Here is a 144179-nt window from a genome sequence, read left to right as displayed (position 1 = left end):
CGCGGTGGTGAGAGCACAGAGTTGCCAGGCTGGAGATCGCTTTCCCTGCCTCATTTTTTTCTGGACAGTCATAGAGACAAGGTCATCTGCCCTGGGTTTCTCAAAGGCATAAAGAGATTAAATAAGGCAAAAGATGTGATGATTCTCCAGAAAATTCTAATTGATATCCAGTGCAGAAATATACACAACCTGGGGCGCCTGGGTGGCGCAGTCATTAAGCGTCTGCCTTCGGCTCAGGGTATGATCCCGGCGTTATGGCATCGAGCCCCACATCAGGCTCCTCCGCTATGAGCCTGCTTCTTCCTCTCCCACTCCCCCTGCTGGTGTTCCCTCTCTCGCCGGCTGTCTCTCTCTCTGTCAAATAAATAAATAAATAAATAAAATCTTAAAAAAAAAAAAAGAAATATACACAACCTTAGTGCTTTTGTACCCGTATGATTATAATCCACAAGGAAGAAACCCATTCTGGATGGTGGAACGACAGACAAGCAAGCAACACCAGCCTTAGGCAAAGCGGGAATTACTGAGGCATTAGTTAGGTACTGCTTCCTGTAGGATTACTAGTGAGAACCACTTCCCTCCACTCTGCCCCACCAAACACAAATACGGCACAGCCCTCCACCTGTCTTCCACCCCCTTGTCCTTATCTCCCCTTAAAGCTCTCTTATCTCAAGACTCTTCAAAGCAATTTGAGATGCTGTGCAAATGATTTCGTATGTCATTATCACCCAGGGCTTTTTGCATTTGAACACGGAACAGCTCTTAAACCATAGGAATGACTTTAGTGGAACAGATCTTGGGTTCATCTTCATTCGTTCATCACTCAGTTCTTCAAGCTTTTGATCACTCATCCAACAAATATTTATGGAGTGTGGACTAAGTGCCAGGCAATGTGCAGAAACTGGAAGTGCAGCTGAAAACAAGAGGAACGTGCACTGGGCCCTCATTCAACTGACTTGGGAATAGACACCCGAATAGAGATGAGGGCTTTGATGGGGCAGCCTGGGGTGCTGTGGGAAGCTTCTAGATCTTGGGACAGGTTTCTTGGGAGACTCCGGAAGCAGTGCGTAGGTTCCGATGCCTACTACTTAGGAGAGTGATGTCATCATCTACAAATATGGCCAGTTCTGTCCAGAAGAAACTAGGTGGGAAAGGAGAAAAAAGTACTGGATTGGAAGTCAGATGCCCTAAATTAAGCCTCAGATCTGCTTAACCAAGTATGTTTTTCTGGAGAGTTCATTCAACTTTTCCGAGCTCCCACTTTTTCCTCTGCAAAACAAAACAAACGAAACAAAACAAAACAAAACAAAAACCCAAGGCAGGAAGGTGAGTTTTGTGGTCCTTATCCGTCTTACACTTTTACATCAAATCATTTTTTGAATATTTAAATTAATCTTTTCAAGTCTAAGTTCCAACATATAGTTCTCCTTGAATATTTCCAAGCTTAAGTTTCATTGCCCACCCATTTTTTTTTTTCAGGGAAACTTTTTCTTGGCCTCTGATCATTGCTGCATGTAAACCTTTCTTGGAAATCATAGAAGGGCCTTGCTCAAGTGAATCATAACCATGTATTCTCCGTTGTCATCCCACAGGCCCTGAGGAATGGGCCGATAACCAATCTGGGGTGCTCAACAAAGCCCAGCCCTCCCCATCAGATGTCTTATCATATGAGGACTGGAATGCCTAGGTCCATTGCACAGGGTAAACTTAATGAACCTCACCGAGTGGGGTAATGGGAAAGATGGAAGGAAATAATAATTCTGAAATAGATAAGCACACTTCATCACGCAAGCCTTCCCTGTTATGCAGCTTTAAAAGACATAACCCTCCTACAGCCAAATCGAAATGACAACTTCTCTCAAGCATATCATTATAAAAAATGAAAGGAACTTTAGAAGTCATTTGATCCCATGCCTATACTCCAGAATGAGGAAATTGAGGCTCAGATAGGATAAAATATTTTGGCCAAGAATCCACAGCTGGCTGGAAGCAGCCCAAGACCAGAATTCAAATTTTCTGATTCCCAAGCTCTGGGATTCTCTCTTTCCTTCACCTTACATATCATCCCCAGATTGTACCATTTGTCTGTAAGCTGTTCATACTCCAAAGTGACCCCAGGCTCTCTTATCGCCTGATCTGGTTCCTTGCCTCTGCAGAGGAAAGAGGATTTCCTTATTCATCCTTAAATTTACTACCACGTCTTTAGATCGCTCATCACTCACTTGTGGGTGCCTCCCTTACTGGAGAGCCTCTGCTCCCAGCCTCTGGAAATCCCATTTCCTTCACTCTGCCTTTCTCATGGTCGAGCAGTGTCCCTGATTCAACCAAATGCATCCAAATTCAACACAAAGCAAGAATGCCGAGGAACCAGTCAGGGAAGCTGTTTTCTTACCACACATTGTTATTTTTGTGTTTTTATGAACCTCTTGAGATTTGAATGGCGTCTCTGGGGAACAAATGCTAGAGTCTTCAGTGGAGCCACAGAGGCCAGAGACAGTGCCCTGAGCTGAGTCGATAAAGCCTTTGGTTGAACTGGAGCCTGGGGCAAACTCTTTCACTGTTGCTCTGCATTTAGGAGGGCATGCAGAAGACCTCGGGGGGAGGTGACTGGTCCAGCAGCCCTGAGCTCAAGCACCAGCTTTTGGCTCCAATAGTGAACGGTACAACCAGAGGAGGGAACGTGAATGCTGTGCCACTCTCCTTTCTCGTGTGCAAGGCACATAGATTTTAATTCAAATGATTTCTGGAAATTCATCCTTGTTTTCTCTGACAGAGAAGAAATGTGGGAACTTTTTCATTCTCTTAAGAAGCTGAGCAGCAGGGGCGCCTGGGTGGCACAGTCATTAAGCGTCTGCCTTCGGCTCAGGGCGTGATCCCGGCATTCTGGGATCGAGCCCCTCATCGGGTTCCTCCTCTGGGAGCCTGCTTCTTCCTCTCCCACTCCCCCTGCTTGTGTTCCCTCTGTTGCTGGCTGTCTCTGTCAAATAAATAAATAAAATCTTAAAAAAAAAAAAAAGCTGAGCAGCAAATACTTGGCACATCCATTATAGGGAAAAAGTCAATAAGCGACGAGAACAAGATAAATAGATGATTATCTTGATGTATGTAGATCAATGACTGTTTCAAAACCGTAATCTCTGCACACATATACATACATACACACGTGCTTTCAAGAGCCGCTAACCAATCAGTATGCTTTTATCAACTGTCTATGTGAACGGCACTGCACGAGCAGTTTCCTTTGACATCTGAATTCCAAAATTAAAGTAAATCGATAAGTAGAAAAATGTGGCCCTATCTAAGCAAGAAGAGAAAGCAAGCCCCAAAGTATCCTATAGATGCTTTGACACAATGTTTGCAAAGGCCAGGTCACCCACCTGTTGGTTATTTTAAGAAGGGGAATTCTGGCAGCAGCTGGGACTCTGCCATAAATAACTTGCACGCCCGTGTTCTCACGTTGAGCACTTCTTGTCACATCTTTCCAAGGGACCTTGATTGGGGAGGTGTCTCAGAGGATCATTCTCTCCAGAGCCATGGAAAAATGGCAGCCACCATAACTTGCTTCTCCTTAGCTCTTTCCATTTGCAAGCTGCCAGTTGGCCTCCAGAGCCTTTCCACTGTTGGAGGGTCAGAAGGACAGCAAATGCACAAAAATAATCACTGTCACCCTCTGAGGCCATTTACATCAACTCCACTAAGTAAACCCACTCACATTACAAAATCGTCCAATAGCTCCTCATTACCATCAATTTTAACCTCAAAAACCCCAATTGTAGTATTTGAAGGTCTGCCAAAGCTCCCAGCCTCCCCACGATTATACTCTCTGCCAACTACAGCTGCATTGGTTCCTCCCTGATTGCAACTGACTCTTTCCTTGATACACTGGTTGTTCTCCCAGAATGGTGGTGTTTCCATTGCTGAGAAGAGTTCACCATCCACTTTCTCCCCAAAGGTCTCCCTATTGTGCAAAGCAGAAGCAGCTTAACCTGGGATATCCGTCATAAACCCATGTGAGGTGTGTCTACACACACGTGTGCTTTCTATGCCATGGCCATTTGTAAGTAGGCTCACCTGCTCAGTGCTAAGGAAAATTCAAGTCATTCCAAACGGTGACATACACGCATTCACACTCAAGACTAGCATTAACACAAGACCAAAAAGCACTCGTAACCAAGTGCAAGTTTGAATTGCTGCCCTCGTGGGTCTTTGTCAGCTAAAAAGATTCAGAAGGTAGCTTAAATATCTTTTATTTTTGTTGCCTGTTTGTGAGATAATTAATGGATACTGTTATGTTAGTTTCGGGTAAGCAGTGCAATGATTTGATATGTGCATGTATTGCAAAATGATCACCACAATCAGTTTGGTTAGCATCTGTTACCATACAATCATGTGGTTTTTTTCTCATGATGAGAATTTTTGAGATCTACGTTCTTAGCAGTTTCCAAATATACAACATAAGTGTTATGAACTATCGTCTCCATGCTGTGTATGACATCCCCATGACTTAATTATTTTAGAACTGGAAATGTACCTTTCGACCACCTTCAATCATTTTGCTCACTTCCTACTGCCTGAAACCACCAATCATGTTTTTTTTAATCTGAGTTCATTTTTTTTTTCTTTTTTGGTTTTTAGATTTTACCTATAAGTGAGATTGTATGATATTTGTCTTTCTCTGGCTGACCTATTTCACTTAGCATAATGTCCTCTATTTTGTTTATCTCTTGATTGGAGTTGGAAAATTTTTGTTGTTAAAGCCCTCCCCCCCTTTGTTTTAAAGTGTTAATGTCCAAAGTTTTGGGGGCTTTGATTAGCATTGTTTCTTCCAAGAGGGACATTTACAGATAAGAGGACCAAACTGTAGGCAGGTGCCTTGACATATAAGCTCAAACACTATTTATACCTCACTTCTGTGAACAAAGTCTAACCACTATGTCTCAAATCTTCATGAAGAATCTTATCATCTTGGAAGTATCCTAGTACAAGCTGTTGTCCCTAGAAGGTGCTCAATAAATGCTCGTTGAAGTAGTCATGGAGGATTGAGCTCACAAGAAATCAACACAGCTGACTTTAATGGTAACCCTTAACTTATGATTTGATTTCCCAACCAAAACTATAAATCCAGCCTCACCTTTGTTTTCTTCTACAGATTTTAAGAGCTTAACCACTTTGGAGTTTCGGGATCAGCCTTTTCTTAAATTGCTTCTCTTTTACGCTGAATATGCATTTATGGCTTTAATTGATACTAAACATATTCAAGCAATCGTTCTACTTGACATAATAAGAAGAGAGTTATGTTCAGGAAAGTATTTTTCCTACTAACAGGATGCCAGGGAGGATTTTTTTTTAAAGATTTTATTTATTTATGTGATAGAGAGACAGCCAGTGAGAGAGGGAACACAGCAGGGGAGTGGGAAAGGAAGAAGCAGGCTCCCAGCGGAGGAGCCCGATGTCGGACTCGATCCCAGAACGCCGGAATCACGCCCTGAGCCGAGGGCAGGCGCTTAACGACTGCGCCACCCAGGTGCCCCATAGGGAGGATTTTCTGATAATTATCTGGTTAACTGAGGGTCAGGGCAATGGATTCACCGTGCCATCGATTTCACATCACAGAAACGCGTGTGCTTGTGAACTGGTTTCCCACTTCCTTTTTTCCTAGGAGTCAACTAATTTCCAAAACTGGTTTTAAGTCATATTATTTAAAAATTATGTTCCCTATTTTTAGGAAAAAATTTTTATGTTGTTTATTTTCCGATTAGTTTACATTAAGTGGATCTACTCCTTGAGCGGAAGATGAACATCCATGAGTCAATAAGAATGATCAGCATCAGTTTAGTTTGAGAATTTATAAAGTAATCAACCAAGAATCCCATGAAAATATGTGCCCTTGAGCACCATGTCCCCTGTTGTTGTTCTTCCATATGTCTCTTTCGGATGTGCACATGCATGTTAATGGGTTCGTATATGCCACTTGCAGAACGGGATGGCTCCCAAGGAGTGCTTGGCTTTGAGCAATTAGGGGAGGTGGAATGTAAAAACCATTTTCAATTTGGCTGCATCCATGTAACCGTGCTGAGTAGCGGCTAGGTGCTTAATGCAGACGCCCCAGGGACAGAGGAGGTGTTGGGGACTGTGACCACATCCTTCTGTCACCTCCTGCCACATGCAGAATGCTGGGTAAGAGGGGACCCCCGAGACACTTCCCTCTTTGTGTCAGCCTCATCTGACCTTGCAGTAGAGACCCTGTCCTTGTGTCTGCCTGGATGACAGAGATCACCAATGGGACCAGGGCACGGAAAACTCAACTCAAGGCAATAAAAAGTCAGTTCGCTGATGTATCCAGACCACCAGCTCACACTCCCACACCACTGATTCTATGGAACTACAAGACAGTGTCTTTCTTGTCCAGGACTGTATCCTTGGCACCCAGGACAATACCTATTGAAGAACAGTCATGCAGGAACCAGAGTTCAACTGGGGGAATTGCATGAGCTATTGGGGTAGGAGGAAGAAACTCCAGTATCTTATTTCCACAACTGCTAAAGTTCACAGCTGTTAGGCCCTTAAGCTCCAAGGTCAGCCATAGCAGGGCAGCTGGTGGAGGTTGCAGTATTCACCCTGGCTTATGCTTAATCTTTGGTCATTCCCTCTAAACCCGCTGCTGAAAGGAGCTCCTTCAGTATCTTCAGTGATACCAATGCAGTTAGAACTGCCCAGAGCTTTCTGCTAAAGCTAGTGTTCCTTTGCTAACGCTGGACTGTACCTTGGCTTGGGTCAATGTCTATGCGTACTGTGATAACATGCCTAAATGTGGGCTCACTTTTTTTTTTTCATATTAGCAATACTTGGGACTCTCTTGGGAGTTACTATACTTGGGCATATACTATACTCTTGGGAGTATGACTTTGCTGAACGTAGTTGATTTTCCTCTCTCTTTTTCTACTGCATGTGTGGTGAATAGGAGATATTTGCTCATTCACATCACTCAAGCCAGCCTAAATACTCACTTTTGATAGTATGTGAAGTTATACTGTTAATACAAATCCTGAAAAAAAGTCAAAATGTGTTTTTAATATTATATAAAAGTCTATATGAGGAATTTATATGAGAAATACTATGGAAAGTCTACCTCATGGTGAAATCAGAAACTATTAAACATAGAAATCAGAGGACTATTCGTGATGTGTCTACATACTCAAATAGCCAGTTATCTTTGGCCAATCGACCAGCTCTTCTGTGACTTAGGTTTGTTGCCCGGGTGACTAATCATTCAATCCTCCTTCTGGGGAGTAGACTCCCTCTGCCCAGCTCAGACCTTTGCTCTGAAGAGATGCCATTGTTCCGGTCCCAAAAGGGCTCTAGGAAGACAAGGACACATCTGCCCGTTGATTAGCGGGCCCATGCACAATGCCTGGCCCAAACAGATGGAAGGAATATTTGTTGAATCGACTAATGAATGCTTGAGGTGTTCAATATACCTGACAAATCTTCCCATAACCTAGACAAGAGTTACAGAGTTCGTTCTTCTCAAACAAACGAGCTTGTTATGGATTCTGTGGGAAGAGAAAAAAAAATGTCAGCCCAGCAGAGATTTTTTTCCCCCTTGTACGTAAGAAAGAAAAAAAAAATTGAAGTAGTATAAACAGGCACATATAGACACAAATGCTACTAAACAAATTTCAATTGTTTTTAATTGAGTTCAATCAAATTATTTCTCCCTTTGAAGAGTGAATGCTTCTTACTCACCTGGCAGTTACTTTCAACACTCGAGAAGAAATGACTGGATTGACAGAAAGAATCTTAGAGAAACGCATATGGAAATTAAATAATTGAACACCGTCATATCAAAATGACTTAAAGCAGCGGAGTGTCTATTCCTTCGCGCGCCGGGCTCATTTACTGTTCTCATTGACTGCAGTGTGGCATTCAGCAGATATCAAATAGCTGTATGTCACAGGCTTCGTTTTCCCCCACACTGACCTTGGATTAACCCCTCACCTTTCACTCTACAGCTAATTAAATCCAGCGACAGTTTAGTGAGACATTCTTTGCTGAGATGTTTAGTGAGGGTCTTAAATTCCTTCATATTTGTCCCAACTGCTATGCCTACCTCCCCAAAGTACATCTGCTTCAGTGTCACAATATTTTGTCAGAAACTACAGGACTGCCATGGCAACATCATAAACCCGTCCCTCGCCCAGGTCTTCAAGGAGTTTATAAAAATCCAGCTGTAAAAATTGGCCATAGACCGTATGAGCTGGTTGCTTTATGTGGGGTAGTTAACCTTTCTCCCCCTTTCTTTCTCCACCACTCCCACTCCAAAACCACTCATTTAAAAATATTTGCAAAGTAATTTAACATTTATTTAGCCCTCAAAGGGGAAATGGGAGTTGAGCTCAGGTTGACTTTCCAGACTACTATACCGCTTTCTAAGGTCAAAATTGTCCCTTTTTTTTTTTCTTCCTTTTTGCCATCTGGGTGAGCTCAGCTCAAGTCAGGAGTTCGTTTTTCATCTCCCCTCATTTCCCCTTGCTTGGAGGTCTTCACTACCCTGAGTTCCTTTTGAATTGCAGGGGAGCCCCCTATATAGGAAAAATGCACAGGCATCCATGGGTGAGGGGCAGGCATGGTGGGGGCAGGTCCCTCTAAGGGCTAATCTCCATATTACGGGAACCCACTTAAGCGCACTTGAAAGTTATTCCTTTTATTTTTCTCTTCAAAGACAAGTTATATAAGGCTTCTTTCTCTCCATTAATCCTAGTGGTTAGAGGGGTTTTCTTTTTCTTTTCCTTTCACTGGTTTTGGGCACTTGTGCCAAAATCCCATTTATCCTTATCCTAAAGTTGTAGACAAGGTTGGGTGTGGTTAAATCAGTCATAGTGGATGGAGGTGACACGAGGGAGCTCTGATGTCCCCAAGGAAAGGGAGAATTTGAATTCTCTTTTTTAAAATTAATTAATTTTATTTATTTTTAGTTTTTTTTTTAAGAGTTATTTATTTATATTGAGAGAGAGACAGAGAAAGCGGGTGAGCAGGGGGAGGGGCAGAGGGAAAGAATCTCAAGCAGACTTCCTGCCAAGCCAGGATCCTGATGGGGGGCTCGCTCTCATGACTCCATGGTCATGACCTGAGCCAAAATCAAGAGTTCAAGGCTCAACTGATCAGCCACCCAGGCGCCCTTCTACTTTTTCTTTTTAAATAAAACTACCCTTGTTAGGCAAAAAGAGAAAAACAAAAACACCCTAGAAATAGCCAACCAATATCCACTGGAACTCTTTTGGGTTACAACCTCTGAGAGAATATAAATATTCAAGTACATATATGTTAATTATATGACATTTCCTAAGTTAGATGCCCTGGTGCAAAATTAGGTTGGAGGTTTAGACACTATTATCAATGAGGCGAATTCACCTCAGGACAAACATGGACTGCCTGTGGTTCAATAGATTCTGGTTAATGGAGCTTAAATGGCCAGAGTTCCCTATCTTGGTCAAAAGTGGGGTTCGGCTGCCTCAGGGCAAACATGCCTGTGGGCTGTTCTGAGGTCGGCCAGCTAAAGGCAATGTGGCCAAGATGGTCAGAGTCATTTCGAGAGGAGCAAACAGGCAGACCCTGGGGAGATAATGACACTGGTGAGCTTGGGGGTGGGGGGCTTGTCTTTGGGATCTTCCCATCTTCCTTTATTCTTGCCTGTCTCCCTCACTTATTCGCATAACACTCGATACCTAGTACTCAATGCATGTGTTCTTTCTGAATGATTGGACTTTCTCTTTTCATTTCTAATTAGTAATAGTTATGTATTATCTCAGGAATGTAGAATCACATCTAAAATCTAGAGCACTGTAATATCTTGAAACTGTCCACCATAGCCCAACACATGAAATACCCCAGCTCAGACAAAAAAAAAAAATCCCCCTCTTCCACGCTGGCAGTGTGTGGTAACAGCAGCAGAGCCCTTAATCGTAAAATGACAGAGTCGCAGAATGTTTGCAATGGAGATGGTTATCAGTCAACTTTAAAAAATTATTTTCATGCGCCCTGCAGCTTGGAATTCCCCCCCTTACCCTGTCACCTTGATGTCAAGAGGAGCTATACATGTGGGTCCTCTGTCAAGGGTCACACAAGTTCATCTGAGATTACCCTGGAAATTCCCTCCTATGGGTGTTATGGTACAGTGGAATGAGAGGTGATTTTACACATTAAATGTGTTTCTATACAACACCCGTTCTGAACAGGAAAAATGAAAAAAGCACTGTGCTTTTCTCAATGCCTGTTATACTCCAGGCAGGGGCAAATGCATGGGGAGACCAGTGCAACAGTGCTGGTCTGCAGAAGAAGCACCAAGTTTTCTGTGTATTAGTGTGATGGAGCCACGTGGAGAGATGAGCTCACAAAGAAAGTGAGTATAGAGTGAGAAGGGAAGGAGTTGAGGTCAAAGTCTTAAGGAACTCCAACATTTCATCATTAGGGAGTGAAAGATAAGTTTGAAAATGAGACTCTGAGACAAACCAGGGGTGGATAGGGGATGCAGAAAATCAGAGAAGAGAGGGTTTTTAGAAGGTAAGTATGGCCAATACTCTTGAATCCTCATCTTAGATCAAGTAAAGTAAGCAAAGGAGAAGAGTATTTAACATACAATGAACTGAGTTATATCCCCCCAAATATGTATGGTGAAGCCCTAATCCTAACCTATGTAACTGTTTTTGGATATGAAACCTTCAAAGAAGTAATTAAGGTTAAGTGGAGGTCTTTGGGATGGGCCCTAATCCAGTATAACGGGTGTCCTAAGAAGAAGTGGAGACGATAAGGATCGACACACACAGAGGAAAGACCATTGAAGACACAGGGAGAAGGCAGCCATCTATGAGCTGAGAGAGAGAGAGGTCTCATGGGAAACCAACCCTGCCAGCACCGTGATCTTGGACATCTAGGCTTCAGAACTGGAAGAAAATAAATTTCTGTTGTTTAAGTCACTTAGTCTGTGGTATTTTGTGATGGCTGACCCAGCAACTAATATAAGCATGTGGGGTCAAAGATAACCTATGATGAAGTTATTTTAGGGAGTGATGACAGTAGAAAACCGGATTGGAATATGTTGAAGAATGAGCACGAAATAAGTCCACAGAGCGACAAGGAACATCACTGTTTCACAAAATTTGAATATGAAAAGAAAGAAAAAGAGTCATATGCTGGGAGAGATGTGGAGTTTCAGGATTACAAGGATTAAAGTTGAAAATTAACAAATAATGAATGAGATCATCTATGCAAAAGCCACCTTAAAAAGACAAAATATCCCTCAGATTTAACAGCAGAATTCGAATTCGATCATAACATCAATAATAATACAAATGACAACAAATCAATATTATCATTTATTGACCAACTAATATAACCCAAGCTGCAAGCATCTTGCTTTATATATTTTATTTTATCTTCGTAGCACAGTGTCTGGGACTTACTCGGTAGTCAATACCTATTTACTGATTGAATACTGAATATTTATTGAATGAATGACCCTACAAAGTAGACATTATTATTATTCCCAACTTATTTCCAATTTATATATAAGGAAATTAAGACTCACTCATTTAAATAACTTACCCAAGGTTTAAATGCAGACACATTTAAGGAAAGAATGTGTTAACTAAAGGAAAATACCCTAAGCGAAAATAAAACATGAAAAGTTAGGAAGGCAAAACCAAGCGCACTTTTGTGTTGCTGTCCAGGGGAGGGGAGAGGAGGTCAGGGCACTGTTAGCCTCGGAGGGTCCAAGCAGCTCTTGGAAAAATGTATAGGAGGGTTTAGGTGTCTAGTGATTAAGGTCATTCCAACATTCACTCCCATCTGGAATGCGGGGACCAGACTGTGGGCCTTGTAGGTCTCAGTAAGAACCCCCAGGAGGATGGGAAGTTATTGGAAAGTTTGAAGCAGAGGAATTTTATCGCCTCATATATTGGTCTGCTGGGGCTGCCATAAGAAAACATCATAGACTGGGTGACTTAAAAGAAACGTATTTTCTCACAGTTCTGGAAGTCAGAAGTGTAAGATCAGAGTGTTGGTAGGGCTGATTTCTCTTGAGGCTTCTCTCCTTGGCTTGTAGATGGCTGTTTTCTCCCTGTGACTTCTCATGGTGTTCTCTCTGTACATGCCTATGTCCTAACCTCCTCTTCTTATAAGGACTCCAGCTGTATTGGATTAGGGCTCCATTCTAACTTATTTACCTCTTTAAAGATCCTATCTCCGAGTACAGCCACTTTCGGAGGTAGTGGGTGATAGGTCTTCAACGTAGGAATTTGGGGGTACAAATCAGTTCATAACACCTTGCTTAGATTTTTTTTAAGGCTTTTATTTATTTGTTTATTTGTTAATTAATTAATTAATTAATTAGTGTGCACATGCATGGGGGGCGGGGCACAGGGAGAGGGAAAGACAGAATCTCAAGCAGACTCCACTGAGTGCAGAGCCCAACTCGGGGTTCAATCCCATGACCCTGAGATCATGATCTGAGCCTACATCTTGAGTCAGTTCCTCAACAGACTGAGCCACCCACGTGCCCCACCTTGCTTAGATTTTTAACATGATCACAGGGCTGCTATGATGAGAACAGATTGCCGAACTCTAGGGATGCATGAGTGAACAAAGGGAGAAGAATTAGGAGGCTTTTGCAAAAATTTGGATGGCTCTATCCAAGGTGATAAGATGGTCAAGATGGTAATAAGAGTTTGCACTTGGGAAATATTTTAGAAGTTGAGCCAAAAGAAATTGCCTTTGAATTGAGTGTAGGCTATAATAGAGAAACGCAAGAATAACTACAGGGTTTTTGGGCTGAATAGCTGAAAGAGTGGAGTTGCCATCACCAGAGATGAAGAGATTATGGGGCAAGTATACTTGGGAGGGAGGATTAGGAATTCTGTTTAGGACATGTTAGGATTGAGATGCCTACCAGACTTCTAAATATAGACATCTGGTGGGTACTTGAACCTGAGTCTGAAATTTGGGTAGAAGTGTGGGCTGTAGGTATAAATTTTGGGTCATTATGATATAGATGGTATTAAAAAATAAAAGAATGCATGAAATTGCTGAGTGGTGGGTGGGTATAGAGAGAAAAAAAAAATCCAAGGGTTGAACTCTGCAGATAAGGGGGTCAAATGCATAAGGGGGTCAAATGCATAAGGAAGAACCAGCAAAGGAGAATAAGAATGAGAAGCCAAGAAGGTAAGAGTAAACCCAGGAAAGTATGATGCTTGGAAACCAGGTGATGATATTTCCAGATCAAAAAGCGTTTGCCAAATGCTAGTTCTGTAAGATGGGGACCATTAGATTCAGCAACATGGAGGTCACTGGTGACCTTAAATATAAATTTACTTAATATGAATCAGTTCTTAAGAACCTAATCAATTCTCAGGCACTGAAAAGTTGAGTTAGTGTATCAAATTGTAGAGGGAACAATCCCAAGAAAAACACGTCCTTCATGGTCTGCCTATGTGTCCAGCTGCCCTCTCTAGGTCATCAGCTGCCTCTTTGCCAATCAAATCACAATGTCCTCTTTGTGTCTTAATGATAAGTCTGGAAATGAAGTCAAAATAACTTGGTCTTTAAGTATCTATAGACTTCAAGGTTTTGTTTCTGATGCCATTAAATGCTACCACAATACTTGGGACATTGTAGATAACCAATAATTATCAAATGAATGGATTAAAAATGAATGTTGTTGGATAAGTAGATATCAGGCAAGAAATGGTTTTCTTCCTCTATTCTGTGTTAGTCTGGTTCCTCCAAGAAAGAGACACCAAGATGAGATTAGCCATGAAAGAGATTTATTAGGGGATATGCCTTTGTGAGAAAGATTGGGAGGGGGTTCATTCGACCTTAAAGAAGACATGTAAGGAAGGCAGGATGGTTGAGTGGAAGTATTTTACTCTGCAGCCCGGTGAAGAAAGTATTGGCAAAGCTGATGGGGAATCCTTAAGCCATGGAAGCCAGTCAGGGGAATCCTTGTCTTCCAGGAAAGAAGACAGTTATTGGCTGGAGGCATGTCCTTGACATCAATGTGGTGGTATTTGTCAGAGTGCAATAGTTGGGGCTCTTGGTCAATCATACCACCTATGGTCAAGATCTGAGAGGAACTTTTAACAGCCACCTTACCTCCCATGTAGTTGTTTACTCAATACTTTATGTAAATGATTGAGTATAAGTAAGAGTACCAAAGGAAATATGGAAAACTATTTTTCTCAGTCTCTAGTCAACTGCCTGAATACCCATAATATTACTTAGTTAAAAAAGCCAACAAATGGCAACAAAGCATAATTCAGACAACTTAAATTGGTAGAAGATGAATCTTCTGTCATAAATTATCATTATCTGATAAAATGATTTCATAGCTTTTAATAGACAAGACAAGAAAAATGAAAAGGACAAAGAACACTGTGTCTGTTCTGCTTTCTATTTATCCTTTTAATTGAATCAGCCCAGATGTCAGCTTGCCTCCTCTTCTTCCATTCTCTCTCTCTCCCTCTCCCTCTCTTCCTGTCAAAGTTACTCCTTATATTGCTGCTTAGCATCTAGCCCAGAAAGCCAAACAAAAGCATGTGCTCCCAATCTATTTTTCAAAGGAAACCTATCCCTGAACGTACACTTGTGTTTTTGTAAAAATGGGATGCAACGATCATGTACGAAGAACATGCTTTTTGCAAGATGGGTATTGACGAGTCAAAGGTTAATGATTTTTTAATAAAGGAAAAGTCTGAAGGAGAACACCTGGATGACTTTTCCCCACACTGTGAGCTAAGACTTTTGTAATAGAATGTGTTCATTTTCAAAAGAAGTCAACTGAGTCCCGAGATGTTATCTTTACATTTCCTTGTGAATGATCCCAAAGTCAGAAATCTGGGCTTCTGATCGTGCACCACACTTGACCGTTACATTGAGCTGGCGCTGCTTCTGCAAGCCGAGCGCATCAATATCTGAGAATCATGCATTGTGTGTGCATGAGAGGAGAAATAACTGGACTTTTGAAACTGAATATTGATTCTTCAGTGGCCTGTCTATAATAGACATACCATTTCATTTGAACAAAGCAATTTTTTTCAGTATTGCAGAAGAAAATAAAATAATAGCCACAGGACAGATTTTCCTGCCTCCCTGTATATTAGTTACTCAAAAGAGAAGTTCTGTTTTTAATTTCCCAGTGACCATGTTAATCCCTGCTTTTGTCACTCTCCCCGATAATATTTATGTATTTGGGATTTAAAGTTGGGGACAGGTGGGGGGGGAGGATCACAGATCACGGGGAAAATGAGTTTCTCTTTTTTTCCAGGGTGAAGGAAGCCAGGAATTCATAACTAATATAGTGTCTATAATATTGTCCTTTTTCTTCTGGGATTGAAGGCAGCTCAACTAGCCCTATCCATGTTGTACTGATACCAGCATCTTCTGCTGTTTCTGAAGACCAAACAAACAAACATCTATAAAACCTCACTCACCTTCATTAAAGCATTCATTTACTGGGAGGCTTAATTATTCCATGTGAAAAAGTTCAGCATTTCAGAGGAAAGAAAAGAGTATTCTCCGGTCTCCGAAAGACCATTCTTATTTTGGAGTCGCAATGTCATGGACTCACAATCCTAGGAAGGTCCCAAAGACGTGTCACCTACTATTTTGTTCAAAACAGAAATGGGAAAAGCACAGCTTGGGGAAAGCAGTTGGACCTTTCTATTCAGCCTCTGCCGCTTGGGAAAAACTTGCTCTGAATTGTGGTAATGAGATGTAATACAATGTTCTTTAAAAGACTTAGTATGAAACTACCACACAGAGATATATCAATTTTATTTCATATAATAAATTACTATTTGTTAAGTGTGGCCTTTGGTCAGGAGAACTAGTGAATTCTGGTTCCCATCCTTATTTAGTTTGGCCACAGTTACTGGAATCCTATGGATGGAATTAAACTTGGATTTCCCGTACAGATGAAAATCTGTATAATCTTTGGTCTAGTTTACAAAGATCTCAGAAAGACAGACAGATGATGCAAGTTTTGTTCCAGAAAGTTCTTTCCCTGTTTTTTTTTTCTTCTCTACAATGATTTTTACTCCCTTAAAAGTTTTGTGTGTTCATCTGCTTTAAAAAAATATATACCTGTATGTTGATTAAGGAACTTCTTCGCCAACTTTCCAGGCTGCAATAATTATTGTTGTCTGATACTTTACTTAAAGATCTTTTATCCCAGACTTAAATAACCTGAGAGTTTTTTTTTTAATTTATTCACATAATAAATTATTTGGGTGTCTGTCTTGGGCAAGGCCCGTGCTGAGTGCTCTGGACAAAGTCTGCAGTTGACATTGATCCAGAGTCTCCCCAGGCAATGGCACATGACCCCAAATCATGCAGGATGGGCCTGCCCTGTGCTTGTTTCAGTTTGGTGCACTTTTATGTTTGTTTCATCGTCATGTTGCTACCAAAGGAGAGAAAGAAAGGATGGCATGGGGGCTGCTTCTGCCATTTTTTTTTTGATCCTTCTTTTATTTATTTCTCTTTTTTAGAAGCAAGAAAATTTTCTCTAGAAAACCTCCAGAGCTTTTCCCTAGTATTTCACTAGCCAAAATTTAGTTCTAAGACCATTGCTAAAACTATTGCTAATAAAAGGATGGGATTGTTATCTTTGGCTTAGACTAACCATTTCAGATGGACTAGATAGATACTGGGGAGTCAACCAGAAAAGTTACAGCGGGCATGTAAACAAATCATAAAGTGGAAGATGAAGAGTGATGAACTATCAAAGAAACATAACTGAAGTGTTTTGGGTGTTAAACCTGGAGAAAGTTATTTCCAGCTGGGGATTAAGAAAGAACCGACTTCTGGGGCGCCTGGGTGGCACAGCGGTTAAGTGGCTGCCTTCGGCTCAGGGCGTGATCCCAGCGTTATGGGATCGAGCCCCACATCAGGCTCCTCTGCTATGAGCCTGCTTCTTCCTCTCCCACTCCCCCTGCTTGTGTTCCCTCTCTTGCTGGCTGTCTCTGTCTCTGCCAAATAAATAAATAAAATCTTTAAAAAAAAAAAAAAGAAAAAAAAAAGAAAGAACCGATTTCTGAATTGCAGACTGGAATCAGGCACAGGACGATGAATAAGAACACTTTTGTTTGCCAGTCAAGAAATGGCAATGGGAAAGAAGGGGGCATGGACAGAGTTTCACGTTACATTTGGCTGAGATAAAGGTCTCCGAAGGTGTATCGGTTAGCTTTTGCTGTGATAACAAATAGCTCCCATGTCTCAGAGTTTATTGTCACAATTCTTTTTGGACTGCTCATAAATCTGCTGGCTGTCTGCAGCTCTGTTGGGTCCTACACCAAGTGTCTTTTTATTCTAGGGAACCAGGCTAAAGGAGCGCTCTTCAGCGGGGGTATACTCCTCTCGTGGCGCAGAGCAGAAACCCACATCTGTGGTGAAGTTTCTAGGCGCCCAGTGGTCTGGTGAGTGTTGACGTATTACTTTTGAGGTAAAAGCAAAGTTGCATCCTCTTGTACCCCCGCCACTAAGACAGAGGCACAAGGGCTGGTGGGATTCTTTCCATTTTAGAGGCAGCCTGTGTCAGTTAAGTCTGCTCTTCTACTTGATCCACCAAGTTTTCTTTCAGCCAGAAGTTTTGCGAGGGGTCGAGAGCAAGAGAAGGATGGGCAACAGGTCCAGGCTACTACGTAAGCTGCTCTACAGCTTGTGGCCTTGACCTGGCAGATCGGAGGGAAATCCCTGGCTTCTCGGCCATGCAGAGGCCTTGGAAGCAGCTGTCGTGATACCAAGGTGGCAACGGGAAATGAGATTGGGAAGACAGATTGGGACTCATGACGAGCCTTAAATGTTATACCAAGAAAAAGGGCAATAGGGACTCATTTAAGGTTTTGGTAGAGGAGTAGCATGGTCCGGGATTTACTCTGAACCTCATTCAAGTTCTCTGTAGGTAGAAAGCTCACACAGGTGGACCCAACAGAGTCATAACACTTACCCCTTCACTGTGTTCCTTTGTTCCTGGCACTGAAATATATCCTTTCATTAAATCTTTCCACTTAAATCCTTTTAATCTGTTATATATAATCCTTTATATAGTACCCTTGTGAGGGAGCTTTTATCATCCCTATTTTTAAGGTAAGGAAACTGAGCCTCAAAGAGGTTAAGGAATTTGCTCAACTTCCCACAGCTGTGAAGGTATAGGGGCTGGTACCTAAGCAGGTTTCCCCGACTCCAGCATCCAAATACCCACTATGTTAGACTGTTCCTCTCTATGAATGAAGATGAAAAGATAGGAACCCCACAGCCAGAGGGAGGCATGTAACTCTGAGGGGATGAAATCTCCTCTTTGCATTTTTTCATTCCTCCATTCAACAAATAACTAGGGGCTGGAAATCAGGCCATACAGATGAGAATTAAAGGACACTATTTTGACATGCCTTAAACTGTGGATATTATTTATTTATATATTTTTAGGTAGGCTTCACGTCCAATGTGGAGCCCAACATGGGGCTTGAACTCATGACCCTGAGATGAAGACCGGAGCTGAGATCAAGAGTGGGTTGCTTAACCAACGTAAGCCACCCAGAGGCCCCAAACTGTGGTTTTTTTTTTAAAGGTATTTAACTTGGGTCCCAGTGAATTAAATCCAATTCTAATTGCTGATTTAATTGTCATCTTCTCCATTACCATCTAAATTCCAAGAGGGGAGAACTATGTGTGTTTTGTAGCCCTAGTGTCTAGCACATAATAATTGCTCAGTAAAGACTTGAGTAAATGTTCGAGTGACTAAGTGATGGCTGAATGAACAAGAACCACGTGGAATTTACTTGTAGCGTTACCAAGCTGGCAAAGGGAAATGAGATTGGAAAGACAGATTGGGACTCACAGAGAGCCTTAAGTAATCAGCTGGTAGGCTTTCTCTTGCTGATGGGACTAGTCGTTTAAGCCCAGAGCACTGTCGCTCCCCCACACACCCTCCAGGTTAAGAGCTAATAGCCTAAGAGCTCTCTTCAAGCCTCAGTCCCACTTCCTGCCCATCCCTTGCCACAACGTAAAGTGTCTAAAACAGACACCGCATTCATCATATTATTCTCCCAAAGACAAACCTCCAAAGATCCTCCATTTGACTCTAAAGTTTATCATTGCATCAAAGTTCCCATTGAGAGTCTGTCTTCAGCCCATCTGTCCAGCTTGCTTTTCATCTCTTTCCATAAATTCCTAGACCCAATCTGCTAGACCCTACACTCCATCCATGCAAGATTATTTGCAATTCCTTAAAAAGTCTAGTTCCTTCTCCATTTCTCCACCAGGACTCCAACTAACCCTTTAAGATACAGTGGCTCAAAATTTGTGTTGACCATCACACCTCCTGCAGAGTTAGTCCCACCTTCTGCTGCGATCAGGGATGCTTGGTTTGTCACACTGCCATAGCTCTTCCCAGGTTGCATTCTGATGATGTACTTCTGTGTCTAGCTCTCCACAGACTGAGAGAGAGCTCAGCGGTGAGGCTTTATTTATCTTTGCATGGGTGGTTCTTAAAGAGGTGGTCAGCAAATCATAGGTGTTCAGAGAGTTGTGATTGGATGAATGAGTCTACCAATGAGTGACTGGGAGGCTTCCACTGAGCCATGAGGCTTTGATCCAGGTTTCTTTGCCTGAGTGCTCATTCTGGTTGCAGACTCTTCCTTGCCTGGTGTCTGCCACAGCAAGCAAAGGAGGAACTTTCCACCAGGGTCAGTGCTGCACAGGTCATGTCTTTTCAGTAAACCATCCTCTGCTGGTGGCAGTATCCTTGGGTGGTGTGTCCATGACCCGAGAAGACCCCAGGAGATTTTCCTCTGGAGGAGACTGAGAGGTTTAAGCTGAGATGCTAGCTTTTGGATCAGCCAGACCCACTTTCAACCTGGTTTTGCTGCTCTGACTAATTGGCTTTGTAGTACAGGTTAATTTATGAAAAAGAGAAACACACAGTTGATGATTTTGTGAAACCATTGCCTTATATGCCTTTTCATCAAGGCATGTTCTCAAAAGGGGGCAGATGTAATGTTGCTTTTTTTTTTTTTTTAAACCCACTAATGTCGAGGATATGACCAGGCCCTTTCGTTCCCTTTCAGCTGAGAAATATTCCCCTCGCCTTTGTGGCAAGTATGAGGATGACAGCAAACTTTCATCTTCCCCGACAAGATAACTCAGACATTTTCCTCAGGGAAAGGCGATTGATCATTTGGCTCTGCTCAAGGATAACATGGAGTGTATAAAAGCACTCACAGGGCTCCATTCTTTATAGTCACCTCCTTTGAACACAGATGAGGACACACAGGATGTTCTTCATTAGACAAGGAGCCCACTTGTGATTTTTATTTCTAAAGGCTCTTAAGTACTGGGAGGCATGACAAGAGGCCATTTCTGCTCTATAATGCACACCAAAAGAGCTCTCCTCAGCCCCCCAAACACCCCCCCATCTAACTACTCCAGTCGACATTCATTTCTCTACTCTCTGAACTCTTAAAAGCTCTTTCTGCCTGCAGCTTATGGCAAAACGTTTACTATAGATTATACTGGGTCACGTGTTCTCCTCTTATGTTTCGTATTGTTTCAGGTAGATTTAAAACTTCTGAAGGGCAGGGGACCCCCCAAACACTTCTTTAGAAACCCTTAGAGTGCCTTACACAATGCAGAGTACTCAGGCATGCTCAAAAAATAATGTGATTGATATATTCCCAAGCACATAGTGTAACAAGGACGTGTGAGAGAAAATTAATTATACTATGTCATCTTTTAAGGCAACTTCATAAGTTGCCACCACCCATTTATTACTGAACACCGTGTCTTTCTGTAACCTAGATAATGCTCCATGACCAATGGCGCATACCGTTGCCTGTCAACACGAAGTTGCTCCTGCTTACCCGGGGATGATTTTTAGCAATAGAATTGAAACAGCATCACAGTGTTGAGCCTAATCAGGATACACCTACCTGAGGAATTCTGTGTGCCATTCTGTGGTCATACCTTAAAAATGATATCAGAGAACCGCAGAGACCCATGGGAAGGCATTCCAAGAGTAAAGTGATTATATGCATTATTTTAGGAAAAACAATTGACATACTGGAATTCTTTATTCAGACTCCAGAGAGGATGATAAGAAGTACAATTAAAACTCACAAAATCATGAAGATAAAAATAGAGTGACCACAGAATTACCTGCTAAACCTGTGATTCTACCACCTGAAGACTCTTGGCAAAAAACAAGCTTGGAGAATCCCTTATTTAGTGATCATATGGCTAAAGATGCAAAGAGATCATCGAAGGATTGGAATCAGTTAATGGTGCACAGAGCTGCAGTATATTACTAAGGAAATCAGAAACACTTGGGGTTCTACAAATTAACCATTGCTTCCTGCAAATATCTTACCTGGTGGTCTTTTCAGGCACATAATACGGAGGGGATGAGCATATTGGGCTTCTCTGTTGTCATACATCTCAAATTGTTATTTCCAATCTGAAATTATTTTTCATTTCCCTGATTCCTACAGCATTTTATATGTACCAACAACATAATCTATATATTTTCTGCCTTCTATTATAATTATGTGCATATCATTTATCCTACTAGATTTAGAGGTTCTTAACAACAGGAACAATGATAAGGAGGAGAAGGAGGAGGAGGAGGAGGAGAGCTAACATTTATTATGCTCTTACTGTGTGCCATTCTTTAGTGGGCAATATTGATTCAGATTCATTTAGTCACATTGTATATTCATCTTTGTATGTCCATTAGACCTAGTAGCACTTGGAATAAAACTATCTGTGAAATCAACAAATGGCAAGCAAGTTCAGTCGTTTATTTTCCCTTTGAGTAAACTGGGAACATAGGCACATTTGAATGAGATCCAAATACGTGACTGTTTTTTCTGTCTCTTTATAATTTTTCAGAAGCCTCTTCTATCAAGCAGGGAGGGTCCACATCTTCTGATGGCGTACTTCCCCACCAGTCCCTAGTACACTGGTAACTACCTAATAGGCTCTCAGAAAATCCCCCTCGACAGCACCAACGATGATAAAGCAATGACGATATGCATAAGCAATGATGATAGCTCGGGAACATCGCTGTACATTATATACAGTTAGCATGTCACCGTTTCAAATTTGCAATGGCATCAACATGCAGTGTCCCATAAAGATCATGAGGTCTAGGAGGTACATACGTAGCTTATATCATTCACATGTTCCAGATGAGCTCTGTAAAGGGCTTGAGAGGCCCCTGTGTGTTTCTACCTAATTTGTCTACATCTCTGAAAGTGGGTGGGCTCAAAAATGCCTCGGCTTGAAACCTTCGAATACCATGAAAATAGTAGAAGAGAAACTGCAAGTGTTATTCTTAAGCTCTAAAAGGTTTAAAAATAAATTGCAAACATCCTCAAGAAACTCCCACTCTTGGGGAAATTATTAACTTGTGAGTAATGTGAAGACATTCTCAATAGATTCCCAGTTACATATCCCAAGGTCTTCATTGTTTACTCTTTAATTACAGTGAGACAGTCTCATACTTCTTGTGGACTCCCAAATGCATGGAATGGCCCAATAAAAATAATTCCTCCTCCTACTCCCCTTTCTGGCATTTTCCAGGGGGTACAGTCTCCTGAGGAAACTTACTCTGGACCAGTGGAGGTCGGGGGGAGAAGGGCCAGGGGATGTGAAAGTAGACAGCCATGGCAACTTTGAGCTCTGTCACTACCCTGAAAAGTTCTGCAGTGGTTTCTCTTTGCTACAGTCTGTGGAATTTGTCCCAACGAGAAAGTTCAATCCTGTGGAGTTTTCTCTTTTTCTAATTAGGGGAATCTTAGATCCTGGCACTCAAGAGTTTCCCTGTTTCTTTTTGGTGGTAGGCAGTAAGTCAAAATGGCTGAATTCCCAAGCTTTCTGGATCTATGTGAAAGTTCTCAGCCTCTACCCAAGCCTTTTTCACTGCCAAGTGGTGTGATAAAACTTGTGAGAACAGGTTTTCCTTGCGAGGTAGCTGATGCATCTGCATCTACTTCTGGCCCAAAACCAAAGTAAAAAAGGACTTGGAGAAACCTTACAGAACATCATAAGGGGCTTAATATGAATTTGCTTTGGGAGTTTAATGACTGTTCCAGGGGATGTGATTTTTGTCCAACCTTTATTCAAGCAGTTTCCCCCTGTCATAGCACTCACACTTAGCTATAACCCAGCTTAACTAGCCAAGACCTAGGTAAGCCACTCTTATTTGGATGAATTATAAGACTTTTCCTGTTCAATATGATTAGCATGTGGCCCAAGAGGTCTTTTTTCAACAATGAAACTTCTATAATAGGGTCTTAGACTTGCAATAAGTGTCATAGATTTCAAAGGCCTTTGACATGACATCACTTTTGATCCTAGGAGAGAATTGCTCCATCTGTCCAATAAATTCATTGATTCTAATATCTCAGTAAAAGCAACATTTTCTGTTTTCCACCCTTTCCCCTTTAATAAGAAATAGAGTCAAAAGCTAAATATGTATCCTTGGCTTTTCTTCAGAAACAAAGAGGCAAATACTGTTATATTCCCTGGGGACTGAGGTCTCACTTAGCGTCTGGTGGTGTCACCATGATCAGTTTTAACTTTCGTTTAGCCCTCCAAGGAAGCAGCCATAGGGACTCGGTTCTCAGTTCTACCATGAAAAACTCATAGCTGTTCAGTACAGGCTTGGCGGAGAGTCCATGCAAACCTCAAGATCACCAACCAACGTAAACTTATAAAATGCTTTACTGGTTATCTCACTGAACTCTTAAAACAATACTTTGGGGCAGATGTTATTACTTCTCATTTTATAGATGAAAAATCAGAATTTTAGTGAGATTAGGGCAACTTGCACAAAGTCAAGTAGAAGGTGGGTTGAACCCATGTCTTTTGACTCATTGGCAATGGAGTAAATTCACCACGTCCTTGCTATTCAAAGCATGTTCCTCGGACGAGCAGCATCAGCATCCCCTGCAAGTTTGCTAGACATGGAGAACCTCAGGCACTCCTCAGACCTACTGCATCTGCATTTTATCCAGATCTCAAGTAATTCGTATGTGCATTAAACCGTGAGAAGTACTGCTCTACAACATACTATTTCCAGCCACAGGGAAGTTCAGTTGAGGCCCCAAATGCAGAGTGACCTAAGGAGTCGGATATGTCCCTGGGAGGAATATCATGGCAAACTCACTCTAATTTTGTATTGTTTATTTGTAGTTAATGCCCAAATCTAAATCCCTCCAGCTTCTCCAACTCTAGTGAAACAGAATCTCAACCTCTATGGGGCAGATGGATCTTTGTTCGACACTCTCTCCGAGGGGGAAAGGGATTGTTTTCATGTGAATATTTTGAAGGTCCCTAAATGAAAACACACTCATTGCTTCTGTTAACGTTGGGAGTCCTAGCTAAAAGCTCATGTAGCTTCAATACCATTGGAGGTATTCACAGATAAGCAATATTAATTTTTGCTTGAACAAAAGACCACTTAGTCATAGGGAATAGGGAAAGGTTGAGAAGAAGAGGGTTGTAAAGACCCACAGGAGAGCAGGGAAGCAAGCTCTTTCTGACTTCATCCCTCTGCCCAATAAGCATCCTTTACCAGAGAAGGCTGACTAGGCCACACAGGGCCTGTCTTTAAGATGTCTCTATCTAAATATTTCTGGATTCTTTTCACCTTCCATTCTTCCCAATTTCCCAAAAGAGTGGTTAGGAAACCAAAAGGCATGATTTCAGATATTGGGAATGTCTAGTTATCCCATACCCCTGCCACCACCTGCCCTCCTATGCCAGGAATTTCATTAATCAATGTTTTTGCTCGAGGAATGTTCATTCATATTCTAGAAATCTCAGGGTGGTTGATTAAAAGCCACAGGTCCTACTGCACATACATGATGATTTGGGGACAAGATTTCAATCCCCAAGGTTAACTTGTTTGTTTTGGGCCTTGGGACTCAGAAATACAGACTCTTGGGGCGCCTGGGTGGCACAGCGGTTAAGCGTCTGCCTTCGGCTCAGGGCGTGATCCCGGCGTTCTGGGATCGAGCCCCACATCAGGCTCCTCCGCTATGAGCCTGCTTCTTCCTCTCCCACTCCCCCTGCTTGTGTTCCCTCTCTCGCTGGCTGTCTCTATCTCTGTCAAATAAATAAATAAAATCTTAAAAAAAAAATACAGACTCTTCATGATAAAATGAATCTTCTTTCTACCTCCCATTTTGAGTGTCCTGGGTCCAAGAGAAACCCACCTCATCAGACAGATGTGATTCTTCTCTTTCTGCATGGGCTGCCTACCCCTGGGAGGCAAGACATGATCCAGGCTGCTTAGATAATTCTGTATTGTTAGCAGACAAATCTGTGACAATTTTTAGCATTATCTTTCCCCCACTGTGGCTGTTTCAACTGATCAATTGTACATGAGGTTGAGTCCCATGTATATTATTTCATCTTTTTCTGTTCTAGAACAGATATAGGAGCTCTAACTACAATCTGTTTAGACGCTAGTCCAACTTGGCCTCTAAGAATCCAAATTCAATGTGCCCTACCTCATTGTTCAAAACTTACACCAACCCTTGACTTCTCCATTATAAGTATCCAGGTATTTCAAATCTTCCATGTTAATCTGAAGTTGAACTCTCTCGTGCCTTTTGATTTTCTGTTTTGTTTTTCTGACCTCAGCCTCTACACAGTGATGATCATTTTTTGTTCTAGCAAACCTCTACTCCAAACAGCATCTTTGTATTGGAAAGTTGACCTTCAATTCAACATAAAAGCATTTGTTGAAGTAAATAGTTTACTATGTAATCAATGAGGAATGTTTAGTTGTTTTACAGTAAACTGATATGATTTGGTCTGTGTTTTAGAGCCCTTGCTCTTGAAGCAGTGTGAAGAGCAGAGCAGAAATGATTGAAGAAGCAGGTTTCAACCTCACAATGAAGAACACTTTTCTCCCTACCCAAACTGTGAGATTTACTAGAAATTGCCATGTAAGTAGCAAATATAAAGCATTACATAAATGTCATGTACAAGAACATGGTTTTTTGTTTTTTAACATCAGTTCACACACACACACACAACACACACACACACAATCTGGGAAAAAAAATGGGCTCTTAAAGGATCAATTATGGCTGTCCATTCATGAGTACCACAATACTTAGTGGGCTACAAAGAAAAGTTTTTAAAAATTATTTCCCACAATTTGGGCAGTTCTCCTTTGCATGATGTTGCAGGGGTGCTGAGACAGGCTCAAAATGGCTTCCACCACATGGCTGGGAGTTGGTGCTGGTGGCTGTCTGGGAGCTCAGCTAGGAGCTTCAGTTCTTCTCCATATGAGCCAATCCACATGTCTGCTTGGGCTCCCTACTAGTATGGTGGTTGGATTCTAAGAAGGAGCCTTCCAAAAATTAAAGGCAAAGTTGGGACCTTGCCTTGGAGGTACACAGTGTAATTCTGCAGTATTATATTAGTCAAAAGAAGTCACTGGGCCAACCCAGATGCAAGGGGTGGGGGTGGGTGGAGAAGGAAAGAGGCTCTACCTGTTTAGGACAGAATGGCAAGGTCATAGGTCAAAAGAACTATAGAATGAAAGACATTATCGTGGGCACCTTTGAAAATGGAGTACACTTGTGTGATGAGCACTGGCCGATGTATGGAAGTGTTGAACCACTATATTATACACCTGAAACTAATATTACACTGTATGTTAAATAAATGGAACTTAAATGTAAAAAAAAAAATTAAAAAGAAGAAAAGAAAATGTAGTCTATGATGAGGTATTTTAAAATCTTGCCTGGCACTTGAACTATTCAAAATGGCGAGAAAAATATTATAACACTTTAAGAAAATAAAGAATGGGATGCCTATTTTGATAGCCCTCTCGTTACAGAGGTATATTCCTATTCAATGGATTCAATATATTCCTAATCAATGTACAGGGTGGAGAAGGGTTCACTACCTGAATGAAATACGAGCTGGCACAAACGAATGGAGCCTCCCACGTGTATTACCCTACAGCGGTACATTTTGTGCGCTCCTCACTGTTAGCACTAGACTAGGCATGGTGGGCTGCACAGGGAGAAAGGGCCAGTCCTTGCCCTCCAGCACTTGCCCACAGGTCTTCCATACTTAGATGTATGCTTGAAATGAGCATCCCATTCGGATGGAGCACCCAAAAGTCTACCTAGCCCCATACTTCTGAGAGCTCTGGAAGTTTGGCTAAACCTATCAAGAGCTTAATGAGAACAAGTTAAGGAATCATTGCTTGACTTGCTACAATGCCGTAAAAAGAAATGGTTGGTAGAATCTGATCTAGGGTAAGATACAGACCACTCTTCTAGGGGCATGAGTCATAGTAGAATGCTCAAATTAAAACTGGAGGCTCTCTGGGGAGTGCAGGAGGTTTGGAAAGAGAAGGCAAAATCTTGAGCATGTTGTCCAGGCACTTGGTTCCCAACGGCCTGGCCCATTGTTGTCACAGCTTAGAGTAGGATCGGAAGCTTTGTTAGATCACCTTGACCTGGAAGGAGAGAACTTTTTCAAGTACCATGTTGCAATGAACTCTGGCAAGACAAGAACTGGGCCCTCTGTAAAATTATCTGGTAGTTACATCGGAGTAAGAGACAATAACGTGATTTGTCTATGGGCATGAGACAAAACTTATTTGTTTTACATTATGAATACAAAGTTGGGTCCCACCTTGCCCAGAAGTAGCAAACACGTAGTAGGTATTCAGTCATTGTCGAGTGGATAGTTGCATGATTGGAACAGACAAATTAACCGGATTTTCAAGTCTCCCCATCTGCCCTCAGCTCCCACCTCATACACACACACACACACACACACACACACACACACACACACGCCTACTGTTTGAATTGCCTTCAAGGACCCAAGCGACTATAAGCTGTTCCAGATTCGGAGACATTTCAGGCCAAAGTTTAGTACACATTTCCTAAGTCAAAGCTGCACAGGCATTCATTCAATCTACTACTTGGGAACAGTTGCTTTCCATAGCTAGACACTCAGCGGTTTTAAGTAAGAAACAGGGCTCAAGTGGAAAATATTTGTATAGGGAACAAAAGCAAATGATGTTGTGTTTGCCAACGACTTGGAGAACCAGTGGGTAGTAAAAGAGGGAAAACAAAGAAGACTGATATTATAATATGCCTTTCTTTCAAGCACACACACACAAAACCAAAATAAGCCAAGCCCCTTTAAGGGGGAACGTTTCTGGCAGAAATAATTACTCTATACTTATTGCTGTTGGAGTTGTGGCCCAACAGGGGAATAAAAAGTACACGGCAATGAAGTGGAGCTGCCAGGGGGACCAACGGGCATTGAGCAATTTACAAAGGGCTCAGTTTGTTCTACCTGGAGGAAGGAGTGTATATTTTAAAATATCACATTTAATTAACACTTGAAGAGAGGAACCTAACGGCTCCCACAGTGATTCTAGGCAGCTTTTGTATGAAACAGATGAAGGGGAAAAAACCTGATTAGGCACTGGCCTTAAGCACAGTTTCCTTGGATTTCCTTTTTCCTCTTTACCATATAATAACATGGCTGAAAATTAGTTCTGACAGCCCATCAGGGTGAGTGGCTCTTTCTTTTCCTGGAGTGGTTAACAAGTACTGTGCGTTGGGCCAACACGCCATACTGCTGAACGGGGGTGGGAAGGAGAGAACTGATTAGTTATTCCGATGCGGCCAGCTCTGGACCTCCCTTTAGTTGAATCCGAGGGATCCTGTAGTTACGGGGGTCTGGTATGTGTCTGAGGGCAGTCTGGGAATGTCAGAATTCAGTGCTGCTAATATGGTGGCCCTTCGTCTTCCCTACTGGGCCTCATGTGCCCCCCCCACCCCATCAATCTGTCTCCAATGTCTCCCACTCAGAATCACTGCTGTTTCTGATGGTGCGTTGGAAATCTGTACTATAAAGATGGAGTGTTGGTCTCTATTTAAGCTGTGGAGTGATAAAACAGGAATTAACTAAAGACAGAAGAACAAAATCAAATCCTGGCTGACTCACAATGGGACAAGAATTCATGTGTAAAGGTCAGATGTGAAGTGAGGTCATCCCGGGTGAGCAGGCAGGCTTCCCTCACTAAGGGCTGTCTTTTACTTGGTTGAAGGGAGTTTGCCTCACCAAGTGTTTTGTTTTTCCAGCTTGGAATGCAAAAGGACGATCCTTGCTAAAAGAGCTGCAAAGGAATGGAATGGAGGTAAAGAGCTTTGAGATACTCAGATGAAACCTGTGCAAAGGGATACAATGATTGCCCCACCAATTAAAAATAATAGCATCAGCAGAAGTAGCCAAAGGTGTGATATCTGGGCCAAAAGCAGCCCACAGATTCCACGACACCTACCCTGGAGCTGAGCTCATTTGAAATCAGGAGATGTTTTCTCTGAAACTTCAGTTTCTGACATGTCCCCTTCCTACGGAAGGAGCCAAGGGAACGGGTTCTGGGTTTAATGGGCAACATGACAAGCCAAGACCTGAACTGTGGCATCTCTGACTGAGCCGAGAGTAGCCATGTCCACATCAATGAGCTGGGTTGCTGGGTCATGCCCCGCTGGGTTCTTGGCTGGGCTTCTGGAAGTTCTCCCTTTTAGGTCATCCTTTGAGGGAGGAGTGGGCTCTCATATTTTCCAGGCCAGTTTTCTTTGGCCTTCTGGAAGGAAGTACCCCTGAAACAAGAGTGAGCTTTCTTTTCTTTTCTTTTCTTTTTTTTTAAGATTTTATTTATTTATTTGACAGAGAGAGAGGCAGTAAGAGAGGGAACACAAGCAGGGGGAGTGGGAGAGGGAGAATCAGGCTTCCCGCTGAGCAGGGAGCCCAATGCGGGGCTCGATCCCAGAACGCTGGGATCATGACCTGAGCTGAAGGCAGACGCTTACTGACTGAGCCACCCAGGCACCCCAAGAGTGAGCCTTTCTTAGCACAAATGTCCTGGCATTTCAGGGCTCTGTTTTGCTGTGTCCCTACAAGAAGGTCAAAGAGAAAAGAAAAAACAAGTCTTCAAATTTGCTTTAAAAAAATGCACCAGCTGTATTTTGGTTGGATGGACACTTGTCCTGTCTTTTTTTTATTGTGTTAAAACACACATAACAGAAAGCTTATATTTTATTCATTTAAAAATGTACAATTCAGTGGCATCAAGTACAATCACAATGTTGTGCAACCACCCCCACTCTCTAGTTCCAGAACTTTTTCCGCACCCTAAAAGGAACTTGTGCCCATTAGCGGTCACTCCCCACTCTTACCTCCTCCACTCCCGGCAACCACTGAGCTGCTTTTGTCTCTATGGATCTGCCTCTTCTGGATATCTCGTGGAAAGGGAATCATACAATATGTGGCCTTTTGTGTCTGGCTTCTCTCGCTCTAGTATAACGTTCTCAAGATTCATCGATGTTGTAGCCCATGTCAGGACTTATTCCTTTTATGGATGAACGATATTCCATCGGATGGAGAGACCGTTTTATTTACCCATTCGTCGGTTGATAGACATTTAGGTTATTCCCACCGTTCACATATTGTGAATAGTGTTGCTATCCACATTTGTGTGCTTTGTTCGAACCTGTGTTTTCAGCTCCTTTGGGTACGTGTCCCACAGTGGAATTGCTAGGTCGTATGACAGTTCTGTGTTTTCCTTAGTAAGGGACTGCTAACCCGTTTTCCTTAGAGCCTGTGCCATTTTGCATTCCTACCAGCAATGTATAAAGGTTCCAATTTCTCCACATTTTTGCCAACACTTGTTATTTTTCTGCAGTTTCATTGCCAAAAGTGGCTATGAAGGGCTATCTCACTGTGGTTCTGGTTGCGTTTTCCTAATGACTAAGGATGTGGAGCATTTTTTCATGTGCTTATTGGCCATTTGTATTTCTTCTCTGGGCAATCACTATTCAAGGCCTTTGCTTATTTTTAATTGGCTTGCTTTCGATTTTGTGTTGCTGAGTTGTTAGAGTTCTTGAAATGTTCGGAATATCAAACTCTTACCAATATGCAATTTGCAAGTATTTTCTCCTATTCTGTGGGTTGTCTATTTGCTCTCTTGACTGTCCTGTTTTTAAACAGGAGATACGACACAAAGTGTGTGGATGTTTTGGAGAAAGGAGTACCAAACTGGGCAGCAACAGCCTTAACAGTGCTGACCTAGGGGAAGTCTCCTTGCTGTCATTTTTTTCTTTCTCTCCCAGCCTCTAGTAGGTAGCCTTCATCCCAAAGTCTCCCTGAACTAAGTACAGCCACGTGAAGTCGTGTAAAGACTCCACCTGCCAGATGTGGTGTCGGGCGCCTTAATGGCATCTGCCTCCATCCTTGTAGCCTGCCAGCAACATGAGAGTTATTAATCCCATTTTACAGATGAGGAAAGCAAGGTGCAGATATGCTCGTGAATGATTGAAGGTCTCCATGGCTCACGAGCAGCAGAGACAGGATCCAAACCCAGGTCTGCCAGACCTCTTCCTACTCACCCACATGTTTGCTAAATTTTGTCCTGGGATGCTCTAGGGCCTCCATGTGGGTGCCTCTGGGGCTGCCTGGCTAGAGGAAGGGGGATCCGTAGCAGGTTTGGGTCCCTGGGGCCGGCACCCACTCCTAACAGAGCAACTCTGCTTTGATCTTTTTTATAATTTGGGGCTCAGGTGTAGGACTTAAAAAAAAGAAGAAGAAGAAGAAGAAGCTTCCAGTGCTTTAAAAAAGCATTTGAAAACCACTGTTAAATCATGCTGCTTCATGGAAGAAAATCCGAAAGTTCTTATAACTTCTTGTAATATAGAAGTTTGAAGAAAAGTCGGTTGTAAATGGGGAGCTGTTGTGCAGAAGGTATAGGTTTCAGTTTGCTAAGTGAGTAAGTTCTAGAAATTTGCTGAATCATGCAGTGCCTGTAATTAACAACACGGTATTGAGCACTTAAAATTTGTTAAGAGGGTAGATCCCATGATAAGTGTTTTTACCACAAAAAAAACAAAAACCGCCACCAAAAAAGCCTAAGGGACACAAGACAACTTAGGGGGGCGCAGGATAAGTATATTACCTTGATTGAAGTAATGGGGTCACACATACTTGTGTGTGTTCAATCTTATCCCATTGGACACATTAAATACGTGCAGTTTGTTGTATATCCATAGTACCTCAATTAAGCTATTTTATTTATTTATTTGAGAGAGAGAGCAAGCAGGAGCAGGGGGGAGAAGAATGAGGGGAGGGGCAGACTCCCCACTGAGCAGGGAGCCCTATGCGGGGCTCCATCCCAGGACCCTGAGATCATGACCTGAGCCGAAGGCAGACGATTAACCGACTGAGCCACCCAGGTGCCCCTCAATTAAGCTATTGTTTAAAAGGAAACCAGTTCTTAGCTTCATTGATAGAAACCTGTTGTGTTGTGTTTGCACCCCTCACCCAACACACTCACAGTCACTCCCTCCGTCATGCTATTCCAGCACATTCCACTCCAGGTGGGCGATGTCTGAACTCCCACTCACCGAAAAAAAAAAGATTAAAAGTAGCTTTTGCCAGGGACCACACCCACACGACTTCCTGGCCACCAAGCCTGTCACCATTCATCAGTCAGGTATGCGGCTGGCTCACCTTTGATAGCGTTCTCGCAGCCAAACAGCTTCAGAGACTGTCCAAACCAGAGACACCTCTCTTGTTCTTTCACTCTTCAGTCAGCAAAATGAGTTACCACCAACCCTCAAGGGAGTCTTTAGCACTTCGTCAGTTGGCGGTACTCAGGAAGAGAGCCGTTGTGCCCCAAACACACGGGTCTGAGGCCAAATCTGAAGCCAACTAGCTTGCAGGTGACTGCCCTCCCAGTCTGACAACTGGCTCGGAGGGAGAGGGAGCTGTGTGGCCCAGGGAGGGGGTCCTGAGGCTGCCCATTCCCACTGAACACTTCCGATCATCTAGAAAGCGCTGGGCGCCTCGGGGGCGCTGCTCTGGGCCTGGAAATCCCCTGTGCGGGGAAGTAGGTCTGGCCCCCGGCTCCGCATTTCCCTTCTTGGGACACTGCAGCAGCCCTGGGTGAATTGCCCCACATTAGAGTCGGCATCAGAGGGTCACGGCTCCGTGAAGACCCAGACCTGTGGAGGGGGTGAGGGGCCTTGTCGTGGCTGTGGGCACGTGGGTTCGTGAAGCCTCTCAGAACTGCGTGCATCTTGGGTTTCTGAACGTTGACTCTGTGCTGCGTGCCAATAAATTGTTGCCGGGTATCTGCTTAATCATGGCTCTGGTGTGAAATCACATGAAGAGGCTTAATGTTATTACTCCTCTGGTCAGAGGTGAGGAAAGGGTAAGGGGAAAATTCCCTGCACACCAGAGAAATTGATATCCAAAACTGGAATGCCATTTTATCCTCCACTTGGGGGGTTTCCCCAACTCACACGTTATGCAGGACATCTTGTTTCCTTTGGTTCTCAAAAATTACTCACCTGAGTATTTATTACCAAACGCCTATAGGGTGAATGGTGCTTCCCATTAGGCACTGACCATGATCGTTTGGGCCCAAAGAACCTACACACAGAAACTGTGGAACAGACCGGTGTCAGCAGGATGTGTCTTCCAAAATGACAGACGGACTTCCTCACCTCCAAACCCTCCCCCGATGAGTTGCCCAGGTACCACTCCCCTTCTCTAATCTAGCCAAAACTTTTCTAAACATTAAACCACTGAAATCACTCCCAGGTCAGACCCATCAATATGGAGCCATGGCTGCCAGAAGGCCCCTGGTAAAGTACACATAGGGTCGCAGACTCAGCTGCAGGGTGACCCCTTTGTGGGCTCCCCAGACCACAAGATCTAAGGAGATACAGATTAGAGCAAGCTCAGGTTTGTCCTGCCACTTGCTGCTTTGGTGCACACACCCATGCTGGGCTGGGCCCGACTCCAATATCCAGGTAAGCGGCAGGGTCTCCAAGCTGCAGCCACGGGAATACACACTGAGTCATCCCTGAAACACCACATGCCCTGAAGTCGAGAAGGTGCCCCCTTTCCTCATTCTTGGCTCCTTTCATAGCCTAGAAGTTCACCTCTCATTTATTGTCTTCTTCACAATCAAGAAGATTTCTTCCTATATCCCGAGAAAGAATAGGATGAAGAACAGTCTGTTACAGCCCGGCCTGTCTTGCTTCCTGTGTCCCAGAGATTTATACGGTGTGGTGTCTAGTTTTTTGTGACAAAAATTTCCAGCTGGGAGTGATAGGATAGAAGGAAAACGCACTCCCCCACCCCACCCCCACCCCCCCACACTGCAAGCTGACGGAGAAATCATTGTGCGATTTGGTCAAGCGCAACAGCCATCTTTAGACTCTCTATTTACCAGAGATGAGATTAGTTGCTATGCCTTTGGAAAACCATCCTGAAGGGATATGGGAGAGGGGAGCTGAGATTTGGTGGGGACGCATGGTAGCCCTGGAAGGAAAGCGGTACCGTGAGACGCCAATGCAAACCTTCTAGATCACGGTGTGGTCTTCCTGTTTAGATCTTCCTATTGACCCGAAATAGCAAATCTCAGGAGTCCTGGGTCAGAAAACCCATGGATTTGATGCAGAATGATCTCTGGAATATTCTCTTGGGACTGACAAGATTCTGGTGAGCAAGAAATAGGAAATTTATGCTTGAAGATATGTTTTCTATGAAATGCAAAAAACCCCCCGGGGCACCTGGGTGGCTCACTCAGTTAAGCGTCTGCCTTTGGCTCAGGTCATGATCCTAGGGTCCTGGGATCGAGCCCCACACTGGGCTCTCTTTTCGGTGGGGAGCCTGCTTCTCCCTCTCCCTCTGCCCCTCCCTACCACTCATTTTTTCTCTCTCTCTCTCAAATAAATAAATAAAATCTTAAAAAAAAAAGAAATAAAAAAAAAACAACAACCAAGAAACCCTCCTTGCTCTGAAACAACATAGGTTGTAGGCAGCATTTCAAAGTAATCACAGGACACAATTGAACACAATGGCTTAGATATACAAAATATGGTTCGTACAAACATGCTTTTTTTTTTTTAAACTACATCTTGCCAAATTAATTTCTATAAGCAATGAAGAAAGAAATTGGACTTTTCTGACTAATCATGCTTATTGATTTTTCAAGGTCATGCCTCAAGACGAAGAAAATGGTGAAGGTTTAAAAATTGCAATAGGACTTATGAAGAACCTGTATTTGAAATAAGATTTTCTATTTCTATTTCAACAAAACCTATCATTCTTCTAATCAATGAATAGATCTAGGCTCCTACTTTCAGAACAGTGCCTTGTGTTCATGCTGGGATACAGACAGTTCTGGATGTGTTTAGGATTTGAGGAGCTGGCTTGCCCATTTAGGGTCTATTTCCTGGAGTGTAAGAAGATTCTAGAAAGTAGGGGCACCTGGGTGACTCAGTCGGTTAAGCGTCAGACTCTCAGAGTCATGAGATCAAGCCTGGCGAGCCCCACATTGGCTCTGCACTGAGCATGGGGTGTGCTTAAGAGTCTGTCTCTCCCTCTCCTTCTGTCCCTCCTCCCTGCTTACACTCACACTCTCTCTCCAAAAAAAAAAAAAAAAAAAAAAAAAGAATAAAATAAAGAGATTTCTAGGAGGTAAATTATCCATCTTCTTTCACCTTCCTAATTATATAACTCACTTGAGCAAATAGCAAAATGTATGGTTGGAGGTCATATGATGCTTGTGTGTGTGTGTTTTTGTCTGTCTGTTTGTTTTTAATGTCCTAATAACAATTTTATCTTGGAACCAAGATTCACACCTGACCTAAGTCTCATTGTTAACCATGAACCAAGACATCCAATTTAAACAATTGTTTTTTTTTTCCAATGCGGGGAAATGGCGCAGTTGTTAATGAGGCAGGAATTCAAAAATAACTCTTTGGACATAGAAGTGTTTTGCTTCATACATAAAAACCTAGTGTTACGTTTATACACATCTATACCCCCGCCTACCATGCCACGCCCTCCTCTGACAAAGGTCATGCTTCTGAGCAGTGGTCACCCTATAATAAAGTCGAGATGGTTTTACCCAACACTGCAGTTGTCTTGGTGGCCCCTATTCCCAATGCACCTTATTAGACAACACAGATGCATTAATCTCTGTCACCGCAGAAGGTTCTGTTGAATAGCACTGAGCTAAAGGATATTTCCTCAATTACCTAGAACTAACATCTTTTAAAACTGATCGTCACCCGTTGGTCGAGCAAACACGTGATGGGCCCGCCATTGCAGCGAACGCGCACGGTATGCTGGTTCAGCAAAGCCACTGCGAACACTTTTGTTTCCAGAGTTCACATGTCCTGATGCATCAGGCTTCTGGAACTGTGCCCTCACTCTTCCTAGATCCCACGAATTTATAAACAGTGTTGGCATTCAGTGGAAAATGGGGACATGGCATAAGAAACATGGAACCTGACAGCTAGAAAAGATGATTGGACCCCTTTTAAATTGTGTCCAAAGGGCATGAGGTCACATTACTTTTGTTCCCATGTGTAGATTTTCCCCCTGACGCACAGCGCAGCAGAGAGGACAGCTGGATTTAACTGGGTTAGAGCTGAGGGAGGACATGCTGCAGGAAAATTACCTTTTGAATGTGTGGCTTTATGTCAATCACATCCCTACCTCAAACAACATGTGGATGGAGCAATGGGGTTTCTCCTCTTACAAAGGTGGCCAAGAGTCATGGAGAAGGCAGCCCATTGGCAACTACCCTCTTCCTCCAGGGCAAACGCAAGTTAGAAACAGAAACAGAAACAAATTACCTGTTGATTTGATGATTCATTGCTGAAAGATCTAATTGTGAGCACAGGGATTTATTGGTTTTATAAAATGTTAGTGAGCACCTACTGTGGTCTCTACCCTTAGTTCATTCACAGTCTAGTGGGGGAGTTTAATATGTTCACTGATTCTTGAAGTATAATGTAACAAATGATTATTTGTGAAGTCAGTGATGATGATTACGACGATGGTGATGAACGTTTATTGGGAACTGTTCAAGAGGCAAGTGCTTTTCTAGGTGATTCCCATGAAGAAATACAAAATAATACTTTGGGAATATAGATGCTGGAAGGATCCCCAGGTGAAAATATAATGCACTATTTTTCAAAATTTCTGGGAAATGTAGCATATAAACAAAGCAAAACTTTCATAAGTTATTTGGGAAGATAGAATAGTAAGGCAATTTAGATAATGGCTTTTACTTTTTTCAAATAACCTTTTTATTTTGGAATTATGTTACATTTATGGAATAGTTGCAAAGAAAGTATATGGAGCTTCCCAGACGATAGTGGGTTTCTGATTCAGACAGCAATGACTTTAAGTTCCAGTTCTGCTATTTGTCATCGTGTCCTTAGACAAATTATTTAAGCACCCATGTACTTAGATACGGCTTCTTGAATTATAAAATGACACAATAATACTAGCTTTAGAAGTCTGTAGGAAAGGGGGCGCCTGGGTGGCACAGCGGTTAAGCGTCTGCCTTCGGCTCAGGGCGTGATCCCGGCGTTCTGGGATCGAGCCCCACATCAGGCTCCTCCGCTATGAGCCTGCTTCTTCCTCTCCCACTCCCCCTGCTTGTGTTCCCTCTCTCGCTGGCTTTCTCTATCTTTGCCGAATAAATAAATAAAATCTTAAAAAAAAAAAGAAGTCTGTAGGAAAGAAAAAATAATAGATGTGTGAAGTGCTTTGTACATGCTTGGGCCATTAATGTGCTTAATAAACATTAGTACTTACTATTATTCTTATGGATGATGTATTTGTTTTAAGAAATTAATGAAAATCAGACATTGCAATAATTTTAAGTGGCCAGTGTCTACAATTATAGTTTTAGCTTTTCAAAGGATAAATTCCATTTTGTTCCTTATTGTTCTCCTCGTCTTAGGCAGTTGAAAGAGTTCTTAGCTCTAACCTCCATCCAGGCTCAGTCCACGCCAGGCCAAATGGACCCACCATCTTCTTGTCCCACACTGTCAGCAAGCTCTTCCCACCTAAAGAAACATAGGGAAGATGGAATGGATATACCCATTGCCTTAGCAGTTCAGACTGCTTAAAAGGGGGCCAAGAGTCACAGACATCTATTTCTCACAGTTCTGGAGCTGGAAGTCCAATCTCAAGGTGTCAGCAGATCCAGTGTCTGGTGAGAGCTCATTTCCTGGTTTGCAAAAGATGCTCCTCTCATTGTCTATTCACATGACAGAGAGCAGAGAAAGGAAACACTCTCTCCAGTCTCTTCGTAGAACAGCTCTAATCCCATCATGAGGGCTCTACCCTCATGACCTAATTACCTTTCAAAGGTTCCCGTCTCCAGATACCATCGCCTTGGGGACGGGGGTTTCAATATGTGAATTTTGACATGGAGTCCATGGCACCCATTCAGGATGAGAGGCTGGGACATTCTTTTGCGGTCTGTTCAATGGGAGCTTACTGAGGGGGCTCACAGAGCACCATCCCAGGAACTCTGGGCATGGGTACAGGACTCCCTTTTCTGTGGGGCTGGTGAACGATCCATAACTCAGCTTCCCAGTGTTGCCCTACCGAGCTGGGAATGTAGAAGGGCAGAGAGACTGGAAGGCCAAGCAGTGTCTTCTCTTTTCTTCCCTGTCTGTGAGCTCTGAGGTGCTGAGGGCTGTTTCTCTACCTCACAAACAGAGAACTCTCAGGACTCCCTACAGGCCTCTGTGTGGTCCGTTAGGGTCATGCACATTTACCTTCGTCATTAACCAACAGTTTCTCCTACTATCTCACTTCTTTAGAAGAAAATACTTCTATCTAGATAATTTCTGGGCTATGCATTCAAAATCGGTTTTCTCAAGCTTCAAAATTTTGTAAACGGTTGGGCATACTTGAATTGTTTCCGTATTTCTCTCTGCTTCCAGAAGACATTTCTTGTGCAGGGGCCATGCTAATCTTCTCTGCATCATTCTTTTTTTTTTTTTTTAAGATTTTATTTATTTATTCGACAGAGATAGAGACAGCCAGCGAGAGAGGGAACACAAGCAGGGGGGAATGGGAGAGGAAGAAGCAGGCTCATAGCGGAGGAGCCTGATGTGGGGCTCGATCCCAGAACGCCGGGATCACGCCCTGAGCCGAAGCCAGACGCTTAACCGCTGTGCCACCCAGGCGCCCCTCTCTGCATCATTCTAATTTTAGTATATGTGCTGCCAAATGGAGCACTAGAAGACATTTCTGATGATCACTTAGCACCCCCTCGATTAAAACAAAGACACCAGCTCAACACTGAGTGTTTGCTTCTCCTCCTACCCTTTCTTGTCCACATGAACCTGCCCCTCCCCCCCAGCATAATTTTTCTCTCTCTCTCTCTGTGTTTCTCTCTCAAAGAGAGAGGTAGTGATAATTCACCAACACTGGACTTCAGGTCAATTTCAGTTGCTCGTTTGAATTCCTAACAAACTTAGCAGTGGCATTGGGAAATCATGGATCATTACAATCTGAGTGGAAATCCCCAGGTCAAGGGTAATAACTTTTCTTCGGTTTAAAAGCTAATGTTGCCCTTAAGACAATTCTGAAATATGTTTGAAAGCTGTTCCCATCAATGTTTTTTGGAAAGAATTTAGGCTTCTTGCAATGGACTGCCTGTCGATAGCTTAAGCACCTCTACCATGCCATTCACCAAAGATACACAGCAGAAGTTGCTGCTGCAAACATACTTCCCAGTGGTGAGGACCCTGTGGGCCAGAGGGCCACTCTGATCGGGTGGTGGCTGTGAGGACAGACACTTTCCAAGTACTTTCTGTGATAAGACCTAATGCTTATTGAGACCTGCTACCTTATAGGCTCTATGCTTAGCACGTCACGTATACTATTTCATTCACCCTACATGGCAACACCATGAATTGTGCACTGTTATCCCCACTTTACAGCTGAAGAAACTGAGACACGGAAAGTTTCATTAACTTGCTCACAGGCACCCAGGTGGGAAGAAGTGAAACCAGGATTTGAAGTAGGGCACACTGACCTTGGAAGTCACACTCTTGACCACCGTGTGAAGATATTATGCCTCACTTTGCTTTGATGGCCACACTTCTTTAGAAGCCAACATTGAACTGCAGGCCGGCAGCCTCACCAAAACAACAGAAAGCAATTTGAGAGCCATCAAAATCATCCAGCAGCTTGCAGACATTTCCTCTGTCACCCTCTTTCTCGTAACATCCCCACAATGATATCACTGATGACAGACAACAGAACAACAGCAGTGCTAAGACGAGGGCTGGATTTTTCTGCTTGGCCCTTGACCCCAGGGCTTCTAGGCCCAGTACATTCTCTCCGAGCTCCTGAGCCAGTCTTCACCTTCGAAGTTACAACCAGAATGATAGAGCCAGAGATGTTCACACTAATGCCACTAAAGAGCCAAAAAACGATGTGAAAACTCTTTTCATGTCACGACTATGGTAGGAGAGGATGTCATCAGGCCTTCAGTGAAGTAATCATTGTTTCCCAAAACAGAAGAGAAAAGTTTCCCAGCACTTCAAGTAAATTCATTGGCAAGAAGGCCTCAGGGTTTGAGGACAGCCTTGAAGACAAGTGGCTATGCTTCATTTATCCCCTATTAGGACTTTTCCAAATCCTTCTAACAAGATTTCCTCTGACTCTTGGAAGGTGGTCAGAGAAGGGGAATAGGCAGAATATCGTGGACAAAAGTTCTTATCTCTTTGAAGACAAGAAGACAAGTATACAAAGGGTTGGTGCCCGAGTAGACGGCCAGAAGGAGACATTTCCTCCAATCACCTGCAGCTATACTTCTGCTCCAGGAGCTCACAGTCTATAAAACATTCATATCCCGAGCAGGTCATGTTTCAAAGAAATCTACTTTTGTTGAAGGTAAGAGAGAGAGGCTAATTTTATTCTGTGTTGGCATATGGTTTATTTCGGACGCCAAGACATACTGCGTTCATTTGTAGTAGCCCCAAATGCCACGAACGTTCTGGAGGAGAATGGTGGCGATGGCTTAGTGATCACAGAGGCACCTCCCCCAATCAGAAAATGTGAAACAATTCAAGCTGAATAATTAATATGTAATAATTCAGACTTGCTTGGCATGCAGAAAATGCCAAGGAGGCCATCAGATTTGACCTTAAACTTCAGCCATTTGGTAAACAAGTGTTCTGTGAGGTGTCATTTAATTTTCATACAGTTTGAGGATGGCGTTTCTATTCGGAGGGCACCTGAGTAAATGATTAGCCAAAACAACTCCTTTTGGCCAAATGAGTCAACTCTGCAATAAACAACCTGGCAGCTTTTTCTTTCTTTTCTTTTTTTTTTTTTCAAAGTTAAGGTTTTTTTTTAAAGCATAGCAACCTTTTCCTCACTTTTATGAAACGCTGCCCTATGTTTCCAGGCAGAAAAGCAAAAACTTTCAAAAGGTCATGTGATGTCAACTCAGCAATGTAGAAATAAGAAGAAAACCAACTAACAAGCAAAAAGGATGTATCTGATAACGATCTTTGGCAGCATATCTTAAAGCAGAAAATATAAATATGCATACATATACATGCAGTGCTAAGAGGATTTCACCTTGAAACTTCATAGCTGTAATTCCATAATAAAGACCACTTGTTTGTTTGGGGCTAGATTAGCCGTTGAGCTGGGTTATAAAGAAATCAAATCCTGTTTCATTATTGGAGGCATTGTCAGTATCCTCCCTGAGTACAAGTTTGAGCAGATGTAGTAAGAGGCAAATACAGCCTTTTCCTTGTCCCAGGCCAGAGGAGTTAGGGCACACAAACACAGACTGGGATCCTGAGGTTCTCCCATGAGGCTCTGGGGGAGAATATATCCTCCCCTCCCCACAGGATCATGGCCTGTCCCCCACTGGGGACATTGAATTCTTCTGGCTTCTGTCAAGCAATGCTCCTCAACTGGGGGTGATATACTCCCCAAGGGACTTTTGGAAATGTCTGGAGATATTTTTGGTTGTCCTACTGGGAGCTCTAATGGCACCAGATAAACAAAGCACATCAAAGAGGCATTACAAAGTCTCAAGAAATTAAGTAATCATGGGAACCATAGCTTACAAAAGGTAAGCCAGGATCTGAGTGCTAAACCTAAACAGGGCGACTGGCTGATAAAATAAAAGACTTAAATAAGACTTAGGGACTCTTGGGGCACCTGGGTGGCACAGTGGTTAAGCGCCTGCCTTCGGCTCAGGGCGTGATCCCGGCGTTATGGGATCGAGCCCCACGTCAGGCTCCTCCACTATGAGCCTGCTTCTTCCTCTCCCACTCCGCCTGCTTGTGTTCCCTCTCTTGCTGGCTATCTCTGTTAAATAAATAAATAAAATCTTAAAAAAAAAAAAAGACTTAGGGACTCTTAACATAGTGATCAAAATGTCTAAGACACAATGAAAATTCCCGGCCACACCAAGAACCAGGAAAAGCACAACTTGAATGAAAAAAGGTAATCAACTGACACCAACACAGAGATGAAACAGATGTTGGAATTATCTGACAAAGATCCTAAGGAGTTATTGTAAAAATGCTTTAATGAACGATTACAAATTCTCCTGAAACAAAAGAAAAATAGAAGATATCAACAAAGAAATAGAAATTATTAAAAAGAACCAACTTGAAATGATAGAGCTGAAAGATACAATAACAGAAACTAAAAAAACAAAACAACACACCTCACTGGTTGGGCTCGATTATGGAATGGATATAACAGAGGATAGAATCGATGAACTTCAGGACGAATTAATGGAATTTATTCAATATGAAAAACAGGAAATAGACTGGAAAAAGTATAAACAAAGCCTCAGGGAACTGTGGGACAATAACAAAATCCCAAAATTCATATCATTGGAGTCCCAGAAGGAGAATGGAAAAAGTTGGAATAAAAGAGTGTTCAAAAAAAAAATAATGGCTGAAAATTTCTCAAGTTTGGTGGGAGACATTTATAAATTGAACAGTCTCCAAAGATGATAAGCCCAAAGACATCCATGCCACAGCACATCATGATTACACTTCTAAAAACTAGAGAACAAGGTCATCAAAGCAACCAGAGAGAAACAACGCATCAACCATAAGGGAACACAAATTCAAATAAAAACAGATTTCTCACCTGAAACCATGAAGTCCAGAGAGAAGTTGTACATTTTTCAAGTGCTGAAAGACAAAAACTGTCAACAGTAAATTCTATATCTTACAAAAGTTTTCAAGAATGAAAGGGGAATAAAGATTCTCAGATGAAGGAAAACTTAAAGAATCTTGCTGCTAGCAGAGTTGTCTTTAAAAAAGTAGCTAAAGGAAAAATCAGTTGACCCTTGAAAAACACCAGTTTGAACTTCCTAGACCAACTTAAATGTGGATTTTTTTTTTTTTTTTTTTACTTTGACAGCAAAAGCCACAGAGTGTTTACTTACAACTGCGTACCTGAGTTTCCACAGGATCAGATCAAAAGGTGACTGGTGCAGAGGCCCCACCTGCGGCCCCCTGAGTACTCAGGGAGGCCTACCAAGGCTGTCAGCAGCCCCTGGGGGTCCTAGGTCCATGCAGATCTGCATTTCCCTGTGCGTCAACAGGGTGGTTCAGTCCAGTACTTGGGACTGGCAGGAGGCTAGGCTGAACAAAGGAACAGCCCAGAAGGTAAGGACCACATTGTGTAGGGAGTCTGAGCCCCTGATGCCTCGGCCCTCTATGTTTTATGCACTAGTCTCTGGAAGCTGCTCTGGGGCCGCTGGGAGCTTCAGATCCCTGCTGGGCTGGCCATGGATCCCTTCCCATGTGATGCCCTGGCTCTGCGGCCTCCTGGAACCTCAGGCATCACTGGTAGCCATGGTTGCCAGGGACTACAGGCTGGTGGCATACTTCTGGGTAGACGGGGCAACTGTACTGTACCTCCAGACTTCTCTTGCTGCCTGTGGGCCCAGCAACAGCTGATGCTGCTGAGCTGAGGCCAGCAGGTAGAGGAGCATGGCCATCGTGGGCCAGGCCTACCACCGCTGCTGCCCCTGGGCTGGCCCGGCCTAAATATACATGGCACTTTTTCAATAAATATATGACTAATACTATAAATGCACTTTCTCTTCCTTATGATTTTCTTAAAAACTTTTTTTTTTCTCTAGCTTGCTTTATTGGAAGAGCACCGTGGATAATACATATACGTAAAACTTGCTAGTCGACAGTTATGTTGTTGGTAAGGCTTCCCAGTCAATAGTAAGTTATCAGGAGTTAAGATTCTAGAGTATCACGTGGTACATGCAGACTGGGTGGGGACTGGCATTCCTAACCTCAGCATTGTTCAAGGGTCATCTGTAACACACACTGAGAGAAGACGATAAAAGAAGGAAACTTGAATCATTGGGAAGAATGAAAGACCAATGTAAAGGGCAAAAGTGTGGTACATACAATAGACTAACACTTCTCACGAGCTTTGTAAATCATATTTAATGAGTAGAACAAAAATTACAACACTATCTGATCTTCAAGACTATGATATTTAGAAGTGGGAAAAGTAAAGGGACTAAAGCGGAAGCAAAGAGTCCGCACTTCATTTGAAATGGTAAAATGTTCATGCGAATAGACTCTAGTAAGTCACATATGTATATTGTCACGCCCCGAGCAATCACTAAGAAAACAATACAAACAGATACACTCAAAACCACTATAATTCAATCAAGATGCAATACTTAAAAAGTACTCAATTAATACATTGGAAAACAAGAAAGGAGGAACAGAGGTACAGGAAATAGAGGAGACAAAGAATAACAAATAATTACATGGTAGACAACTATCTTAAATGTAAATGGTCTAAATATCCCAATTAAAGGGCAAGATTGAAAAAAAAATGAGACAGAGATCGGCACAATGAATTTAAAAACAACAAACCCCCACAAACCATCTATGCTATTTACAAGAAATTCACTTTAATTTCAACAAAATAGATAGATTGGCAGAAAAAGATTTAAAAATATGTACTATATAAGCATCAATTTTAAAAAGAAGGAATAGTAATGTTAATATCAGGTGAGGAAGACTTTATCTAAGCAAAGAAACTAGAAGCAAAGAAAGACATCACATAATGATCAAAGGATTACTCACCAGGAAGACATAGCAATCCCAAGGACGTGTGTACCAAACAAGAGTCTCAAATGCATACAGCAAAACCTGATCAAGCTGAAAAGAGAAATACACAAATCCATAATTATTGTTGGGGATGCCAATACCCCCTTTCAGTAAATGATCTAATTATTAGATAGGAAATCAGCAAATCCAAGTGGAGTTCATGTAGCTGACTATATATGACTCATACGTATTTCTATAGTGACTGCCAAAACAAGACAACCAGAGCTTAACTGCTGATCTTCTTATGGTGACTTTCCCAGGGGAGCAGAAATTCACATGAGAATTTAAAAAGATTGAAACTAAAATGTGCCGATTGGTCAGCACTGAATATGTTTCTCAATTGTGCCGATTGATTCAGGACATAAGAATCTGTTGGAAATATCGGAGTTCTCTTATGAAAAACTTAAGCATGTCTGATTAACATGATATTTGCAAAAAACGTGACATCTGACATGGAGGCTGAAAAGGGTATTTCTAGGAAGACAGTTTTTCTTTAATAACATCATCAGACCTCACATAATCAAGTGACACACAAACTAATTCAAGCAAGAGAAATTCACCTGAAAATTCTAGAACTTGGGGACAAAACAAAACAATTCAAGAAACAGTGAGAGCTCACTGGTCTGATTAGGAGCCTTGTATTCTAGTCACTGCTCCCCCATGAATAGCCCTGTGATTTGGAGTAAGTCCCTTAACCTCTCGGGGCTTCAATTTTCCCCTCTGAAAGATGAAAAGGTTGAATTAATTGACCTCAAACGGTTCTTTCCTGCTCTGAACTTTTACAACAATGTGTCAATTTCGTGCTGGTAAACAGGAAGAGTTCTTTGGCCTCTTGACTGAAAATGGATCTTCAAAAAACTGCCAAAGGAGAACTTTGCTCCTCTGAGTGAATCTGAGAAGAGCAGCACAGAACACTGCATTCCACTGTGAAAACCAACCCCCAGAGCCAAGAGTAAGGCAAGTTTGAATGAGGTTTCCCAGCTCAATGGCAAAGTGGTAGGCCAGGAATGTTCTCATAGACCAACAAAGATAGAGTCCTCTGCCTTTCAGAGTTGGCTTGGTCTGGTGGCTGGAAACCCACACATGTTCTCCCCAAAGAGACTTAAGAAGGGGCCTTCAATGCACGTTCTAGTTTTTAAAAAGTAGGGTAGTCACAGTGACCTCTGAGAAAAGCAAATGTTCTGAGGTGTGGCATAAACAACCCAATGGGTGAAACGGTTCATTCTAGTTCATAGCTGCATGTACAGCAAATGGACAGTCTCCTAGGGAGGCAAAATCCACTGAAAATAAGAGCCTATTTTCCCTGCACCTTGGCTCTAATTGGACATCCCACGCACATTGAATTATTTCCAGAATCACTTACCTTTCACTGGGGAGTGGTCCTTTAGAAGTCAGTGAGGCGATACTGAGTCAGAGGCAGCAGGGCTTTTAGGGAAATACAAATAGCTCTGGGTGAAGAGGATGGGAATAATCAGGAAACCCAAGGGTTAGAGACCTCCTAGGTCACTATGGAGAATACCACAATATCAGAATGGATCCTTGCAAACAGATCTTTACCAGAATCTAGAATTTCCCTACAACCATGAATAGATCTGAGGTCCCAGAGGTGGTATCAGAGTCCCCTGGAGGAGCTCAGTGTCCAGTTGGCTACACCAGTTAGGGTTTCAGCAGGAAAAGGTAGCCCACTCGGAGGGGAATTTAATGACGGGACTCTTCACTGAAACATGGGCAAAAGTTAAGGGAGCCTATAAGGTGTGTGGAGGTATACTGGCTTTAAAGATTTTATTTATTTATTTTTGAGGGGGAGAGAGAGAGAGAGAGCGAGAACAAGCAGGGGGGAGGGGCAGAGGGAGAAGCAGACTCACCACTGAGCAGCGAGCCCAATGCGGGGCTCCATCCTGCCTAAACTCAAGAAGGTGAAGTCTACCTACCTCACCCGTAACCTCAAGAATTCTGAGCTCAGCTATCCTGATTTCCTTCACACCACTGTGCTGCCTGTAGCCAACACCATGGAGCGTCTTCCAACACCTGTGCTCTAGTTGGCTCCATGGTATGGGTGGGAGTTGGTGTGTATCTCTGGGCTTGGGGCTTCTCTCCAGTGCCTTCAGAAGCCAGCCTTGGTCAATTGCTCCCGTAGCTCCATAGATGTCCTGGCTTTAGGAAGCAAGACAATCACCACTCTAGGTACCCCAAGTCCCATTTCATACTTGAGGTAACTAATGTCCCAATGAGGCTGATGTCTGACCAGCCCAAGGTCACACAGTAGACTCGAGTCCAGATTGAGCCTCTGCTTTTTGTACCTCCTCATTTTGTGACTGGCCTAGGAATGAGTTATAATCTCTCCTAGACAAAACCGTTGTCCATTCTGGTGACCATGGCTATTTTGTTTAGTGAGATCATGTTAATCCTTATCTTCTCCCACGTGGCATCTGGAGTTTCTGATGATTCACTCAATGCATTTATCTTGAAGTCAATCTTCTGTATATTTAGAATGTCAGAAAATGTGCAAGATAATTTAGGTTCCATTAGTAGGTTACGCATACCTCTATTATAGTACTTATCACATCATGCTATAATTTTTTTGTTTAGATTTCTGTCTCTGCCACTTGACTGTGAGTTCCTCCAGGGCCTGAACTATATCTTACTCATCTTAGTGTTCCAGCTCCTCCCAAGAAATCAGCAGCTGAACACTTTGAACATAGTAAGTTTTTCATGAGTGAGCTGGCTTTATAGTAAAGCTCAGTAGACAAGTATGCCTGATATATAGATATTTGTCTATTCAACAGACATTTATTAAGTTTTTACTATGTGTCCAGCACTATGTTAAGCTCTAAGAATCCAAAAACACCATCTCTGAAACTAGGGAGGTAACAGTTCATAAAAGAGATTCATTTCTAATTGTTATGGACTAAATATTTTGTTTCTCCAAAATGTATATGTTGAAATCTTAACACTTAAAGTGATGGTATTAGGAGGTGCGGTCCTAAGGAGGTGATTGGACCACAAGGGTGGAGCCCTCATGAATGGAATTATTGCCCTTACATGGGAGTCCCCAGAGGGATCCCTCATCCCTTCCCACAGGTGAAGATGTAGCAAGAAGATGACTGTCAATGAACTGGGAAGAAGCACTCAGACTCTGAGTCTGCTGGAACCTTGATCTTAGACTTCCCAGACTCCAGAACTGTAAGCAATAAGTTTTTGTCATTTATAAGCTACCTAGTCTATGGTATTTTTGTCATAGCACCCTGAATGGACTAAGATGGTAATAATCATCATGCAATTTGCAGAGATGCACAGGGAATTAAGGAAGACTAGGGGGGGATATGTAACATGGTTTGGTTGAGGAGATGTTCAAGGAAGAGTTCCTAGAGAACTGCTGAGCTGCACTTTAGAGGATGGTTATGAGACATCTAGTCAAAGACATGTTGAGAGGAGGCCATCAAGGAGAGGAGGTGGTAGGAGCAGAGCACTAGCATGTGACCTAGCCAAGTGCAGTTGGAGGAAATCAAATATGAAACCACAGATGAGGCTGGAGAGAGTACCAAAGCCAGAAGGGACAGTTTATAAAAAGTCATGAAACTTGGATGTTCTCCTGTAGGTGATACTGATGCAGTAAAGGGATTTAAAACAGGGAGGAATACGCTAGATTGGCTTTTTGGTTAGACTCACTTCCTGACCTAGGGAAGAATGGAGTTGGGGCTAAGACTAGAATCTGGAAAACCCATTAGAAAATAGTACCAACTGGGAAGAGATTGGGAAGACTTAAACTAGGGCAGTTGTAGACAGAATGGAAAAAGGAGGAATGACATGTGTTTGATTTGGGAGATGAAGTTGGAAGGACTTGGGCAGTGAGGGAGACAGAGGAAGACAAAGAAGACTCCCAGGACAATGGGGCCATCCCCCCAAGACAGAGGATAGAGACAAAAGGTCAGGTTTGGGGCGAACTAGTGAGTTCATTTTCGACATCTTGAGTTTGAGGTGCATCTGACTCATTCAGGAAATATGCAACAAGGAGTCAAAACATGTTTGAAGCTTTGTGGGGATGGGGGAGGGCTTGGAATACAGATATAAAATTTGCGGTTATAGACTGGAAAGTCGTGGCAGAAACCAAGATAGTGGGCAGCATCTCTTGGGTGAGTATGTAGGGAGATGGACAGAGGGCTGAAGCAGCTCCCTGGGAAACGCGACCCCATAAGGAACTGGAAGAGAAAGAGGAGCTCACAAAAACGATTGAGAAGGACAGTCGAAGCTTGTTGGGAGTGTTGAGAGGACAGCTCTGCTCCCAGGTGGCTTCCTAGGGCCAGCTTCCCTGACCTCAGATCATCCCAAGTCTCACGCTGTTTTCCTCCACAGAAGCTACCATAATTATAATTAACACCTGATTGTATTATTATTTAATGTCCATCTCTCTTACTAAAATACAAATTCCATCAGGGCAGGGATTGGATCTCTCTTATTCCCCAGGGAATCCACAGAGCCTTGTAAGTACCTGGCAATTAGCAGTTGCTGAATCAGTAAGTATTTGTGAAATTAAAGATTGGTGTTCTACACTCCCAGAAGGGAAAGTTTCAAAGAACGTTACTTTGAATAGTCATCTGTTCCATTCAAAATGTGAAATATGCTTATTTTATATTTTTGGTATTTCCCATGAAATAAGTGTGCATTTCTGGCAGGTTTTTATTAAATTAGGGAACAATTCTCTTCTCCTCCTGGATATGACATGAGGCCTCCAGATACTTGGAGAGCGGAGAAAAGCAGGCTAACAGCAGATTTAGTATGTATTAGTGAGTAATATTGTGTAGCTAAGTGGTAACCCTGTCTTTATTCCCCAAAGCTCCACCTGGTCTCAGAGCAGGAAACAGATGGTCAAAGTGCTTCATGGAAACTTATCTGGTTATTCAACCACAGATACAAATTATGATGTGAACACGGTCACAAGGTAGAATTTCCTTTAGACAACATTTTTGTGGAAATTCTTAAAAGAAAATATATTACATTAAAAAAATTACATATTTTCTACATACAAATCCTGATAGATGATAGATAGATAGATAGATAGATAGATAGATAGATAGATAGATGTTATCATTGATTAAAATGCTAACAGTTGGATTCCAATATCAAACATTGAATAACGTACAGATACATATAAATAACTGTATCAATATATATATTTTTTTGGGGGGAAGGTCAGAAGGAGAGGGAGAGAAAGAATCTTAAGCAGGCTTCACACCAAGCACATAGCCTGATATGGGGCTTGATCACACGTCCCTGACATGATAACCTATACCAAAATCAAGAGTCGGATGCTTTACCTACGGGGCTACCCAGGAGCCCCAACTGTATCAATATTTATGAAAGGCTTCATCTATGAGCATTGAGGTTAATGCAAGAAAAAAAAAATCCAGATGTTAAAAGGCCGGTTTCCAGGTTGGATGTACATGTTCCAGAGATTTGGGTCTTCGTCTTCCTCTCTTTTCTCACTTTTGCCTCAAATCCTTACCCATCTGCAGACTTATGCTTGAGATTTTTGTATAAAGAGATAAAACCCCTAAATCTATAGTGACAATGTACCATGAAAACACCCCAGGAGACATAGCACAATAACTTATATGTGCACCAAGTTTCAAAACAGATCTGATCCCTTCCTGAGGGAATTTTCCCATGGGAGAGAGAGGAATAAAAGAGGTTCAGCAGGGGGTGGAGAAACATCGCAAAGGCAGTCGAGGGTATGCAATGCAAACGTTGCTTCTTTGTGGTCAGGCACACTGGGTAGAGTGCAGACAGCAGCTCTGCATCTTGCTACTTTTGGGCATCCTTTCAGCAGCCCCAGGTTCCTCAGAGTGAGGTTCGTAACAGTGCTTCCTTCATACTGGTGTTTAGAGTGTTAAACGAGCTCGTATGTGTAAAGCACTCAGAGCGAGGCCTGTCACATAATAAACACGGTGAAAGCTTGAGCTGCTCTACTTGCATTTTCAACCTAGGCCATGAAATTGTGCACAGAGTTTTATGTCATCATTTGTGAGATCATCCTTTCCCTGGTGAACACCTTCAATGAAGACCCTCTATTGCTGGCTCGGGTTTGCTCTCCCCACCCCCGCCACCATATACTGTTCTTGATGACTCTTAGGAGGTGGATTTGGCTGTGTTTTGTCCTCCATGTGTAGCCTGTAGTTCTTTCTCTCAGTACTTGTTAGCCCTGATTGAATCATTGAACAGCACCAGCTCCAGACTTACATAACAGCATTGGGAGCTTTTCCCTTGGGGATTTGTTCAGAACCCTCTGAGTCAGTTGCCCAGGGAAACAAGCTGGTGATGTCACAAGGTATCACACTTCTAGCGCTCTCTCAGGTGCCTTCTGCTGAGAGGGGCCCGGTTCTGCAAACTCTGCCCAGCTTAAGCACATTCTCTTCCCCTCTAAGGCAATGCAGAGACCCTCACTCTCTCCCAGCAATGTCTAAATTCAGGTATGTTGAGGTCACGGCTACAAACCTCTTCCCATGCTTCCTTGGCCACAGACTTCTTGCTATGCTTCTTTCTTCTCAGAGCACAGAAACATCCATGTAAATGATCTGGGGCAGCCCTGGGTAACCTTTGGTTCTCTAGGGTATAGATACAACACTAAAAAAAAAAAAAAAATTAAAATTAAAAAAAAGCCTTGGGGCTGCTCCTTGGGGGAGCAGTTTGTTGCAGATTTCGTAGGGCCCTAGAGACCTCAGGAGCAAGATTATAATATCCTTTCCCTTTCTACTGACCTCCCCTGTGCCATAAATATGCCCATAATCTCTCCTGTGTCGTCTATCAACCTGATCCTGTCTCTGATTCCAACTTCCTTGTTCCAGATAAAAAGGAAAGAACAGAGGATATGGCCCTGACAATATTGATTAGAGTTTATTGGTGTTTCATAATAAGGTCCCTTTACCGCCACCCAGCCAAATAGTGCAAAGTGCAGATCTTGCCTTCCGCCAGCTCCTCTTCAAAGCCTAAGCCTTGAAACTTAGGCAAATCTGGGGATTACTTATCATTATCTAAATGAAATCATCTGAAAACCAGCAATAATCCTGTCTCCCAAGTTTATCAGGGAAGGAGCCTATGAGAGGAGCAAAATTCAGTCTTGTTAGAGCTCCCAATCCCAGAGGGGTGTGTTTTACAGCTCTGGGGCATGCCTTATGACTTCGGCTGTGACCCACAGAAGGACACCAGAGGAAAGCTACCTGAGTCATTCACAGCTCCCTGGTCAGAGCTAGCCATGACGAAGACTTGTACCTGCGTATACCACTTCCTTGTTTTGATCTGGTATATTTTTCTCAATTATTACATCTCACAACAAGGAGGAGACCAGCGGAAATCCAAAATCTTTCTCGATGGCGGACAGTGGAAGTACTTGACATTCCTAAATCTGGTAAGTCCATATGACCATACCAGGAAGCAAGCTATTTGTCTATAGTACCAGTGTTTTTACACATATCACCTTTGAGTTTTATTAAATATAAAGTTCCATTCTTTGTCTTCCTTCTTCATTGTCTGTGAGTTTTGGCTTTCTTTTTGACTTGACAATTTGCTCTGAGAAACCCAATTCAGTAGTTATTGGTAGCTATATTTTGTGCTAATTGTTAAACACTCTTTTGAAAAGAATCATATCTTGGAGTTCTTCTCAGATGAGCTCAAATGGAAAGACTAAATTAATGGTTTCACCATGGGACTGACTACAAACACAAGCGGGATTTTGAACTTTGCTTGGGGAAATCTGTGAGGGAAGGCAGAGTGGCGTATGTTGCGTGGGAAGCACAATTTCCAATGGGGGAATGATGCCATTTTCCAGCACAGACTAACAGATTTATCTAAGAAAAGCAAACACATTTTGCCTTGTTCAGATCCCACTTCAATTTTTTATAGGCTCAGGCTCCATCTTAAAGGATGAATCACTCGACCAAATGGCAAATACACATTTTCAACAATTTACCAACCAATCCTATGACTCGATTCCTTCTTGTCTCTCTAGCCCAGCTGACCACATTCTGATGAATGAAATGTGAATGAATGGGAGAAAAATAGGTTTTTAAAAAATGTTTTGGGAGCATGTAAAAATATTAAAGTTAAAAGCTAAAAATAGTACATCCTTTGGGGATGTTCATTAATGTTTGAGATTTTTTAACTAAAATGTAGGGTGCCATAAAAACCTCTGATTTCAGAAACTGGGCAAAATATTCCAATCCTTGGGAATCACAATCCTAAACAGAGGTTATGCGTGGTCGGAAAAAGTGACACTCTGAAGTGTTAAGGAGAGGAAATTCAGAAGGTTCAAATCCAAGGGCCTGGAGGTTCTGCTTCCTCCTCTCTGGCCACTTGCTGGCTTTTGATTTTGGCTTGAAAGATTCGTCCTGGCAGCTCTCATGTACTTGAAATTATCAAGGTGACTCCTCTTTCAATCATAGAATTTTATGAAGCAAACACACAAATGAAAACCACTAAGAAATGCTTTTGTGGAGCTAGGATACTACAGTGAAAACCTCAGCTTTGAGTATGTATTGGCTTTTTATTAAAAATAGTCAACTAAAAGACATGGGGGTCTGTAGCTAGGATTGATGGTGAGATCTAATCCAAATTCCAGTATGGATATCCCACCTCACAGTAAGCATGGCTGAGAACAGACTTCTCACCTACTCCCACGAACCAGCTCCCTGACTTCTTCATTTTTAGTTCTATGCCCCAGAACCCTCATTTTTCCAAGAATGAAAAAAGCCACTTATCTTGTCAAAGACACTATTCTTTCCTGGTATTTCACTTCCTTGACGAATCAGCCACCAAATCTTACGTTTTACCTTTCCTTGGGTTCATTCCCTTCTTCCCCAATCTTACTCTCTCTCTAATTACAGGCTCTTATTAATTTGTACCTGGGTGATGAGATTATCTCTTCATTGCCCTCTTCTTAGCAATCTGTCCATCTACCTCTCAGATTCCAGATTCATCTTCCCAAAGCACTGGTTTGAGTTTGGTTTTGTTATAAACATCATGAGCCCGCTTGCACAGGGTGGTTCTGCTACTCAAGAAATCACAGGGGCTCCCTCCTACTTTATGGAACCAATTGCAAACTCCTGACTTAAGAACTCACCTGCCTACCCAGCCTTCAGGTCCCCCTCTCCCCAGAAAAGCTGGTCTTTTCTCCAGGAAGGCCTGCGTCTTCTCCAGCATTGGCCCCTAGGCTTCTTGCCATCACCATTCTGCCTGCGTTCATTCACACCATCTTTGGATGAAAGACTTACCTGCCTTTCTACCACTTCGGCGCTTTCATAGACCACCCAGAACCCCATGCTTTCCTTAGAATCTCTGCTGATCAACATCAACTCACATTTGTTTTTCCTTTCCCTGAGTTTTTACAGCATTTCTCAGTCTCTGCTTATTTATGTATAGTATTATTTTCTTATTTCCACCCACATGTGAGTCTTAACATTCCAATCAAACTGTAAATGGCTCTAAAACGGGAGTTCTGTCTCCTAACATTCTATGATTCTACACTGTATCTGTTATAGGGCCTGGCACAGAGTGCCCCCAGAAGAAAAGTCAAGAGACTTGGTACGTTGACTACACTTGATCTTCAGTGTTTTCTGCCTTCCTGAGCAATATTATCTCTTCTGACATCTTTTGGCTCTTGAAATGAGCAGAGAGGGGCTTGCTTACCTGTGGCTGTCTCCCGTCCGGGCTCGGTGAGGTGTCATCTTGAAAGTATGACTTAATGCAAACTTTTCTAATTGGTGAAGGTGGGTTGACTGGGTTTCAGAGGACCAATTTAAAGATAGATTCCAAATATGTTACTCAAGGTGAGATCCTGGGCCTTAACATTTCTCACTCTTGAGGCCTCACGGGCTGATTTATTACTTGTGTTTCCTAATGATTAATTGGTGCTAACAAATGACTAATTAATGATTAGCTAATGGTTGTGTTTATAAGGGCACAGAAGTCTCATAATTTGCTGTAATACTCTTAAGTTTATTTTATGTAAGCTTTACTCTTAAGTTTATTTTATGTAAGCTTGTTGAAGTCGGTACCCTTTCCTGCTTTCCAGGAAATTTACCCCCCTCCCTTTAAACAGCTTTAATTTTTACTTGGCTGAATATCAGTTATGCCTCATTTCAAGAGCACAGTCCACCTTAGTGCAGGTCAACATTTGGAGCAACCCCATTTTCTTCTTGAAGCATCCCACAGCATTCAAAGGGAAGACAGGATTGGTGGCAGGGTGTGGTGTGGGAGGGGTGCCACGGAGAGTTGGTTACAGTGACCAATTCCTGCCCAAGGAGAGTAAAGAAAAGAGAGGGGAGATATGAGTTTTTGCCTAACGAGGGAGTACACTTACCCCAGGGAAGAGGTGGCCAATTCTCTGTTGGGAGAGAGAGGCTGTATAGCCGCATCGTTCTAAGCATGAGTTCGACTGTCTTGAGTCTCTGGGATGGCACCTCGACTCTACCACTTCCAGGGTCTGTGATCCTGGGCTAGGTATTTCTTTGTGTTTTGCATTTCCAAATCTGCCAAATAGAAATAAAAGGAGTGTCTCATCAGAGAATGACCATGAGGGATGCTTGACTTAACATGCAGGCAGCTCTCAGAATGCTGTACATGCTGGACGATGAAGAGAGAAGATAGGAGAGTGGTGATGAGCTTCTAGTCATCTCATCTTTGAGTGGAGGTCATGCAGAAGGCAAGGCGATTTAGTGGGACATGGGTCACCTCACAGCACCATGGTTGGTGGGTTGTGGATCTAGGTATGGGTGACCCACTGGCCTCACTGCAGGGTGCATGCTTCAGCTTCCCAGCCAGAGGATGGCCACTGTGGACCCACCTTTAGCTGTACAGGTACAGTTTCAGGCACTGGGGCTGTCCCGGGAGTAGAGTTGGCAGGCTCCAGCAGAGAGCAGTGAGTCGTGCTGAATAGGGAGGCCCCTGGAGCTGGGTGTGGAGACCTGGCAGTGCTGTAGACATCCTCAGGGTGCTCGTGTCAGCTCAGGCTTCTAGTGCCTGGGACTTCCACAAATGTTGTAACCCCTCCTCTCTATCCACTCCGTTTCCATCCAGGGACTGCCCCTGACCTTAAGCTGGGAGGTGGGGGATAGAGGGGACTTTTAGCTACAATTTAACCTGCTGGCTTTATACAGTGCGTTGGTTTTTCCTCTTTTTAAAAATAAAATTCCTCCTGAGACATCATGCCACATAACTGGGATCTCCAGGGGAGATTCTGGGTGGCCCCCACCCCCCTTACCCAACAGAGACATGACCTTTCCCTCCATTTATCATGAAGCTGCCCAAGCCTCCCGCAGCTCTGACCTCATTCTCCTCAAGCTGTCACCCTGACAACAGCAACTTCATCACATGGGTCCTCCAAGATCGCAAAGCAGGGCCAGGGGAAGAGAAATCCTTGAGGACCTTCCATCAGTCCAAACACCAAAGCAGCTCACAAACAATGAGAAGACAGGGATCCATTTATGTTACAGGACCCACTTGGGGCCAACTTTTAATTTCCATCATCAGGCTAATACATTCATCTGTGGAACTCAACGAAGTCAGAAATACACTTAACTCTCTATTCACAAAAATGCTTAAGGTCACTGTTTTCAGCTCTCAGATAGCTTAAAGGAAGACAAGCGATGGTAGGAAATTGTCACCACCAGCACCCAAAATAAAATAGCTGTAACTTAACTGGGCAACCATGACGTTCTGGTAGGTTCTTTACACACCATATAGAGGTCAGTGATTGAAGACCCAGCTTCTGGAGTCAGGCTGCCTGGGAGGGAATGCTGGCTCTGCTGTTCCCTTGCTGTGTGATCTTGAGTGAGTTATCTAACATCCCTCAGCCTCAGTATCCTCATATGGAGTGGATCCCATCGTGTGGCCCCCAGATCCCTCCATGTTCCCAGCATCACGGTACTCATTCCCCAGCTCCCAGGAGGAGTGTTGGTGGCTGATGACTCCCAGCTGAGGTCCTGCCCCAGAAAGCCCTTAGCAGAAGGGAATTGCCTAGACACGGCTCAGGGCCCTCCCTGGGGTTGCTGCATCCAATGAGTAGTTGATTTGGGGTAGAAAGGCCAGGCTCTAGGACAACTCTGAAGTGCCAGCTCAGCTCCAGAAGCCTTTGGGGACCAGCTGACTCCATGCAAGTGCCTTGCCTTTCATCTTTTCCTACTGCTCTGTCCTGTTCCCCCCACCCCCTTCCCTCCCTCTCACAGTTGTTCTGAGAGCACTCCTCAATGAACAATCTGCAGGCAGATCTAAGAATCTGGTTCTGTTTCCCAAGGAACCTGACCTATATGATGTAAAATAGTAAACATATAGAAAGGGTTCCTCCTCCTCTTTCTCCTCTCTTCTTCCCAATAAAGACACCGGAGCACAGAGCCTGCCCTAGGCTTTACTATGTCTAATACAGTTTCTGAGTTTCTGGCACCTTAACAGGCACTCTGTGAATGTTGGTTGCACAAATAAATGACCAGCACATGGGTCTACCTGGTCCGAGGCACTTTCTAGGGAACCCCACCCCACCTGTAAGGGAGCCTACCCACAGCCGACCCATCCTGCCGTTACTCTGAAGCCAGTGGTCAGAAGCTATGGAAACCTGGCTGAGCATTCTTAGAATTCTTCTTTCAACCTGTCCTTCAGTGTTCTCTTGGTTTCTTCTCTTTTTTTTTTCCACTCCTCTTCATGCCAGCTTATGTTCTTCATATCATTTCTTCTCTGTTTTTTATCTCAGTTTTTTCCTTAAGCTAAATGCTCATGAATGATGCTTGAAACGGTCTATTACATATGCAGTGCAGATCTGTTTTAGCAAAAGCTTCCTCTACCTGCCCCCAAACACCACTACCTCCATTACCACCGTTCTAGAAAATACTCACCACAGTTAGTCTCCATGTGTTCTTTTATTCTGGAATAGTTTCCCACTGCAAGTCTTGCATCATTTTGAAGGCAAGACCTAAGAAAGTCCCAGCCTGTTCAAGTCAGGCACAGAGCTGGGCTGGGCGTTGGATGACTTGACTCATCCAATAAGATATGTAATGTCTTGTTCAGGAAACTTGTGGAATCTCCCTCTCTGGAATTATTTTTTAAATAGAAGAAATTCTCATTTCCTGAGATAGTTGAAGAAGGTTCTGGCTTAAAGGCAAAGAAATTAACTTGATGACTTAGAAAGGCGAAGTTTCCATCATTTCAAGATTTTTGTGAATCTTGTGAAGCCACGTGAATGTAAAAACAAAATTTCCTTAAGCTGTGGTTTCGTAAATTGCACTACTTATAAAAAATGGAATTCAGCCTTCCCAGGTGGTAAATTTGTTAGCGAGCAGCAAAAACGGAAGCCAGCTCACAAACTTAGACCAGCAACATTTCAGAAAAAGGCACGAGGAACAAACTTAGAAAAGAATTGATAGAAGAGATAAACCACAGAGTTGTAGCTCTGAAATAAACCCTGATCGAGGTATCATCGGGTCTGCTTCCCTGGGCAGCCCAAATAGTTGAGAAATGTAAATGACAGCCATTTTGTTGTGAGATTCTTCAAAGGAGGCCAGTTGTTGCCATCTTGTTTTATTGCTACTGTGTTGGTCTGCTCGGACTGCCATAGCAAAGTACCACAGCCTGGGTGGCTTAAACAACAGAAATTTATTTTCTCATGGTTCCAGAGGCTAATGGTCCAAGATCAAGGCATCAGCGGGTCAGTTTCTCCTGAGGCCCCTCCTTAGCCTGCAGATGCCACATTTTTCTCCCTGTGTCGTCACATGGTCCTGCCTCATGCTGCATGTGGTCTGTGTCCTAGTCTCCTGTTCTCAGAAAGACACCAGTCATATTGGATTAGGACCCACCCTTACTGACCTCGTTTTCACTTATTTACTTCTTTAAGGGCCCTATCTCTAAATACAACCACAGAGGGTTATAACTTCAACATAAGAATTTTGGGGTGGGGGGCACAATTCAATCCCTGATAGTTGCCCTTTTCTCCCTTGACTGTTCTTTCTGCACTCGTTTTAAAATATTTCATTGTATTGTCTTTGGGGAATGATCAGACCCTTGTCGCATTGGGTGAGCTGATACCAACCTGTCCTGGAGGCCTTTCAAGAAGCTTCCCCATTGAATGAGCTCATGGCACCCCCCTCTCCTTGCCCTCCAGCTCTGATGTGTGGCTCCTCTCTGCCCTAGTTCTGGCTTATTTATTTCTCTTGGCAACACCCTGGCGCCTCCCTCCTGAGTTCCTTTGTGAGGGCTCCACAAATATCCCTTGTTGATACAGATGATGGCATGTCAATGCAGATTGAGATCAGTGGGGACAAGGCTGATCCACACACACAGTTGGCATATACGTATGAGTGGGGGTGGGGAGTGGGGGGCGGGGTGGGGGACGTGGAGAGGTAATTGGCAAGTTTGCGGTGTGGAGAAAAGTTTTATTGATGAAGGAGAAGCCAGGGAGGCTCTGAGTCATGTGTTCTTTTCTCCCAATCCAATTTCCACATTTTTGACTGGGAAGAGCCAGAGAAAGTTAGGACGAGTTTGACTCATGGTGACTCCAGGAAGCTCTTGCTAAGGAAAGCGGTCACATGGACTTCACATGCTGGGTGGAGGCTGCCTCTCCCCAAAGAGGGAAAACCTGGCAGACTCTCAGTGCTCAGTATGTGATTAATTGCTCCGTTGATGGAAGAGCGCGGGCCTCCTCGCTGGGACCCAGGCTCCATGCTGCCTCCCTAACTGAAGCCGCTGCCTGCTGTGTCCTGAACAGCTGGAAGTGAAACCAAGGGTGAGGTGAGAGCTGTTCGGGGGGTGGGGGTGGGAAGACTGGAAGAGGAGGCGACTTCCTCTAACATCCATGTGCAAAAGACTGCTCCAAATTCTACAGACCAAGGGCTCAATGTCAAAAGCAGATGACAAGTATTGGAGTGACCACCTCTTCATGACATTTTAAACTGTTTCCCACCCCTCTCCGGAGCCACTCTTCTGGCTCAAAACTTCCTCCTCCCTTTAGGGACCGTGGGACTCTTGGTTTTCTACCATCTGATCATTCTTTGCTACTTTGCTGCCTCTTACTCCTCGTGCTCCACGGTTGAGGGCATTGCCCCCGCATCACTTTCCACTTTGCTCTCTCTCTCTCCAAGCTCATCCCACCGGAGGGTTTGCTCCCTGGATCTCCACTGTCCCACCTGTCTTGGGAAGGCCAGATCCAAAGGTCCAAATGGAAGTTCCTCTAGGCAAGTGGTTCTCAACCTTAGCTGTCCCAGTTAGAATCACTTGGGAGAATTTTTAGAAATCCTGAAGTCCAGGCCATACCTCTTAGGAAATTAGAATCTCTGGGGGGATAGGTTGAAAATCAGGCATCAGTATTTTTCACAGTCATTTTTAAATCTCCCACCTGGAGACAGTTGTCTTTCTTCTGACCTCCCATAGTGCTTTACCTAAACTGTTCGTAGGACAGTTTTTTTTTTTTTTTTTTTAAGTCTGATTCAAGAATTAGACTCTGGGTTTTGAATCTGCATTTACCCACCATGAGACTTGAGGCAAGTTTGTTCATGTCTCTATGTCTCAGTTTCCTTATCTGTAATACGTGTTGGGAGAGAGCATAATAATAGGACTTATCTCATCAGGTGGTTATGAGAAATTAGAAACCTAGATCAGAGCCTGGCACATAACGAGAAATCAATGGGAGTCCATTATTATAGCTTTGAGTAGTAAGTAGGAATTTTCAGTGATAAATTTATGTCTAATCCAGTGAGCATTTCCAGAACTTTAGTAAGGATCACCTGGAGAGTTAGTTAACAAGTTCCTAGACCCCACTCCCAGAGATTCTGATTCCATAGTCCGGGGTGGGGCGGAGGGCCTGCATTTCTCACAAGCTTTTGGGTGACACCAGTGTTGCTGGTCTGAGGACCCAGCTGGCGTATTGCTGGCCTAATTCACCTCTGGATCCTCCCTCACCCACCCCTTCAGGCTAAAGAGTGGGAGGAGGCCAGCTCTGCTAGAACTTCTTTTTCCTAGAGTTCAGACCTCAGATGTCATTCCCCAACAGCCAACCTGATCCATCCTGAGAGCAATGCCCTAGGTTCCACACCTTGCCTGACTCATACTCTCGGAGTGGCGTCCTGATTGCCCCTTTGGTACCAACCTAGAGCTTTCATGGAATAGGATGGGATCTAATGCAAGCACAATCAAAACCAACCCCAACTCTGTATTGTGACCCACGAGACCTTCAATCAGAAGCCACATGTTTGTGCAAAACAGTAAGAAAGGGCAAAGTTTGCCCTTAGCTGGTCTTATTTCCCTGAAATGCACCCTACTTCTCTTTGACCTCACCTCCAGGACCTCATGGTATTTAGTGAGGCACCAGAGGCCCCGGTCTGCTCTATCCCTGTGGATTTAAATCACTTCCTTAGCCAGATTTTCTTTGTGAGGCCTTCAGGTACCCCCTTTCAATCAGAGAAGGACATCAGCTTCTCCCTCAGGTAACCAAGACGCCATTTTGTGCCTCTCCCTCAGGAGAGCACAGAGCTCCTTTGTGGTGCTCTTGACCCTGATTCCGGCTTCTTTAATGAGATTGCAGCACCTGGCATTTAACATATTTTTTTTTCTTCCTGGGAAGAGGCCAGAATATGTCCACCATTGTGTCTGGCTCTTTGCTCTTGTGCTGTTAATTTGGTTTTGCCCACCTCCATGCAGCTAAGGTATCTCTCATTACATTCTCCTTTTAAGCTGACTCTTTATTTTGTTTCCATTTTAGCTCGAGTCCATTACACTAAATACTGTACACATTATTATCCCCTAAACGACTTTACTCAATCAGTTTTAGTGAGCAAGGTCAGGGCCCACTGAGCTGGAAGACCAGCCCTTGAATTGGCTCTCAACCAACACAGCCAACAGCCCCCTCCTTCTCGAATCACCATTGCTCCCAGAGGGATGGAGCTCTACGTCAGTGAAGAATGTATTAATTAAAGCAAATGAAAATGCCCTCATTTGTTGTAATGAATTCAGCTCTTGCAGGCCATTTTCTACGGGGTCGCCTGCCTGGAAGACGTGCTAAAAAGAATTAAGGGGGAAAAAGACATTAAGTTCATGACCACCTTCAGAGACCTGCTTTTTACCACGCTGGCTTTTCCGATCTCCACAGTAAGTCACAAAGATGTGTTAGTAATATAATACACATGTCCATTTGGATGAACAACACTTCTCCTGGGCAGCGAGGCTGTTTAGGTGCCTATTATTATGGACCAGAGCAAGTGCATTTGCATGAATGTCTTATTTGAGGATTGCATCGTGTTGCCCAGTGTCATCATGAAAGAAGGCTCATTACTGACCAGAATTATCACCGCCTTCTTATCTTTGCTAATGTTTGATTCAAGATCCTTGTGGATGTCTAATGGGGAAGTTGGAAGGATCTTTCTTAATCAAGCTACAACTAAGCTAGCCTCGGCTCCACCGGAGTCCTGGGAATGCAGGGTGCTGGGGAGACAGATGACTTATTTTCCCTTTTATACATCTTGTTTCACTTGCTACAATGAACATATGTTACTTCTGCAAGTGGAAACCATAAAAAAAGAGGGGGGAGAGGGGTATGAGAACTTCAGAATTGGCTCTTGGAAAAGACAATTGGGGGGAGAGCGAGACAGTCTGTCCAAAATATCTAGTGTGGGGTGCACAGTGAGTGCCTCATTCATTTTGTTGAATGAATGGACACTGGAAAGCAGCCCGACATATGCCAGCGACAGTGAGCGTATTTGCTGATACTGCCCACGTTTCGATGACATTGCTTCTGTTTTCATTCATTGGTTAGAATGGAAACAAACTGAGATCAAGCCTGCCGGCTGCCCAGCAGGGCCTATGCTTAGAAATGACTGCCTCCCTCTGCCTGTCATTGTCCTGCATCCTATAGTGTTGAGACTTCAGACTTAGATGCAAAATGAAACTGCTCAAACACTGATGAGTTCTCAGGTAACACAGCAAGTCCTGGCATTCCAGTTTTACTTCGCAGGATACTTCCTCCTCCACCCCCATAAATCTAAAGGCCAGGTTTTTAGTAGCAATGGAGTTTATTCATTTTTTTTAAGGCTTAGAAATGGAGCCTTTGGAATTCAAGAAGATAGGAGGATTGAAAAATTAATGGTTATTTTCTCCCCATCTCTACACTGACTTTGTAACACAGAGGACAGACTCTTTGACAAGACAGCCAAGGGGCATGAGAGGTTGAGGATCGTTCCAAAGCTCTGAGCAAGGGGGAGATACAATCCTCATTAACTAGCTTGGGAATTATCCTGGGCATTTGTCACTTCTGCCCTCTCCCAGTCTCCCTCGTCCCCTTGCCATGCCTACTTGGGGGTGGAACCACCCCATGTGCTTGATCTCAGTACCCCCAGGGAAAGCTTAGACTAGAGAGGTCATTGGTTCCAATAAAATGACTTAATGGTCTGTGAATCCTGTTTATCTATATCCTCCCTGTGTGCCACGAGGACAAATAATTGATCCCCAATTCTCTGGAATCCCCAGAGAGTGGACATAGCAATTCAACAGTCAGGAAGTTTGTCTTCATTTTACATTTCTATTAGGTGTCTGTAGGATATCTTTAAAACGGGTATCTATTTTTATTTCGTCATGTTTTCTTGGTTGACTTAGAAAGCTCTGATGGAAAACAAACTTAATGATGCTATTTTTGTATTTTATTTTCCAGTTTGTATTTTTGTCATTCTGGATCCTTTTTCTCTACGATCGAGAGCTTGTTTACCCTAAGGCCCTAGACGGTATCTTTCCAGTATGGTTGAATCATGCAATGGTGAGTAAAGGGCAAATTCAGTGACTAGGGAAAGGCGTCAGCCTCTGTATTGGGAACTCCGAAGTGCCTTGTTTATGTTTCCAAACTTCTCAGTCCCCATCATCCTATTCACTCCTTTTCCATCCCATCACTGTTTATTTAAAGAGCACTGTGAGGGGGCGCCTGGGTGGCTCACTCAGTTGAGTGTCCGGCTCTTGATTTCCGCTCAGGTCATGATCTAAGGGTTGTGAGATCGAGCCCTGTGTTAGGCTCCACGCTCAGCAGGTAGCCTGCTTGATATTCTCCCTCTTCCTCTCTCTCTTCCCCTCCCCCCGCTCATGCTCAGGCTGCCTCTAAATAAATAAAATCTTAAAAAAAAAATAGCACAATGAGGATACAAAATGAACAAAAACAGCTACTGTAATTGGAGTCACAGTGAGCAGAGGGGATGTCCAGGCAGCACTCTTTGCAAGTTGCCTCTGAAGTCATTGAGAAGACACCCAACCATAAGGACGGGCAACTTCCGGGCAGCTGCAGTCCTGCAACAGAGGTGACTTCAGTGAATGCATGTAGTGAAATTCTGATCTAGGAACAAGGTCAAGCCACCTTTAAAAAAAAAAATCCACCCAACACCCAAAGAACATCCCCCAGCTCATCAGCAGCTCTTTAGCGAACACTTGATTAGGACCATTTATTGCAAATGAGCTTATTCTTTACCTGTCTCTGTGGAGGTATCCCCATTTTTTTTTCACACATTTATTTTTGAGGGGCTAAATAGCAAACAGAACCTGTTCTGAGAGATTCAGGCCACTGGATCTGAATGCCAGGAACAGTGAGCTGGACAAGCAGTGCCGGTACACGGATGGCTCCATCTTGGGTGAAAGAGGAGGTCTGAGTCATTGGCACTGCATGTATGCAGGAAACATTCAGAGTCCTAGTTCAGCTTCTCAACATTTACAAATGCATTTCTACATTAGTCAGGCATTCAGAAGGAGGTCTCAGGTTCTGCAAAGCAAATGGCATTAAAAAAAACAACAACAACAGGGGACACCACAAGGGAGAACATGAAGGCTCTTCAAGTTCACAGACTTTCTTCCACTCCTAACCCTTCCAATTGCCTTAAAACTCACATAATTATCAATTTGGAAAAGCAACTCTGTTAACTCTGCCTCTTCATGTGCCCTGCCCCCAGAAAAATGTACTTTCACTTTAGATACGTACTTAGTGAGTTCGTGATTATTAATTGACAAAGATACACAAGTTCTGACTGAATCAGAGTTCAGGGGCGCCTGGGTGGCTCAGTGGTTAAGCGTCTGCCTTCGGCTCAGGGCGTGATCCTTGCATTCTGGGATCGAGCCCCACATCAGGCTCCTCTGCTGAGAGCCTGCTTCTTCCTCTCCCACTCCCCCTGCTTGTGTTCCCTCTCTCGCTGGCTGTCTCTATCTCTGTCAAGTGAATAAATAAAATCTTTAAAAAAAAAAATCAGAGTTCAGGACCGAAAACTAGATATTAAATAAGTCCCACCTCTCACGGACCCCTCCCACCACATTCTTTTGGTCAGACCACCTCCTCACCTTCCCAAATTCTCATTAACATTAATCTGAGACACATAGGTAGGGAATATTCCTGTTTTTTAATGGCACTATATACTGTTCTTCAAACATGAGCTCATTTAATTTACACAACTTTCCTTAGATGACAACCATATCCTGATTTTTATAAATTAGAAAAAAATAAAAGGCTCAGAGAGGTTAAGCAATTTGCCTGGGGCTACCAAGCTCATAAATGGGACAGCTGGATTTAAATCCAAGACTAACTCACTCTTTGTTGTTTTTTGTTACAGTAAGTGCAACATTTGTGGTTTGATCTGGTTTCATAATTCACCAGGCAATCAAAAAGGATGTCACTCTGCTCGATTAACATAGCAAAGTGAGAATTCTCACTTAAAAAAAAAAAAAAAAGAAATCCATAACCCCCATCTGTATGGTAATAAGCCAAAACTCGACTTAAGAAAATGAAGTGATTCGGGACAAATGACTGAGCTAGATGTTATCAAAATGAAACAGCAGAGTGTAGGAAGTGTCTTTTATTTGGAGCCAAACACATATATCGAACACCTTTTTCACGGCTTTGTGAGGTGACGTAGAAGTTTTCCTGCAACCATTATAAGCTTCCTACCTCTTTGGGGTTCCATTTTCCACATAGACGTGAAGTTGGATTTCTTCCAAACAGGCCCAGCACTTGTGGCCTTGCTAAACAGCCATATGGACTTTTGGTAATTTGGGAGGCAGATAATTAGATAATGTACATCATATCCGTGAACTAATTAGCAAGGCAGATATCATACAATGGGGGTCTTAAAATTATTTTGTGCCTTCCCAGTCTGGGGGTTTCTGTTGACCTGCTTTTTGTCCTAGGGTTAATCCAGTAAATCCCTTAGAGAGAAAGGGCCAGAGTCCACAGAGGAGTGACACTGGTGACAAAGAGAGGAGAAGAGGAAGCAATCTGCCTTGGGTCAGACACAGACTCTTCTGTTTTCTCTTCATTTAATTGGAGAAACTCCCAACGGAACCATTATGGAAAAATGTTGGCATCAGCAAAACCAGCATTAGGTCTAATGTGGTCATCTCCAAAATTCCATGCTTCTTTTTGTTCTGCTCCAAACCGAGGATCTTCAAGACTGTGTCTCATGTGTCTTTCCCAGATCGTGTCCCTTACTCTGGACATTTTCTGTCCTTACTATTGAATCCCCTTTGTCTGTTGCCTTGAGGAATGCTCTCAGATACCAGTACAAACGAATATGGAAATAGCTATTACTGGGTCAGTTTGTCAACTCCTTCTACATGCCAACAGTGTCCTTCCACAACAATCCAAAGGAGTGAGCACCTGGAAACCACTATTGTGACAACCACAGTGATGGTGGGTGGTCAGCCTGGACACTTTGTACTAGTTGCCTCCATATGCAGCTGGCCCTGCTCTAAAGGGAATCACCCTGTTTTCTTTTCCACAATATCAGAATTATTGCTGTACATAGCCAGTGTCATGCCTTCCTGAAAGATTCGACCATTTCACAACAATATTTAATGTTTGCTATTCTGGCCTTAGCTTTGGAATGTTTTTCCTGTTGCCATTTGTAATGCTGCCCTGGGTTTAATGAGTAGTATTTGTCAAATTAAGAAATAACACTCTCCCCTTTGACACAGTGTGGTTCTAAAACCTTCGTGATTCATCAAGTCTTTGGACTTCTCCCAGCCCGATCCTTCTAGCTCATTGGAGACTCATCACTGAAGCAGCGCCGTTCAAAGTTGACTGTCATCTCTAATGGACACTTTGCTACCCTTGCTTTTCATTCAAAACAAATAGTAACATCAGTGAGATATTTGCATTCACCATTGACAGGCTGCCATTGGCTGGTGCTCTAAGAAATCCTATGAGAGCCAGGCTGCCTTATTTAAAGTAGATCGACCTGCCTCTTTCATTGCTAAGCAGTTCTCCAGTCTTCATGAAAGAAGGGGAAGAACAGCAACGTGTTCCTCCAGGTTTCGCCAGGAAAACATTAACTCCCCAGGTCTTATCTAAATGACTACTAAAGATAGAACCAGAGCAGACAGATTTAAAGAGCAGAAAGAGGACTCAGTAACTGAGGAAACCATCAGATCCTAACCTGAAGGGAGCTAGGGAACTTATCTCTCTGGAAACCAACCTAAATTGTTCAGGTTGCCCCCAGGGAGAGTGGAAATAGATCAGAGAACCACCTCAGAGCCCCTCTACATTTGCAAATAATACACAGTTATTGAGAACGTGTGTGCAAGCGTTTTGTAAAGTATCAAGGACGACCTAGGTATGTTATCATCATATAAAACTCTCAATGCATGGTCACAGAATTTTAAAACTGATAAAGCGTTCATTGATATTAATGGAGGTTTCAAAACAACCTGCTCTTAAGAGACAGGTCTTACTTTGGCTCTTTACATTGGAGCAAGAGCCAGATACAGTCTTAGTTATTCCATGCATTGTCATTTATTCATTTGAAAAAATAATTAGGTGCCAACTGTGCGTGTAGCACCATGGTCAATATTTGACAAAGCTTTTGATTTCTAGAACCCTTAAATCTGGTTGAGCCTAGTATATACACACAAAGGTGAAATAATAAAATAACAGTCAATACTAATAGAAGACATTGTCATACGAGGCGTCACATCGCAGTATGTGATTATTGCCAAATGAATGACGTGAACAGGAGGAGGGCTTCTGTGTCCCCTGTGTCCTGGCCTGGCTGTGCTGACATGTGGGTCATGACTAAACAACCTAGAAGGCCTTTGAGCCCTCTTTGGAGGGTGTGTTGCGGAGTCAAAATGTCAAGACAGGGCAACTCCACGACTTCCAGTTACTTACTCACTCTTAGCATGTAAGATGTTGTCTCTCCCTAATTTCAGACCCGACCTCAGATTTTTCTTTCCCACCCATAATATCAGTATGAATGAATATGGAAATAACCGTTACTGTGATAAGCCTGCTATGACATAGTTGGGCTGCTAAGTAGAGGTAGGTGAACTCTGGTGAGTAAAGAAGGTCATCTGTGGGCACATCAGTACCAAAGGGCCACCCTTTGTCCTCACCAATTATCACCTCGCCCCCCATGCTTTCCTGATTCCTCACCCCACCACCCCTCTGAGCAGAGGAGATCCACAGTCTAAATATCTATGGGTAGCTTAGTGTTTTTCAACCTTTGGGAATAGATATTTTTGTGAATCAGGAAAGCTATGAAACTAAAGATTCCATTTATGGGACTCAGGTTAAGATCTTCTGATGTAACTGGGCATATACATGAAAAGAGGACCCCCCCCCCAGATGATTTTAATGCTCAGTTCAAATCTAAAAGACAAAATCAAGAATTATTCATTTTTTAAAAAACCATTATGATATACATAGAGCTGTTCTCATCTCTATGGGGAGATACGAGAAACCTCTATGGAGTGATAACAGAAATGATCAACTCTCCCTGGGGTCAACCTGAACAATTAGGTTGGTTTCCTAACTTCAGGAAGCTTAAACTATAGATATTTTACATCTAATCTTTTACACATATGTATATACATCTATATCTATATATAGCTATCTACATATAGATATGATATGTATATCATACACATGTATATATTCCCATTTAGTCTTTTAACTTATTAAAAGCAGAAGCTGTGTTATGCGGCATCTTTGTGGCAGTAAAAAAAATACAAAAATAACCCCCTCCTTAGTTATTATTCCCCAGAAAGTCCACGTCTGGAAAAAAAAAGAGGGACCTGGTTAAGGTTCCCATGGGAGACTCCACCTCCCATCTACCTGTTTCCCCAGGACATAAGACGCCAGCCAATGTATGTCCTGCTGATGGAGCGCCCTAGCCCATGTCACTCACAGGATGGTAAGTGAGAGCCGTCGGAGGATACTTGAAGCAGAGTCCAAAGTTAACAGAAACCATGCAGCTCTTGTACAGTGAGTGAGCTGGAAATAAACTCTCCTCAAAAAATACCTTTGCAAACCATACCTTGATTGACGCCATTTTAAGCAAATGTTATCTCACTATAGGGAGCCTGCATTATATCATATGTCTATATTTTTATATATTATATAACCATGTAATATATATATATATATATAAAATAATAAGCCAGACATTTAACTTTAACATGAGGCAGTGCTAATAAGCATTTATAGAGTGCCTTCCATGTACCAGGCCCTCTTCTAGGCACTAAGGATGCAAAAACAAACAATCTAAAGAAATCTGTCCTTGTGGAGAATATATACAGCCTAGTGGGGAAGACAAGCAATCAATGAATAAAGAATAAATGATGTCAGGCACGTTAGTGAAAGTACTAACAAACTAAAAATAAAGCAGGGTGAGGGGGGAGAGCACGGTGTGTGTATGTGTGGGTGTGTGTGTGTGGGTGTGTGTGGAACTAGTAGGTCTATAGGGTGTAGGGCAATCAGAGTGGTCAGGGGATGTCTCTATGGTAAACTGGTGTTTTCAGAGAAATTTGGATAAAATGAGGGATGCAGGAAATTTTGTTCTGCTTGGACATGTTGGAGATGCCTATCAGACAACAAAACTGAGGCGCAGAATAGGCACGTTGTACCTCTGAGCATAGGGGAGATTTCCAGACTGGTGCCACGAACTTGGTTGTCTTCATCATAATGATTCTTTCTCAAGTTAAATAAGATCACCTCAGGAGTAAGTAAGGTTGGAGAAGATACCCCAGGACAAAGCCTTAGAACCTTCCATTTCCTGTGCCTGGGAGGGAAAGCTGGAGCATTTTAGAGGAGAGTGAGAAGGAGGTGCCCATGAGTTAGGAGGAAACCCAGTGCCCTTTGGCCTCCCAGAAATCAAGTATACAAAAGTTTCAAGAAAGAGGAAGTATTGCATATCAAAAGCTTCTGAGAGGCCAGTTATGATGACATTGTAAGATGACTTGAGTTAGAATTTTCCATTGGCTTCAGCAATATTGAACTCTCCGGTGACTTGCACAAGAGCGGTTTGATGGGTTGGTGGTAAGGGGAGATAGAGCCTTCGTCATGCTATATGCGTTAGCTTCCTGTTGCTGCTTAACAAAGTAACCCATACCTGATGGCTTAAAACAACATAGATTTATTATCGTGTAGTTCTGGAGGTCAGAAGTTCAAAATGGGTCTTCTGGAATAAGGTCAAGACATCAGTAGAGTTGCATTCTTTCTGGAGACCCCAGAGGAGAATCGGTGTCCTTACAATTTTCTACCTACAGTCTGATCACATTCCTTGATTCAGACCTCTTCCACCTTCTTCAAATCTGTTGTATCATTACATTCTGAAATCTTCTCTGGCAATTTTCTACTCTAGGCGAGTTCATGTCAGAAAGAAAATATGGCCGCCAACAATGACCAGAAAATGGTGTCGAGAAAGAACTCATCCTGTGACTCGGGGGAGGGCAGAGACACACCAGTGAAGGCCATGAATGGCTAGTTCGGTGGTGTACCACAGAAAAGATCCTCTTTCAGAGCCTTGTTCCCAGGGTCCTGAGCAAGTCATTGGCCACACCCCGATATTTCCTTGGATGTATTTTTAGGTTTAATCACTACAGTGTTATTTATGGGTTGTCCTCTTGTTTTAAACCATTTCTAGCTACCCCTTTATTCATTCTATTCGGTCCCTAATCTAAGGTAGGTTAGGCTCTCCCAGGGCATTCACCTGGGAAACACTGAGAAGCTGAATGAATGCTTTAGGCTCAGCAATGAAATCCGAAGCTAAGCCAGGATTAGAGAGCAGAGTTAACTGAGGAAGGACAATAAAGCCAACTTGCCCCTCAGGAAGTCTTAAAGTAAATAGAGGAGATTGTGATAATGAACTGGCAAAGGATTACCAGTCTACTCGTGGTTTTATGTAACTAGACCCAAGCGATCACCGGGCCTGCTTGCATCATCTCTTGGATGGAACCAGAATGGCCAAAGGTTATCTTTTATTTATTTTTTAAAAATCCTGATTCAGAGAACTTCCAATGTGTGCTGAAGAGTGGCGGCTTGCTTTCACAATTCCATTATCCTATGGTTCTCTATCAACAGGCTGCTTTCTAAATAAAAGAATACCCCTTAGAAAATATATCCCAATTTCAATTTTTTAAATGATCAAAACCATATACATATCTTCTAAGAAGTTATTAGGAATTTGAATAATTAAAATCATTCTGTGTCCTTGAGGACGTGCTGGTGGGTCTCCCCTCCTGCGTGATGTAATTCATCTTCACTTCCATGGCGACCATGTACAATACAACCAACCAGAAGAATGGCTTTATGTTGAAGAATAACCAGATGGAGAAACTCATAATAGAAGATCCTAAACCCCTCTGAAATACCAAGAGAAAAAAAGCCTAAGTGGGTAGGAAAAACTAACATCCCATGATCTCAGAACAGAAGTGAAAATGCCCAAGAGCAGCCCAGGTAGGAGAGATTTTTCTGTCAGATTCCAAGGAACATCCCCTGCCTGATGAGAGAGTCAACACAGAAAAGCCCCCTCTGCTTCTGGCTATTTTGAAAGCCTACTGGCAGCCATTCCAAGACAGCTTTGGAGCCCAGTCCTCGCCTGGAGCCGGGAGCCACCCATGGGCTTTCCACCAGCTCCCACCCCCTTTCCTGGTCTCTGCAGAGCAGTCCCTTGTGCCTAACTGGAAATTCGAGTTTGTCTGAGTCCACCTTTCTCTCACCTCCAGGTCCTTGCATTACTGGGCAGTGGAATATTTCTGCAGGGCATTGTCTAGTCTCCTGGATGTTGACTCCCCTTACCCGCAAGCCACACATCCATCACACAGATTCCTAGCTCTCAGACACTTTCTGTCGGCTTTACATTCTCAGCTCTGCCCTGCATCGCCCCCTCACGATCCCATGGAAACATCGGTGTATGGAGGTGTTTGCTTCGGCAACTAATTCCTAAATTTCGCCTAATTCTTAAATTCTGACTCCACCACCCTACTGGTAGCCTTACTTACTTACCAGCTGTATCGTTTCTCACCTTCATGTGCTCACGAGATTCATCCATTTTCCCTAACCTTTTGCCCAAGAGCAAACTGAGGAGGACTGAGGACATGGGAGCAAGGAAGAGCTTTCTTCAGGGAGCTCGTGTGTGCTGAGTCGTGTGAGATTAGGTGCCTGACCATCTGTGGGAGTGGGAATAAAATTTTGCTCAAAGTGGGATCCTGCAGTGATTTTCACTTTATGCTCAGTGACTCTACATGACCATGGAGTGTATCCTTGCAGACTGTTTGTTTTGTTTTTTATTTTTACTTTTTAAAATTTTTTAAAAAGATTTTATTTATTTATTTGACAAAGAGAGACAGCGAGAGAGGGAACACAAGCAGGGGGAATGGGAAAGGAAGAAGCAGGCTCCCAGCAGAGCAGGGAGCCCAATGCAGGGCTTGATCTCAGGACTGTGGGATCACGCCCTAAGCCAAAGGCAGAGGCTTAACAACTGAGCCACCCAGGCGCCCCTGTTTTGTTTTGTAGATCAAATCTTTGTTGCCCTACCCCCTGTGCTTTTGAGGGAGGGCTGAATGAAGGAGTCTGAAGAGAAGCAAAACATTTTTGCTGGGTGCCCTATTCATGTCTGTTGTGTGCTGTGTGCTGGGAGTGGATGATGTAGGATACAGACAGAACCTCTGCTTTCACAGAGTGTTTAGTCTGGTGAAGGGACAGATGTTAAACAGTCTCCCAAATTCATGTTTACCCAAAATGTATACCCAAAATAATGTAATCTCCCAAACTTTAAGTATTCTAGAGAAAGACCAATAGGAGTGCCTAATATGGATTTGTGGGTCAGAAAAAGGCCTCTCTGTGGATGAGTAGCTGCTAGCAGGTAGGGAGCGGGGCAAAGAGGACTTCAGGCAGAGGTTAGCGCACAAGTGAAGCCCCTGGGGTGGGAAGGAGGTCGATGCACTGGAGGAAAGGAGAGCAAGGGAGACATGCCAACTAGGCGGGAGAGCAGCTGGTAGGGTTGTGGGAGCTTGCAGCCCCGTGGAGGCCAGGCTGAGGACTGTGTATCCTGTTTTTCCTGCCACGGGAAGACTCTGCAGAGTTTTTCCTGGGGTGTGACATGACGCTCTTTGTATCAGGAGAGGCCCACTCTGTCTGCCATCTACAGAACATTGTGCAGGTGGCGAGACCAATTAGGACATCATTGCAGGCATCCAGGTGGGAGTCCTGGAACTTGGGCCAGGGACGTAGGTGTGGAGATGGGCAGAAATGGAGGGACTGCAGGAGTATTTTGGAGGTAGAATTTACAAGCTTGCTGATAGGTTAAAGGATAAGGCAAAAGAAAAAGTCCAAGATCACTCCCCTGATATTTAACACGAGAAACTGGGTGAATCTGCAAAGATGGGGAAGACATTTTTCAGCGGGGAAGGAGCCCAGGGGGAGGGGGAGAAAATCCCAAGCAGACTCTCCGTTGAGTACAGAACCTGAACAGGAGCTCAATCCCACAACCCTGAGATCATGACCTTAGCCGAAATCAAGAGTTGGACGTTTCACTGCCTGAGCCACTCAGGCGCCCCTGGCTAGAGCTTATTTTTAGGGAGACAACTTTGTGTAGTTGTGATATGCGTCATGTGCCCCGCACTGTGTGAGGCACATGGTTAAAAGTTTAGCAAATGTGGGCTTTCTTCCCCTTTTCTGTGGCTGTGGGCTTTGAGGATTCTGCTTAGCACCCAGCAGACCTAATGGCCCTTCTCAACTTAAATGGCGGGTCTATGTATAATTGGGCACATGCACATACGTATGCTCAGTTCTAGAGCCTGCCCTCAGGCAACCTTGGTGGCTGCATTTTCAGTCCTGACAAGTAAAGTCTAAAATTACTGGACGTTTTATTACTCAATTTCCCTACATCGTGGTGTCCCAGCACTGATCCTCACACTGGGAGACCCTCCAAGTCTCCAAAAGGTCTCTGGTCCTACAATCATGAGCCATTACTTATCTTCATGGGCCCTTCTTCATGAGTATTCTTGAGGAACGGCATTTAAAAAATTGCTTTTGGTCATCGTTATTGTGATTGTTGTGATTTCTTTCTAAATAAAAACCAAGGAACAGATGAGACGTGATTCTACACCTGTGTAAATAGATTGGCTGGCACTGATGCCAGTTTGAGGCCGAGTTCACAGTTGCACGAATGTTCTGTTCTTACCTTTGGCTTTCTAGATCTGGCCCTGCGTGGTACACTGACTTGACGCTGTTGGGCCAGTAAGGTTAAGACCCAATCCAAGGTCACCAATGTGGATGTCTGAAGGGGCTGGGTGGGCAAGGAAACTGTGGGAAGCAAGCAGATAGAAGAAACCTCACAGAGATTCTAGACTTCACTAGATTCCACTTTAATTTTCTCATCTTTGAAAACAGAGCAGTTCTTTAAGCACGGGGACAGTGAGAAAGGAGAAAAATCCCCTCAGTTCTGTGGAAACAGTAGGGAGTCATCTTCCATGGTCTAAAGGGGTAGATGTCATTAGGAAAAAAAAACAAAAAACAAAAAACAACCCAAGTTGGAAATCTGCATTTTAGAAAATGTGAAACGTCCATATTTAGAAGTACTGGCTCCCAGTTTTTAGGACACTGCTCCGGCAGACAATACATGTGCCGACCAGATGGAGTTCGTGCACTGGCTGCCTTTTACAACCTCTGACTTGTGGGGTCAGCTCTGTGACTAGCTGAGTGCACTTTCCTTTTAATCAGATTGTTTTTCTTACTTATCATGAACGCCTTTCTCACTTATCATGATGGAGAAGATCAGGAAACACAGCAGGTTCTAATTCCACTGATTTAGACCCACATAAGACTGCCTTCGTGAAATCTGGGAGTGAGGGCTGGGCAGGTGGGCCGAGCCCTGTGATTGTGTAGGACACACACTTGTGTGGGGAGCTAGGTTATCACAAAGTGGGTAGAACTTGGACTTCTGAAAGCTTTCGTTCATGCTTCTGTGACATTTTTTCACATATTCCCATCGTGAAAGTATATCTTTTTTGCCACTTATCTAAGAGTTTATGTACCCTATGGACACTCTACTTTTTGTATGATTGGAGAGAGATGGTGTCTTCTCTCAATTGTGGCTTTTTGTACATTTGGACCTGCCTTTCTTGTTGTGAACATACTTACCGTCCTTGGACAGCTAAAGAAACAAAATGCCCTAGATGCCATTAAAAAGACCCTCCCTTAACACAAAAATGTATGGGCATGTTGGCCAGTACCCCATGTCTCCACTCGGAGAATTAGCTGTCTCATTATGAATGTTTAAAAACAGAAAGAAAACCTAATGTTAGTCAGTGGCAAGAGGGCATGGCCATTGCTTGAAAATGCTGTTTTTTGCTATTGTCTGAGGACATCTGACTTGAACAGACAATACTACAGTGATAGTTGCTTTTTCCACCCATTTCATACTTGACAATAAATATTCTTTTATTCATTTTTATTCAATATGCATTTATAGCAATGATTGGCAGAGACACTAAAATACTTAACCTATCAAATAGTATTTAATAAAAGCCTTTTGTCTCCCATCAGCCCAGGGAGGTTAGTATAAAGCTTATATGTGGGAACATTTTAATTAATATGCATACTTTTACTGACATATTTTAAAATACTTCGCTAACCTAATAATGTCACAGTTAGTAGCATTAAAATATCATGATGATCACAGAAATTGTAAGCCTGACACAAAAAGTGCTTAAGAAATATTTGTCGAATGATATTTGACAACTGGAATATGAGTTGCATTTCCAGGGAGAATGGGACTTAATGTTCGTGGGGATTTTTTGAGGTGGTGACTTCTGGAGCATGGCACAGATAATCTGAGACATCTTCAAGGCAGGTCGTCAGGAAATGGACCATCTGGTGAAGCATTCTATCTTCACTATCTTCACATCTGTTAAGTTGCTTCTTGGGCTGATAAGTTGAAAGGGATAAATTATTAGGAAATAGGGTGCTGGAGCTTGGTCAGGTGTTAGAGTGAATGGAAGCAAAATTTCTTTGCTCTGTGGCTAAGCTGCAAAAATGATTGATCTCTGATGTTTTCTGCAAGTTAATTTTTGATTTCATGAAAAGAATTGCCTTTCAGTACCAGAAAACCTCGATTTTGGCCCCATTTCTGCCTCTGTCTTACTATGTGCTTCTGGGAAAGTTAATAAACCTCTCTGGGTATTGGGTTCCTTAAAATAAGTGTGTTTCCAGGGGGTGCCTGGGTGGCACAGTTGGTTGAGCATCTGACTCTTGGTTTTGGCTCAGGTCATGACCTCAGGTTGCGAGATCGAGCCCCGCTTCCGGCTCTGCGCACAGCGCAGAATCTGCTTGAGGCTTTTTCTCCCTCTCCCTCTGCCCCTTCCCCCTGTGCTCGCATGCACTCGCTCTCTCACTCTCTCTCTCAAATAAATAAATAAATAAATCTTTTTCTGTTTTGTTTTAAAAAAAGACTGTTCTGTCCTGTCTCATCCCTTTCTCTGATTCTCCTTAAAAAAAAAAAAAAAAAAAAAAAAGGTGTTCTTCCTGTTCTTCTCAGTGATGTTATTAGGAACAAAGAAAACAACATATGTGCAACATGGAGCTTTCAGTGATACATAAGGACTTGTGCCAAATTGTTATGTACTTGGAATCACCATTACTCCTTCTCCATCCTCCTCTTAGTAGCAATGGATAAGCCCAGAACCACACACGGCTCCCAGAATCCCTTTCTCCATATGGTTCCCGGTGAGAGTCAGCCAATAATGGGCACTCTCCTGAGTGGTGCAAGAGAAGAAGCTATTATTCTCTAGTGGCAGCCGGAAAGAGCTATGTGGGGAAACAGACGTGAGGTCAGCTGTGGCTGCCAGACAAGCACCTTGGAATCACACACTTTACACTACACGCAGCTGGCATCAATGGTGGCAGCTCCCAGAGACTTTTGAGAGTCGCCACAGCCTGTTGGCCAGCTCCCTTAAATCACCCCTCTCAGAAGTTTCCCTGACTCTTACTGTCCCACCCTTTCCAACGGTTGCCTGTGCCTCTAAGACCATCCTCCTTGCAATCCCTCAATGAGCTCTGTGCTCCTGCTGGGATCCTAACTGATACATGCCCATAAAACCCCCTTCCTTCCGAATCATGCCCACACCCTTCACGTTAGAGTTATCCATCCAAAGGAAACAAGGTCTTTTTTTTATAATAATTTTTTATTATGTTATATTAGTCACCATACGGTACATCCCCAGTTTTTGATGCAATTTTCCATGATTCATTACTTGCGTATAACAACCAGTGCACCATGCAATACGTGCTCTCCTTACTACCCATCACTGACCTATCCCAATCCCCCACCCCTCTCCCCTCTGAAGCCCTCAGTTTGTAAACAGAAGGAGGAATGAACCATGAGAGACTATGAACTCTGGGAAACAAACTGAGGAAACAAGGTCTTGAGTGACTTTTGTTTCTGGCTGCAGAATGGAACTATAGCCCGAAACAAACATTACAAGACACCCAAAACCCTGAATAAAATATTTTTTAAAAGATTTTTAAATGTCTGACTTACTGACAAGAAAGTCATGGAAAGTCCCCAAAGCTAAAAAAAAAAAAAAAAAAAAAAAAAAAAAACAACTAAAGAGGGGCTAACAAAGAGAGGGAGGTACAATATTTGAAGGAAGGAGGCCATATTTGAAGAAAGAATCACTGATTATTTCCTAGAATTTTTGAAAAATTACCCTCAGATTCAAGAAATACCAAAAATGGCCACACAGGACGAAGGACAGACATCTAGCCACTTGTGTGACACTGCAGACACCTTACACATGAAGAAGATGCTAGAAGCAGCCAGATTAACAAGATGGATATCCCAAATAGCTACTGTTAGACTGATAGCTGGTTTCTCATTAGCAACAAAGAAGCTGGGAGACAGTGAAGTAACAGCTTCAAGCCTTGAAGAAAAAAACCTGCCAGCCTATTTACTCCCTGAAAGTATCTTCTGAAACAGAGGCAAAATAAAGACATTTTCAGATGCGCAGAAACAGACTTTATCACCGACAGACCCTCAGTAATGAGAAAGGCTAAAGGGGATGCTTCAGGAAGAAGGAAAATTATCTCAGAAGGGGGGTTGGAGATACCAAAAGCAAATGGCAAGCAATTTGTTCAACTTATGGTGATTTAAAAAAAGAATGAGTTAAAATGCTGGATGAAAATAGAATGTAAATTGGGAGAAGGACGGTTGGAATGAAGGCATTCGTAGGCTGCCTTGGATTGGGGGAAAGGGGGGAGGGGGCTAGAGATAATGACTTCTATTATATGCTACCAAGTTAAATGAGCACGTTATAATGTCTAAAATAGCCCTACAGAAATGGAGTGTATGACTTCTGCATCCGTAGGAGAAGAAAAGCTGAAGAGGAAAAATAAAATACTACACTGATGAGAACTTGAGTCCGTGGTCAGGGGCTGTTCTGAAGCATAGAAAAAAGCACAAGCACAGGACTCCATGTGGACTGGGTTCAAGGCCACGAATATAGGCGTGCTTTATGGCAGACAGGACTTTGTGCACGATTAAGTTTCCTCTCCCCCTGCAAGCATTTTTACTGTTCTCGAAGGCACAAATCTCTAATTATGCAATTAACCCCTAATTGAACTATTCCAGTTAATAATGTAGTCAGACATGGGGAAAAGAGTGGCAACATGGGTAGGTCAGGTTACATTTGAGGGGAAAATGCAAAGTTTCTAAAGTGGTCCTTCGAAAAGGGATAGGCATAAGCAAAGAAAGAGAATGAACAATTCAGCAATCCATTTTGTTTTGCCCTTTATCAGGGACGAGAGCCCTGTTCCCCAAGGCTTATTCCGCAGGCCGCTCTTTAATAATACTAAATTGTGATTATAGATGAATTTGGTGGAGTGTTCTCCTTTCTAATCCTGGCAGGTGTCCCTGGAGGGGAGGCCCTTAGACGTTTCTGGCAATTAAGGAAAGGCTCTTGATCATAAAGTGATCTCTCGAGGTGACCAAATTGCCTGCCTTCTATGCTGGGCAATGTGACAATTAAGCACAAGTGTGTGTTTCTTTATCTTCTGGTGCATGCTGTTTAGTTTATATATACGAGATGTTCGGGGTCGGGTTTTTATGTTCTCAGGATTGCTTGATTTGCTTTCCCGTTAACATCAACATGGGAGTTCTGCAGAGACCTACAGAACCACCTAGGCCACCTCACCAGGGCTGGGGTGAAATGCAAGCCCTGTTTGCAAACTGGGATATGCCCCACTGAGAGATTTAACCAGAAACCGAACTCCCAGCTCTCCTCCGAGCCTCCGCTCGCTGTGAATGCCCCAAGATGAAGACTTTGCCAACGTACATGCTGCTTCTTCGCCACCCCACCCCCTAATTTCTTAATCCATTCTATTCCTGTAAGTCAGAGTCTTCTCTCTATTTTTCCATCTTGTCCCCTTAGCTTAGGGCCTTGCTAAAGCAAGATGGCAGCCTGCTGTTCAGCCACTTTTCTGACACCTGTTCTCTGGCTTCATGTCTTCCAAACCGACCACTCCAAGAGAAGATGAAAGGAAGGACATCCCTTCTCTCTACCACCCAAGGCAAAGACAAACCACAAGCTCTAACTTCACTTTCCTAAGCCGTGCCCTGATTCTTACCAGGCTTTTGAGGGGGAGGTGGTGGTGGGGTTGGCTAACTAGGAGTTTTCTTCTGCGCAGACAAGCCACATGAAAAAGAAGCAGAGAAGCCTCTCTGAATGGAACAGACCCGTAACAAGTATCATCTAGGCTTACTCTGCTTGTTCGTCTTATTCTGGTCACCAATTATCTCCACATGGCCAAACCCAGGGCTCCTGCTTTTGCCCCCAACTCACTCACTTCTCAGCAACGTTTGGCATAGTAGACTTCTTCCTCCTTGAAACTCTACTTTTTTGGCTTGGTTGAGTAGCTTTCTTCCTACCTGGGTCTCTGCTGTGTCTTCTACCTGCCCTCCTAATGATGGTGTGCTTCCATGCTTGCCCCGGGCCGTCCTCTCTGCCAGGACACTCTCCCCAGGAACACATCCATCCCCGTCCAGGTGCCCAGTCTGCAGCCCAGCCCTCCTTTGAGTTCCTGACTTGCATCTCTAACTGCCTACCTTACTTGGCTGTTACGAACATATCTGTAGGTGTGTCCCAGACTCCTCTGGGTCAACATGTCCTGAAGTGGACATGTTATACTCACTGCCAAATCTAGCCTGGGCTCCTCTCTCTCATAAAACGGAGCTGCCGTCTTCCCAATTGCTCAAGACAGAAACCAGCATTGACCTTGCCACCTCCCTCCTTCCCACCACCCTCATATCCAATCCGTTAGCTAATCGTGTCCATTCTTCCTCCAAAATGTTTAGTGAATCTGTTCACTTTCTAGCTCCACTTTCAACACCCTAGTGTCCACAGTCTCTTCTCATTTAAAGCATTCACCACCTCCAAACTGGTCTTCCTGCTTCCATGATCAACCTTCTCCATATAACAGCAACATAAATTGAAACTGAGTGTTCCGTCCTGATACTCTTCAGTAATTTTTTGTTACACTTAGAATGATACCCAAACTCCCTCCTGTGGCCTCCATGTCTGATGAACCTGGCCTCTGCTCTGAGCCTGCCACCCTTGTGGAGCTCTTTCCTACACCAGGACCTTTGCACATGCTCTGTTCCCTTTACCAGAAGTGTTCTCCTTTGACTCTTTCATGGCTCACTCTTATCATTGAGGGCCCAGTTTAGAAATGACCTCTTCAGGATGGCCTTCCCTGTCTACCCTACTTAAAGTATGCTCCCCACTTTCTTCTGGTACAGATCCCTGTTTGTTTCCTTCATAACATATAACATTATTGGTATTTATGTGGTTTTTTTACTTGTTTATGGAAAATCTTGCTGACTAGACTATAAGATCTACAAAGGCAGGGAACACATAGGCTTACCTTTCTTTTTTTTAATGTAGAGAAGGGGAAGGGCATAGGGAGAGGGAGAGAGAGAATCTCACGACCCTCAGATCATGACCTGAGCTGAAATCAAGAGTCAGACGCTTAACTAACTGAGCCACCCAGGCACCCCTGTTTACCACTTAATCCTAGCATGAGATAGGCTCTTCATAAAGATTGTTGCATGGAAGAATGAATGAACTCTTCACCTCTTACTCTGGTAGCTTTTCCGTGCCCTTGACTGGCTCCAGAGTTCCTCCTCAGGGGCAGAGTGGGGTGTGCTGGGGCGAAGGGGGCATTGGAGGCAGAGAGGAAGCTTTAGGAAGTCTGCCTTTAGAGTCTGTGGCTGACACTAAATGCTTTCAAACTGTGAGGTGTTCTTTTGTTCAGATAGTTATAAATGAGGAAAATTCTAGAAGGATTACTGATGCCTTGAAATACCTATGCACATTTTGGTTGTTCTGACACATAATATACTACTGACTGACTTAGGTTCAAAGAGATGCACAGAGTCATGGTAATTACGTATCTTTTATTAAAGGAAAGATACTGTTTTTTCTGACTGGGACTGTGGCTCAAAGGTGGATGTTCTCTGGCAGAGATTTGTTCAGGTTTTTTAGGCTTACACCTTCCTCTGTTACCACCATCATCGGATGTTAATAGGTAACTGAGTATTCAAGAAGCCAAAGAGAGTTCAAAAAAGCCATTGAATCAGGGAAGAAGATTGGGAGAGGCTGAAACTAAGAAGAATGAAGATATGACCACGTTGGAGTTAACCAGATGAAAGGAAGGTGGTCGAAGGAAAAACAAGGAGAATCTATTGAAAAAACAGCCTCTTTCCATCTCTGTGAAAATGTGTGAAAGGCCAATTCCCCAGCCTCTTCTGACCATTTTTTTTTTTAATGTTCAGTTAGCCACTGCAGAGTATATCATTGGTTTCTGATGCGGTGTTCAGTGATTCATTAGTTCCGTATAACACCCACTGCTCATCACAACACATGCCCTCCTTAATACCTATCATCCAGTTACCCCCCACCCCCCTCCCCTCTGAAACCCCTAGTCTGTTTCCTGGGGTCCATAGTCTCTCATGGTTCATCTCCCTGACTGATTTCTCCCCCTTCAGATTTCCCTCTCTTCCCCTATGGTCCTGCGTGCTACTGCTTATGTTCCACATATGAATGAAACCATATGGTAATTGTCTTTCTCTGCTTGACTTACTTCAATTAGTATAATCCCCTCCAGTTCCCTCCATGCAAATGGTGGGTATTCATCCTTTCCGATGGGTGAATAATATCCCATTGTGTGTATGTACCACCACATCTTCTTTATCCATTCATCTGTTGAAGGGCATCTTGGCTCCTTCCACAGTTTGGTTATTGTGGACATTGCTGCTATGAACATTGGGGTGCATATGCCCCTTCTTTTCACTACATTTGTATCTTTGGGGTAAATACCCAGTAGTGCAGTTGTTGGGTCATAGGGTAGCTCTATTTTTAACATCTTGAGGAATCTTCATACTGTTTTCCAGAGTGGCCGTACCAGCTTGCATTCCCACCAACATGTATTAAGAGGGTTCCCCTTTCTCCACATCCTCGCCAACATTTGTTGTTTCCTGTTTTTTAATTTTTTGCCATTCTAATTGGTGTAAGGTGGTATCTCATGGTGGTTTTGATTTGTATTTCCCTGGTGGCTAGTGATATTGAGCATTTTTTCATGTGTCTGTTAGCCATTTGATGTCTTCTTTGGAGAATTGTCTGTTCATGTCTTCCGCCCATTTTTTTACTGGGTTATTTGCTTTTTGAGTGTTGAGTTTGAGAAGTTCTTTATGTATCTGGGATATCAGCCCTTTATCTGTAATGTTATTTGCAAATATCTTCTCCCATTCTGTGGATTGCCTCTTTGTTCTGTTGACTGTTTCCTTTGCTGTGCTGAAGCTTTTTATCTTGATGAAGTCCCAAAAGTTCATTTTTCTTTTGTTTCCCTTGCCTTTGGAGACGTGTCATGAAAGAAGTTGCTGTGGCTGATGTCGAGGAGCTTACTGCCTATGTTCTCCTCTAGGATTTTGATGGATTCCTGTCTCACATCGAGGTCTTTCATCCATTCGGAGTTTATCTTTGTGTATGGTCTGAGAGAGTGGTCAGGTTTCATTCTTTTGTATATAGCTGTCCAATTTTCCCAGCACCACTTATTGAAGAGACTGTCTTTTTTTCCATTGGATATTTTTTCCTGATTTGTCAAAGATTAGTTGACCATAGAGTTGAGGGTCCATTTCTGGAGTCTCTATTCTGTTCCATTGATATCTGTGCCCGTAATACCATGCTGTCTTGGTGATCACAGCTTTGTAATATAGCTTGAAGTCAGGCAATGTGATATCCCCAGCTTTTTTTTTTTTCTTTTTCATCATTCCCTTGGCGATTTGGGGTATTTTCTGGGTCAATACAAATTTTAGGATTGTTTGTTCCCGCTCTTTGAAAAATGCCAGTAGTATTTTAATAGGGATGGCATTGAAAGTGTAAATCACTCTGGGTGGGATAGACATTTTAACAATGTTTATTCTTCCAATCCATGAGCATGGAATGTTTTTCCATCTTTTTGGTCTTCCTCGATTTATTTCATAAGTGTTCTGTAGTTTCTAGAGTATAAATCCTTTACCTCTTTGGTTAGGTTTATTCCTAGGTATCACCATAAGATACCTAGGAATAAATCCTCAGACTCTTTATTGCTGGGCTTGCTTGGTTGATAATAGATCCAACCATGAGTTTCTACTGAAGAGCAAATAGGCTACTAATGGGGTATATTAGCATATGTATGTGAAGAGTGAACCCACAAATTTAGAACTTCAATAGAAATAGAATGAGTTATTTGGTGGCTGCCATGGAACCTAACATTTGAACATCTCAACAGTAATCAAGAGTCTTCTTATGTTGAGGGCAGAATTAAAAAAAAAAAAGCCTCATAAAGGCAGGGGAGAGTTTAGCATTTCACTTCCCTTAATAGGAACAGATTTTACCAGTGAAAATTCAGATTTAAAGGCTAAACAAAACAAAACAAAAACCTTTGTGGGTTTTTTTTCTGAGTGTGGAAACCAAAAAGTGCAGGATTATTTCAGAGGGTTATTCCAGAGAGTTCTCCTAGTATGAACTAGTTAGGAATAAAAGCTTGTGTGTTTTGGGCATCTGTCTCAAAACACATCTAGGAACTCATAAAAGCCACATTTTACTATTCAGTGGTGAGAAGGAATTTTGTGACCTTTTGAGAAATTTTGTTTTGTTTTTCCTAAGAAAACCACGATAAGGAAGTGAAGCAAATTTCTTGGCAGTGGGAGGATTATCTCAATGCCCCAGGCTTGCGTTCCCAGGGGTGTAAGGGGCTCTGAGCAAGCATATTGTCATCAAGTTGTCCTGCATGTAGGTTCCCAAATTTCGCACTTATAATTTCTACCCACCCTTGGGGTTTGTGGAACAAATGGCAGTGGCAGCCACAGAGACATCCCCATGCTAGCCCTTCCCCAGTGCCCAGGGGCTCCAAAGTCCAAGTCTAAGATTACCATGAATAAAAGGCTGAAACCCAAAGGTACAGGGAACTGGACAAGGAACATGGGCGTCAACCTGGAAGGAAGAACAAGCAATTTGGGAACACAAGAAACAAGCTCCTGGGTGCTCATTGCAGCCTCCTTGTTTCTGAAACCAGGGATTGGGGCTTATGCCTTAATACCGTCTCAATACTTAACACATTCAACCATATTTATCAAAATTTTTTCTTTCCTTCTTTACCTTACCTCCAGACCTTCTTTGTTGTTTTTTTTTTTAAGATTTTATTTGTTTATTTGAGAGAGAGCACAAGCAGGGGGAAGAGCAGGCAGAGGAAGAGGGAGAAGCAGGCTCCCCACTGAGTGGGGAACCCAATGTGGGGTTTTATCCCAGGACCTTGGGATCATGACCTAAGCTGAAGGCAGACGCTTAACCGACTGTGCCACCCAGGCGTCCCACCTCCAGACTTTCTGACTGCTCCTTGTCAACTACCTCTGCAAGATGCCCTTCCTTTGCTAATTACTGAAATCAGGTATTCTCAACTGGGATTAATTTTGCTCACCAGGGACACTTGGCAATATCTGGAGACAGTTTTGATTGTCACAAGGGGGGAGTCTGTGCTCCTGGCATCTAGGGAATAGAAGCCAAGGATGCTGCTAACCGTCCTACAATGCCCCTCCTGGCCACCGCCGCCTCCATGGCTGAGATCCCCTGCAGTGAGCCCATGCGTGCCTCCTCGCCCACCTACAGATTACCCCTAAACCAACCAACTACTTGTGTTCAGGAAAGTCACCAGCCAGCAACTGCTGCTCTTGCAGAACAGCTGGTGAGTCCCTTTAGGAATACCCTGATGGGTCAGCAAGGGAGAGCCAGAGTCAGGAAGGAGAAATTGTGGAAACTCGTCCATCATGGGATCAGTCATGTGGGGAGTTTGGAACTCTGCCCTGGTGCTTGTGCTCACAGGGTGCTTTCCTGCATTGCTGTTATCTCCCAGGGAGACCAGCTGCCTACACATTGCGTCCTTTATTTCCATCGTGATATGATATCTGAGGGGAGGCAATGGTGCCCTGAGACACCGTGGCTCTTAAAGCAAGAGCAGATTCTGGTGCCTCTGAAACTTTCTCTTTCTTGAAAAGAACAGTCTCCTCCCTCCAACTTGGAGCAGCTTTCTAGAGAGCTGCCCATCTGTCTATGTCTTAAAAACAAGTCTCCATGTGTGCTATCTGGAGCCAGGCACAGAAGCAGGGAGGAAGGGTGGATTACACACTGATACAGAGGAGGAGATACAAAGAAAATAGCGAACAAAACCTGGGGGGTTTCCACTTGGCCCGATCTCCAAACGAAGGGCCACAGCCGGCAGATCCCAAGATGAACCAAGCACAGCCTCTGCTGGTTACATGTTTTGACTTCCTGTGGGCCCCCAGGCTCCTGGATGGTGACACACCTTAATTGAGTCTGCAGTTCAGTTGTCATGACGTTGACATCCTGAGCCTGTTCCCAGTAGTCACACTTGCTCACAGGTTTTCCTGTGACCCACAACACCCACTTTCAGCATTTGGGGTGCCATCGATAACTGGGGCAAAAGATAAGGGTAATCAGCCTGAAGAGGGATTGACGTGACCATGAGATCACTGACAGAGCCTGGCATGTGGCTGCCGATGTCAGTTGAATGTGGCCTCAGCAGCTGTCTTCTCATACCAGGAAGCCAGACTGTCTCCCCAGGTCAGATGGAAGACTGCCCCTTCCTCTTCTGCCCCACTCCATCATTTCACTGATTCATTCATTAATGCCAGAAATAGTAAGTGACCAGAGTAGGTCGAGTGCTGTGTTGGGCAACTGGAGATGAAATGGGGATAGCCCTAGACCTCCAGCTGGTTCCATCCCATTCGGCCAGTATCAGGTGAATGCAATCATGTGAGGTCCAGCTGGGCCAGGGAAGGGCCATGCTCCCTGGAGGTAGGGATATCTACACTGAGCCCTGTAAGGCGTGGGGGGAAGGTGGAGGAGGCTGAAGGAGGGGAGGGGCAAGTGTGTGATATATCAGTGGTGAGGGAGGGACCTGTGGGTGGAGAAGGAGTAATTAGGGGGTGAAGGTGGGGTGAAGGCTGCAGGTAGGAGCAATAGAGCATAGAAATAAAATGGGCAAGGTGACCCCATCATCAGGGGCTCTGCAGGGTGTATTCAGGACTTAATTCTACTGTGTAATACATAAATTCAAATTCAGAAAATTGATTAAATGCATTTATGAAGCAGAGGAGGAGTCCTGAAAAAGTAGGAGGGAGAGATTTGCCCTCAGAGTTTCTAATCTAATGAGAGTAGGAGAAAAAAACTGACCACGTAAAAATTAAACTGACAGCGTAAAAAATAAAACTGAACGTAACTAAGCACTAGAGAGTCAAGTGTGGCCCCAAAGAGCTGTGGGAAGGACAGGAGCGTGAGCATCTCGTGCAAAGGCAGCCTGTGACGTGGGCCTGGTGTGGACGTGACGTGGGCCCCAGAGGTTGCAGAAGGGGCTGGGCACTCAGCTCCCAGAAGCGGGATGGTTTCTCTGGTGAGGCTCCTTATTTGCAGGAAGGGGCTGTCAACGTTACCACTGACTAGATTCCTCCAAGCCCTTAGATCTCTGTGTCATCAACAGTGTAAAATACCTCCACTCCAGGCTCTAAACAGAGACGAAAATACTGGCTGTTGTCTGACTCATAATGGGAACAAAAACAAGCAGAAACACCCAACAGGGGGAAAATGGTATTTCTGGGGTCCATCTATTAGTCTGATCATCGGAAGCCTACATAATTATACAATATTATCTCCTTACTGGCAGAATCCCCTTCTAGAGATTGTGTTTTATTATTTTGCCTTCAGATTTTATCAGTTTTGGAAACTAGATCTCTGAACTGTTCTGCTTCAGGGACACCACCTACTAGTGGAAAATACTAGTGGAAAAACTTGATTTCCCCAAAACACAGACCAAAAAAAAGGACTGTTCATTCCATCTCTCTCTTTTTACTTTGGCTGTCCAGAAACCTCTTGCTAAGTTTGCATCTCAGTAACAGCAGCCCAGCAAACCTCTGGTTGGCATATTTGCATTTCAGTGTTTTCCTGGGTCCTGATTTTCTTTTATATCTTCTCATGTTAACGTGTGTGCTTTTGGTTGTGAGGCATCTTAAAGGTGTGTGGGGCTAGTTGGGAGAGAAGAATTAAAGATCTCAGTAAATGGAAAAAGGAGACATTCTAGGGAAGGAAACAGAATGAAAGACCAGGACGAGAGCCTATTGAAACACTGCAGAAAATCAGAGGGAGAGATGAGATTAGGGAAGGAGGGTAGACAGTGGACTGAGGCAACAGGGAGCCACCAAAAGTTTTTGAGCAGGAGTAGCAACGTGAAACATGTTTTCAGAAGGTTGGTCTAGGGGCGCCTGTGTGGTGCAGTCATTAAGCATCTGCCTTCGGCTCAGGGTGTGATCCCACCGTTCTGGGATCGAGTCCCACATCAGGCTCCTCTGCTGGGAGCCTGCTTCTTCCTCTCCCACTCCCCCTGCTTGTGTTCCCTCTCTCGCTGGCTGTCTCTCTGTCAAATAAATAAATAAAATCTTAAAAAAAAAAAAAAAAAAAAGAAGGTTGGTCTAATTGCGATGTTGAGTATGTACCAAGATAGGAAAAAGCTGAGGAGGTGATGCTGGGGAATAAAAGCCTGGGCCGTTGTGGGAAGAATTAGAAGAGAAAAGCGAATCCGGTTTGGTTATAAGACATGAAGGAATGAGTTGTAGATTATAGCAGGTGTCTAGGGCATTGCTATGGCCAAAGAGAATTAAACAAGGGGAAGGGATTTGGGTGCTTTGGAGAGGTATGAAGAGAGAGGAGGAGAACAGCAAGAGGCAAATATATTCCTGGATTGTAGTGTCCTAAGATCGCAGCTCGCTCTTCTGGCTTACCCTTAACTGGATTGAATCTAAACAGCCACTTCTTCACCAGGCTAGTTGTTCTCAAAGCCAACTAGCTTCCCACTGGAAAAATGCTGCTTTGAGATCTTGGCCAAAATACTTATTAACCCAAAGGACAACAGTGTAGTAAGAAATCACTTAGAAACGCCCTTTAGAAGATCCAGAAAGTTATCATTTAACCACCTGTTCAATTCATGTACGAGTTCATAAGTAACACCCTGCTTTTCTTTCTCAGCCCAATGGAGCATTTACTTCTCTTTCCAGGTCAGGAAAGACTATTCACATTTCTCCCAAACTTTTTTAATGAAAATTTTCAAACCAAGTGCAGTCGAAAGAAGTTTACAGTGGTCTTCTGTGTTACCTGCCACTTAGAATCTACTCTTCATAGTTAACTGAATTTGCTTTATCTCAAATCTGTGCATCTACCAGTCCATCAGCTCATCTTATTTCTGATGTATCTCAGAGTAAATTGCAAACAGTACTACTCTTCTATGGTAAATAAGACTATTGGTTTTTAACTTATGTTTTCTGAATTTTTCCAAGCTGTGCCAGCCCGCCTAGGTAGACCGTAAAGATCAAAGGGAAGCCTGTAGCTCTTTCTGTGGGTGGTTTATCTTCCCAAACCCCCTCCCCAGGCATTTAAACATTGGCTCTTTAATTATAGTGGTGCCTAGCCTATGCACTAGAGTTTCAAGGAAGTGGAAAAGGGAATTTTTACAAATCCAATCAGAGTGTCCTCCAAACTCTAGTATTGGAGGCCGAAAAGACTCCTACAGGTAGTATAGGTGGAAAAATTTATAGAAAAAGAAAAAAGACATATAAACAATACAACCCATGTCTACATTTCTGAATTTCTGCGTATCAGATGGACTTAAAGCAAAATTGTAACTGTAACAACATAGGGGTTCATGGAGAATACAGATGGTTTCTGCTTTTGGATACAAAATATTCCCAGGAAGATGTTCACTATTGTCCCAACCTGTGGGTTTTAGAGGCAGAAACTACGGTGGTGAGGAATAAGGTACAAGTGTTTAGCTGGCAGATGAATGGTAGTTAATGAAATCAGACATGGCCTTATTGGGGTTTACAAAACAATTATTACTGTGTGTTTCTACCACATGTAGATTTTGAGCTTAAGGAACATGATCCAGCAGTGAATTAACAAGCTGAGTATAACAGCATTCTATTAAGGTTGTTTTGCCTCCCTTTTCATGTCTGTTGTATTTACATTTACGTTTTAATTGATGTTTTGGCCATGTGTTTGCCCCTGAAGAGATTTTGTAAAGGCTTTCATGTTTTCATACATAAAAAATGTTATATTCCATGTATAGTAAGTAAAAAATACCCTAATGTCTTCAGAAATGAGAACTTGCTGGTGTAATAAGAGGCAAAGTTTGAGACCGAACAGAAAGTGGGCGATATTAGGTAAGCTTAGAGACAGTATCTCAAGGAGAAAGTCTCTCCATGACCAGTCCAAGAGACTTGTTTCTCTTGGTCAACTCAACTCAACACAAGGGCTAGTCTGACAAGGAAAGGAAATCGAGGAAAGGGGCAGAGATCATATTTTTAAATGTTATTATCTAATTTTTAAAGTGTAGAGGTTTCCTGAATTTCTTTCACTGGAGGAAATTAAGTGCTCTTGGCCCCCCGAGGATCTTAGAGATAAGAATGTGACCATCCTAGGCTTATGGACTTAGTCTTTGGAGCTGTGTGACAGTGATGAAAAACTCTTGGCTCCATGGGTTATCTCAGGGATTAAGGCTTGCCTCTTTCACAAGATGCAAATGCATCCTGTGGTACGTTTAGCCTCAAACTAGGGAAGCTGTTTATAACAGCTACGTGCCTACTGGTATGAGGTGAGTACAAGTAAGTGCTCATTATGTTTTCTGTCACCACTCACGTGACATTGTAAGAATGCTCTGCGGGCTGGTGAATGTCAGTACTTATGCACAAGGCTATCTTGCAACCAGGGAATCTACAGAGCATGACTGTACTGATACTTAAATCACGACTTCATTCTTGGAGTTCCATCTCCAAGATGCCCAGATGGAAGTAGGCATTACACCAAGGACAGGAGGAGAAGGCATGATTTAGTAGGAAAGGGTGGGAAAAGAGCAACACTGTCCTTTTAACCGACGTATCTGGAATGAGATACTTAAAGAAAAATCTCCCCAAATGATGGCTAATTGACAAGGAAAGATAATTTGATTCCATCGTCTCCGTTCACACATACTATTGTTTCAGCCCGTGATGTTTTGTTTACTCTGGAAGGAAATATTTTACCCCCTCTGAGATAATTAATTTTTGTCAGCTTCACTGTTTATAAGGGAAACTGAGAAACTGTTAATTGAAATACAGAATGAGTCACTGTTTTCAGTAATTTTTGGCAGCATTCTAATTTGTGTCAATCCCAGCCTAATTATTAGATTTTTTGGAAGCAGAAAGCATATTTGATTTTTCTCTTACTGATTTTTTTCTTCCTTTTTTTAAAAAAAAATATGTGCTGCCTGACAAAGGTTATACCATTTATATGAACACGAGGTAAAATACCAGCGCACTTGAAATACCAAGAGGTTTAATGTGTTACGCTTGGCTCTTTGCACTAGCCCACTGTTTAGAAAGTTCACAGACTGTGGTCTTCCTCCTACCCACCAGTCCCGACGAAACAACGCTGTTCTTTTAAAGACCTTTTAGTTGGTATTAAGCCACAGTATATGGCCCGTCACTAATGACATCACTGAAGTAAACTTTCCAGAAGTCATCAGGGAGAATTCATTTGGAAATCCAATTGAATGTCCCTTGCAAAGGGCAGGCTTCTAGAAGAGGTGACCAGTCATGCATTCCTGAGTTATTTGTTGTAAAAGCATTAATCACCCTGAACTCATTTGCTTCTAATGTGAGCGCACTACATTATTCCACAGGAATTCTGTTACCAATGATCATTAATGTAGAGATCTGAAGCTGCTGACTATGGGCAGGGTTAATAAGATCTGTCAGATCAATGGCCAGGATAATGGGACTGTTAATGCTTCCTAATACAAGTTGGATCTTCCTGGGTGTGGCAGAGTGAAGATGGCTGTGCTGGGCAGACGGCAGGTGGCTGTGCTGGGCAGAGGCCAGAGGCAGGTGGCTGTGCTGGGCAGACGGCCCCATCACTCGCCTCCCGAGGTGGCCTCTGGGTGAAAAGAGCATTGATGTCCATCACCGGGCGTTGCCAGGGCTCTGAGGCAGCACGGCTGGGAGTGTGGGCAGCAGCTGTGGACTGGGGAGGGAGCCACGGGGCGGCCACGGGGCAGCTATGTGACCATGCTCCAGCTGCTTGCCTGCCTGCCTGCAAGCACCTGGTGCTGTGGACATCCTAGAACCTTGCTTCACCCCACTCCACACCAGGCCACCGATGAGATGAAGGATGACAGCCACAGTGATCCTCGTGACAATCACAGCTAATGCTCACTGGAAGCTCTCAGGGGCCAAGGACTAAGCCCTTTCCATACTCTAATCTCAATCCTCAGAGCTGTACTTTCCATGACATGTGGACTATTGCCTATTTGATAACAGAGGAGGTTGAAGTTCAAACAGATTCAGTAACGGATCCAAGGTCAGATTTGAAAGCATGTGCCCTTAATCACTATGCTCCTGTATTAGAGGGAGAGACATAGAAACTATAGCCTAAAATCAGACCAAAGAAGGTGCAGGATGTGTCAATTGGCCTACATGTCTTGCCACTTGGACAGGCAACCCGTCAGTATGTTTAGGACCAATCTTGGACAAAGTCAGTAAAAGCCATGATTCGTCTGCAATGCTGCTCCTCTGAGCTTTGCAATTAAAATGTGGGTACCTGGGGCCTGTAAGAGGCCTCTTTGCTTTGTGCCACCCACTTGCAGCCCTGTTGGGGCCGCAGGAGGCCCTCTCTGTCCAATAATGCTCTATTATTAAGATTTGTTCTTTCTCATTCCACCCCTGCCCCATAAAAACTTGCCACATTTCTTGTTATCTGAGGGTCTTGATCTCCTGACTATCCCCTAGCTAGTTCAGGTCGAGTGGGAAGATGTGGTCCCCTGGGGCTGCCTCTGAGCACAACACTGACATGACTGACAGCAAAGGCCATCCAGGGCCAGCACCCAGGGCCCCAGCAACATAGCTGGGCATGGGAGCACGGTGACACAGGCTCTGTGACATTTCTAAGCCCCAGCAACTACGGTAACTGAGGTGCTGACACAGCTGTCTTGGGGCACAGGCATGGGAACGGGATGGAGTTCAGAGGTGGAGGCTAGAGATGCAAGAGGCTGCCAAGAACTGGGGAAATGAGGGGCCGGGATGAAAGAGCAATGGTGGTTGCAAATGTAAAAACTATAAAATACTAGCACTATTAGATGTTCCCAGTAAGCAGTGTTCTCTGCTCACCCACCCCCGAATCTTCCAAATACACATCATAAGTGCTAGACTACATGGCACAGGATAGAGATGCAGTCGGACTGAGTGAGAGAAATTAGCAAGAGGAAAATGCAGGGACAGCTCCGTGGAAGATCGTGTTGGCTGTGAAGAACGTGAACGATTCGAATACAGGGAGAGAAGACAGTCCCCACAGAGCGTTGAGGCATGAACAAAAGTGTGAGGGTGGGAGCGAGCACACTGAGTACAAAGGGGAATGAAGGAAACAGTCTTGTTCTAGGGGAGGAGTGTGTGTGTAAGTGTGGGCGTGTAAGCATGGGTGTGCAAGTGTGTGTGCATGTGGAAGGAGGAAGAGGAGAACAATTAGCAGGAGCAGAGAGGAGGGTAGCACATTACCAAGAGCCTGGTAGCCAGACAAAGGACTTTGGGCCAACATGGCAGGCAATAGGGAGCCACTGCAGGCCCTGGGGCAACTAAGGAGCATGATCTGAGACAAGTCATGGGAAGTTTCATCTGGTAGTTGCATAAGAAGGTAGACTGGAGAGGAAAGAGAGAATTAGGGGCATGGCAGGCAGCTGGGGCAGCCTGACATTATGATTATCATTTTCTCTCCTCCAGCACACATCCATAATGCCCTTCACCCTGGCTGAAGTCATCATCAGGCCGTACTGCTATCCACGGAAGAAGAAAGGTCTCACCTTGTTGGCTCTTGCTAGCCTTGCGTACATCAGCAGGTAAGGATTGCAGAGAGAACATCTACTTAGACTTTTTCCTTCAGAACTATGAGGGATACTCCTGAAGAAGCATGCTGCTTTGTAGGAGTGCTTCTATCTTGGGTTAACAGGGATTTAACCATCACTAACTGTCCATGTAGGAAAGATTCCTATTGTTTGATGTTAATGCCACGGAAGCATCACGTGCACCAAAGTACACAAGTGTGCATGCACAAGCAGCAAGCCAGGCCTTCCTCTCTCCCTCTCATGAGGGAGTCATCACTGCAAAGCTACGCTTGCTACTTTCCCCAAGAAAATATTGATCATTGGCTCCATTGGCAATTAAAATGATTGGATGTTTATAGCAGCAATGTCCACAATAGCCAAACTACGGAAAGAGTCCAGAGGTCCATCTACAGATGAATGGATAAAGATGTGGTATGGATATACATTGGAATACTACTCAGCCATCAAAAAGAATGAAATCTTGCCATTTGCAACAATGTGGATGGAACTAGAGGGTGTTATGCTAAGCAAAATAAGTCAATCAGAGAAAGACAATTATTATATAATCTCACTCATATGTGGAATGTAAGAAAAAAAACAGGATCATGGAGGAAGGGAGGGAAATACAAAATAAGACAAAACCAGAGAAGGAGAAAAACATAAGAGACTCTTAATCATAGAAAACATACTGAGGGTTGCTGGAGGGGAGCCGGTGGGCGGGATGGGGTAACTGGGTGACGGGCATTAAGCAGGGCACGTGACGTAATAAGCACTGGGTGTTATATGCAATGGATGAGTCACTGACCTCTACCTCTGAAACTAATAATACGCTACATATCAATTAATTGAATTTAAATTAAAAAAATAAAATGGGAAAAAACTTAAAAAGAAGAAAAAATAAAACGTTTGGATGGCCGAATGATCTGAACATCCAAATATATTCCATCTAGAAAGGCATTTGATGAGCATGCTAGGTTTGACCCAGTCCTGCTGCCTGTGTTTTTATGGGCTCATTTGCGTCAACATCTGGCACTGGAGCTCCTACAGGGCATTTGGGCAATTGCCCAGGGGCTTGCAGAACAGCCTCGTTGGAGACATGAGAGGTAATTCAAGTAGCTGGCCTAGATTTCGTCATTCAACCACCTGGTGACACCAATAGTCAGAAGTGCTGCTTAGTGGTTGTAACCAGGGGAAAAGGCTTGGCCTTCCACCCAATGATTGGAAACCCTCCTTCCATTCTGTCACCTTCTAATCCACTGCCATGCTTTTGCTCTACTGATAGGGGCATGCCAAGCATAATAGCTAAAGATGGAAGCTTTAATCATGATGTTCCTTCTCCAGTCTAGACTTACATCACCTGTTCCCATCTGACTATGTGGGTCACCCCCAATCCCTCCCTATGCGGGGGAAGTTAAACTCAGTATAGGGCTCTGCTAGAGATGGAAGCCACAGTGCTTGTTCCATTGGCTTTTGCCATCCTTTGTTTCAGAGCCTGTAAGCTTTGTGCCCAGAACTCTGTTGAGGGTTCTTCCCTTGCCTTTTCTCCCCCTTCTGCAATACACGCATCTCCCACCCTTCTGCACCTCTCCATTCCCAAGTGTCCCAAATCTTTCTCGCCTCTCCTCTCTGGAAGAAAGTACTTGCTCCATAAACCTACCCCAAGACTCCAGTGATCTAGGCTGTTCCCCAATCTGGGGCCTTTGCATTTTAACAAAGGATACTTTTAGAGCGTAGGCAACAGTTGGGAACCTACCGGCAGTTGATGCCTGGAGCACAGTGTTGAGAAGGATTCTGAGACCCTACCACAAAAGAGTTTTGTCACCCTTGAGCAGTATCTACCAAGAGCGTAAGAATGGAGAATGGCAGGATATGCGCCACATATTTGCCATATCTGGCTTAACACAAAGGAATAAATCCCTAAAGATAGACTATCTGGAAACTGGGGTTAGGTACCAGTATGTATACATCAAGATATTTTTTGTTGCTGTTATGTGAGGAGCGGAAGCAGGGTGGTATCTGGCTGATTATGTAGATGGATTTCCATACTTTTGTCTGTTGTGTGGACTTCCATCTGATTTGGTCTTCCTTGCTGAGTGTAACTTTTCTTTTTTTTTTTTTTTAAGATTTTATTTATTTATTCGACAGAGATAGAGACAGCCAGCGAGAGAGGGAACACAAGCAGGGGGAGTGGGAGAGGAATAAGCAGGCTCATAGCGGAAGAGCCTGATGTGGGGCTCGATCCCATAACGCCGGGATCACGCCCTGAGCCGAAGGCCGACGCTTAACCGCTGTGCCACCCAGGCGCCCCAACTTTTGGAGTTATTATATAAGGCAGCATTTTTTGGTCTGTTAACTTTTTCTTTTTCTTTTCTTTTTTTTAGATTTAATTTATTTATTTTTGCAAGAGAGAAATGGAGAGAGACAGAGAGAGAGAGTGCACGCACGAGTGGGGGGAGGGTCAGAGGTAGAAGCAGACTCCCCGCTGAGCAGGGAGCCTGATGGGGACTTGATCCCAGGACCCTGAGATCGTGACCTGAGCCAAAGGCAGATGCTTAACCAACTGAACCACCCAGGCGACCAATGGGGTAAAAGACCACCAAAAGCCACTGGTATTTTGGGGAGAAATTGTGGTAGTCGTAAAGATGATAAGCAGTGGTCAATGGGGCTTAGCTTGTCGGTGCCTGGACACGTGATCAGACCATGCAGTGAACTGGGGGTTAGACAGAGGAGGAGCAATGAGGTGGGGGTCCCGTACGAATGCATCCTGGGTCCATTCAATTTTCATCAGCTCCAGGCACTGTGCTAAGCGACTGAGGATACAGTGATGGGCAAGGCACCACACCGCCTTTAGGGACTGTCTGAGAGAGAAGAAAGTGCCCAGATAAAGGGACGACAGAGTGAGGGGGAAGTGCAGGGTGCTATGGGTACCCAGGAGGGATGCTGCAAGTTAGCTTCCGGAGGGAACTGATGTCTAAGCTGAGACGCAAAGAATGAGTCGGAGTAAGTCAAAAGAGAGCTGGAAAAGACCTTTAGGCAGAGGCAAGAGCATCGACAAAGGGCTAGAGTTGCTGAGCATAGGGCTGAACCGGAGGACAGGGAAAAGCTGGATCAATCGACCACAGCAGTGAGTCGGGACTTTGAACCTGAGGGCTTGTCTGTGGGAAAGTTTTAAGTGGAGGAGAGAAATGATGTGGCTTGTGTGAGAAAGATGATTGGAGTCTGGGTGAAGTGTGGCAAGTAAAAAAGAACAAGACTGAGACGCCAGTTAGTGGCATTTGTGGTAACTCGGGAGGATTGACATTAGCCAACTGATGACAGTATCAACCAATCCGCAAATGAAAGAGAGAGGGTGAGTGGTGGAGGTGAGGTGAAGGTCACCCAGCCTTGGAGACCTCGAGAGCCTCCGCTGTTAAGTGACACGCCCATGGTCACAGGGCTGGGGAAAATCAGCGCTGGGACTTACACTCAGGGCTCCCATTTCCAAACGCAGGTCACTCCCCGCGGTATCCACAAGGCTAGGTATTTGCTCAGTTCCCCGTTTGTGCAAAACACACTCTGTGAAATGCGGGGGGCGGGGGGGATGCAAAAAAGCGTAACGTCATTTCTATGGTTGAAAAACTTCCCTGATATCCTGATTCCCAGCTCTGTGCTTGGATTGGAGCAAGGGGAGGGAGGGGACGGAGACCTGTCACCAGCTGGAACGGGACTGGTGGGCCCCGGCGGGGAGCTGAAGTGGTTTGGGATTTGGACCTCCTTATTCTGGACGAAGTCCTAAGTCAGCATTCGGCGCGTTGGGCTCCGTTTCTGCTAGAACGAAGCAACGACGCCTGTATGCCGCCCCACGGACCCAGGCTGCCCTACCTGTGCCCATCCTCGCCGGCGGTGGGAGCCCGCACTCCGCGGCCCGCGGCCTCTACCCTTCCGCGAGGCTGGGGGGCCCGGGGGCCCTCACAGCCACAGATGGCCGGCGACGGAGCTCCACAAAGCGTGCACGTCCGTGGGGCTGTTTCCGGGGAGTGGCCGCGGGCCAGCGGTTACACACGCCAGTCTGCATGGTCAAATAGGGAACCAGCCGTAGCAGGAATGAGGTAAAGAACATGGGCCGAGGCCAGAGCGAGCGTGAGAAACAACCATGAGTCAGAAAAACGGCGGTAACTCTGAGCTGGAGAAGCACTGACCGGCCGAAACCACGTGACAACGACCTAAAAATAGCCACCAAGACTGTGGGGACTGCCTCCATGTGGCACTTGATTTTTGTCATTTTTCAGATTGCCAGATTGGAGGGCTGGCTCGTAAGTGGGAAAACAAAGCTTTGTGAGTTAGTAATAACTGCAAATCTTTCATTTCCTTTGGGAAGCATGACTCACCTATAAATACTGCAGCTTGCTCCCCGCTCCCGTCTCTCTCACCCCTAAACACCTCACCTCGCTCTCTCTGAGCTTCTTGGTGAGGAGCAGGAAAACAGAAACGTTCCTACAGCCGGCTCTGATTCACTGTCTTGTTGAACAAATATTTGCCTTAACACAGGGCTAGTCTTGCTGGGAAAAGCCAAGTGCTGTCAGGCCAAGCGCCAGCCTATGGGGGGGTTGTACTTACCAAGGGGGCATGAGCCCTGTGTTATAAGAACACAAGATGGGGAGGGATGACATTTAGCAAATACAAGGAGGCCCAGGAACACAGAGGAGGCAGCGGTTACATCTGACAGGGTGGTGTGGGAAGGGCTTCAGGAAGGTGCGTGTTGGATCCAGGCCTAGAAGGACTAGGGGGCTGCAGCGGCAGAAGTGAGAGAAAGTGAACCGCAGAGCACGGTCCCAAGGCCAAGAGAGCACAGACCACGGCAGAGCAATGATCGGCACCTCGCTGCCGCCGAACCTGCTGGTGATCCAGGCTAATAGGACGTGGTCCAAGAACTGCCCACCCCCAGAGGCTTACTGACAGCAGGCTAGAGGTTAGACCCAGTGTCGACAACGTGAGGTTTGGTGGTTGCTTTTTGTTTCTACAGAAGGAGGGGAAGTGAGAGCTAGTAGTAACATGGCCGGAGAATTATGTTGGCAAAAGGTTGTCTTGACAATGGTGCTTAAAATGGATTGGAGCAGCAAGACGTGGGAAGCAAAATAGAGTAAAATAACAAATAAAAGTTAGCTGGAATATTCTTACCATGGAGTTTAATCCCCATGACCTATTCTTGGTCCATGGTTATGTCATAGCTCCAGGGTCAGCCCTGCCTGGGTGCTCAGAGTATCCCTTCCCCAGCTGCAGGTGGCCCAGGCCTCCAGGACCCTCTTCTCTAAGAGTTCTAATACACGCACGAGTGCTCACACCTGCCGATGTTTTCCACCTAAGCAGACTGAAAGGATACCTAGACCCCTGTGCCCAATGTCTCTGCCTGGCTCCACTTTTAGTGCAGCTTGCCCCGTTGCTGAGCCACTCTGCTGTTGCCCACTAGTGCCCTGCGTCAGTAGAACGATGCTACCAGCCACAACAGCCCCAGCTGGCCTGCTAATGCCCCACTACCTTGCGCTCGGTAGAGAAGTCCGAAGGTGCCATAGGTGTCTCTATTAGTGGGTAAGGCATTGCATGCCGAGGACAAGCATCACGCAGATATGCAGCTATCATCCAGCAGTGGGGGAGATATTTGTAAAGTCGCTCCTCAACTGCATTCCTATGAAGCATGAGAGATCATTCCTTTCTTCTGTACTGTGCTCACTTGGGCGGGCTCCCACATCAAAGCAGCCTGGACCCTCTGGTGTAGCAATCCTCTAAATCTGTGCATCCATTTACATACACACTTACATGTGTACTACGCATATAGATATCTTACCTCCAGAATACATTAAAAACTGCCAGAGGAATGCATGGAGCTGAGTTCCCAGATCATCTCCTACTTCCACTCATGCATTATGGTGAATTCCTGCCGAGAGCCCCTGCTGCCCCTTCCTGGGTATAAATACAACCTTCATCTAGGGTTGTCTGGACGCACCAGAGTTGCACAACCTCGAATCTTGAGATCAGAATCCCAGCCCCATTTTCCACAGAAGTACTCCTTAGCCCCTAGGTTTATTAATATATGAAATACATATAAAAATGCCACACAATCCCCCTCCCCTTATTATCAGCATTTGGAGCCTGGGCCAGCCAAGATGCAGACTGGAAGCACAAAGCAGGGGAGAGGATGTGGCCATCTGCCCTCCTCATACCTCCTGTGCAAACCTTAGCTCCTGTTGCAGAAATTAGAAACAATACCAACCTGAAGAATGATACCTCGGTACCAGCAGGATGGAGGGCAGCCCTGAGACACAGTGTGGAAAGAACAGAACAGGTTTTGTGGATTAACTGGCATGTCGTGGGCAAATAAAAAAATCAAAGACAATTCTATGAATTTTTGGCTGTTGGACTGGGAAGATGGTGGTTGCACTAAGAGAAGCAAAAAAATAGTTCGGGGGTATAAGTAAGAGACTCCATTTAGAATCCCGTATCTGGGTCCCATTCTGGTTTAATTGGTTTAGGATATGTCCTGAGCACTGGGATTTTTAAAGCCCCCATGGCAATTCTAATCTTCAGCCAAGGTTGAGAACCACTTGCCTAGAGAAACTTCCGTTTGGACATTCAGACCTGGGCTTCCCAAAAGAGGTGATTACAGTGGAGATCCAGGGAGTGAACCCTCCTGGTGGGATGAGGTTGCTGAGGAGAGAGAGAGAGGGAAGGGGGGACAGAGAGGGAGGGAAGAAAGTAGGAGTGGGAGGTAGGGAGGGAGGGGGGAGACGGGGAGAGAGGGAGAGAGAGAGAAGCAGAAAGTGAATGCTGGGTCAATGCCCTCATCTAAGGGGCACGAGGGGCAAGGGGGCAGCAAAGTAGCAAAAAATGATCAGATGGTAGAAACCCGGAAAAGTCCAGGAGTCATCTTTGTAGCTTAAAGTTGGTGGCTCATGTGTGACTGGGAGCTGTTTGCAGGGGTGAGTGCAAAGCCTAAGGGGGCAGGTGAGCAGAGGGGTGACATGGCCCTGCGTTGCAAAGGCAGCAATAGGCTCAGTCCCTACCTTAAGGAATCACCAGGTCCCAGCCATTGTCAAGGACATTTTCACTGTAGGAAGTCTGCTAACTTGTTGAATTTACTGACAAAATGTGAATCCAGGTTGTGCTTGCCTTCTGGCCTCGGACGCAACTATGACCATCTCACACACTTCTGTAGGAAGTCGGCATGAAATTATGGGGCCAGGGGGTCCTTTAATTCTATTATTCTGCTGGGCTAGGGAGATACAGCTTGAGTGTTAGCACTTTAAGAATTATATGCAGAAAGCTCACCAAACCCCTTGTTCCCTACTGGTCCCTAACAATGGAAAGACGTCCATTGTTGCTGTACTGATAAGACACAGAAAATACAAATTTTATGGTAACCATTGGATGCTACAAGATTTAGGAGGAGAAAACTATAAAATGGTAATTTTTGGCTGCCCATCTGTGAGTGCCCAGCCTGACTCACATAGATTTACATGGCAGAAGGTTCTAGAAGGACATATAAAATTGCTCTCTCAATTGAGGGACAGAATTATTGGCCTCTTCAAAGTGTTAACGAAGTGAGCAATAGATTAACTAGGTTTTGGAAGGCCATGGGTCCATCTCCCGGGTTTCAGAGGCTGCGGTGTTCTTGGGGGATCGGGCAGCCGAGAGCTGTCTAAGCAGCTGCAGTGAACAGCAATTAAAGAGAACCATAGGTGCCACTAGAACCAACCGCTCCAAGGAGCCATTCATTTAAAGATCTAAAGATTAGTTGACCATAGAGTTGAAGGTCCATTTCTGGGTTTTCTATTCCATTCTGTTGGTCTATGTGTCTGTTTTTGTGCCAATACCATGCTGTCTTGATGATCACAGCTTTGTAATAGAGGTTGAAGTCAGACAACGTGATGCCCCCAGCTTTGTTTTTCTTTTTCATCATTCCTTTGGTAATTCAGGGTTTCTTCTGGGTCCATACAAATTTTAGGATTGTTTGATTCAGCTCCTTGAAAAATGCCAATGGTATTTTATGGTTTCACTCATATGTGGAACATAAGCAATAGCACAGAGGACCATAGGGGAAGGGAAGGAAATCTGAAGGGGGAGAAATCAGAGAGGGAGATGAACCACGAGAAACTATGGACCACGGGAAACAAACTGAGGGTTTCAGAGGGGGGCGGGGTGGGCGGAGGGGGGTAACAGGGTGATGGGTATTGAGGACAGCACGTGTGGTGATGAGCGCTGGGTGTTATACATAACTAATGAATCATGGAACACTACGTCAAAAACTAATGATGTATACTGTACAGTGGCTAACGGAACATAATAAAAAAATTTTAAATAAATGAAATTTAAAAAAATAAAGATCTAAAGAACTTGCCATCTTCCTGGCACTTGGGAAACAGATGTGCATTATAGATACAATCCCTGTCCCATTCTTGGCTACTGAGAAAGACAGTCCAATAATCCACAAGGGTAAGTTCATGGTAAAGGAAGTACGTGGCATAAGAACCTAACTGAATGAGTGTTACAGGGTCTTTGCAAAATCTTTTCTAGAGAAACTGACTTTAAAGCTGAGACCTGACGCATGTGTGTGGTTCAGCCAGATACAAAGCAAGGAGAAGTGTGTCTTGGGAGGTGAAAATGTCAGAGGTGTTCCAAGCAGAGACAACAGCATGACTGAAGGCCCAGAGCTGCGGAGCTTGGTTCATTGAAAAAACAGAAAAGGGTCCAATATGGATGAGCTGTAGATCTGAAGGTGGACGGGGGCAGAGCATGGCCAGGCGGGCTGGGTAGAGGAGCTTGGGTATTTTCCTAAGGTACTGGTGGGGATCCCCTGGAGGCAGGGGAGTGCCAGGAGCAGATTTCTCTTTTCGAAAGATTACCGTATTACTAGTAGCCTATGGTATGGAAGTGGATTGAAGGATGCAAGAAAGCCCAGCAAGTAGACAGTTATAGAAACCCTTGCAGATGAAGAAGCCTGGAGTGGAGTGCGGCGTACGAACATTTAGATGTGGATTCATGGCATCCTACGTGGGGCTGGGGAAGAGCGGACATTGACTAAGAACACAGTGACGGATTCCATTTTGGCCTTCGTCTTCCATTCCCTCCCTCCCTCCCTCCCTTTCTCCCTCCCTTCTTTCCTCCCCTCCTCGAAATCTGCTTCCTTCTTCTTTTTCTCTCTCCCTCTCCCCCAACTCCTTTCAACATATATTCCGGCAAGCCATAAAGAAATGATCTCAGGGATGTCTGGGTCAAGCATCTACCTTTGGCTCAGGTCATGATCTTGGGGTGCTGGGATGGGGTCCTGCGTCAGGCTCCTTGCTTAGTGGGGAGTCTACTTCTCTCTCTCTCCCTCCCTCTGCCTCTCCCCCCTGCTCATGCTCTCTCTCTCTCTCTCAAATTAAATAAATAAATAAATAAATCTTTAAAAAAATAAAAAGAAGTGATCCCACCTGAGTATGAGCGTCCCCTCATCCAGGCATCTCGCTCGCTGCCCCTCATTAAATAATTGCCCTCTTGCCTGATACCATTATTTGTTTCCATTACTTTTCCGCTGACAGTTAACACACCTTTAACTTTCTTTGCACTTTCTCTGTGAAACTATAGACTTCATTAACTTACCTCAGGAACTTTCCTTTGTGGAACCTTATGCTGAAGGAAACAAAAATGAAGTAAATAAAGAGAAACTCTCCAGGCCTCTAGGGGAATGTTCTTATTTGCCGACTATCTTATATAAATGGGCATGGAAACTGGGAAGCCCTAATTTCTAGTATATAAAGTAAACAAAGTGAACTAATTAAAACAATCCATTTGGAGTGCATTCAGATCTCCGTGTTGACCCCAAACTCCTAGCCCCAGCTCCTTGGGGATTTACTTTCTGTCCCTCATACCTTTCCTGGCCTGTCATGAGAAGCGGCCATGCAGGAGACAAGTGCTATGCTCTCCTTCCGAGGTACGTGCCCTTGGGATGCGCATCTCACAGAAGTCCAATGTTCGTCATAATGGTAAGGTAGGGGAGCAAAAGTTCCACCCAAAATGTGTCTTTTTGGCGTGAGGACTATTTTAGGCTCATTATTTTTAAGAAACAGAAGACTCAAGAAGAAACTTTGACCTTCCCCCAATTGCCAGAAAGAATTTAGACAGGGAGTCGGCTCCAGGAATGGACGTATCACCATAGAGAAGCACAGTGTAATATGAACTAGGTGAGGCAGACAGGGAGGAGCCTAGCAAAGTCTGTTTAAAGAAGTAATTTTATTTATTTGTTTATTTAGATGTGTGTGGGGTGGGGAGGGGCAAAGGGAGAGGGAGAGAGAGAAAGAATCTCAAGCAGGCTCCAGGCTTAACATGAAACCCAATTCAGGGCTCGATCTCACAACCCTGAGATCATGACCTGAGCCAAAATCAAGAGTCAGATGCTTAATTGACTGAGCCACCCAGGGGCCTGCAAAATCTGTACATGTGAAACAGTAAATCCCCATTCCCTCCTTCCCTACCCTGACAGCCACCATTCTACTTTCTGTCTCTATGAATTTGATGACTCTAGGTACCTCGTACAGGTGGACTCATAGAATAGTTTGTTCTTTGTGACTGGCTAATTTCATTTAACATAATATCCTTAAGGTTCATTCATGTTGTAACATGTGTCAGAATTTCCTGCCCTTGTAAGGCTTAATAATTTTCCATTGTATATCTATACCACATTTTATGTATCCTTTCATCCATGGATGGACACTTGGGTGTTTCCATGGTTTAGCTATGGAGAATAATGCTGCTATGAACAGAGGTATACGAATATCTCTTTGAGTTCCTGCTTTCAATTCTTTTGGGAATATATAGAGAAGTAGAATTGCTAGATCATATGGTAATTCTATGTTTAATTTTTTGAGTAACTGCCACACTGTTTTCCATAGCAGTTAAACTGTTTTATGTACTTACCAACCGTGCATAAGGATTCCAATTTCTCCACAAGCCCTCCAACACTTGATATTTTCTTGATAGTAGCCATCCTAATGGATGTGAAGTGGTATCTCATTGTAGTTTTGATTTGCATTTCCCTAATAATAAATGATATTGAGTATCTTTTCATGTGTTTGTTGGCCATTTGTATCTCTTCTTTGGAAAGATGTCTCTTGAGTCTGTTATACATTTTTAATTGGGTTGTCTGGGTTTTTTTCTTGCTGTTGTCGAGTTGGAGGAGTTCTTTGTCTATTATGGGTATTAACCCTCTATCAGGTATATGATTTGAAAATGTTTTTTCCCAGCCCATAGGTTTCCTTTTCAATTTATTGACCGTGTCCTTTGATATACAGACATGGCTTCTTAAACTTCATACTGTAGGTACCTCTCTTGCTCACGCCAGTCCTGACCTCATATTAGTCCTTGTCACTTCCACAAGCATCAGACAAATCTGAAGTATTTGAAACAACCGAGACTACACTTGGATTTCTGAAAGTTTAATTAAGCTCAAAATTTTATTCTTCCCTCTGAACTCTCTTGATTACTTGAGGTATCCAAATTTGAATGGTGTTTCTGAAACATGACCTAGCCTATCCTAATTGTTACAAGAGACAAGGAGCCTCAAAGAAAGTTGCTAGGTGAAATAAGTCAAGCAGAGAAAGACAACTATCATATGATTTCTCTCATCTATGGAACATAAGAACTAGAATGATCAGTAGGGGAAGAAAGGGATAAAGAAAGGGGGGGTAATCAGAAGGGGGAATGAAACATGAGAGACTATGGACTATGAGAAACAAACTGAGGGCTACAGAGGGGAGGGGGGTGGGGGAATGGGATAGGCCGGTGATGGGTAGTAAGGAGGGCACATATTGCATGGTGCACTGGGTGTTATACACAACTAATGAATCATCGAGCCTTACATCGAAAACCGGGGATGTACTGTATGGTGACTAACATAATATAATAAAAAATCATTATTAAAAAAAAAAAAAAAAAGAAAGTTGCTAGGACCCCTCTGTGCCATCTCTAAGAAGAGAGTAGCTTATTAAATGATCACAATGGGCCAGGCACTATTTTATTTGCGATGTGTTAACTCCCTTAATCTTGACGATAGCTTTATAATATGTATGCTGTTTACACCCCCCACTTCTCACATGAAGGCAGGGGACAGAAGGGCTGAATAAATTGCTAAAGGTAAGACAGCTAATAGGTGGCAGAACTAGGATTTGGATCACAGAAGGCTGGTTCCAGATTCTGTCCTCTTAACCAATTATAAACTGTAGTTGATACATCATCTTCCCCATATTTAATTTTAAAAGTTATTTCAGATTTTGGCATCTTCCAGTGCATTTGGTTTCCAGCATACAGCATTTGCAGGCTTTGCTTAGACATTGTGGCTCCTCTCCTAGCATTTCTTTTCCTTCCCTTGGCTTCCAGAAATGACTTCTATTCTATCCTCACATGAGCAAGATCTGAGCCTCCTGTAAATCCATCTTTTCCTACCGAACACTCTATCCATGGCTATATTCACGAACTGAAATCACGGCTGACAGTTAAACCCCTCCTACCTCTTAAAGGCATATTGTAATAGAGCAATAATGCTCAATCTCTGTCCCTTCTACCCCATCAGAGGGCTAACGAAAAGCTACACCTGACTCTTAGGTACAGAAAAGCAAACCCCAGGGGGCGCCTGGGTGGCACAGCGGTTAAGCGTCTGCCTTCGGCTCACGGCGGCTCAGGGCGTGATCCCGGCGTTATGGGATTGAGCCCCACATCAGGTTCTTCCGCTATGAGCCTGCTTCTTCCTCTCCCACTTCCCCTGCTTGTGTTCCCTCTCTCACTGGCTGTCTCTATCTCTGTCGAATAAATAAATTAAAAATCTTAAAAAAAAAAAAAAAACGAAAAGAAAAGCAAACCCCACTTGTCTGGCTGAGAGCCAGTGAATGATGCCATCTTAGCAAGTTCAATGTCTCAGCAGGTCAGACCTCTCAGGGAAAGGAATAATTCACGTCCTCACATACTCTCTTTGGCTGATGATGTGTTTGATGTTCTCCCATATTCTTTCACCAACATTGAATTTTAATGGATTAGGTAAAATAGCCAGGCCCAGCTTATGAAAGAGGGTGTCTCTTTGAATCAAGTCTATTTATCCAGAAAAAAATCACTTCTGTAGGTTTGTGGAACACCTCAGCTGTTGACAAATGATCCCCATGGCTTCTTTTCATCTGCCTGGGCTCCAGAACCCCATTGATCTTGAGGATAAAATGGCTCCACCACCAACCCGCCCCCGCTGTCCTAATTATTGTGACTTGTCATTTTCTGCAGGGTCCTATGGATCTACTCTGAGACGGGTACGTGGGTATATCCTGTGTTTGCCAAACTCAGCCCGGTGGGTCTAACAGCCTTCTTCTCTCTCAGCTACATCTTTTGTGCCGGCATCTATCTACTTGGAGAGAAGGTCAACTACTGGAAATGGGGTCAGTTTATTTCTCTTTTACCTACAGAGACATACCTTCCTTACACTTTCTCTACTCCTCCTAGAAACAGAAGGAGAAACTAGTCCAAAAGCAGAAGGCAGTGATGCTTAATGCCTTTGTGCAAAGGATTCAGACAGGTCCTACCAAAGTAGGCAAAGGGAAAGCCTGGGGGAAGTTCGAATTTTCTCAAAGGACCCCATCAAATGATATCCCCTCCTCCCCCAAACAATACCTCATTTACCTTCAAGACTAAAACTAATCTTGTTTAGAGAGCTCAGGACCCAGAGAGCAGGGTGTCACCATCCCCAGCGTGAAAAAAACGAACTCAGGGTCTTCCTCCCGTAAGTGAGGGACTGAGGGATACAAGCTATTACGTGTCAAGGTATCTTTTTTTGAAGGACAGGGGTCCAGATGACCCTCTTCGTTCTTCCAACCTCAACAGTGCCTTCCCAGATGATTTCCCATTCTTCTGCCATTAGGTTGCTTCTCAACCCTTAGTAAAACATTTACCAGATAAAATCACATCCTATACTTGAGATGGGAATTCTGATTTAAACAGGGTCTTGGGCAAAGTGAATATGTCAGCAAGCTAAGCTTTCTAATTATAGGTAGTTGTAACCACGTTGCTTCTTAAAAACAACAACGACAACAACAAAAAACACAAAAAAACCTTAACTCAGCTGGTTTTAAAATGGAAGATTTTATTCTCCTTCTTGCTTCTCCCACCACCCCACTCCCAGAATATTATCTTGTTGGAAAAGTAACCATCAAAAAGTCAGGTTGCAAGATAATCATGATTTTTCCCTCCCCTAAGGGAAGTGCAAGAAGCATACCCTGATTTTGTATATAAGGAAGCAAGAGTCACAGACAGTCCCCACATCACACTCCCACATGCCATTCTGTTCTATCAAAATAGAAATGGCACAAATGGCATCTTGCACCCAATCTATGAACTGGTGTGAAAACATAAGCCCGTGTATGCAACAAAACGAAACAAAACAAAACAAAACAAAAAAACCACCACCACCACCACCAACAACAAAAACCACGACAGTTTCATAAGAGTGTATATTTCTGGGAGGAAAATGAGACCCTGGAGAAATAAGCATGCCACTTGGCTTTTTCACATGTTTGCTACTCTTGGAGAATGTAACTGGTTGGAAATCTCAAAGGCACTATCCTTGAAAGCAAACACTTAAAACACGGAATACTAAAATTTACTCCCAAAATCAGGATTCCAAATCACAGGAAATTATCCAGAGGAGAGAAAAAAAAATGTGTTGACATTTCAGATGTGTTGACATCTAATTCTAACTAGTATGGCTCCTTGAAGTTCTTGGTAAGGATTTTTGATGCCTTTCCCAAATCTATACCAAAAAAAAAAAAAAAAAGGAAGAAAGAAGGAAGAAACCAATCCATTTGAAATTTGCAGAGAAAAACATGATTACTCAGAGCTTACAGAACAGTAACTATTTTAAACAATTGTATTGAATTAAACTATCTTGAATAAGTTGTTACTCTACAGTGACTCTGTCTGTTGAATTAAAAAAATTTTCACCAAATTTAAGATTATTTCCAATACAAAGCTCTTTTAAATAAGCTTCATTGGTTAAGAGCTATATCCAGGTTTTCACTACAATTAGGTCCCCACGAGCAAATAGGCTAGCATCAACATGTAGACCCACACACGTGCACATGTGAACATTCCTGTGAGTGACAGACACATAGGTGGCCGTGCGTCCCTCTCCTCTGCCTAGATTTTAACTCCTGAAAGAATAGACTGGGTTAAAAGTCCTATATAGCATCAGAATAGGATCATAAGTGGGTTAAGTTGTAAATGGATCGTAATTACAAATGGTCTAGTAAGAATTATAAGAGACATTAGATCACTTAACATCTCAGTTGCAGTAACCACTTAAAATTGCCTAAAACTAAACAGAGCTATCTATGTGAGCACATTTTCCTGTGTCTTATTCTGCTTAAAACACTTTCAGCCTTCCCCAGTTTACAGATAAAGTCCAAACTCTTGGAATGACACAGGAGGGGCTCTGTGAACCAGTCCCCGTCATGGCTTTTGCTCTCTGTTGTCTAAATGTGTGCCCCAGCAGAACCACCAAATTACTTGTTTTCTTTATACATTGTTGTTGTCCCTCCCCTCTGTGGGCTTCAGTCTCTCACATCCCCCAGTCTTTGTCTGTCTCACACCCACTTAATCATATCAACTCACCTCTTCCAGGAAGCCTTCTATGTCTGCACAGAGATTTGTTTTTACACAAGACCCTGAGTTCTTAAGGGTTAAGAGTGTGCCTTATCCATCTTTGACTCTCCCATTTCCAGTAGCTTACCAGTGGATCAATCAATGCAGACAGAGGGTATCTAAGGGCTCTTCTCTCTAGGCACTAATGGGACTTGGTGCACAGGGCTTCTGAAGACAATCATCAAGGAATGACTATAATGGTTAAAGATGAAAGTATTGGGCAGAGAGTTTAAGGAGCATATATGGTGATGCTATGGTATACTAGTTGGAGAGCTGTTGAAAAAGAGATGCTTGTTAGGACAGGTAGTGAAAAATAGGGGGAAGGACACTGGAATAGAAATTTTAAAAAACAGGGTATGTCTCTCACCCGGCCACAAACCAACCGTGTAAGCTGTGTCAATATACTTCAACTTCTCGGTGATGGGATGACCTCTAAGTTGGGTGACCATCCATGCTAGTTGGCCTAGGACAGCCCTGGTGAATGCCTGCCATGCGAGCGTGCATGTAGTTTAGCATTGTCGAGGCGCGGACAATCAATCGTGTGCTTCTATCTCTGAGTTCCTCTGCAAACCTGTTCTGAATCTATGGAGACATGTAAGCAGCCACCTCTTCTGTCCAAATCCAGGAGTAACCCTACTTTGTCCCCTCTTTACACACCTGAACTTTCTTGGATGACAGCACAATTCTAAGGAGTGCTTTGGTGATGCTGTGGGAGGCAGTGATTAGGAGAAAAATTCTGTGCCAGGCTGCCTGGGTTCCAACCTTGGTCCTACTATTGGTAGACCAATGACACTGAGCAAGGCACTTACTATCTTTGTGTTCCAGTTTTCCTTGTGCATCATGGAGGTAACACTAACAACCCCCTCCTGACATCCTGGAGATAAATGACTTGAGAAGTATCAAGTGACCAAAACAGGGCCTGGCACATAGGATTCATTGCTATTAATCTCATTCTCCCTTCTCAAAAATCAGTAACCTTTCCTATGTGGGTATCCCATCCTCTCCTTCGATTGTATGCATCACCTACCAGTTTCCCCAGCTGAAGGCAATGAAAAGCAACAGTCACATAACTGAGTGCAAATTGACAGAGGGGGAGCAGTTTGAGAAAAATTAGGAGGTCAGGCTAATTGAGGCTAGAGTTAATTGGAATCTCTGCTTCTGAAATCCTGAGACACTATGTGGTCTGGTTAGGAATTACCAGCTAAGTACCAAGTGGTCAAGAAATATCAGTCAAGACCCATCTAATATGCAAGTATCTCTCTAGTAATAGTCCTTAACCTTTACTCCACATTGTAGAATCACTGGGGGAGCTTTAAAAATACTAATTCTCAGGTCTACCCCAGACCAACTGAATCCCTATCTGTGGAGATGGGGACTTGGCATTGATATCTTTAAAAGCTGTCCAGTTATTTTAATTTGTAGTTAGTGTCAAGAGCCATGATCTCAGGATCTCAGAGTAGTGCTTCCCAAACTTGTCTGTGCTTCCAAATCTTGTTAAAATGAGGCTCTTGTTAAAATGTAGGTTCTCATTCAGTAGAGCTAAGGTACGGTGTGGGGTTCCTCCCTTCTAATGCGTACACCCAAAGATTCTGATGCTACTGGTCTCTGGCAGGGATGGTCATGCTCATTGAATGTCTACAGACTTTCTACCTCCTTGTGTGTCCTGTCAGAGAGGAGAGAGAAGGACAGTAATAAGAGATGATGCCAATAATCAAATGTGAACTTGGACAATGGGTGACATCCTTCAGGAGTACGCAGATGCATGGATCTGGCCCTGTATACCAGGGAGACAAAGCTGTCAGGCCCTCCGGAAGGTCCTGCTGGTCCTCAAGAAGATGCTGTGGTTCTCGAGAGTTTCCAGAGTGCCACCATGCCTAACTTGTCACTATCTTCCCCCCCTTCCCTGTGCTAGCTTTTATGTGTCATAGGACAGAGGGCTGGACAAGCACAGGGTCACTTACTGGGACCAGATACTCACCAGGAAAGATTCAATTTCTATTTTGGGGGCATAGTTAGATGGAACATAGATTTCCAACGATAGCAGAATCAGGCAAGGGGAAGCAGTGTCTGGAAGATCATTGGAAGCTTGGTCCACCATGTCTAAGCACCTAGGGATGCCCCAGACATATTCTTTCCACCCTGATTGGGAGAAAGGGGCTGTCAAGGGGTTCCAGGATAGGCTTCCTTGTCTGTCTGCCACTTGAGTACGGAGTGTTCTTTCTTTCTTCCTTTCTTCCTTTCTTTCTGTTGCTTTCTTTTTTTCTTCTTTCTCTCTTTTCCTTGACAAGACACAAGAATGCTGACATCAAGACACGAGTTCCTCAGGAAGAGAAACACAACCCACAGGATATATCAGGCACAAAAAGGAGCGTAGTGCCAGGCCCACATGGCAGGGCCTCTTCTAGATAGATGTGGCTGGAGAGGCAATCAGCTTATCTCTGACCCATGACCCCTCTGCTAACATTCCTGAGGGACATGTGCAGGGATTCAGGCTATCCTTTGTCAGGGCCTGAGACCATAAATCCTTTCCCTCCTAAGGAGAGTTCATAAGCTGAAAATTCAAGTCTAACCATGTGACTTGTGTCTATGACTTGGACAGAAGGACATTAAAACCTTCCTTTAATACTATTTTCTGTTGACCAGATTTTTTTAAAGGGAAATTTTATTGTTGAAAGCTGCTTAGAGGCCATCTAGTCTATCTCTTTGGTTTTATCCATGAAGAAATTTAAGGGTTTTTTTTCTGCCTTGCATATTGTCTCTGATCATTTCATAACAAAAGACTCTTACCAGGAGATGACCCCATGTGTATTTCTAAAGCATGGTCCCACAGGAGCAGCATTTGGTCAATAACAGAAATATATCTCCTTTTTGCCTTTCTTGTCCTAATTTCATCTCCCTCAGGTCACAGACCACGTTGGATTATTGCTTCTCCTTCTTTCACTGCCTCTTTTCCTACAAGAATTTCTCCAGCCAGAACCTCAGCTCCATCTCCTTCCTGCTACGTCTGCACTGAAACTTTTACTCATTCATGTTCAAACCTCATTCTTCTAACACCTCCTATCTCCCCAACCATCTGCCTTCTCACTCTTTTCCAAGCCAACCCATGGAAACTAGGAAAATGATCTTCAAATTTTCAGTTCAAAGTCTAGCAGCAGTAGCTTTCGTGATTGTAGAGACATAGGTGTAAATCTTTGTGAATATAATGTTTTTACTTACTCTGTTTTCTCACTATTGGAATAATAAGAAATGTAATTACATATGGTATCCATAGTGATGCTGATTAGAAGAATGGGTTCTTTTTTTTTTTTTTTTTTTTTTTTTTTTGCCATGACAGCAGAAAACATTTGGATCTTAAACAAGACAAACATTAAATGTTTCGCCTAAAATATCTCTATTCCTCGGTACTAACAAAGGATAAAGGAAGGACTAAAATGAATCAGGGGTGGACTTAGCTCCCGAACTGCCAACTAGGAGGCATTCCAGTGGGAAAAAATGCCCTTCCATGAAGGAAAGAAGGATAACAAACAACATTATTTCCCAGTCAGAATATAAAATCCATGTTATGAACTTTGTTTGAGTAAGATTATTACTAAATCAACAGCTCCCTAATCTCCAGCCATGTATTGTGGAGTCAGAGTCAGAGATAAATTCTGAGGACTCAGAGAAGCCTAGAGACCACTCAGCTCCAGGAGACTTCAGGACTAAGGACCCACCTCCCGCTGTTAGAAACAAAAAGAAAACCATTACTCCTGTGACATTCACACCACGTAAGTCACTACAGAAGAAATGACTGTTGGAAGTCCACTCAGAGACACATTTTGGGACGATGCCTTCTCTAATGTATGGCAATGTCTTAGTGCTCTATCTAGCTGCATAGTGTTGGAGGTGGGAGACTCTGATCCTGGGGAAGGAGGGGAAGGCTGTCCTCCCACAAAGGAACTTTCTGCCATTACTTCCACTCCTGGGCTGATTGTCTCTAAGCCTTCAGTATCTGTTGTATTTCTTCAATGGAGAAGGACTCTTCAATCCTGGACACCTGGGGTTGAAGGAGTGTGGTTATGATTACAGTTATATTTGAGGGGCTGGGGTTGGTAAGAAGGTTTTAGGAGCCTTCGGAGGGACTGCAGGGGCAACTAAGTTGAGAAGTTTACATTGCCCAAGATCTTGAACATGAAGGAATTAATGCGTCATTTAGCTGGCAAAGAATTATTACGGGCAAAGAGAAGGTTCTGGATTTGTACTTAGAGACCTGCCGTACAGAAGACCTGATGGGGGAGGAGAGAATCCACATCAAAAATGAAAAATAAGTAAGAGCCTAAATGAAAACGACATGAAGCTCGAAAAGCTGGATAGCTTAGTAAGGCTTCCCTGGAGTGACCGAGGGTATCTGGATTGATGAGTAGAAGAAGAAGAAGAGAGAGCACTGTCCTCAAAAATGTTGAGAGACATGAATATAGGATGGCCCCAAGGGCTGTGTGATTAGTAGTCGGCTGTCCTAGAAAATCAGTGTGAGAGAGGGAGACTTCAAGACATCAGTCACTACAGCCTCAGAGAGGGGAAATCAAGCAAAATAAAATTAGTAGTAGACATTTAAGGGCATAACTGATGGACGGGGGCAGGATTTGAAGGGTGAAGCATGAAAGTAGAAGCATGAGGTGGCTGTGGCACCGAGTCAGAGCTAACAGGGCTCTGGAATGGTCAAGGAGAGGCTGATTTGAGAAAAGTTTTCAAAGTAGGATTGATAACATTTACAACAAGTGGGAAGGATAATGCGCTAATGCAGTGTTAGAAGTTTCAGAGTTTATGCAAAGATTTATGATCAATAAATACAGAGGTACCAACTTGTTGGCTGAATGGAAGTCATTCTAGAAATCTAGGGCTACAATTTCAGCAGAAGAAAACCCTTCGAATGAGCTTACTAAAATCTAATCAATATGCCAGTACTCCCCCATTCAGGCTGTTAAGTTGATTTGGGGAGAGGTCATGGAATGAACCCTAATTAGGTGAATCTCCACTCCTCTATTTCTTCCTAATTTGATGTCTCTTTGTTTCTATTTGCACAACCTCAGAGTTTTTTGATGGATTGCATGCAGCCCATAAACACTCGGCCAAAAGCAACCTTATTCCGTGGCTCACATTTGACCTGCAGAACCCCCTGAAGGCAAACGGCACTATTGGTCAACAGGCTAGCTATGAGCCAAGCACCAAGCAGGGACAACAGAGCTGCTTCTTGTCCTTTCTGTAGAGGTGCTAGGTTTTCAGAAGTCAGCAAAGTACATCCTCTTGCCTTGGGCTAAGTGCCTTTGACTTTCCACTCTCCCAAGTCAAGCTGAATGTCTACCTGCACAAGAATACCCATTAGAGAAACGCTGAAGTCTGATGTCTCTCTCCGTTCTTCATCATACAGGTGACACGATGCAGCCAAGGAAAAAGAGGAAGTGATCACAGGCTGTTTTCCAAGAACAAAGAAGGAAGAAAACATGAGAGTTTTCTTTTCTTTTCTTTTCTTTTCTTTTCTTTTCTTTTCTTTTCTTTTCTTTTCTTTTCTTTTCTTTTCTTTTTTCTTTTCTTTTCTGGTTGGGGAGGTGGTGGAGGCACATAGGAAGGTAGAAAGGGTAGGGAATGATATTTAAATTTAATAAGAGGGTTTATGAAGGTAGCTTAATGTGGGGACTCTTCGTTTTTTTTACAAGGTTTACTGGATGTGCCAAAAACAACAACTGCTGTCTCAGAATCTGTTACCTTCATCTGGCCTCTGTGGTCAAAATCTGGCCAAAAGCCAAGGAAATTCGCATAAACTTGGCTTTAGAGAATGTTTAGAGAGAGAAAGGGATTTGGGATCCCTGAAACTCTTCATGTTACAGAGAAGGGTGTTGAGGACCTAGCTGAAAAGTAATCTGCATGAGGGCCAAAGAACTAGGATCACAGCCAAGATAATAGCATTTGTCCCCCAGATCTTCTAACTCCCAGTCCTGTGCCATTTTTAATGACCCCAACTTTCCTAAAAACAAGTATTTTCATCAACTAGCTATTTTCATGGACTGCTCATCCATTTTGTTTTCCTCAGTCTAGATAGAGGTGTAGGGAGATAGGTGCTACCGAAGTCATCTGTCCACCTGATAGAAGAAAAATTAATTGGGGCAATGAGAAAGTAAGTTATAAAAAATATGGGGAAATCTACCCCTCTTGTGAGCAAGCATTCAGGGCATGTCCAAATATGGGACTTCACGACATCATCATCAAAATCTTTTCCATTCGAATATTGCTTAATTCATCAAACAAATGTACATCTTACTTGAGTAAGTGACGGGAAGTGACATGGTGGCTATGAGGATCCCCGAGAATGCTTTGGCACAGAGCACTTTGCTGAGTTAGCTTATGATTTAACAAAGCTGATGGCTAGGTGATTCACAAGCACATTCACAAACCTTGCTTTGATCTTCCTAGTGAGTTTTTCTGGGTCTTTTTTACAGACATATTTTGTAAAAAACACAGATGATAAGGGTCTACTGGTGGGTAAGCATGGAGTCTGGCAGTGCGTCACCAGGTCCATGTGCGCTGGGTGTGGGCAGCAGAGTAAATTGTTCTTGGGTTTCCCAACCTAGCACCATACAGGAGAAATTTGGTAACAATGGGTAAACTTTGGTAAATACTATTCCTAGAACCACATCAAACCTTGATGTCTCTATGACTGGCCACTGTGCTCTGTGCCATATGCATTCCAAGACCAGAAAACCTCAGAAATAGAAAACTGGTCTTGAGGAGTTAAAGAAGAGGGCAGACTGCCACAGCAGGGCAAGCAGCCCCGGGAAGCCTAGGATAGGCACCAAGAAACCTGCCGTCTTCCTAATTTGAGCCGCTAGTCTTTTGGGATTGAACTGGGAACACTATACCTGCTGCTGCTTGAGTGTTCAGAGCACCTGGTCTCAGCAGGAGCCCAGAAGCAGTTGTCACAGTGGAAATTCCCCAAATGCAAAGTCCACAGGGGATCACCCAAATTTTCCACACCCCAAAGATGACTGGGGCTGCATACTTAGCAGAGTGATAGTAAGCTGTTGGCTGGGATGAGCCTGCAGCATTCTATTTGTGGCTTCACTGTCCCTGGAATCAAATTAAATTTCTGTATGACTGACCATCACGCAGGATCCATTCCAATGCCAGAAATACCCGAGAACCGCCTCCCATTGAGCAAATACACCAGCAGGTCGGTGGCTCCCAGGTTCTTCTGGAACTTAAGAAAGGAGAAGCAACAAAACACCAGCAGCAAACATGAAATACACTAAATAAACATTCATTAAGAGGTCTGTAGGATTTGCTGCCTCCAGAAGGCTAGATCCTTAATAGAAGACAACACCAACCACATGGGGAGAGAATCAGCAATAATATTTGTGTAGGGTCATGTAATTGACCAACTGCACTCACCCTCATGATCTCGTTTTATCCTCATGAGAATCTTATGAGTAGAAAATGCATCACGTCCTCATTTTCCAAATGAAGAAACTGAGTTTCTGTTATTGGTGTTCGGGTAAATGTTTAAAAACCAACTCTCTGGAAAAAGGAAAATTGTAAGGCCCTGATTTATAGTGTTTGCCCATTCCATGGTGGGAACACTCCACCACAACCTTTTTCAAGCTACCAACAGGCCACTGAATGCAGAGCTGGGAAGACCTATGCATAACCACTTGGCCCTCGAAAGGACCACAGGAGCTGGCTCTGGTATGCCACTAGCTTTGGAGGAGGACAATGACTGGCCCAAGGTCACACACGTGGTTTTTTCCTGAGCCCATCTTCCTATCTCTTGATTATAGAGCAGAGCAGTAACTGGCCATCTGAAAGCTTTTACTTAACAAGGCAAAACTGTGTGTGTATCTGCAAGGCTGGACAAAAGGTGGTGGTCCAGGGACCCCAGCTTGGTGGAAACTCTCATCCACAGAGGCAGAGAGAGGAGCACCTCCAGTGCCTTGTGGACTGGTCCATACGTTCTAGATTTGCTATCTCATATGAAACACCAATTTTCAATGTGGGGTGAAGACTTACCCTGTTTGCCTAAATAATCCATTAGCCCCATCCTCTCCTCAAATGGGTCATACATTTCTCAAGCTATTTTCAGCTCCTCTGCACCTACTCGCTTGCAATACTTGTCATAACAGGAAGTTAGTTGCATATACTGTAATCCCCAAACACGTGGCATCTGCATGTGGGAGTGGGAGGGGGCCGAGGGAGGAGTGGGGAGGCCTGGCTTCCCAGAAGGCCACCTGGCCGAGCCCTGAACCCATCCCAAGTCTGGGCCTCTCCCTCCCAAGTGTCAGAAATCAGAATCCATACCCAGACGTTGTTTTCCTCTCTCATGCAGTTGGTGGCTCTTTTTCTTTTTTCTTTCTTTCTTTTTTTTTTTTAATAAAGCACTTGAGTAGGCAGCAAAGCCAGTCAGAACTGTTTATTTATAGCTGTGGATTTTCAATGCTGTATAAATTAGAAATCATTGCTGAATGAGGCCCGCGCCCACTCACACACGCAGGGCTGCTATCCGCGGTCCTTTCACACAGTTTGACTGTACACAGTCTAAAATGGGAGAAAATGACATGCTCCGAGTCAAATGACGAAGTCACAGCTAAACTGCAAAGCAGAAAACCAGCAATTATTTTTCCACAGCACAATATGGGGGGTACGACAGGTGCAATTATCCAATATTATTTAACAGCACCGGTTTGTGGTGTAGGGAGAAAATAAAGGTTTCCGTGTCTCAGAGAGAAAAAAAAAGAGAGAGAAAGAACCTGCCTCCCAGCTCCTGTTTCTGTGGATTAAGCTGTGTTATGTAAATTGAAACTGGCCAGGATTCCAGAAAGGGAAGGGAGAAGCACCTGGCTCCCTCACCCTTCCTCCCCAGAAGCTCGCAGCCTGTGTCATCACTTCTGAGAAACAGCCCCTCACCTTGGGGACCCTGACCATCCTCTGAGGCACCGGTTCCATGTAACACTGTAGACAAGGCCAGGTTTGCAGAGTTCCTGCCCCTTAGACTAGGGGAACCCTCTCCTGCGCTGGCCCTCCCTCCCTCCCTCGGCTGAACGGAGATAAGGTAAAAGAGCAGGTGACCCATAGGGAATAATTTTCATGCCCTTAATCAAGTACCCCTTGTTTTGGCCTCCAGCATGCTTTTATTCCTATTTCTAGGCCTTTCCTTAAACTTCTCTCCCTCCCTGAAAAGACCTCTGCTCGTCCAGCGACTGTCATACAAACAAATTGTTCTTCGTGGCTTCAGACTTTACTGGACACTACTTCCCAGTCTCCTACAAAGCTCCCTCTAGCTCTCTGAGGCACAAGGCTCATTCCCTTCTCTACACCCCAGAGCAGGCCATACCTGTCCCACCCAGCATTGCATCTCTCTCCTTCATCCAGCCTCTTGGCTTTTTTTTTTTTTAAGATTTTATTTATTTATTTGACAGAGATAGAGACAGCCAGCGAGAGAAGGAACACAAGCAGGGGGAGTGGGAGAGGAAGAAGCAGGCTCATAGTGGAGGAGCCTGATGTGGGGCTCGATCCCATAACGCCGGTATCATGCCCTAAGCCGAAGGCAGACGCTTAACCGCTGTGCCACCCAGGCGCCCCCAGCCTCTTGGCTTCTGTTCCCATAGCAGTTGGGATGTTGAAAAGAACATGAGCTTCAGAACCACAGCAGATCTGAATTAAAATCCTGACTCCATCCCTCACTACGTGTACAGAACCTGGGGGAAAGAGTTTATTTTTCTGACGTTTGGTTCTTTAAAGTCACATGATAATACCTACCATGAGTAAATAAGATTATTTAAAGTCATGGTGGCATCCAAGATTCGCCATCCCACCCCACTTGACTGCAAGCTCATTGAGACCAGGGGCTACGTTGAGTTGTCTGTACCCCCAACAAGGCCTAGCTCTACACCGTGACTGAGTACTGGAAATATGTACAGAGAATTGACTCGGGGGTTACTTACAGCTTCTTAATTCTATAGGCTTCTTCAGCAATGATATTCCCCCTGTCCCAGAAGCTGAGATTGTCAACATGAGAGCCATCATTTCACTGAAGATACTCTCTTCGTGTTAAATCCCAGAATCCTATTACCAGTGCCAATCAGATTATAGTTTCATGGGACCTAGCACTGGAAAGCACATTGACAGAATGAACATAGTGCAAATAAATTTTGATAAAGAGGAAAAGCAGATGAGGAACGGCCTGGAGAATAAAGATTGCATGCAGGTGGGGCTCCAGATTGGACAGCTGGATAGCCCTGATTACCCCAAGGAGCGCCTGTCGGGTACTGATACAAATCAGGGAGACTGATCCCCAAAAGAAAAGTGGGGGCAGTAGGAGCACTGAAGACAAATTCTTTTTTACATCAGAATTTATTTTCTTTTAGGTGCCTGCTCCGTCCTTTCTTCCAAATGATAGCTCTTATCATTAAGGCTTGGTCTAGTTTGACTCTTACTTTGTCTTAAATGAGACTTTTTCAGCCACTCCCATAGTATGACTCTTTGAGATCATGCAAAGGGTCTCTGCTCTTACTGCCACTCCTGATATCTTACTAATGTACAAAAAAATCCCTCACCATGAGTAAAGTATTCCACTGGACATGGAGAAACCCATTTAACTCATAAATGAGAGAGGTAGCTTGTCGACTTACACTCATTCCTATTCAATGATCAATGAAGGATATTTGATGACTTGAAAGCAAGTGTCAATATGGAAAAAGGTACACTTAGCAGAGTGAAAATGAGAATATTGGAAAAAAAGCAATAGGTTCTCAAAGGGTCAGCTGCAGACTCTAAGAACAAACCTTGCCTCGTTCACAATGTTTGTACCATGTGGGTGGCCAGGAGATGACTGGGTACGCTTCCTGGCTCTCCATCCCACTCTGAGGGAGCTAATCTATGGTCAGCGCACCCCCAAAGAGAGCTAGACAGTGATCTTGGCCACTGATGGGTCAACAAAATTCTGCATGCCTTTGGAGGAGTGGAAAGAGGAGGCACAGCTGTGACATGCCACTCTCAATGTCTCCGATCTTGATTGGCTGGCACTACAGGAATTTCAATTTGCTTTAGAGCTGGGGAGAGAAGCTACTGTTGGATTGTCACCATTCTTAAAAAGAGAGGAGGCAGAGCAAAGAAAAAAAATTGGATTTCACTGGCTCTTGAAGAGCTTCAGCTGGATTGAACTTCCCCAAGATCCCTTCTTTTTTTTTTCTTTTTTTTTTTTAAGATTTTATTTGACAGAGAGAGAGCACAACTAGGGGGGATGGCAGAGGGAGAGGGAGAAGCAGACTTCCCAATGAGCAAGGAGCCCAATGCGGGGCTCCATCCCAGGACCCTGGGATTATGACCTGAGCTGAAGTCAGTCATTCAACCGACTGAGCCACCCAGGCGCCCCACCAAGATTCCTTCTTACCCACACGTCTTATCAATCAGTGCCAGAGCTCCTGAAGTGTTGAGGAGGAATGGACATTCACTGAAGGTACACTGAGCTGCTCTGAGGGCAAGCAGCATGACCTACTGCCGTTGTATCCCACACACAGAGCAGAATGCCTGATACACAGTAGACTTTAAGTGCATATTTGACACTCAGACTTAGGTAATATGTTCAGTGCCTCCTGGTGGCATGGGAATGTAAACCTAGAGCTAGCCAACACAAATGCCCCAGTAGCTTCCACTCCACCAAAGGTTTTCCTGATACCTCAGAAATACGTTTTACATCATGACTCTATAGAAACACACACACACTTTTAATATGTGTGATAGACCACTTTATCTTCTATCCTATTATTTTCCATTCTATTACCTGAAATATATTGTGACCATTACATTGATTTCTTAATCCAACAATAAGATTGCAACCTATAGGTTGAAAAGCATAGCCCTCCACCGTCCTGTAGGACTCATTCATTCACTCATTGAGCGAGTGCCTACCATGTGTATGGTCTGGGCCATATGCATGCGTGGCCTGAGGGCAGAGACCCTGGTGGTCACCGCTTGGGCCATTTGCATTCAGGTGAGGAGTTTGCAGCCTTTCCTCCTGCAGCATCTGTGGAAATGTAGAAACAAGACTTGCTTCTGCTCACTGTGTTAGCAGCTGCTCCGCTAGACTCAGCCCCTCTGAGATACAGACAGGAAGAAGAGAAAAAACATTTCCACTACAAGAGCTTACAAAACCTTCCGCTGAAGGCTTAAGGCTGACCTGAGCTGATACATTTGGTGACACTGTAGGGATTTGTTTTCACTCAACACTTAATTTTATTAAGATTCAAATAATGAAGTCAGATGAAGTTGAGTTAAGAAAACAAATACCGTGTGAGTTTTACTTTGGCAGGAATCTGGTATTCAATTCTGAAAACTCTCAATCTAAGATGTTGTGTTTTATTCCACTGGAAAATTTTCCTAAGTATATTCTAAAATGCACTCACATTGTCATTTTATACACATGCGTTATCTCAACTTTGCCAATTTGTAAAGTCACGTGATTAAGTAAAATTCTTTTTATTTAAAATAGATTGCATTGGTACTGTCTGTATTTTCCTCTGCTAGACATGCGGCCATTTCGACCTTCTGGTGCCCTCACGTATCACCAAGCAAAAGGGAAGACGCCAAGAGATAGGTCTGCAGCCAATTCAGTCATTTCTCCCTGCTCAGCAGTGGGGATTTCTGGGTAAACCTCACATCATGGGAAAGAAAAGACCTGTTGCAAAATGTCCTTCCAACTCACGATGAGCTCTCAGGGGCCCACCTGGGAGCCATCTTAGACCCTGGGATTACTTAAAACAGGGATTACTTCCGTGACTGCATTAACAACCATAAAGGGAGATTCCTATTCATTCTAAGGGAGTTAATGAAAATGCCACATGCACATAAATCTTGGTCCTGTGGTTCCTTATTGGGAAAGAGATTGAAAACACAACTCCGGGATGGGGGTGCAGGGTCTCCGAGGATGAGAACCAGCGAGGCTCTAAGCTATTTGTGAGTGAATGTGTTTATGTATGTGTTACGAGGGGTTGTGTTGTGTGCCTGCGATCTAAGGGCAGCCAGCTCTGTTCCCTGTTGGTAGGCGGAGATACCCAGGGCGGGCAGCTCTTGGATTTGATTTATTGCCTGACTGCCTCTCACCTCGCCCCCTTCTCCACTCAACATTCATCACTTCATTTCATGTCTCATACAGTCACCCTTGAAAGACCCTCCAGGTGCCTGTCAACATCAGGCTAGACTGTTTATCCAGCATCTCGATAATCGCAGTCAACATTTAACCTAAACTTTACCATCACTAAATTTAATTATATTTACAATGTTAATTCATTTATAGTTGTAACAGTCTGGAAGTGGTAGAGCTATTATTATCTGTATTCGTTTCCCAGAGCGAGCACAACAAAGGATCACAAACTAGGTAACTTAAAAACAATAGTTTATCCTCTTCCAGTTCTGAAGGCTAGCAGTCTGAAATCAAGGTTTCAGCAATACCATGCTCCTTTGGAAGGATCTAGAAAAGAAACTTTCTTCTGATGGCCCCTGATAATCCTTGTGTGGCTGCACCACTCCAATCTCTGCCTCCATCTTCATATGACATTCTACCCTGTGTGTTTCTATGTCTCTTACCGTAGTGGGAATCTGAAATCTGTGTCCAAATCTGCCTCTCCTTTTTCTTTTAACAACACCAGTCATTGCTTTTAGGGCTCCCCTCAGTCCAGAATGATTTCATTCAAATTACCCCACCACAGAGATGTCCCCCATCCCCTAGTGCACCGTCCTTGGCTGCAGCAGTGTTTAGGGGAGAAAAATATGAAGTCCCATAGTAAAATCCACCTGCACCGTGGAGAATGCCAAGCTCCTCCCCCACAATGGTAGCAGCAGGAGAAGGAATGGCTTTCTAGATCAGGCTCTTCAGTTGGGGGAATTAAAAAAGGAAGTTTTGCTCCTAGTACCCTTTGTTCTCCAGGACACTTGTCCCCTCTCCTAGGGCAGGAACTCAGAGGCTTCTGTGGTTTCTTTGTGTCCCCTTTGCTTTGTATCCTCCTTTGATTTATGAGACTAGGGGAGATGATCACTTCTCATTTAACTTATTTGGAAGATGATCAATTAACTAATCACATCTGTAAAGATGTTATTTCTAAATAAGCTCATATTCTGAGGATCCAGGCAGGCATAAATATTGGGGGGAGGCTATTCAATTAGAATATTATCCCTATTTTACAAATGAGGGGATTGAGGGTCCGGGGTCATTGGATATCAAACTCCAGCTTTTAATTCTTCTTACTTGTCTGTCTTAATTTAAGCAATCACCAGTAAGTTATTCCACTGATGATTATACCACCTACTACACATGGCCATTTGCTGTTCCTTAGCTCTAGTCCTCGTACAGACCCAAAAGTTAGACATTGTTATCTTAATGTCTAAGACTCAGTGAGGTTGATGAGTTTTCCCAAGGAAGAATTACCCAAGAAGAAGGGAGCCCAAGCCCAGTGTGGCCAGCTCAGACACCTGTCCCCTTTCCTTTATGCCCTGTGATCTCCACCAAATCCTGCTTCTGTTTCCCTCATGATGTCTAGAATGTCAACCCTTCTTTCTGTCTCAAGGTCAAAATGTTCAACATTTTTCACTTTAAACCTTCTGAGGCAATATGGGAAGGGTACAGGTGCCCAGAAAATCCTCTTTCCCGTGCCTACCAGCTTGAATGACCCCCAAAATGGGTTCAGTGGAAACTGGGCGGAGCCTCAAGGGGTGAGGTGAGGGAAGGAAATACGAAGGACTGCTGGAGGGGTCTAGCAGAGCTCTTCAGCCTTGCCTGCTTATTTGGAGCCCTCGGGAGCTATAAAAACACATATGCCCAGATCCCTCCTCCAGAGATTCTGAATTCATCTGGGCTATATATTAGGCATTGGGAGGTTTCAAAGCACCTCTAGGTATTCCAGTGCATAACCAAAGTTGGAAGCACTGATGGGCAGGAATTCTTCTTGAATTTTCCTTGGACATGGTAGCAACTGAATACAAGAAGTCTCAGGTTGTTTTGAACATCACCTAGAAGAGCCTTCTTTCCATGCTGCCTCCTGGAGTCCAGTCATCCTAGTGCTCTACAAATCTAGTAGCATGACTGACTGCCTGGTCCCTTTGGATGCATCGTTGAGACAGGGTGTGTGGCCAAGCTCTGGGGATGGTTCAGAGGCCTCTGAAGAGCTTTGTGTTTGGGCATTCTCACATTGATCTCAGACCTCAATGCACTTCTGTTACAGTCAAAGAGCCCAGGTCACTGGGACACGGTGGATGCTCCCTGTGGGCATTCTGCCAGTGGTCAGGCTTTGGACTGGAACTGTAGCATGACCTCTTCCCTGGGTCTCTAGCCTGCTGGCCCACCTTGCTAGACTCCATGATAGCATGAGCCCATTACTTAAAATCTTCTCCTCTCATGTATGTATGTACACACACACACACATATGTATACACACACATATGCACACAGACATACACAGCCTATTGGCTCTGTTTCTCTGGAAAACCCTGACTAATGTGCTCTACTTTTCCTCTTCCCTGGCCTGGCTTCCTTTCTCTGGGTCTGCCTTCCAGCTCTGCCTCACACCTACCCACACTCACTCACTCACTCACCCCTCTCTAAATCATTTGCCTGCAGTCCCTCTGACTCATAGGCCTATAATAAGCCTTCAGCTTCCGTTTGCCAAACTCCCTGTCTTCCCTTCATTCAAGAATCTCCCCAAATCCCACGTCATCCTATCAAGGAAACAACAGTCTGTCCTCCCTCGGATGGGCCCATTCAGTGGAATAGATTTGAGAAAGAAAACCCTAGTGTTGGAGTGTTGCTTTGAAAATTACCTTGCAAGACTCTTCCATATGTGACTCTAAGGGGATTTGGGGTTCATAATGTCTTAGATGGCGCTGGGGCTGGACTCCCTGTGCAGATCTGTATCTGGCACATCTTCACATGTGCTAAGGATCCTCACAAGGTCTTGGGTGTGCCTTCCTGACTGAGCTGCTAAAGGCCATTGTCCTCCATGGTTACAGATCTTAGAACCAGCCTCACACTACCATCCTGCTCATAGAACATGCTTTCCAGGTGAATTGGGTGAGAAGGTGTGAAGGACTCAGTACAAACCCAGAAGCATATGTCTTCTTGACCATGGGCCGCTGTGCCTTCCTCCTGGGAGCGAGGATCATTATTATACAAGCTCAATGCATGTGGTCAATACATAAAGTCCACAGCAAGGAGCACAAGTACTGATCTGGTGGCCCATTAATCCCACCTGTGTTCACTGGCAGGCTGTCCCAGGGTCAGAGGTCATTAGTAGCTGGAATGGGAAGAGCAGCCATGGCCATACCAAAAGGGTTACTGCAAAAGATCTGCAGAGGTCTCATCACTGTCCACTTTGTCCCCCACGGTTGAAGGACAGTTGGGAGGACACTGGAGAAGGGCCTTGCACTGTTGCGGTAACTATCATCAAACCACATTCCTAGTAGACACTGTGGAGGCTATAGAACACACTGCCTTAAAGCCCCACCCAAGATCCCTGAATGGCTTGGGTAGAGGGTGGTAGCCAGAGACAAAGCAAGCACAAAGCCTGAGTTCATATTACAGGGCACAATGCAATGTCAGAAAGAGCGTGAACTCTATAGGCAGGCAAAATTCAGTTAGTCCCATTTCCACAGCATCTACCATTCTGGGAGACTCATTCAACCTTCAGAGCTCGGCTTCCTCATCTATAAATTGAGGGTGCAATCCGTACGTTATGTTAGAGTCACTGTAATGGATGGATGGAATGTCGTAATGGACCAAGAATACAGCCCAGTGTCTGGAAATCAATGACCATCCATATCCTTCTCTGCTCTCTTAACTCAAAGGCTCTATTAATCCAATGAAGGATATTTATAGGTTATCATGTGTGATCCTGGCAGATTCAGTGTGAAATCACAGAGGACAAAGCAGCTGATGAGAGCACCCAGGGTCAGCAGATTTTAATGGGAGGGACACTAACTTCTTGTCTGAATCACTTCACAAGATCAGCAAGGAGGTCCCAATAATTCCCTGACTTCAAGTATAAGTAAGAGACCATTACATATGAGCCGTCAGAATAAAGATGGGAAAAGAGATGAAAAATTGTAAATGAGTAGACTCTAGTAATTCTAGATTTTAGAACACTCTAAGTCTTCATAAAGCACTAAAATTTCAACAAACATCACTACTTTAGATAGGTTTACATTAGGGGACATAACCCATTACAACTTCCTGCTTCTTGCCATCCAACATATGGGAAAACCTTCCAAGCAGTCTTGTGTTACAGGGTACTAGAGATAAATTCAGTTTTCAATTAACACAAGACAGGGATGCCATCCTTGACATTTGGAAATGTAGTCTTTAAAGCACATTTGCTGAGTTTCAATTCCCTCATCTTGTAATAAGATGACTTGACAGAATGTCCTTACAATGGTGTATAAATTTAATGGTGTGGGGGAGGGTACCTATTCTCTGCTGGTCTTCAACCAGCATTTGTCTTTATCTCATGAATAATTCTAGGCCTACAATTAAATGGAATGATGAGAGCCCTCTGCTGGCTAGACTGGCTCTTCCCCCTTTTTGAGCCATCTTAAAACAAAGTATCTTGTGTTTTGAAAGCTCTATGCCTTGTTCCAATTAGCAACTTGCTGCGTGAACTTCATCTTTTCTCCACCTGTGCCCCTTCACCCTCGGGTAAAGAGGTGGTAAAGCATTTTATTTTCAATCTCTTTGATGTCCACACTCTGCGCATATCTGGGCAATTATTTAATCTACCTTCTGAAAAGATGAAACACATTTTTACAAATTTCATTTTCATACATTTATCTAACAGATATCTGCTGGGTATCTATAACAAGTCAAACACTATACTAGGTACTATAAGAGATACAAGAACATTTAAAGTATCATCTCTAATTGCAAGAAGCTCATGGTATAATATAGAAAAGAATAGCCTTGAATTTTTAAAAATGTGGGATTTTTTAATAAAATTAGATAATTTTATTAACTACAGAAATTTCTTTTTTTAAATTCAATTAGCCAACATATAGTCCATCATTAGTCAGATGTAGAGTTCAATAATTTATCAGTTGCATATAACACCCAGTGCTCATCACATCATGTGCCCTCCCTAATGCCCATCACCCAATTACCCTATCACCCCCACCTCTCCTCCAGCAACCCTCAGTTTGTTTCCAATAGTTAAGAGTTTCTCATGGTTGTCTCCCTCTCCGATTACTTCCCATTCAGTTTTCCCTCCCTTCCCCCATGATCCTCTGTGCTGTTTCTTATATTCCACATATGAGTGAGATCATATGATAATTGTCTTTCTCTGATTGACTTATTTCACTCAGCATAATACCCTCCATTTCCATCCACATAGATGTAAAAGGTATTTGTCCTTTCTGATGGCTGAGTAATATCCCATTGTATGTATACACCACGTCTTCTTTATCCATTCATCTGTCGATGAACATCTGGGCTCTCTCCATAGTTTGGTTATTGTGGACATTGCTGCGATAAACTTCAGGGTGCACATGCTTCTTCAGATCACAATATTTGTATCTTTGGGGTAAATACTTACTAGTGGAATTGCTGTGTTGTAGCTCTATTTTAAACTTCTTGAGGAACAGGAATTTCTTCTAAGAGATATGCTTTTAGGTTCTCTCCTATCCACTCAGATGCCTGTACCAGGAATCTGAGCACCATTCTAAACTCTTCCTTCTCCTTCTCACCAATGCAGTTACCCGCTGTGCCCTACCAATTCTCTCTCTCTTTGTTTCTATTGTCACCAGCTTAGTTTAAGGCATCATCATTTCAGTTTATTACAATATGCTTTTTAAAAGTGTATTTTAAAAAGTTATTTTGAGTAGTTAATGCACACATTATAAAATTCAAAACATACAATAATGAATGCATAAGAAGTAATTCTCTCTCATACCCTTATTCCCTGGTCACCCAGTTCCCTTCTACAAGCAACTACAATTCCAATCTCTTGCATATGCTTCCAGAGATATCATATTCATGTGCAGGCATATACATATATGTTTTTTCACAAGTGACAACATGCTGTTCTGCACCTTGCTTTCACATCTTCAGTATATGATGGAGAAACTTCTAAATCAGCATGGAGGTCTGCCTCATTCCTTTTTAAGAAATGCATAGAATTCCATTATATGTATATTACTATAATTTATGTAATCAGTTCCCTTTAGATGGAAATTCAGATGGTTTCCAATCTTTTGCTATTATAAGTCAATGCTGCAATAAAGATCTTTGTACAGGCATCATTTTGCACATGTGCCAGAATATACTTGGGATAAATTCCTAGAAGTGGAATTGTCAGATCAAAGGAAATGTGTATTTCTACTCTTGATAGTTATTTCCAATTTACTCTTCATAGAGATTTCACCAATGTTTACCTTTGCCAACAAAATATGAGACTCTATTGCCCCAAATCTTCAACAATGAGGGGGTTATACAATCTTATTGGTAGACAGGGCATCTTGGTATAGTTTTAATTGACATTATTCCTATTTTGAATGATGTTGAACACCTTTTTTATGTTTCAGATGTATTTTAATGTGTGTTATTTATGTGTATTTTATATGCACAGACTTTTACATCTTTTGTTCATTTTTCTGTGTGGGTTTCTTTTATTTTGTATTGAACTTTAGCAGTTTGTAATGGGCAGCCTCCAAGACACCCTAGATGAACTTTACTTCTTGGTATAGTCACTTCCTATACTGTACCAGGTTGGTCTCACTAACTAATAGTATATGGCAGAAGAGATGGTATGTCATTTTCAAGATAAGCTTGTAAAACACATTTGGCTTCTCTTTTGGTGACTCTCTCTTGAGTCACCTGTTCTGGGGCAAAACCAGCTGCAATGTCAGCCATATGCTGATGGAAAAGTCCAGGTGGTGAGGAACTGGTGCCTTCAGCAAGTGGCCAGTGAGGAACAGCGGTTTCCTGCCAAGAGTCACATGAACAATCTTCATAGGGGCCCTCTAGCCCCAGCTGAGCCTTCAGATGAGACCACAGCCCCAGCAGACTACAGTCTTGACAGCAATCTTATGATGGACTCTGAGCCACAACCACCCAACTAAGCTGCTTCCATATTCCTGAACCTCAGAAACTGAGAGGCAAGAAATGTTTGTTGCTCTGAGCTGATAAACTCAGGGGATAATTTGTTATGCATCAATCAACCATAATATAGAGCTCTACATATATTAACACTATAAGTCCTTTCTCTTGAGTTTGAGCTTCTTTATATGAGTTTCAAATACTTCTCCCTATTTGTTGAATGTCCATTTCCTTCTTCCTATGATTTCTTTCTTTTTTATGTCCTTTATTTCTTGCCATGCAGAATGTTAAATTTTTACATAGCAAAACTTACCAATTTAGAGGATTCTTTTTATACCTAGAAATTATGAAGAAGAGCCTATTGAACAGTGTTTCAAATTTCATTTTCCTCCATTTCCAATAATAAAGGGCCAGGCCATTTGAACCAACCCTCCTGCAAAAATCAACTAAAAATAATGGAAAAAAATAATTTTCTAATCTCTTTAAAAACATCAAAGAAATAAAAACATAATAAGAAATTATCAACCCATAAAGGCAAGAAAAACAACAAAATCCTTTTGCTCTGAAGACATATGCTGGGGACTTATGTAACTGTTTTGAAGACCTGACAGAATAAGAAGGACAGAAGTCAAAGCTTAGTGTCCACCAGGCTGAAAGATTAATATTAGACACCTGTTTCGTGTTAACCTAGAATCCCAAAAGAAGAACCCTCAGAATAAAGATAAATCTGAAGTAAAACTACTTGCTTCTCCCCCCTGAAAAAAAACCTCCCAGGATAGAGGTGTCTTAATGTTGAATAGAGCAAAGGAGGGGGGTAAAACACACACACACACACATACACACACACCCCACACACACAATCTGTCTCTGGTAGTTCTACCCAGAGCCCAGCCCCCTGAGAAATTATAACCTAAATTAAAAACCCAGGAGTGACTCAGAAAATTTTAAGCCATGACTTAATTTGAATTGGTTACAGAGGGGTAGTGTTCCCAAATGTCTGGCAGAAACAAATGCAAAACTGGGGAAGAGCTCTTCACCCAAGCCACAGTAACCACCAAAAATCATGTCTCAAAGATAGTGAGAAGTGCAAAGTCATGGTAATCAAGCCACAGGAAAATAAGTTATAAACATCAGGGGGAAAAAAACAACAGGGAAAGAAACCCCACTATCTAAGTAGATCCTGAAAGACTTCAGTATCTTGAATAATCAGAAGCAACTTATAAAATAGTTAAGTTGTTTAAAGAAACGAGAATTAAAAATATCTGCAGTAAACAGGAACTTTGGGGGGGAAAGAGTGACCTAACGGATTTGAAAAATAACTAAATGGAACATCTAGAAATGAAAAACACAAAAATGCAAATTAAAAACTCAGTGGATGAGTTTGAGAGCAGAATCAACAAAGCTATAGAGAACAAGACAGAGCGAAAGAAATTATCCCAACTGTAGACACAAATGGGAAACATAAGTGGGTAGTTAAGAGAAATGGAAGATTGAAAGAGGTTTACCACATTTGGGACCCAGAGAAAATACATAAAAACCAACTACCAGGATGAATGAGTGAATTTATCAATTTTAGACCATACAAGAGCAATATACAAAAAGTCATTGTCTTGCTACATGTTAATAGGAAATATTTGGAAAATAAGATTTCTTAGAATACCATTTGTAATCACGTAAAAACATAGAAGACTGATATTAAAGTCAAATGTATACACAGTAAAACACACACATCTTACAGGTACAGTTTCATGAGTTCTGACAAACGCACCCACCCGTGTATCCTATTCCACACATCCCTCCATCAAGATAGAGAACATTTCCATCACTCCAGAAAGCTCCCTCATGTCTCTTTCCAGTCAATACCTGTCCTACCTCCAACCCCAAGCAACCACTTTTCTGATTCCTTTCACCATAGGCTAGCATTATCGTATAGAATTTCATGTAAATGACATAGGATGTACTCTTTTGTGTCTGGCTTCTTACCCTCAGCATGGGCATGATGTTCTTGAGGTTTCCATGTCTTTGCATCCAGGTGTCATCCTTTGTGTTGTTTTTTTGTGTGTACAGACATAATACAATCTGCTTTTCCCCTTTCCTACTGTTAGACATTGGGGTCAATTACATTTTGAGCCTTTTAAATAAAATTGTGATGAACAATCCTATACAAGTACTTTAATGGATACATGTTAAACCATCTTCTCTTTTCTCCTAGGAAAATACTTAAAAGTGGAACTGCTCTCACCCCACCATACCGGGATTATTTGCATAAATACCTGCTTCATTGGACTGTAAGCTCTTGAAATCAGGACCAGGTTTGGTTCGTTGGCTCATCTCTGATACTTTGCACAATAAAAGGTACACAGGAGGCATTAACTATGTATTTCTGGAGTTAATATATTGAAGAGAAAGTATAAAAAACACAAAATATATAAGCAGACAATACAGCTTCAATCCAGCTTGTCTTGGTTATGCCGTTGTACATTTCAAGGATATGAACATCTTTTTGGCAATTTTGTAAAATAAATCCCATCAAAAAGGCCCAAGGACTTTTGAATCTCTAATGATAACCAATTTTATTTTTTTTAAGATTTCATTTATTTATTTGACAGAGAGAGAGAGAGCACAAGTAGGCAGAGCAGTAGGCAGAGGGAGAGGGAGAAGCAGACTCCCTATTAAGCAGGGAGCCCAATGTGGGACTCCATCCCAGGACCCTGGGATCATGACCTGAGCTGAAGGCAGATACTTAACTGACTGAGCCACCCAGGCACCCCTAATGATAACCAATTATAAATAGTTGATATTTATTGAAACCTAACAATACAAAAACAATTTACAATGACCATCACATTCATTCCTTGTACTCTGCAAAGTCAGTCCCAGGAACCAAGGTTTAGAGAAGTTGGGTAGTTTGCTTAATGACACACAGCTATGGGGCACCTGGGTGGCTCAGTCGTTAAGCGTCTGCCTTTGGCTCAGGGCGTGATCCTGGCATTCTGGGATCGAGCCCCACATCAGGCTCTTCCACTGGGAGCCTGCTTCTTCCTCTCCCACTCCCCCTGCTTGTGTTCCCTCTCTCGCTGGCTGTCTTTCTCTCCCTGTCGAATGAATAAATAAAATCTTTTAAAAAAAATGACACACAGCTAAAAATCTGCGGACCTGCCACAAATATGAAGAAAGGATTTTGACTGATTATTTTAATGAGTATTACTTTGAATACTTACTCTGAAAAAAAGCAGTTTTGGTCCAAGTTTTCCTACGCAAGAAATAAAAATGATCATAACAAAACCTGCATCACCTGTGTACTCTAGGGATCGAATGAGATTGCTGATTTCATGACAATGTACTCTATAAACAGAAAAGCATGATAGGTGGGATCTCCCCTCATTGTCCTCATCATCATCACCATCATCGTTTGACCACCTACTGACTTAGGTATGTGACTATTGACTCATAAAAAGGGGTTACTAATACCTACCAACATGTTGTGGTGATTTGAAGATAAGATGTATATTGTATTGCCCTTGGCTTGTTCACACCATGGTTCTTTTCATTCCTGGCCAGCGGGTCACTCCCTGGTAGGTCGGAGGGCTCTTACTCAGAATCTTCCCTTTCTCAGCCACCGAAACTTTGCCCAGGGTCACTGATCAGGATGTCCATTAGTAAAGTGTCTGGTGCCAATCACATCAGGTCCAGCAATTCATTCAAGTATTTGCAAATACCAGCATGCCCTGTTCTCTCGTGGAAGCTTTCAGGTTTTTAGTTTAAATGCTGCAGCTCTGACTTTTCGGTACTATGAACAAAGTGAACTGTGTGTATAAACTGGCCATCGATTGTTCTAAACATGAAGTGCCTCACTTACGACCATATTCATTTTTATATAAACCGGGAAATAGAATTTAAACTTTGTTTAGCTATTTTTAGTTCTCTTTGCAGTCTTGAAACACTGAAATGATACTCTCCTCAGCGGAGAGCATCGTTTTCATAGGAAATTTGAAAGTTTCAAGGCCTCACTCAATCGCAGGCCACATTCATAGCTCTTCTGATCTCATAGCAACAAAAAGGGGTTGATGGCCAGGTTGGTTCTGCTGCAGCAATTGGCACACAACTCTATTCCCAGCCAAGTGTATACCTGTCCAAGAAAGTGACCACATAGACGTCATGGCGCTCAAAGACTGCCACGACCTCTGGCAATGCTCTGCCTTCTCCTATGCGGATGGATGGACCATTAATGCTGAGTCAATGTGGAGAACCTCGAGTTAACGGGATCCTCCAGCACAGCTGTGACCCTGCCCGGAGCCATGTCTGAGACAGCCCCCAGCCTGATCGCCTCCACCTTCCCCCTGCCCGGTCTGGCCTGATGCCAGTGAGGCGGGCCGACCGTTCCCCATCCTTGCTCTGCTCCTCCTACAGCAGCTGCTTCCACCACCCATGTGCTCTACCCCTCCCCTTGTCACTGGGCCACTGGCTTTCTGGCATTCTCCCCGTTTCTGTTTCAAGTGTTACAGGTAAACCGCTACCCAAGGTTGCTAAATTGGTTCACTTTTACAGCTTTCTCTATTGAGGTCACATTGACGGTTTTTTCTCTATTTAGGACCTTAAATGAAGTCCCCAGGTCGGTATGCTGGGAAGCTATTCAGCGCAACACTCCATCACTGCCAGCTCCTCTTCTTCCTGCTGCCTACTCTGCGCTCTGCAGACAACACTCTCTCCCTGACTGCTTCCAGCCCCAAGTCGGCCTTCCACTTCACCATTGCTCTCTTGCCAGGGAACCACAGGCAAACACCTCATTTCCCCTTGCTGCAGACTAGATGCAAACACGGTGAGTGGAGAAGGTCATGGTTGTAGTTTTTTTCCTTAAAATCAGAGGCCCTTCGGCACAAAGGGTGCCCAGAGCCCCACTGGCCATGTGTAAGTTGATCCAAGGGCCCTGGACTTAGTTAGTCAAAACAAACAGACTTACTATCAGGTGCTCTCAACCTTGTTATGGCCTCAAACCCCAACATTTCATCCAAGAGCATGGCGACAAGGACTGAACATGGTGGGCGGCCCAACACCAGCCCTTTGCCCAGCCACATCCGAAGGCCCCTGAGACAACTCTGATGAATGCAGTGTGTGTGTGTGTGTGTGTGTGTGTGTGTGTGTGTGTGTGTTTAAGATTTATTTATTTTAAAGAGAGAGAGCAGGAGGCGCAGAGGGAGACGGAGAGAGAATCTTAAGCAGACTCCATGCTGAGCATGGAGCTGGATGTGGGGCTTGATCTCACAACCCTGTGATCATGACCTGAGCTGAAATCAAGAGTTGGACACTTAATCTACTGGCCGAGGCACCCAGGTGCCCCTGTGTGTTCATTTTTTTAAACTGCTTTCTCATCATGTCTTTTCAAAGATGGTGTTTCTCTTACACTGTTGGTGGGAATGCAAGTTGGTACAGACACTTTGGAAAACAGTGCGGAGGTCCCTTAAAAAGTTAAAAATAGAGACATCCTATGATCCAGCAATTGCACTACTGGGTATTTACCCCAAAGACACAGACGTAGTGAAGAGAAGGGCCATATGCGTCCCAATGTTCATAGCAGCATTGTCCACAATAGCTGAATTGTGGAAGGAGCCGAGATGCCCTTCAACAGACGAATGGATTAAGAAGATGTGGTCCATATATACAATGGAATATTACTCAGCCATCAGAAAGAAAGATTACCCAACATTTGCAGCAACATGGATGGGACTGGAGGAGATTATGCTAAGTGAAATAAGTCAAGCAGAGAAAGACAATTATCATATGGTTTCACTCATTTGTGGAACATAAGAAATAGCAGAGAGATCGGTAGAAGAAGGAAGGGAAGAATGAAGGGGGAGTAAACAGAAGGGGGAATGAACCATGAGAGACTATGGACTCTGGGAAACAAATTGAGGGCTTCAGAGGGAAGGGGGGTGGGGGAATGGGATAGACCAGTGATGGGTATTAAGGAGGGCATGTATTGCATGGAGCACTGGCTGTTATACACAAACAATGAATCATGGAACATTACATCAAAAACTAAGGATGTACCGTATGGTGACTAACATAACATAATAAAAAATTTTTATTAAAAAAACCATAAAGATGGTGTTTCTCATTTCATTGGTTTCCTGTTCTGTCAGTGGCAGGAAAGCAGGGAGTCTAAGAGGATACACACAAACTTATGGTTCATTACACGTGAAGATGTGAACCCTAGATGGGAATGTGAACCGATTGGAATATACGTTTCCAAGACTCAAGCCCGTTCTGAAGGCTCCCCTGGAGACCCCCACAGTAGCAGACACCTGTTGCTCCATTTGACCTTCAAGTTTGACAGGAAGCAAGTCCTTTAAACCTGAACAAGCCACTCAGGCTCCCAGGAAATGGTCCCTCTCTGAGCCTACGTGTTCTCTGTCAGTTTTTTTGGTAACAGTCCTTTCATTTTCACAAAGATTTACATGTAAGTCCGATTTATTTATTAGAATAAAGGTACACTTATTTATTGGAATATAAACATGCAGAATGTGGGGCGCCTGGGTGGCTCAGTCGTTAAGCGTCTGCCTTTGGCTCAGGGCGTGATCCCGGCGTTCAAGGATCGAGCCCCACATCAGGCTCCTCTGCTGGGAACCTGCTTCTTCCTCTCCCACTCCCCCTGCTTGTGTTCCCTCTCTCGTTGGCTGTCTCTCTCTGTGTCAAATAAATAAATAAAATCTTAAAAAACAAAACAAAACAAAACATGCAGAATGACACCAAGAATGACAGCAGCTCAGAGAAGACCTAAGGTCATACACATGATCCTGATGAAAAGTGAAGGCAGAGAAACATTGAAAATAATATTACATTGATGGAATTTTCACTGTTAACATGGTATTTTTTACATGTACGATCTATAATAATCCAAACTCTTGGTGGCAAATAACAGAAGCTAGTTTCTGGCTGGTTGCAGCAGAAATCAATACATTAGAAGGGCAGCCCACAGTTCACAGAATTTACATGAGCCCCAAAGCATGGAGAACCGTCAGGAACCAGGGGGACCAGGTTCCATGTGGTATAACGTGTCAGATCACAGTCACATCTTTTTTGGAAGGTGTGCTAGGCTCTGCTGCCACTGCCACTGGCCTCAGAGGTCGACCTCTAATAGTCCCTGAGTCTTTGTGTCCCTCTCTCCAGATTCGCAGCTCCAGGTGGGCATATCTGATTGACTACACCTGTGCCATAGCTGTTGGAGGGGGTGGGGAGAAGAGAGAATCTCCATTTCCCTCACCCCTCACCTCTCGGTGTTTAGTGCTGAGTAGCTGTATTAGTTTCTATTGCTGCATAATAAGGACTAGGTTTAAAATGACACTAATTTATTATCTCATAGCTTCCATGGGCCACAATTCCAGTACAGCCTCTACTGGGCTTTCTGCTCACGGCCTCATCAGGTTGTAGTCAAGGTGTTGGCTGGCCTGCATTCCCACTGGTAAGCTTACCTGGAGAAGAATTCTTTTCCAAGCTCCCTCAGAGGATGGCAGAATTTTGTATTTGCAGCCATATGTCTGAAATCCCTGTTTTTTTGTAACTGTCAGCTGAGACCATGCCCAGCTCCCTGGAGCCACACTCAAGTCCTTGCCATGTCCACAGGCCCATCCCCTACCCCCCATAGACAGCTCACAGCAGGATTGTTGATTTCTTCAGAGCCAGCAGGTGTATCTCCCTGGCTTTATATTCTCCCTTTAGGAAGGCTCTCGTTCCTCTCTCAAAGGTTCGCCTGATTAGGCCAGGCCCACCTTCTTGATCAGCTCCTAGTCAACTGAGCTGTAATTGGTTCATAGCAGTGAAATCCTATCACAGTCACATGTCTTGCCCATACTCAAGGAGTGCAGATTACACAGGGTATATAAACCAGGAGGTGGGACTCTTAAGGCCCATCTTTGAATTCTGCTTATTATACTTACCTGAAAATGACAAGCACTTTCCCACTTCCTCATTGGAGTAGCAGATCAAGTATAAATTTTCCAGCTTTACAGAGAAAAAAGAAAAGACTCTGAGAAGCCAGAGTGATTTGGTTCTAGCCACACAGTTAAGAAGTGGTTAACATCGGAACTTTTGACAGTGCTCTTTCCAAAGGTAAATGGAAATAAACAGTAACAAATACAAACATTCATGAAAATCAATTATTTGATACTTGGTGTTATAGGTTTTGATGGAAAGAAAGGAAGAGTGAAGATGGGAAATTATGACTAATGAGCCTGTGGCCTGCTATGGGAGGCCCTTCTTGAGCTATGGGAAACCATGCCAGCAAAGAACATGAGCTGTCTGTTTGATGTCAGAGAGAATGACATGCACCTAGGACATGATTGCTGTATTTAAAGGAAGGAATTAACAGCAAGTTCAAAGGTGAATAGGCAAGACAGCAAAGATCTCCAGAAGAGACCAAGCGGGAGGACCTAGAACATTTCCACTGAGACCCTGCAGTTTTCTCTAGCTCGACCCCTCTGCATGTTCCTTGCTTCCTATTCTCCCTTTCCCAGCTCGGGGACCACCCTGTCTCCTAAGGAATCATTCCTTCAACATGGCTATCAAAGGGAACTCCAGCTTATCTCAAGCTAACCATATTATTTCCTTCATCATCATCCTGAAAGTTTCCCCAAAAAGCTTTTTATATTTTTTTAAGTTTTATTTACTTATGTCATCTCTACACCCAGTGTAGGGCTTAAACTCACAACCCCGAGATTAAGAGTTACATGTTCTTCTGATTGAGCCAGCCAGGCACCGCTCCCCAAAAAGCTTTTAAAAGTTAGAATATAGAAAGATAAAACGGGTGAGGTTCTCAATGATACAGCTTGATACTCTACAAATAACAAATTTAGTTTGTTGTCCAAGAATATCCAAGTAAAGGCTAAATAGGTCTTTGAACTCATGGCTGTGCATGAAAAACAGAAGTGTATAGTAGTGAGAGCATATTTTTAAAAAATATATTCAAATGTGTCTGAACACATAATAATGTTTTCAGCCTCTTCTAGTCACACGTATGCCACGTGAAATGAGGAACAGTAAAATTACTCGAAAACCTTTGTGCCAATCCTGGCCCGGCTACCATCCAGCTGTGCAACCTTGGAGATATAATTTAACCTTGCTAGGCCTCAATTTTCTCATCTATAGAGATAAAAAATCAAAAACTAATGATATACTGTGTGGTGACTAACATATCATAATAAAAATAATAATAAATAAAAATAAATAAATAAAATCTTGAAAAAAATGAGAAACTTTGATGTCTAAAAACCCTTCCCACTTCAGAATTTACTAATTCTTCCATAGGCTGCATAATGTGTACTAGTCAATCTTAAGAGAAGAGCATCCCCCTCTTTCGTCTTGGATGAGAAGGCTAGCTCCTGTTAATCACAGGAGACGATGAACTTGATTGCATTTTGGGTTACATTCAACTAAGAGTATTGTCCAGCCCTTTTGGTTATTTTGGGATCTTTGCTGTCTGTAGAACTGTTGGCCATAGCTATGTATCTAGCTATTTAGAATCACGTACACATGCACACACACACACACACACACACACACACACACACACACACACACACACACCAGAAATACAAAGACAGAACCAGGGCCACCAGGTTAACAGGGAAGAGTAACGGAATTAGCAGAGGCCTGTTAAGGAGGCCAGAGGAGGAAGAGAGAACAGAAGACATAAGAGACCAGCACAGCCTTCACAATTTGACATCATCCATAGGCATCACCATTAATTATAATAATCACCTCCTTCTACAGCAAGTACTCTGCTTGACCCTATGCCCGTGTTTTATTTATTTATTTATTAAGCATTTCTTTCTCCTTTGTCTTCTCCCTGAGCTGGTTGATTGACTGCCATGAAAGATAAGAGAGGTCCCCAGGCTTAGTCTCTTTGGCCTGTTCCTGCTTCCTACTACCTCACAATGCTCCTAACGCTTTCAAAAAATAATAGTGCATTTAGCATGATCAACAAGAGAGCTAGCTCGGTTCTCTTAACCCCTGACTTTCAATTTTTTTTTTTTTCAAAGAGCAAGGCACAGGGATACTAGATCAGAATCCAAACGCTGTCTGAGACACAACTAGAATATCTGGGACACATACCCACTTCATTTTTCCAATCTGTGCAAGAGATTGCTATGACTTTCTTAAAAGCCAATAGTATTCTCTTCCAGAGGGATATGGAATCACATATTTTAGGAAAAGAGAAGGGCTGTCCATTTTGTTGCCATTTCTGCTTTGCATATCCCTCCAAACAACACAGATGGGACATCCTATGAAGTTATCATCGAGGTCACTTCCTCACTTAACACGTGATATCTCAAGCTTGTGACCCACAATTCAGATTTCAATGACTCCCTACCTGTCCACTACCTTAACTTATTCTCTTTACGCTCAGAAATTGCCTACACTCTGCCTTACCCAATGGGCATGGTGCTCTCATTACTCCGTCTGAGGTCCAGTTTTTACGAAGCACTCTGTTCTATGTGAAAACCTCCTCTCTGTGCCTTCTCTCTTTGTTTCCCTCCATCCACTCTGATCATCTCTTCTTGGTCTTCCGTAGGGCTTTTCTCTCTACCTGCCCCTAAAAGGTAGGTGTTTACAGCTTTGATGCAGGCTAACTGTGTCCAAGGACCCAGATGGGAGTCCCTCAGGACTAGCCAAGAGGGTCCTTGGCTTCATGCAGGATAGAAATCAAGTGCAAGCCAAGAGTAAGTGAGAGCAGAGTTCATTACAGACGTAGAGGGAGCGTAAATACAGACAAAGCGTCTGGGAGACTCAGAAAGGAAAAGATAGCGAATCTCATTTTTACTCGGGGTCTGAGATTTATATTCAGGGCTGTGGTCCAGCGCATCTGTGTTCTCAGGCATCCAAGAACAAAGACGGTGTTTAGGTGTCCTCCATAAGTCACTTACGCCTTGGAGCCAGGGGTCTTAATGAGTCAGTGGTTTTGGAAAATGTTTATGACAACCCTACTCCTTAGATGTTCTCTACTATGCTGGAAGACTCCAAAGAAATCATTAACTCCTTAACCTTTGCAAGGAGGGCAAACATTATCTGTTCTATAAGGCCCGTGTAAGGCAGAGGTGTAGGTCCTAGCAAGAATAAAAGAGGGAAAAGGAGTAAAAAACAAAAACAAAAACGAAAAAAACAACAAAGAAAACCCCAAAAAACAGTTTTACATGGGGTGCCTTCACATTCCCTGTCTCAGCTTCATCCTATAACCCTTTGCTCCTCTTCTTCTTCCCACTTTTCCAGATGACTTCATCCAAATTCATGGTTTCACTTACCACCCACTCAATGACTACTCCTAAATCTATTTCTTGAGCAAGACCTCCCTTCTGGAGTCCAGATTTATGTATTCAAGTATCTACTAAGAATCACCATTCAGATGTTTCCCAGACATCACACACTCAACTGTGCTGAGTGTGCTTGGGCCCGCCATAACAAAACACCATGGAACGAGTGGCTTAAACAACATAAAATTGTTTTTCACAGTTCTGGAGGCCAAGATCACGGGGCCAGATAATTTAGTTCCGAGTGAAAGCCTTCTTCCTGGCTGGCAAATGAAAACGTCTCACTGTGTACTCACATGGCCTTTACTCGGTGCGTGGTCACAGAGAGAGAGAGAATTCTTTGTCTTCCTCTTCTTTGAAGAACACTGACCTTATCGTAAGGGCGCCACACTCACTACCTCACCGAAGCGTAGGAACCTCCCAAAGACTGTGTCTCTGAGTATCTTTGGGGAGCCCGGGTGGCTCAGTCGGTTAAACATCTGACTCTTGGTTTAAGCTCAGGTCATGATCTCATGGGTGGTGAGATGGAGCCCTCAGGTGGGCTCCAAGCTCAGCAGGGAGTCTGCTCGAAGATTTTTCTCCCTCTGCTCCCCCCCCCCACTCACTTGTGCATGTGCGTGCATCTATCTCTAAAATAAATAAATAAGTTTTTAAAAATTTAAGTAAATAAATACATGTCATCACTTGGGGATTAGTGCACCAACGTATGATTTTCTGGTGTGGGGGAGGGGAATCACAAACATTTAGTTCATAATATGGGCCAAAACCAAATGCCTTGTCTTCCCTCCCAGACCTGCCCCACCTCTGCTGTGCCTCATCTCAGTGGAGAACGGCACCACCTGCCTAACTGCCTACCTAACAGCTAGGAGGGGTCACCTTCTAGGTTCTCTGTTTCCTCATCTATAAAATAACAATATTAATAGTATCTACTTCACAGAGAATGAGTTCAAATGAGCTAATTCATGCAAAATGCTAATGAAATGCAGAACACAAAGTAAGTTATTAGTAATATTGGCCATCAGATTTTTTTCTTAGATTTTCTTTTTTTGGAGGGGGGCGCCTAGGTGGCTCAATCAGTTACACATCCGACTCATGGTGTCGGCTTAGGTCATGAGCTCAGGGTCCTGAGATTGAGTCCTGAGATTGGGCTCCACGCTCGGTGCAGAGTCTGCTTGAGATTTTCTCTCCCTCACCCTCTCTCTCCCCTTCTGCACCCCCCCCACCAGACTTGTGATCTCTCTCAAATAAATAAATAAAATCTTTAAATTTTCTTTGTTTAAAAACTAACCCCACACAAATGCTTCAGATCCTACCTTACAGCATATCCTTGGACTTACCACCTTCCCCCACCCCTACCTGTCCTACCTTGACTTTGTGTAGTTCACTTCACACACGAAATACTGGCACTGCCTCCTGACGGGCTTTTCTTCATTGTCTCAGCTGGCTGTCCGATCCTTTCCACACATCGCTGCAAGAGTCATCTTTTCAAATTGCAGCGATCATCGTCACATTTCTCCAGTCAAGTCTTCAGTGGCTCCACATACTTTCAGGCAAAGTTCAAATTCCTCAGCATCATCTAAAATGCCCTACATGGGATAGCCCCTGCTTAGCTCTCCAGCGCCTGTCGGGAGAGACCGTCACCGTGGGTGCTGAGCGTCTGCAAACTCTTGCCGAGTGGGTCAGACTGCAAGACCTGTCCATCTCCTGACACTGAGCAGTACCTGCAGCCAGTCACACAGGGACCCAGGTGACCACAGCATGGTCACTGCGTATCTGCTCGGTTCCTTGGAGTGGGGGACTTGATATCTGGCTGCTTGCTTTAAAAAGGCTGTGCCCTTGGGTCTGGGTTCTTCAGCTGCAAAGCAAACCCACTGACCATGTAGCATCCACTTCGGTCCATCACATCCCTCATGCGGGATTTGGGGTAAAGGAAACCAGTGAAAATATGCTGAAGCTCATGTTCTTGTTACACCATTATAATAAAGTACTCTGTCTCTGATCCAGGAGTCTTGTGTCATCTGTCATGATGCTAACATGTTAGGCTATAAGTAGGGGGAAATTCCGTACATTCTACAGTGTTTGACAGCCCCAACGCCTCCTGTCTCTTGTTCCATCTTTCATTCCATACTCCAGCTGCACTGACCTGTTTCCTGTCCCTATGCCTTAAAAGATGCTGATCCTGCCTCCCCAAATCTTATCTCTTTTCTTTTCAACTGACTAAAAGTACTGTCTCCTCTAGGAAGCCTTCTTCTTACTTTCTTACCTTCTAGCGTGATTTTGATGCCATTCGTCTCTTCTCTCATAGCACCCTGCATACATCTCATTAGAGTTCTCGCCACATCACACTGTGGCTAATTTCCCTCATGCGGCTTCTCCACTGGACAGAAAGTTCTTTTTTTTAATAATGATTTTATGTATTTGTTTGACAGAGAGAGAGATAGTGAAAGAGCGAGCACAAACAGGGGGAGCAGCAGAGGGAGAGGGAGAAGCAGGCTTCCCGCTGAGCAAGGAGCCCGACGTGGGGCTCGATTCCTGGACCCTGAGATCATGACCTGAGCCAAAGGCAGACGCTTAACCAACCGAGCCACCCAGATGCCCCTGAACAGAAAAGTTCTTGAGGGTAGGGGTCGTGTTTTATTTGTCTTTGTATGCCTGGCACCTACAGACTGTCCTGCAACACCTGCCATGTGAATGTCAATAAATGCTACATGATGGAATGAGTGACTAGACCCTAGTAGGTCTGACCCATTCTGAAAGATGAGCCTAGAATTAAATTATCCTCTGTGTCTCCCTTTGCCCTTTACACATTTTTTCTCTCTTCTTACCTTCCCATTTCTTTTTTTTTTTTTTCCTATTCTAAGCTACACCCTACTCTGCGTGCTTAGCTAGATGCAAATAGACTTACGGGAGGCAGAAGTATGCCTGCAGAGCAGTGAGGCGGATTTCGTGCACATATGGGAAAATTAATCTCACCTTATATAATCAGTGTCTAAAGACAGAGACTCAAACTTCCTTCCTCTCCCAAATTTCTTGAGAGATTGCAAAAATGGATTAAGTAGCAGGGATGATGTGGTGTTTATATTTTAAAATGTTTTTAATTTTCTCTCTCTCTTTCTCTCTAACACAGCCCTCCTGGTGATAAAGCATGGGCCACGGTAAAAGATAATTGCCTAGGACCCTGGGCAGCGTTAGACACATTTGCTACCGCCACGGTGGAAAACTTAGCTTTAAATGAGCCCTCTTTTCCCCCTACAGAATTCTTAGGCTGCAAA

The 144179-nt window shown here is 43.6% G+C and overlaps 1 protein-coding gene across 1 annotated transcript; it reads left to right on the top strand.

Moving 5' to 3' along the window:
* Positions 1-52037: 52037 nt before the first annotated feature.
* On the top strand, positions 52038-117950 carry ADTRP (androgen dependent TFPI regulating protein). Its single transcript, XM_045811514.2, has 6 exons — positions 52038-52470; positions 62049-62183; positions 63739-63840; positions 93728-93843; positions 107104-107255; positions 114920-117950. Exons 1-6 carry the CDS (start codon positions 52231-52233, stop codon positions 114952-114954), a joined length of 780 nt encoding a protein of 259 aa, XP_045667470.2. The 5' UTR covers positions 52038-52230; the 3' UTR covers positions 114955-117950.
* Positions 117951-144179: the final 26229 nt, after the last annotated feature.

Source organism: Ursus americanus, chromosome 32, assembly GCF_024610735.1.
Source record: "Ursus americanus isolate L20-20 chromosome 32, mUrsAme1.1.p, whole genome shotgun sequence".
NCBI lineage: Eukaryota > Metazoa > Chordata > Mammalia > Carnivora > Ursidae > Ursus > Ursus americanus.
Note: the sequence above shows the minus strand (reverse complement) of the source record. Positions and strands in the feature narration are given on the sequence as shown.

Excerpts from the sequence above, each read along its gene's own strand:
- ADTRP (XM_045811514.2), top strand. The coding sequence starts at position 52,231 with ATGCCTTATGACTTCGGCTGTGACCCACAGAAGGACACCAGAGGAAAG. Across the intron at positions 93,844-107,103 it reads AGCCTTGCGTACATCAGCAG|GGTCCTATGGATCTACTCTG; the intron begins GTAAGGATTGCA and ends CATTTTCTGCAG. Across the intron at positions 107,256-114,919 it reads GGTCAACTACTGGAAATGGG|GTGACACGATGCAGCCAAGG; the intron begins GTCAGTTTATTT and ends TTCATCATACAG.